The following is a 144,179-nucleotide window of genomic DNA, read 5'->3' as shown; positions in this document are numbered from 1 at the left end:
AAGCATTATTAAGCGTGGACTTATTCTACTCTAACATTAATTACGGTTTCATAAATCTATGGAACAGACAAAACGAGGAAGGATTTCTTGATCAAGTTGCTTCTTCCATCTAGCATGACACTTATGGCTCTGAAATTCCCCAAGAGATTCCACATACACCGAAGAACAAAACATTTGCCTGGTATATAATGAAAAAGGAGGGAGAAAGAAAACTCTAGCAGCTTTAGCCAGAACTCATTGCTAGAGTAGGTCACATAGAAAGACATTTTTATAATGAGCCATATGTATACTTTCTTATGGAGGCTTAAATTATCCTCAGGAAATATGATTTCTGTCATATTTACTCTTATCATTCTAGCTAGTCTTCAGAATATGTGAAAGAAACTACACTAAACCTACCAGACTGAGCTTCCCAACCAACTTTTCAATCAGATGGGACCAAAGATTTGTTGAACGTTTTTCTTTGTCTTTAAAAAAGGAGCAATAAACAAACTAGAGATGGCTGAAGAACATATGGCACTCTTTTACCATACAGACGTTGCTTCCCCTTCTCTTCTTTCTCTTTGTTCTTAAAATTTTTCCCACTTACCTGTTTGTGTGTCTGTGATTGTTCTTTTTGTTCACTTCATCTTGTACTGTGAGTGCTGAGAAGATGGCGCAAAGGAGTACATTTCCCATAATGATGTAGAAAACAACATTCTACGGCTGCACTTTCCTAAAGCTAATACATACTGGGGGAAATGGTCTATAAAAGCCATTCATTTGTATGTTCAAATTACATGAAGAAATGTATGCCAAAAATGCCAACTGCTGGGGTTAATACTTTCAGTAAGGACACAAACTGGGCGTGCTAGGTGTTAGAAATGCCAATTGAAGAGTTACTAAACAAGATACAGGAGGAGCTTGAAATGGCATGGCTGGTGACATGTGTTCAGGAAGGACGGCTGGCTTTCCTGAATCTTGGACTGCAGCTGCCAATTATAAGAATGTTTGATGGCTCAGTTCAAGAGGCCTACAGCATGCACTTGCATTTGATTTACCAAATTAAATGATGTAAGAAATGAATAGGTAAAAGTAAAGGGACCCCTGACCATTAGGTCTAGTCGTGGCCGACTCTGGGGTTGTGGCGCTCATCTTGCTTTATTGGCCGAGGGAGCCAGCATACAGCTTCCGGGTCATGTGGCCAGCAGGACTAAGCCACTTCTGGCGAACCAGAGCAGCACACAGAAACGGCGTTTACCTTCCCGTTGGAGCGGTACCTATTTATCTACTTGCACTTTGACGTGCTTTCAAACTGCTAGGTTGGCAGGAGCAGGGACCGAGCAACTGGAGCTCACCCCGTCACGGGGATTCGAACCACCGAACTTCTGATCGGCAAGTCCTAGGCTCTGTGGTTTAACCCACAGCGTAGTTTGCATGCAACTGTATACTGACAGGCAATGTAGTTTGGTGGTTAGAGTGTTGGATTAGGAGCTGGGGGGGCAGAGTCCAAATCTCCACTCAACCATGAAGCTCGGTTGGGTCAGTCATAATCTTCCAGCCTTACCTACCCCACAGAGTTGTTGCGAGGATAAAATGGGGATGAGGAGAGTCATGTATGCCACTTCAATCTCCTGGGAGAAAAGGTGATATACCCTTGGAAACATGATCAAGTGAAATCAGTGCGAGTTTGGACAAGTTTACACAGACACATTCCACCACTCAATGGACTGAATTATCAAGTGATCATCATGAAAGCCGGGTGGTAGCCGTGTTGTTCTGACACAGTCGAAATAAATAAAAAGTTGTCCAGTAGCACCTTAGAGACCAGATAAGTTGTTCTGAGCATAAGCTTTTGTGTGCATGCACACTTCTTCAGATACCATGCACACAAGTTTATACCCAGAACAAACTTAGTTGCTCTCTAAGGTGCTACTGGACAACGTTTTATTTATCATGAAAGCCATCATAGATGATTGCAAATAACAGAGAAAACATTTTCATCCCTTCATTTAGTTTTTTCATTAAGTCTTCAAGGGAGGCAGTTTGTACATTCAGCCAGGAGGAACTGAGTAATAAACTCATTGGGCCAGAATCAGTCAAGTAGTTCCACTATAGGCTCCAGTCCGGAGGTGCCAACTTCTGAAGGAGAATGGGGGTGGCAATATCACACGGCACATGATGTCAGGAAGCGGTGGTAGCATGGCAGCAGCGTAACTTCAATGGCCACAGCTCCTCCTTCTACCAGTGCCACCAGCCAGGGCTGCTTCCTTGCTCCTTCCCCTCTACAGCAGAAGCGGCAGGAAGAGGAGCCAGCCACGGTGTGCTCCGCTCCCTGCTTGCCCTCCTCCACCCTTTTTGAACATTGGGGGGCAGCCCCATCCCAAAATATTGGGGGGCCCAAAAGAGCTCAGCCCCTAGGAGATGGTACCCCTGTGCTCTTGCTAATGCAATGGGGCTTCCCCCTCCCACTTCCTCACCCCTGTGCCCCCCTCAGTTATCTCTGGAGGGTCAAAAGAACTGCCTGAACAAATGCACTGGAGAAGCAGAAGGGGGGGCATTCCATTGGGCAAATTTGTTTGCCTTGCATCGATGGAATGCTTGTTTTATTATGACATTGAATTCTTCTCACTGAGTGATAAGTCACTGAGGGGCATAAATGCATACAGTGGTACCTCTGGTTAAGAACTTAATTCATTCTGGAGGTCTGTTCTTAACCTGAAACTGCATTGCCGCCGCACGATTTCTGTTCTCATCCTGAAGCAAAGTTCTTAACCTGAGGTACTATTTCTGGGTTAACAGAGTCTGTAACCTGAAGCGTATGTAACCTGAGGTACCACTGTACAGTGGTACCTCAGGATGCGAACAGGATCCATTCCAGAGCCCTGTTTGCATCCTGAACAGAACATAAGACGCAACTGCGCATACGCGGCTTGCATTTCGCCATCTCCACGCATGCGCGTGACATCATTTTGACCGTCTGCACATGTGCAAGCGGCAAAACCCGGAAGTAATGCGCTTGGTTACTTACGGGTCGCCGTGGAACGCAACCCGAAAATACTTATCCTGAAGCATATTAATCCCAAGGTATGACTATATATGAATCTGTGGCCCTGTATGACATCATTCAAATAAATAAACCTTCAAACAAATGGATTATTGGTGATTACAATATAGTGAAAGAAAGCTAGATTCATCATTAAATCTCTAGCAGCTCTGCTATAGAATAGCCACAATAGCATTTCTCAGGATGATTTCTTATTTTTATTTTTTTGCATTTTTGTGGAGTAAAAATATGTTGTTCTTGTTAAATACTGTGGCTAGTCCAATGACTATAAAAAAGCTGCCATAGTATAAATTAACCATACTTATTTTACACATTTAGTGTAAATCCAGCCAAATTATGATTTTTAAAAATATATTTTATTCAGTTTTCAAAGATGTTGTACAACAGGGAAAAGAAAGGAGGAATCAGTAAAGTACAATAGTGCACTTTCTTTGTGAAACAAATTATGTTATGTTTTCTTCCACAAATAATGCATGCTTTGGGGGTTCACCGTCCCCATAGATGCAAGCTATTTGTCTGACAATAAGACTCTCAGTCATGGTTGTCTTCAGTGCAGGACTGACTTTTTTATATGATTGCAGTTTTGACATCTGACATTTCCGCATTCACCCTTCATCTACCAAGATCGTCCCCTACTGACAAGCCAGTACAGGCAAGAACGGCTTGCTCTGTTCTTCAGGATCTGTAACACTGGGCTATTTTAGGAAAGCCTTGTCTTCAAGCATGGGGTTCCTTCAAGCTTTGTGTGATGCCAAACTTTAAGAAATCGCTACAAATCAAGATGATGATTCAAGTGGCAACCACAGAAGTTAAATGTCTCCATGCCACGAAGCCTTTTCATGCCCTCCAGTGATTGTGGATGTCTCAAACATCTAAAGGGCAGAAGCATTACCAAGCACCTTTGGGAAGAATGGTGAAGAAGCAGGCCATGGACTTGCAAAAAAATTGGGTCACTGTTGAAAGAATATTATTACCTTTTAAGCAGTGCCTTCAGTCCAGCTTCATTTCCACTTAAGGATAATGGCCTTGTGGCCAGGTAGCTTGTCCTTACATGGTTCCCAGTCTTTAGAGCTGGTCCCTCAAGCAATGGCGTCTGGTTGGCTAGTGGTTGCAAGCAGTGTCTCCACCCCCATCATTCAGCCTGGATGTTGAGGTCCAGCGCCGAGGGCCTTCAGGCAGTTCCCTCACTGCGAGAAGCAAAGCTACACGGAACCAGGCAGAGGGCCTTCTAGGTAGTGGTGCCTGCCAAAGAGATGTCAAAGAGATAAACAACTACCTGACATTTAGAAGACATCTGAAGGCAGCCCTGTTCGGGGAAGTTTTTAATGTGTGACATTTTGATGTACCGTATTTTTCGCTCTATAACACGCACCCGACCATAACACACACATAGTTTTTAGAGGAGGAAAATCCGTAGGCATGCCACCCGTAGGTATTCCCTCCATAACACACACAGACATTTCCCCTTACTTTCTAGGAGGAAAAAAGTGAGTGTTATGGTGCAAAAAATACGGTATTTTTAATCTTTGTTGGAAGTCGCTCAGAGTGGCTGGGGAAACCCAGCCAGATGGGTGGGGTACAAATAATAAATAATAATAATAATAATAATTATTATTATTATTATTATTATTATTATTATTATTATTATTATTATTATCATCAAGCTAGAGACCACTTGCCTCAACTTTTTCCATCATCTCTCTCTTCAGGAAGGCCTTGTAAGCAAATGTGAACACAAACTTTGCATTTTCAAAAAGGTTTTCTAACAATACATTGCCACAAAAGTTTTGAAACTGCTAACAAAGAAATGCTGTTCATTTATTTAGCTACATTTGCATGCTGCGTGATCTAATAAAATAAAATAAATCGCTAAGCAGTTTGCAGAAAATAAGGATGCATTTCTGATTGCAACTGAGTGACTCCACAAAGAGTAACTATACCATTGCAAGGGTTCAATGACAATGATATGAGGACCAGAGAATCTAAATAACAACTGAGGCAGAAAGACCCTGCCAGCTGCGACCCCTTACCTTCTCCTTCCAGATTCAACCACCTGTACATGCAAGAATCAAGCCCTGAACTGTTGCAAAGTTTCAGTTACTGTCATATTAAACCTTTTTAATAATGGATTTTAAATATGCAATAGTTTTAGTACTTTTTATATGTGTAATTGTTATATATATGCCATACACTTCAGGATGCCTAATGTGAAGTGATTCATAAATGAAATAAATAAAAATACAGTGGTACCTCAGGTTACATACGCTTCAGGTTACATACGCTTCAGGTTACAGACTCCGCTAACCCAGAAATAGCTTCAGGTTAAGAATTTTGCTTCAGGATGAGAACAAAAATCGTGCTCTGGCGGCGCAGCAGCAGCAGGAGGCCCCATTAGCTAAAGTGGTGCTTCAGGTTAAGAACAGTTTCAGGTTAAGTACGGACCTCCAGAATGAATTAAGTACTTAACCCAAGGTACCACTGTAATCCAAAACATCTGGAAGGCACCAGGTTAGTGAAGGCTGCTTTCACCTCTTTATTCTTGTAGAAGTTATTCCAGTTTATAGCTCTTTCTCCTGGCTACCGTTACTTCCTGTATTCTTGCAAAGACTGCTGGGAATTGTAGTATTGCAGGAATAGACAGATGAGAAGACACAATCTGGACAAGACCTTATTGTTTCCAGTTTCACTGCCAGCTTTTTTTATGGGAGATAATGAAGTACCTGGAGATGGCTGTGTGATAGATATGTGTTTCTTTACTGTGTTTAAGAAGCTATCACATGTACACGCAGATGTTGATGGAGTATATAAATGAATATAACATGGGGAAATGATGGCTCCATGCTTTACAAAGCAAACACAAAAGCTATGTGCATACTGTTGTGTACCCTAAACACCAGTGAACTCACAACAACTGCATTTATTATATAACATGTGGAAATATCTTATTTTTTATCCAGTCTCTGGGTGAGCTGGTTTCTTCTCTCCTCTTGTTATTTATGTTGCCAAGCTTCTGGACTTGGTAGAAACAATTAGGAACATAAGAAACTGAGTTATACAAGCTTAGTTGGTAGAGCACTGGACTCAATCTTGGGGTCATGGGTCTGAGCACTATGTTGGACCAAAAGATCCCTGCATTGCAGAGGGTTGGACTATATGACGCTTGTGATCCCTTCCAGCTCTACGATCCTACTCCTGTCATCCATGATCACATGGGGGGCATGGGAGTTGTCTTACTCCTATACTAGGTTCTTGATCTGAATTGCATGTGGAAGTCAAGGGAAAGGGTTCCAACTATGAATAAAGTGAGCATCTGAGCAAGCACCCCTGCTAAAATGCTTGTGACCAGATTGAAGATCAGGTCAGCTTCTTCTTCTGCTGCTGCTGCTGCTCCTTGCCCATGGATTAAGCCTGGGAAGGGAGAGGGCAGTGGGTGAAGTGATCCTGGGAATGGCTGTAGTAGCAAAGAGGACTAACTCATTAAGTTGTCTTGGGTAGGTGGTGAGCTCTTTGGTTGTCAACGGGTATCCAATGACAACAATCCTTAATGCTCCCTCAACTTCAAGGCTGGATGAAGATGTTTGTTCCTTGTTATCAAAGTCAGAATGCATAAACACTTTAGATTCCCTAGAACTACAGTAGCAGCACAAAAATAATTTAGAGATAGATCCAGTGCTATAGCTAAATGTGAAAGCAGTTTTCAGTTCTGAAGCCAGTTCAATATTTACTAACAAAATCTCTTCTATTCCAGAAGAGAGTGGATTATAGCAATTCTACTGAAGGAGGAAACAAGACAAGTATATATATATATATGTATGTATGTATATATATATATTGACCAAACTGCGGGAGGCAGTGGAGGACAGAGGTGCCTGGCGTTCTCTGGTCCATGGGGTCACGAAGAGTCGGACACGACTAAACGACTAAACAACAACAACATATATATATTTACCACTACTACTAATACTGTTGTTGTTGTTGTTGTTGTTATTCAACACTCAGTGCTTAAGGGTGGATGCCTTCACACTAATTCCAGGGATATCAATTATTCTAGAATCGCAAATAAAATGGTCAAAAAACAGTAAAAATCAAACACAGGCAGACACCTTTTGAAACCCGCCTACCGAACAGCTTATGGGATCTGTTTATTCATTCAACAAATATATGTTGAAAGATTAGGCTGGAGTTGGCTGCCATTCAGCAAGATAAATGTAGAGTAGACTCATTTTCTGCCTCACTTAATGCTTAAGGATTTGTATTAAAGGAGGTAAAAGCAGGGGGTGGGGAATTCCAGCCACCTAGATCTTTGGAGTGGGATTATTTTGCCAAGGACCTCACACAGAGGGTCTGATCAGCCCCCTTACATAGAGTGAACGGTCTATTTTTTCCCCCATAGAAAATTGACAAAGAAAGAAAACTGGCAATCAAGGAGCACTTGCAGAGACTATTCAGACTCCAAAGACTGGTTTTCACAAATAGCATCAGTAAAACTGTGTCTGGACTATGCCACTTTGAACTGCAGGTGATTCACATGACTGAATACATGAAAATATATTCCTATGTATAGAAAACCTAGGATGTCGGGGAACTAGGCTTGGACATTTATTTCTGACTGCTACTTTTCCATACATTTTTTTGTATGCAGGGAATGTTCAAACGACCTGAAATGGCACCACTCAGATTTTCCACCTCACCCACTTGTTTGTGATAATAGGGCCTTAAGTGACAAGAGAAATAACATAAAGCTAGAAAAAGTTTTTGACTATACAGTAGGGGTGAGGAACCACAGTTTAAACCGATGTGTGTCTGTCTTCTAGTCAGCATCTCAGATTCCCTCAGCGGACCAAGAGAGGCAGGTCCTGATTGAAAGGCAAGCATAACTACGGAGCCTGTCTAGTAAGGTTTTCTGGCTGTGTACACACTCCCATTTACACTGCATCCTGTGTGCTCCCACAATCGGTTTTGGAAGTGGTATATACAAAAAGTTAGCCCCAATTCATATCTATCCTGCCATTTCTTACTAAATACTGCATGTTGATGTGTTTCTGCCAAACCAGCTTTGATCCGAATTGAGAAAAATAACAGCTTAGCTGTATTAGGCTGGCCTGTCTCCATGCTCCCTCTCTTCTCCAGCCTCCAGGGAAATGAGTGAGAAAGAGATGGTAACCAGGAGAAAATTGATCGGGAGAAGTTTTTCTCCCTCTGTCATAATATTAGAACTTGGGAATATTGAAATACAAATCCCTTCTTCACACGGTGCATAACTAATAGAATTTGCTCCCATAAGATGTAATGGACACCACCTTAGGTGACTTTAAAAGAGGATTAGATAAATTCATGTAGGATAAGGCTACAATAATGGCTATCAGCCATAATGGGTATGTCCTGCCTAAACTGTTGGAAGCACCATGCCTCTGAATATCAGCAGCTGGGAATCATAAGTGGGGTATGTGCTGGTGTACTCAGGTTCTGTTTGTGGGCTACTTTCATTCTGGAAAGAAAAGCTCAGTTAGAGAATTTATGACTTAGAGAGTGACTCACTTGCTACTGAGTCATAGCTGCAGAGGGGGCTTGCCGCTGCTGAATTCCATCATTTGCCACCTGAGGTGACTGCCTCGCTCTGCCTAATGGTAGGACCAGCTCTGACCACCTGTGCTTCAACTGCAGCAACAGTTAAGAATACCTTTTACCAGTTAAGGTTGGTGCACCTTCTTGTGCTTAAGAAGCCAAACCAGGCCTTTGTCATTCATGCAGTAGATCAAAAGTGGAGAACAAATGTGGCCATCCATGCCTGCCTATCTAGCCCTCAAGGTTCTCCCCAAACAAAGCTTTCTGCAGGCCACACCCCTCTTCTTGAGACGGCATCATTTACTAGCCTTGTTCCATTCCCTCACTGGCATTCAACCCCACAGAATTTTGTCCATGAGGCAATGCAACCATTAAGTCCATTGTCCATTCTTAGTTAATTCCAATTGCGATTACTATGATGTGTGCTGAATTTGGTTGCGGCTTCCTTTGAAAGCATTTCAGAAATCTCAGTTAGTAAGGGGAGTAATTTTAAAAAAATCTCTCTCTCTGAATATTACCACCTTCATTAGCCACTGATTTGTTTTCTACATTAATTCAAATAAATGATTTTGTCCTAGAAAGCCCTGTTTGACCTTGGTCACACCCACACCATCCATTTAAAGTACTCTTATGCCACTTTGACAGTCATGGCCTCCCCTTCAAATCCTGGGACTGGATTTAAAGGGTCCTGGGAATTATAGCTCTGTGAATGTCTCCTAACAGCTCTTAGCGCTCCTAACAAACCACAGTTCCCAAAATTCTTTGGGGAAGCCATGACTCTTAAAGTGGTATAAATGTATGACCAAGAATGGCCTCCACCAAAGAAATGATCTGCTGATGCATGCCCAACACACTGTGGCAGCTCAATGTGTGGCACGTGGCCCAATTTATATGGTAGCTCTGAGATAGTGGAACAACCTTCTTAAGAAAACTTATCTTGTCCAGTCACTCCTTGTACAGTGGAACCTCGGGTTGCGGACATAATCCATGATAGAAGCACATCCACAACCCGCAGCGTTCGTAACCTGCAGTGCTGCGTCTGCACACGTGCGTGACGCGATTTGGCGCTTCTGTGCATACGCGAGTGGCAAAACCTAAAAATAACCCTTTCCGGTACTTCAGGGTTTTCCAGGGTCTGCAACCTGAAAACACGTAACCCGAAGCATTTGTAACCCGGGGTACCACTGTACTTGGCAGCTAAAACTTATCTGCTCCAGTGGGAAATTTCAGGTGTAGCCTTATAAGATGGATGTCCAACTGCTTCTGTCTCTGCTTCTTTACCATTGTCAAGATTCAGTAAGAACAACTTTTTGGGTGTACTGTTTATCTAGTATGAGGAATCCTAATGCCAAGCAAGGCTCCTACTTGTTGACCTTGTGCGCTGTTGTTTCATTATCTGAACTGAGAATACCAGTAGACAGACCCAAATGGGAAAGGGTGGCAAAGGTAAATTTCAACAACCACATCTTCGTGGCCTGGCCCCTGACTCCTTAACTGTTGTTTTGACAGCAAACAGAAACTAGAAACAAATTTCAGCTCCACAGAAATACATGTCAGCATCCCAGCAAAAGATGGAACAATGAGTGGAGGCAAAGATCAGTGATGATGTCAGAGATAAGAGCAACTAGTCACAGGTGGCAGGATTTGTTGAGGGAAACTTGGGAGTCCATGGGCTTTCCCTCATCATATGGAGAGAGAGAAACCCTAAATGTAATGTTAATCATGTTGTTAGACTTTGAGTGGATGAAATAGCTAGCTCAGGGAGCACATGGCAGACCCCTCCTCCATCTCAAGATCCTGCTCTCAATCAGCCCCATCTCCCAGGCTGGCTATTTTTAAAAGGGAAATTGTGCACTAAAGGGCAAATCTGTGATTAAACTTAGTTTGGCCCTACAGAAGTGTAATTTGATAGAAGGTACGTTAGGAGGCCAGTAGTGATGTATGGAAGTGAGAGCTGGACCATAAAGAAGGCTGATCACCGAAGAATTGATGCTTTTGAATTATGGTGCTGGAGGAGACTCTTGAGAGTCCCATGGACTGCAAGAAGATCAAACCAATCCATTCTTAAGGAATCAGCCCTGAGTGCTCACTGGAAGGACAGATCCTGAAGCTGAGGCTCCAATACTTTGGCCACCTCATGAGAAGAGAAGACTCCTTGGGAAAGACCCTGATGTTGGGAAAGATGGAGGGCACAAGGAGAAGGGGATGACAGAGGACGAGATGGTTGGATAGTGTTCTCGAAGCGACCAACATGAGTTTGACCAAACTGCGGGAGGCAGTGGAAGACAGGAGTGCCTGGCATGCTCTGGTCCATGGGGTCACGAAGAGTGGGACACGACTAAACAACTAAACAACAACAACAAAGTTAGGAGGAGTTTCCAGCAGTTATGTTGCAAACCCATGAGAGATAATAACCAACTCTGAAAAGATGTTGGTTCTGAAAGCTAAAGATAGGCACACAATAGTTGATATGAAAAAGTGACGGCCTTAATAAAAAATTGTGGCAACCAAATTCAGTGTCCTGAGAGGGGGGGGGGAACGTGTTTCACAAACAGTTTCCATTCCACTGGTGGATGGACTCCATTGGCTATCAGCCTGTAATAATAACAGAAACTACAGTGTTCCTCGAGTGCTGAAGAACACCAGGAAATAATTTATACCTAGAACAGCATCCATTTTAAGATGAATGGCTGTGAAAGTTGCAAAATGTTAAATAAAATGTGCTTTTCTGCACTTATCACCTGCATCGTTTTATCAATTTTCCCACAGCAAATCTATAGTAGTATCAAATATATAGTAGTCCCATTGATACCAAATTGCCTTTAATTCCCTTGAGGTGCTCCCACACTCAATAACGCTGCAGCTTTTGCAGAGGGAATAAATTGTACCTGGGGAAGGGAGAAAGTGTCCGCCCTTGTGGCATTTCTGGTGCTAGACTTAGAAGGAGAAAAGAGAACTGGGCACTGCAGTTTAGTTACAATGATGTAAACCTAAGGCTGCAATCTTCTGTGTGCTACTTGGGACCATATTAGATCAGTCTGTGGTCTAATACGATCATATATACAAAGTATGGCTGAGATTATTCACTTCCCCCCTTGAAAGTAGTGACTTTGGGAGGTAGAAGGCCTTTCCCCACTGTTATTCATAATTGTCAACACTTATCCTCCCCCCCCCCGCCCACTATTTTCTTAATCTCTCTGGTTCATTCCTTCTCAAGTGGTCACAGGGAATACACGCTGAATGTGATGATTTACAGTACATTGATTTAAAACTATCTGTTAAACTCACTAAATAAACTCCATTTAGAGTAATGGTAATCCTCTTTATTCTGATTGCATGGGTGATACCACCTAATCAGGGTTTGGTACTGCACTCTCCCATCACTTTTTCATTCCAGGATATATATAATCAATTACCTTGCTTAAAAGCACTAAATGGAACCTGCCCACTGAATCATTGTAGCAGCCGGGGGTGGGAGGAGGTTATTGGAATTAAGATAGACACACCCTACCGAAAAATGTTGTGAGATCCCCTGCCCAGCTTTAACTCAGCTCTAATACTTATAAATACCAGAAAATCAGTGTAGATATAATAAAAACCAGCGCAATACTGGATCTGCCCCAAGGGATTTCTGCTATGGCAATTGTTATAACCAAACACCCAGAATTATCATTTCTTACTTGCTGCCATCAGATGAATGCTTTAATTCCAGCCCTATTTCTTTCCACAGTTAATAAATCCATATGTATCTTATTTTATTCCTATGGAAGGTACGACTCAGTCTGGAAATGGCCATGCTATTCTCATACCAGTCATGGCCATAATTATCCCTGTCAATAGCCTTATTGCACTCATTACACATTATTATGTGCACAAAAAAGTGCACGAAGACCTGGCACAGTGTATCCCATAATTTAAGTGCCCAGGCCTGGGCTTAATTTAGAAAAGATAAACTAAATTTTGGTAAAGGAGTTGCTGACTTTGAACCGCTTAATCTAAAACATCTGATTTTTGTTATAAAGGATATGGCTTGACACTCAAAAATTTAACCTACACACTAACGTTATGCTAGGGGGAAAAACAGTAATGGGGTTCTAATGAATTCACTAGAGACCATTTGCATTTTGAAGCACACATAAAATGCGACCATGTGTGTTAGGTTTTGGCAAACTGCTAGGTATTTTGCTGCTGTCAGTCATCCAGAACTTCCATATATATCTTAGTACTGTTGCATTTAACACAGCAGCAATCTAGGATGGGCTCCTTTTGAACACTTACTAATGCTTAGCCTGGACAAGGCAAACTATAGATGTTAGACCTAATGGACAGTCAGGCTATATTTACAGTCTTCACTGCTTAGAGCAGGGTTAGCCAATGTCGTACATCCCCCCCCCCCAGGTCTTGGACCCCAGCTCTCATCATAGGCCATGCTGGGGCTGAGGCTGATGGGAGTTGGGATCCAATAACATAAGGAGGTCAGGTCACCATGCTGGCTGCCTTTGGGCTTACAGGGTTTGGAGCGTGGCCCAAAAACTTACTCTTGGGAACAAGAGAGTGGTTGTCAGTTATCAGTTATCAGCCTGGACTGTGTTATAACCACCAAAACAAAGCCCTTGCACTGCCTTTGACTTGGGTGAGAAAGAGATACGGGCTGCTGCACTCCAGGGGGACATCTAGCACATCCTTCTTTACTCTCCCAACCTGAGGATGTGACCCTTCCCCTGTCCTCTGACTCCAGAGATCAACCCCCAGTAGTGTCTATATATCCCCAGCCTTACAGAAACCATCAGTTATAGAACTAAACAAGAGTCTTTTAGCAGGGCCAGATTCTGTGGGGAGGTGGGGCCAAGTGCAGAATAGCAGCCTTCATAAGACTCAGTTCTTTGCTGAGGCAACATTTCTTCATAACCTGTAAGAAGAAGAAAACCACAGCCAGAAGAGTTCACTGGGAGCTTTTCTTGGTCCTGATAAGGCTTATAACTATCTTGTCTAATCAAGCCACATGCTCCTGAATCTGATTCTACATGATTCAAATCTGCTCACTGAGACTTTACTTGACACGATCATACCAGCAAAGTTTTTATCTGGTATGACATTAATTAAACAAGCTTGTTACCACCTCCACTGAGAGCCTCAAGTCCCAGCAGAATAGAATAAATTGATACTAGAATTACAAGTCCCAGAATCCCTGGCTGAAGTCCTTCTCTTTAGGGAAAATGGTATGCATAACATCAGCTTCCTGCCCAGAAATTCTGGAACTGTTCATTCCAACCTCTGGCAAGAACAGATACTCTGCCAGGGCCTGGGAGTGCTCACTGCTGTTTCCACCTTCTCCTGCCCCAGGGGAAAACAGCAGTTTACACAATCAAGGAGACTGTAGCCCTACTTGCCAAAAGCTTCAAGGCCAGGAATGTGTTCACAATCTTTTTTATAAACACGCATGGAGAGCTGCTTGGTTATATAATCACCTTTTCATGAATGCTTGTGGCAGCCCAGAGTAGTTGGCTGAAGGTCACTTCATGGAAGATAAAGGTAGTTTGTTCCAGAACTGTCCAACCAGGTCCCAAATTAATGTCACCATCACATCACATTGATGTTCCAGAGCATGATCTCTAGGTGGACCTCAATTCCACCAGTGGAGATTCCAAATTGGTTTATGGCATATACCAAGACTGTAAACTGACAACAGCACTGTAGGTACAGAAATGTACTCATAAGAATATCTTATGTATATGTGGCATTGTTAGAAGAAAGAGCAAAGTGCAACATCATAAAATATGTAATGAATCTTTGCTAAGTCTTTCATAAGAATTCAATGAGACTCAACAGTGATCTATGCCAGTTTGGGCAATTACCATCTACTTAGAGCTCAGCTGCACTTGCTCAAACTGCTATATTTCATGGATGTTCTGCCAACAGCATAACTTACAACAGATACACTTTTGACAACTCCAGTTGAAACATTTCAAACACAATTCTGGAAAGCGTAAATATGGAAAATTAGGTTGACTTTTTTGGTATGCCAAGAATACCCACGCTGCTTTATGGTGACCTGATTCAGCAGAAAGGCAAACAACAGGATGAAAGAATGTATTTATTGTGTCTCAAGCATACAGTGCAGGTCACTGCTGTTTTCTGTTTACATTGTAGTGGCCCTTAACACTCCTAGAGCAGTTTATTCAGCTGTGTCTACAACACAAAATGATGTGCCGTATTTCCTCTTAAACCATATTTTAAACTTTCTGGGCCCAGTCACACTTTTCTATACATTCTGGGTAATCCAGGGGTGGGTGGCTGATTTTTCCTGTGGTTCAACCCCCTTAGGTAAAACACTGTATCTTTAAGTCATCTAAGTAGCAAAGTCAGGACATAGGGCTCAGCATTCATATAGGAATTCACAATTTATAAAGTATTAAATCTCTCATAATACAGTACTAGAACCCATGGCCCAATGAAATGAAAGGGTGTGAGATGTTGTGGTGGCCCTCAACTTTGTTGTTGTTGTTTAGTCATTTAGTCGTGTCCGACTCTTCGTGACCCCATGAACCAGAGCACGCCAGGCACTCCTGTCTTCCACTGCCTCCCGCAGTTTGGTCAAACTCATGCTGGTAGCTTCGAGAACACTATCCAACCATCTCATCCTCTGTTATCCACTTCTCCTTGTGCCCTCCATCTTTCCCAACATTAGGGTCTTTTCCAGGGAGTCTTCTCTTCTCATGAGGTGGCCAAAGTATTGGAGCCTCAGCTTCAGGATCTGTCCTTCCAGTGAGCACTCAGGGCTGATTTCCTTGAGAATGGATAGGTTTGATTTTCTTGCAGTCCATGGGACTCTCAAGAGTCTCCTCCAGCACCATAATTCAAAAGCATCAATTCTTCGGCGATCAGCCTTCTTTATGGTCCAGCTCTCACTTCCATACATCACTACTGGGAAAACCATAGCTTTAACTATACAGACCTTTGTTGGCAAGGTGATGTCTCTGCTTTTTAAGATGCTGTCTAGGTTTGTCATTGCTTTTCTCCCAAGAAGCAGGCGTCTTTTAATTTCGTGGCTGCTGTCACCTGGAATTAGACGCATTAATGGAAGATAAAGCTATCAATGTCTGGTACTCCTGATAGCTGAATACTTCCTACAGGATCAAAGACAGCATACCTCTGAGTCCAGTAACACCAGTGGAAGAGGATCATTGCCCTTGTGCCCTGTCTGTGGGTTTCGCATAGGCATCCGGTTGGCCACGGACAGAAACAAGATGCTGGACGAGATGCGTATGATTCAGCAAGGCTCTTCTTATGTTCTTAATGTCCCATCCTAGAATCTACAACCAGCTAAGACTAAAGAGATTCTTCCTTGCATATAAGAGGCACACTGAATGTACAGAGAGGCCCTCTCAGTGGTTACTCTTCAGCTTTACCAAGGCCAGACACTCTTAAAGGCAATAGTCACTACAAGGTTCAATAGCCAGACATTGTGCATTTTAGTTGTATTTATATGTGCCAATTCATACAACATAGCATGGTGGTGTACAACATGGTGGTATTCAGCTAAGTTTTATTCAGAGCAGACTCATAGAAATTAACAATCATGACTAAACTGGGTCCATTAATTTTAATAGGTCTACTCTGAGTAAAATTTAGTTGACTGCCGCCCAATATATGCAATCAAATATAACGCCTGAACTGACTTCAAAAAAGGAGTTGTGAGGCTAAAATGCTTCTTTGAGCTACTTGACAGAAGAGCTGGATACAAATATAGCCAACAGAGATTAAAGACACTTCACTGAGCACCACGAAAAGGAGCAAAGTATAAATCTAACTACAAATGAAAGCAGGGTGAATCAGTCATAATATGTGAAAGCAGCCTTTCAGGAAAGAAAGTGAACCCTGACATATCTTTTAGGGTTACTGAACTTCAGCTAGGATTTGTTTCTCTTTTTCGCTGTTTGATGAATATGACACAGTTGCAACACTTAAAACATTTAAGGTGTGCAAAATGTACCTCAGTGATTAGGAAAAGAATAGCAGGAACATTTGCTCTAGCATATGACATTCACAGCTCATAGGTCCAAACCAGGGTCTGGTTCACGCATAATGCTAAACCAGTGTTAACATTAACTACAGTTAATCATAGTTAAAGAAGATGTGTTTGGCAGATGATCACTTAAACCTTGGTTTGTGATATTAAGGTAAAGGTAAAGGTACCCCTGCCCATACGGGCCAGTCTTGACAGACTCTGGGGTTGTGCACCCATCTCACTTAAGAGGCCAGGGGCCAGCGCTGTCCGGAGACACTTCCGGGTCACGTGGCCAGCGTGACATCGCTGCTCTGGCGAGCCAGAGCTGCACACGGAGACGCCGTTTACCTTCCCACTTGTAAGCGGTCCCTATTTATCTACTTGCACCCAGGGGTGCTTTCGAACTGCTAGGTTGGCAGGCGCTGGGACCAAGCAACGGGAGCGCACCCCGCCGCGGGGATTCGAACTGCCGACCTTTCGATCGGCAAGCCCTAGGCGCTGAGGCTTTTAACCATTACAGAATAGTTAAAACAACAAGCAAGTGACTGAGTCTTGATTGTGGCTCGACTTTTCAGCCACTCTTCTTTCATATGTCTAGAGCTTTTGGACGGTGGCAGCTCCTTAACCATAGTTAAAGAGAAGGTCCAAGTCCACCTGTAATGCTGAACTGTGTTTAACATTAAATAAAGTTTTAAAAAATGGCTAGGAACCTTGGTTAATGAGCAACCGTTAATAAACACTAAGCCACAGTTTAATAAACCATGGTTTAGCATTATGCAGGCCCAGATACAACATGGCAGGCTGGTGCATTTTCTTCTTGTATCTGCTCCAGGAGTAGCCAACATGGTGGCCTCCAGGTGTCGTTGAATACCATTTGCCCCAGTCAACATGGCCAGGGCTGACGTGGGCTGTGATCCAGCAAGATCTGGAAGGCACCACAATGGTTACCCTTGTCTACTTCATCAAGAGCTTGCCAAGAATAATCAGTTGTACTCCTACTGACCTTACAGCACTCATTGCTTTTAGCAAATTTACCTCTACCCAGCTTTTCCAGTCTCAGAACCAGGTGAGAGTGTGGAACTCCCAAAGCAATGGAGGAGAGCAAGGTAAGCTCAAAGTGCAAGAGGAAGTGTTTTAACTCTCCTCCCTGCATGCTCCTTTTCTGGGGTGGGTAAAGAATCATAGAATCATAGAGTTGGAAGAGACCACAAGGGCCATCGAGTCCAACCCCCTGCCAAGCAGGAAACACCATCAGAGCACTCCTGACATATGGTTGTCAAGCCTCTGCTTAAAGACCTCCAAAGAAGGAGACTCCACCACACTCCCTGGCAGCAAATTCCACTGTCGAACAGCTCTTACTGTCAGGAAGTTCTTCCTAATGTTTAGGTGGAATCTTCTTTCTTGTAGTTTTATGTCCTTCCCTGATTTGTTTGCAAATAGAACAGATAATGTGCACAAAGTACATGTAGGTGCCCTATCCCATCTTGTCTGGCCATGAGGAAAAAACTTTTTTTGGATCTACAATAGTTCCAAGGTCACTGGCCAAGGTGTGACACAAATAAACACAGCCCAGAACATTTTGTATAGGCGGGGACATGACATTTTCACCCAATACACTCAGAGGTAAGAGAATGGCTATAAGATTATATTTCCATTCTTGAAGGGTCCCAGGCTGCGAAGTAGAAGAAAAGCACTCCATGCAGATCCATGCCCATGCCTTCTACAGGTGGACTAGATTGTTTGGATGTGGTCATAGGAGGCAAAGCACTGCGTCATATATAGCACCCTGTTTCCACAGTCGGAAGAGTCTCTAGATCATTGCCTGAGTGTTTATGTCATAAGAAAAAGAATCTCTGTAGGAAGAGTGAAAGGTTCTTTCTCTTTCTCTCTCTCTCTATTGCTGTGGGACACCCAAACAAAGCTCCTGTCTTTAATTTCTGCTTCCTTTCATTTTGGTTTTGATAACATGGGTTTCTTCAGACTAGTGTAGCAGTAAGCTCCCCACCCCCACCCCACCCCACCCCAAGGAGCTGAAGACACAGTCAATAACTGGCATGTTTTATTTTTGATTGAATGTCTTGCTTGAGGCATCTTTTCAAGGCTTTGCACCAAAAATGTGGGAAATTGCTATGGATCAAGCTCAGGACTTTAAAGTAGTAGCACAGTGTGAAACACTTGTTATAAACACAGACTGTAGCACACTGCAGAAATAAAATAGTGGGTCACTATTTTCTTCACAGGAGAGGGAGGTGGACATATGCCCTTTTCTAACATTCAAATATTCACAATGCAAAGATAGGGCCCCAAATCCCCATCGCAATAATGCATCTGTGACAACCAATGCAAGCCATGGCCACAAAGGCCAAATGGGTTCACGCCCTCTTTGCAAAGCCTTACTTTGCTTTTTAGCTGGGAGCTCACTTAAACCTTCCCCTATAACCTCTTCCCCTTTCCTCATCCACAGGTGTCTGTATGGGTGTGTACACATGTACACGCATGCAGTTTGCAGAAGTTAAAACTTGGGTTTTTTCACAATCCTATAATGTGGATTTTAGTATTAATCCATTTCCATTTCTTCTCCTCAGCATATTGCTTCAAGTATTTTGGGATACAGCCACGGAACTGCACAAAGCATTGAAAGGGGGGAAATGCATTAAAAGATGGAGGCCTGGGAGTAATTCAAAGAGGTGGGCATGTTTCCTTTTTTTCCTTTTTTGGGTTCTGTACGCTTACAGTGGGACACAGGTGGCACTGTGGTCTAAACCACAAAGCCTAGGGCTTGCCGATTGGAAGGTAGGCGGTTCGAATCCCCGTGATGGGGTGAGCTCCCGTTGCTCGGTCCCTGCTCCTGCCAACCTAGCAGTTCGAAAGCATACAGAGCAAGTAGATAAATAGATACCCCTCCAGCGGGAAGGTAAACAGCGTTTCTGTGCGCTGCTCTGGTTTCACCAGAAGCGGCTTAGTCATGCTGGCCACATGACCTGGAACAAACTGTCTGTGGAAGCAGACAAATTACCTTGGCCTTTAAAGCAAGATGAGAGCCCCAACCCCAGAGTCATTCGTGACTGGACTTAATTGTCATGGGCCCCTTTACCTTTACCTTTTTACGCTTACAGCATTTCTCTCTCTCTTTTTGGTGGGCATGTTTTCTATGAGCTGCTATCTGAGGGGAGAAGGCAAAGATGCAGTAACCAGCAAGGGAAAATAGGAAATTCCCCAGTGAAGATTTTGATCCCAAGTGGAGAACTTGGGGGACATAAAAGCTTGGCTCTTTTTCAGGGCAGGCTTTTAGACTTTTTGTCTCAGAGCAGAGATAAGGAACCTCAAGTCCAAGAATGCAGCCCTGTGAGCATCGCTATCTGGTCCACAGGACTCTGCCCATCTGGCTGCAATGCCTCCAACTGTGATAATACTCAAGCTGAAAAAGGTACCCCAGCCTTGACATAGAGCTTCCAAAGTCAGTTTCTGAGTCTGGTTCAAGAGAATTTTGCCAGCATCTCTCAAAATCACTATGCCGAAGTGTCCCTACTCAGCCAAACATCATGGCTATAGCTGGTAGCAGCTGCCTTCAGTTCCTTGGCTATTTATAAAAACAGCACTAAGGAGCAAATGGTACTATTCTAGAGGAGAGACAACTTCAAACATTTGTCAGTGTGTTACAGTAATAGTGGATTTGAGGAAGGCCTAGATAATGCATTTGTTTTCTTGAAGCAGCGATGTTGTTCTCTCATTACAGTGTATGGTTTCATGTGAGGGGAAGAAATGATATTCTGTTCTATAGATTGCTCACCACCACCAGTGGAATAATCTGAAAAGCTAGGAGAAACAGAGACATCTGGTTTCCTCATCTGGAAACCCACTGAGATAGAGCAAGCATTCAAAAACGGTGTACAGAACACAAAAACATCCTGACCACGTGTTTTGTAAAGTCAAACAGAGAAGGGCCTATTGACAGTGAACACTGACCATGCTCTGCAGTCATAGCCATAACAACCATCTCCTCATAATTAGCCATTTGGGGCTGGGGAGAATTTCTTGGGAGGAAAACCAAGGGAATGTTCACATTTCCATTCCGAAATGGAAATGAGGAATCTGACACATTTCTAGGGAGGGAAATATGATTAATCCTACTAGGGTGGCTAATATCACATATTTGAATTTTGACTCATGGTTGTTAATTGGCCCACATGGTAACTATCATAGCAGCTTAGAAGTATTCCTTTTATGTTATTTATATTTTATTGAAGTGATGTCAACTAAAAGAAATAAAGCAATACAGTAAAAAGAAGGAAAAGTGAGGAAGAAAAAAGAACAACAAAGATAAATATAAAAAAGAATATGCAAAAATGCAATATATGATCTTCCCATACAATCATATATAAATTGGTATAGTGTTATTATCCTAATACTTATGTAAATGTTAATAGCCTTCTACATTTTGTATTAAGTCCTTCCCAATATTATCGTATTTATCCATACAGAGTCTGCACCTGTAAGCAGTCTGTTCATAGGTTGCAAGTGACGTCATATCGCCAATCCATTGATTAAAGGGTATCATATCTTTATTTTTCCAGCTCATCAATATCAGTCTCTTGGCCACCATTAGGGCACGTAAAATCCATTTTCGTTGTCCCATTGATCATTTCCATACTGCAGGTATATAGTTTAATAGAATATTCTGTGCTGAAAAAAAATTAAAACTAGCCTAGTAGTATTCCTGTAATATACAGTAGTGACTCAGTCATTTCCAGATCAAGTGGTATCTACTCTGCATCAATTCAAAAGATTATGATTTACAGACAAAGTATTATATGCAGCATGATGCATAGTCTGAGTAGACCCATTGAAATAAACAGAAATGACTAACTCGAGTCCATTAATTTCAGTGGGTCTGTTCTGAGCAGAACTTCTAAGGCTCAAACATATGCTAGATTTTTCCATGATTTGTTTAAAACACACACACAGAGCCTGGGTGGAGTGGAAGCACAGCACAGCTGTTTTATTTCCATAGCAAATGTGAAAAAGCTATTTGGGGAGGGGATTATTTTCAGCTGGAAAAAGACTAGAGGAAACGGGTTAAGTAGACTCCTTCCGCAAGCTCTTGCCCCACAGATTCTCAGCCCATTAGAGACAGCCAGGGCTGTAACCTGCAACATGAAAGCGGGGAAAGGAGAGTAAACAAACTAACAAAGCCTTCTCCACCCTTCTTCGTCTTTCCTGCAGCCACCGTGTGGCTATCTTTATTTTCTGGCTGCTTCTACAAAAAACAGCCCTTTCTGGGTTTTGCTTTCTGATCCAGCTCACTCTTTGTACTTGAGTCCTGGAGAAGAGCAGTTAGACTAAGGGGCTTCATGTAAAGCAAAGCAAAAACATATCCAGTTTTTTGAAAGGCCCTAAATTATTGTGAATATATTTCTAAGAAAGGGGTGATCTCATTGTAAAACAGTTGTAACAGTTGACCTTAAGTGCAAATGAAAATAACACAGAGAAGCACATCTATCTAAAGCTAGTCTACACAGTTTCCCCACCCAAGCAAATATTTACCAATAAAGCAGTTTCCAGACCTTTTGGTTTAGCTTCTGTATTCTGGGACCACTGCAGCTCTCTCCATCATGGCTTCTCTTCTGATTTCAGCTCATTCTTCGTTCCTTAAGAGCAAAAATTTCAATTCTAACCAACTCTATTGCCCAGCTTTACTTAGGTAATTATTTCTATTTCTGCTCCCCAACTCTTGGCCACCCAGAAGGACAATACAGCTATGTCTGGGTTCACTCTTTCCCATAATTTCTTTCTCTCCCTTAACCCATTTTGTGTTTTAAGGTTCATTTCCCCAATTAGGTGTCAGTTTCCTAGGTTGAACATTTAACCCTCCTCAGAAGAGCCTTTAAGACAGAAAGCTACCATTTTACACCTTCAAAGCAAAACACAAAATAGCTGGAACAGTTTCATTCCTTCACACTATCTGCACAGCTTTGGGTTAAGAAACAATGGTAAACGGACAACAAACCTGTTTTTTACATGCAATCCTGCACCCACTTTCAGGAAATAAAACCCACTGAAACTAAATGGGACTTACTGCCGAGTAGAAATGTATAAAATTCCCCTGTGAGACTCCCCCTGGTTCAGTTGTTTGGAACTCATAGGTATTGAATGTAGGAACAATTTGGATTCCAAGAATGTGTCCTGCTGGCCTCCTAGACACAGACACACATGCTGGCCAAGCCCTCCCAGGCCATGTATGATCACCAGTTGTCTGAAGAGAGCCTGTACACACAAACCCAACCCTTCAGACTCACACCAATCATATGTCAGCATCTAGGAAGTAGGTGTGGGGCATTTTTGAAAGCCAAGTCATGTGTCCAGTACCCTTGGGTACCAAACCACTGAACAGAGAGGGCTTCTGTTAATCTTTGCTTTGGAATTTCTGTTTCAAAGCAGTTGATGCTTCTATGCGGATGTCCTTCTCTGCTCAGTAGCTCTACCAATATTATTGAAGATATACCCATTTCAGCTATTCTCTTCCCTTCCCACAGTCACATGCGCCATTAATCTGCGTGATGTACCATTGTTAATAGGACAAATAAACTAGTGATTAGTTATGTCCCATGTTAAATTGTGACAGCACACTGATAACAGTTCTCTCTCTGAAAAGTAAGATTTCCAATAGACTGAGGTAATTTTGGAATCGCTCAGTTCCATGGCGCACACCATTTTAAATGACTCTTGTAACCCTCCCATTTAGGCATTTGATGCTGTGCTAAGGCAGTCTACTTATCAGAACACTGGTTTGTGCATGGTTCTTGGCAACAAAATGTGGGTTATTTTTACTAGTTTATTTTCACTTCTTTGTTAAGATGGTCTTGTGTTCACTATGTCCACCTGAAAATGTTGACCTCTTATTCAGAGATGGTGCAGTATACTTCATAACTCACCTAAGTGAAGATGGTTATAGACTAAATGCCAGAGACCAATATACAGTTTAACCACACTACTTTTGTGTCTAGTGGGGAACTGCTGAGATAAGCATTCATTCTCCCCATCTTTACTTTCTATGTAAAAAATAGAAAAGAAACCAACCCAAAATTGGCTCTTTCGTTCTGGTTCTTCTCATTCTGTTGATCAGCCAACATCATCCTGATCATTCAGAAACAGATGCTTTCACTTCATCATGCAGTACAGATCACGACAGGAAAAGAAGAACAGAGAAGGGACAGCAGTCTCTTGGCTATGATGATGCCAAGCTGTTTACAAACTTTTTTTAAAAAATGTAATAAAAGCACAAGGATACTTCCGACTATCCTTTCAAGAAGTTTTATGCTCAAGTTCCCAAACAACTGTTCTCTGCCATTTCCAAGATGTGAGGCAGTCTCTATCTCTAACACTTAAAAGCTTTCCGAAGGAGGGTGGCTACCAGCCTAGCTAATAATTTGTACCTTCCTGCAACCACACATAATACAGCCTTTATTCAGTAAATAGCAAAGCCGTTTCACACCAAGCCAAAGGTCAGCTTTTGCTGTATTAATAGCTGCTCTGGGAGGGTCAGTGTTGTGCTATCCTACATTTTTTCTAGGGCCTGGAGATGCAATTTCCTACAATCTGCAGGCAATTTCCCACCAATTTTCTCGGGGAGCTAATAGGCTGTGACAGGAGATGGAGCTAGCAAGCAGCAGGCGGCTTCAGAAAAGACAAATTGCATCTCTGCCACCTAACTGGGCAATCTAGATCGACAGAGTTTATAGCTTTGTAGTGTTATTGGGCCCCATGCTAACACCAAATCATTCAAGCTGCTATCTGAATTTCATATTCTTCTTCCATCTGAATTTGCTATCGCCACATATCACCCCCCGTTACAAAATAGATTGTATACGATTAGTGGTTTAACTGCCTTTCAAATAGCTTTCTAGACATCGTTCAGATTCAAAACAGGAAAATGCATAGACTTGCATCTGGATATCACAGTCATGTTTTCCTTTCGAATCTGTTTTCAGAGGAGGCAGCCCATGTCATCCCAGAGGATTTGCAACCATAGGAGAAATTAATTTTCCTGAAGTTTAATGGGAAATGCCATAATTCCAAAAGACTCGCTGCACAAACACATACCCATTAAATAAGTCTGGGTATGCATGATTGTGGGAGAGCACAGTATGCAGTTAACTTTCCAAGTACCTCATTTTATTTCATTTTTTAGTGGGAAATTAAAAAAAAACTATTTTGGAAAGCAACACAACATGGTTGCCATAGGGCTGTGGCTGGTCACAAAATGGCTGTTGGGGGCAAGTTAGTCACAAGCAACAAGAACAGAGCAGAATACAAAAAAGGGACACCTATGATTCCAAAGCTTTCTGCTGCAGAGTTCTGTGTACCCATTTCAAAGAAGGTAAAATGTGCCCCAGATAATGTATAAATGAACCCTGGAAGACAAGAACATTCATATACAGTCACATTTCTGACGAACAGAACACCCAGAAGGCAAGTGAGTTAATTTCCCTAAATCAACTTTAGATGAGCTTGCTGCCCCCATCTCCCTCTCTCTTTCATGACTCTCTTGCATACACTGCAACTGTGTATTCACCAGCAAGCACCATTCTGCCCCCCTTCCTCTCCGACAACCTTCTCCCTCTCATTGTTCTATCTGCTCTCTCCCCATGGTCCTGCCTTCCTCTTTTCTTGCTTTCCACCTCTTGTGTTCATCCTGCCTGCCTGCCCGCCCATCTACCCTCTTTTCTTTCTTCATTTCACATTCCCTATTTCCCCCCTTCAAGCCAAACACACCCAAACAAAGCTCAACCACCGCCTGTGCGTCTCCCTGCCCCTTCCAACCAGCCCATAGGCCTGCTGCCATACAACTGGAAAGGAAGTGGCTGGCTGTGCCAAGGACCTAACAAGGAACTGCAGGCAGACAGAGGAGAAGTACAGGGAGGTCATTTAAATACTGCTACAAGTGTGAGCAAATCACTTGGCAGGTACCATGGCAGCCCTATGGGGGCACATTGGCAATTCCACCTATATACCATAGGACTAAACCAGAGCTTTGCAAACTGTGTGTCGTGACACGTTAGTGTGTTGGTTGCAGTGTAGTGTGTCACACGAACGCTCCTCCCAGGGTTGGAAAGGGGATAGTTTAATCTCTGGTTTACTAGTAAAACTGATTTACTGTGTCGTGAAATGATGCAGGTTTAACAGTCTGTCACCAATGTGAAAAGTTTGGAAAGCTCTGGACTAAACTATGACTAAGGAAGAAAGACCCTAAATTCAAGGTAAGAAACTGAAGTCAGTTATGAGGTCCTTCGTGTCCACGTATGCTAAGGAGACAATGGGAAGTTGTCCTTGACTTCCTTCTCTCCCCAGGGGGCCCACCTTGGCAATGCCAAAATAAAGAAACTGCATCACCAAACTGTTCTTATGGGGTGAATTACTGGGCAATTCATGACAGGAATTTAAAATAGCAACTCTATGCACCTTTTAAATATGAGAAAACCTTTAACTCTAAAGTTAGCTTCCCTCCCCCACCCCACAAAAACGAAACAAGTATGGTAAAAGTTAATAGAACTATGAAGATCCCTCTCCATCATCTTCAAACAAGGGCAAACAAGGTAAAATGAGAATTTCCAATGAAGTAAAATGTTTCCCAGTGGGGGAGAAAATATAAAAACATGCCATAAATTCAATCTTAAAGAGCTTAATTACTTCACTAATGAAAAATGTAAAGTTACCATGAAAGTGTCAAAACAGCCTTTCATTCCAATTCTTGGATTTAAAACCACACGGCACTTAATATACAGTTTCATATTTAGTATTTTTAATGAAGTGCTGCTCTTTCAAAGGATGGAAGAAAGTTAGTTACTTGCACTCAAACACCAATAAGACGCAGTATGTAATTACCATTCTCAGTGTAACTGTTCACACACAACATGAGGAGAGAGAGAGAGAGAGAGAGAGAGAGAGAGAGAGAGAGAGAGAGAGAGCACAGCTGCAGCAGGAATACAGCTTCTAAAAATCCTGACTTGGAAAATGATTTGAATTGAAATGATCATGGAGAATGGAAATGCACACCTGGGCCCATTTTCAATTAGATTCACCTGCAGTTTAAAATCTTTGAATCAGCAGGTTCTGGCACTTGCCATCCAATAACTAGATATATATATACTGCATCAATGTAATCTTCATGGTTGTGGTTTCTAAGAAGAATCCTTTGAAGGAAAGACTACAGAGCAGGACACATGACCACCCTCCCATGTGCACCCAACATTTCAGGGAGCTACAGAGCCATGCCAACTACTCCATTCCACACGCCAGGAGTCCATTTGTCCTTTGTGCATTCTGGTCTGTTTGTGCAGGTTGGGAGGACTGGCCACATGGATCCAAGGGGTGATTAATGCATCCTTGTGAGAGGAGACAGTTCCCATGGTCTTGAAAGTTGTCCTGGTGTGTCCATTCCTGCAAAAAACTAAACCCTCTACTTCAGTGTCACCCATAGTCCACTGGGGGGAGGGTAAGGTGCTGCTCAGAGGTGCTTTTGGAGGAAGCTTACATCTTCAATCTGGATTCAGGACTGGTATTGACACAAAATTGTGGCCTTCTTTTTCCTGAGCAATGAACTTCTCTGGGAAGAGAGATGTGGACTACAACCTTGTTTCCCCTACTAAATCTCTCAGCAGCTTTTGGTCCTGGCCAGTCTGTGAATTGGGGGCTGGAGGTGTTGTTCTGTGGTAGTTCAGCTTCTTGTTGCATCACTGCTGTCATCTGGGTACTGTGTCTCTACACGCCATGGCCCTATTTTACACCCAGTGCTGTTTCACATCTATATGAAGCCACTGGGAGCAGCCATCAGGAGGCTTGGGGTGCAGTGTTATTAGTATGCTGGATACCCAGCTCTGTTCCTCCATCAAATTTGAGTCAGGAAAGGTGAACCAAGCTGAACCAGTGCCTAGATGCAGTAGTGGGCTGGATGAGGACCAACAGACTGAAACTGAACAAAGTATAGGGTTATAATTGTTAGCAGCCATTGATAGTCTTATCTTTTATGAATTTGTCTAGACCTCCTTTAAAGTCCCCCTAGTTTGTCACTATTACTACATCTTGTGCAGTGAATCCTATAGTCTAACTATATGATTCCTTTTGTTTGTCCTGAACCTTCCAGCATATAGCTTCGTTGGAGAACTTTGGGTTCTAATATTATTCAAGAGAGAGAAAAACGTTTCTATCCACTTTCTCCATATCATACATCAGGTATAGGCAAACTCGGCTCTCCAGACATTTTGAGACTACAGTTCCCACCATCCCTGACCACTGGTCCTGTTAGCTAGGGATGATGGGAGTTGTAGTCCCAAAACATCTGGAGGGCCGTTTGCCTGTGCCTGCCATACATATTTTTAATATACCATTATGATGTCCCGCCAACACTAATCTCTTTTTTTAATAAACTGAAAGTCCCCAGAGGTTGTAAGCTTTCTATGTAGATCATGAGTAACTGATCCATCAAGCTCCCCCGTGCATGGTGTTCTATGTGCCTGTATCTGTATGTGCATTGCAACTTTTTACATGGCAACAGAATCTGCAGTTGGGTGGGTGGGTGACCAGTATGGTAGCAGTCGTCCAGGACTAAACAGTACAATCCTCCAATACATTCTTTCAATGCATGAGTAGACTCAAGACACCATTATGACCCAGAGCCTTGAGTGCTCTTCACTGTGTCTATCAGAGATGGGCAACCAATGGCCCTCCAGATGTTGTCCTATCAGTTCATGATGGCATGGCCAGTGGTGCAGCAGTTACATTTGTGGGGCCACAGGTTAGCCACCCCTGGTATACATGGACCCCCTGTGTAGCAGGCTTCTCCATTTATCTCAATGGGAGAGGAACCATCATTATCTATTCCTTGCTATATATGCACGAAGCTGTCTGCAAGTGGAAGCCTTTTCAGTTTGGGAAGCAGGGGAAGTTTGGAATCAGGGCAACTGATTAACATCTCTTCTGATTACACAGACAGTGCATTGGCAGTGCCTAACTTTTCTTCAATTGAAGCAAGTGACAGAGAGAAATATGCATTTGAAATGGACAAGTAAAATCTTAATGTGCAATTTCTTCAATAATACATGCAGTACATTTGCAAATACTAATTTGACATTAAGGTTACTGTCATATTAAGCAGAAATACATGGCTGATTCATTAGGAGCAAGTAATTGAATGACAGCACTAATATAGAATTTATAAATATTAAAATAGTACATTAATTTTAAACCTAGCTTTGCAGTGAATACTTGGGCCAATAGATAAATTGGATAATTCAGAGAAATTAAGGGGAAGCTTGGAAGTTATCCAAAATATCTTGATGCAGTTAACCAAAAAATAAGAGTTATTAGCTTATCATAATTGCAGCCAATTTTTAAAGTAACAGAGTACTCCGCTGTGGATTGCTGCAAGGAAGTGGAACAAAGCGTGTGAAATGAACAGATGGATTTGATTTTAAACAAATTAAGCCCACTCCCTGGGATGTAACAAGTGATTTTGTAGTTTTCCATGTTATGGGTTAACTTCCCACTGTGACCTTCTCAGACTGCTTGCTAATTTTTTTCCTTGTCATTAAGCACAATCCTTGAAGGAGTACAAGGGCTTACTACTTCCCGTTGCAAAGCTACCATCTTCAGCCTCTGTGTCCAGAAGGCCTGCTTCCTAAAAGATCAAGCTCACATACAGCAAAATGAACACGCCTGTGATCACAGAGTTTTCTATACAAGACAAGAGTTCAAAGTAGGCAATCCATCTCGTGTGAACTGGCCTTGGGAGCACATGGAAAGCTCAGACACAATCAATTCAGTAATTAAGTTGTGAAACAATCTATTATCTTCAGCCATAGTACATTCTCAGTTGTTGTTTTTTAAATGAGATAAAGTTGATCACACCCCTTACTTAGGAAGGTTGATAACAGCTTACTATTTCTATCCCCCCAATTTCTTTGGAATTGGGATGGGAGACCTCTCCATGTTGGAATACCATAAGCATAACCCAGAGCTGCACCTACTTCATGTGTGCATAACTTTCATTTGATAATCCACATCGATCATAGGAAGAGAGGACACATATTAAAAACAGTTGCCCTAATATAGGGGTAGGGAACATTTGTGTCTTCAGACCCAGAAACCTCCCCCTTAAATAAATTCACACTTGACTCGAATTTTGGTTTTGATTTTTGGCAGAATTTAGGCCACAACTTTATTGATTACAGAAAGTGACTGGTTGCATAGGCTCTGGTTCAACTAGCTCCCTGCCATGCAGGTAGTGCTGGCTCAGGGTTCCAGCACAGGTCAGTCAAGGGTGAACACCTGGATAAGCGGAAAGCGGGGAACGGGATACCTCCCCCATCCAAATGTCCCCCTGGACAGGGCACAACCCCCTCTCAGGGGTTGACCAAACCATCGAGTCCCTGGATTCCTTTAACGGAATACCCTTCACATAGGGATAGCAAGAGCGTTCTCCCATCCCTATCACCTGAACCAGAGCCTATCCGCAACCATACAAGTTGTGACAATTTGTTACGCGGCAGGCGAAACCCAAATGGCACCAGCCAATCAGCCAAGTGGGGAAAATTCCTGCCGTGCCACTGTCCCAATGACAGGTGACACACAACTGCATAGCAAGGTCAATCGCACAAATCCCTAAAATTAGGGAGAGGTAGGTGGGTGTTCTGAATGCACGCGCCGAAAGAGGAAGCTCCGGGTGACGTGCATGGGTATAAATAGGTCCCTCAAACCATTTGTACTGCATCCCATTGGCCAGATTGCACCCAGCTACGAGGGACCTACCAATCGGGTGTTGTGGCTGACCAGTTGTACCCACCCACAACACAGGGTGTCGGTTTTCCAGGTCTCACCGCAATACATGCCCTCTTTAAGGGAGGACCCGATTTATCAGCCTAAAGGCTGCATTCACTCATGGTAACCTTTCAGGGGCCACTTAGCAATGATGGGGATGGTCAGAAATATACACCTCTCCATCCAGGCTAGTAAGAGGTATGATACCATAGTTCAAAGGTGCATTCCTGCCTGGTAAACTAGCAAGAGGATGGTGAAAAGCAGGCCCAGGCAGGGTATGGATGCTTTTAGCCCCACAACTGGAGCTTCCCCATTCCTGCCTAACAGGTGGCTGGTGCTATTGGAGATTCTGGTGCCAACCAGGTACACCAACATTTAACAAAACATGATTAAAGTAACAGGTCTCTGTGCTATGTGTGCATCTCTGTTTCATGGCCATTATTTTATTTATTTACAGTATTTCTACCCTAGGTTTTTATGACACCTCATCAAGGCAGCTAACAATCAATAAAAAGATACAAATAAAGCAATAAACACCCCAGCAATAAAAACCAAAAGCTACTCAAGTCAGAAACAGCCACAGATTAAAAACAGCACCTTTTAAAAGCTCACTGAAATCTAACAGCCTTCCCTGTCCTTTGAAAGGTGAGAATCCAGGCAGACCTCTCAGAGGAGACTGCTCTAAATTCCAGTCTCTTGTGTCACCTGCCAAATATCAGACAGTAGAGAACTGTGTAAAGTGGATCATGGTGTCTGGGCAACTTTGTAGAGGTAAAGGAAATTCTTGGTATTCTCTGGTCCCAAGCCACCAAGGGTTTTATAGGTCAAGACCAGTACTGTAAATTGTACCTGGAAACAGCTAGGTAACTAGTGTTTATCTACGTGATGCAAAAAAAGCATAATACTACCAGCAGTCTCTACACTACAAGGAAAATGGGGAAAGTTTTAGCCTTAAACTGAAAATTACAGAGGAGAATCAGCCTCCTGGTGTCAACTATTAGTGGTTGCTGTGAATCTACTTCAGGAGGGTCAGACAGCATGTACACAAACTCATCTGAGAATGTGATAGACAGAATATATATTTTTTTAAAAAAGGATAGCCAATTCATTGCATATTATGCTAAGCCTCATAACGGTATCTTTCTGGACCAAGCCATCAAAATAAAGTGTTGCTGAAAGATCAGAGTAAGAACACCTGGAATTCTGTGACAATTTGTATTGCCACAAGAAACCCAAATTCTGCAACAATTATGAATTATTCAAATTGGGCACTCTATATATTCACTTAATCTGCCTAAGCACTCGTTTACCAGCAGCCATATCCATTCCCAATTTCTGGGGAAAATAGGGTTCTGTGTATATGCACATTCCTGCTTTTATGTATCCTGAGAGCCAGAGACATCACACTTACAAAACACACGCCATTGACTCTTTTCTAAGCCTTTAAGCACCTTGGTTTGCAAAACTTTCTGAAAAGCGAAGAAACCATGAAGTCCAAGAACAGTAGGGTGATGGGAGAAAGATGACCCAAATGGATTAAGCCATTAGAAATACTCTTGATACAATACATGACAGGGCTTTGAATGGTTAAAAAGCATAATGTTGGAGCTTTGTGCCCCAGACCCAAATGCTACAACCACACCTGCTCATCCACCCATGTTCATATAGCTGCACATCTGATATGTGCCGATAGGTAGAAAACAATACTAATTTTAAAGGCCATCAAATGAGGCTATTGAGAATAGTTAACATTTTACATTCTGAAATCAGAGTTATATATATTAGGGCTACTACCATTCCATACTGCTATAAAATGGATTCGGTAGAATGAGCATATAAATTGAAAAGAAAACTAATGTCTCTTTCTAGATGCAAGAAAGGAAATCTGTTTCCAAATAGGAAGCTGTGTCTGTAGTTAAGCCAATGTTGTGTTGATTTGGCTTCCAGGTGACACTTTTGCATCAATGTCGAGAAGCTGGCCAACGCACCAGCAAGCAAACCAGTAGGCAAATGCCCAAGAAAGCTAACCTTCAAAAGCATAAAGAATTCCTTCACTTTCTAAGACTGCAAACCTGTACCACTTTCATAAAAGCAGATAACCTGCAATTGGAAATTAATGTAATTCTTCCCTAAGCCCTTGACTCTTTTCCTTCTTTGAAAGCAATGGAATGGCCCAGAAGGGGCAACGTATAGGACTGCTCTTGTGTGGGGGTTTTTTGCTGCAAAGTAGCAAACTTCCATGGGATACGAACCACAAGCTTGTTTACCATAGCATTTCAATCCTTAAACATTCACTTACAAACATTTTGAATAAACAATTCCTCAAAATTTAAAATGAGATTATTTTCTGAATGTAAAAGTTATTGCTTTTCTGTTTTCTGCAGTACAAATGTGAATTCTGAATCCAATCTGTTTGAAGAAAACTGCTTTTAGTAAAATAAGCCTCAGAGCTCAGCACAGAGTGTTGTATCCAACTAAGTTTTACTCAAAGGAGATGTGCTGAAATTAATGGACTCAGATTTGTCATGCCTCTGAATTTCAATGGATCTTCTCTTGTTAGGACTAGTATTTGATGCACCCGAGAAAGACCTTATCAAATATTGCAAAAACTCTACTCTAGCTTGTTACAAAATTTAGACCATAAAATGATTTTTTTTAAAAAAAAATGACTTAAGGGGCATTGGGGTAGAGAGAGAAAAAAGAGACCATTTATTGATACTAAAGCCTTTACTGTATTAAACCAAATATATTTACAATTTATACAAATGTTTGATCTTCAACAAAAAATACAAAAACCCATATCCCAAGAGGCAAAACCAGGAAACAAGTTTATCCAAGATATCACTGCTCTACACAAGACAAGAATGCAGGTGGAATTGCAAGTGCTGAAACATAATCCCGCATATTCAAGCAATGAGCATGATTTTTATGAGGTCATAAAGAGGGGGGGAAACCAACCCAAAGGCTTCAACAATCTTCAGCAGACTCTGCTTTTAAAATCCATCAAAACTATGCTACATTAATCCATTTTGCCTTCTTGCTTCACATCGATCCAGGAGCTGGATACCAAAATGCTGCCTTCTGTTTAATACATGTTGAATAGCTTTGTGTGACATTGTGGAAATCAAGTTCTTCCTCTTTTTTTCTTTTTTTTAATTAAGAAAGGTAAAATCTTTCTATGTCTACACATTAAGAATGTTTTGGCCCAGTTCAACTCGTTATGTCTCCAACACAATTTCTCAGTAGATAACTTCATAGACAGTAGCTTTCTTGTCTCCAGAGCCGGTAACTATGTATTTATCATCCACGGAGATATCACAACTAAGTACAGAAGATGACTCTTTGGACTAGAAGAAAAAGAACAGAGTTATAGTATAAATGTACGCAGTATGAGTGTCGGTGTGTCCCTCTTGTTTATTCTTTTCTAGAACATACCAAGTTCTGGTTTAAAAAGTCACTTGTGTTAAGATACATGCACAGAACAGGATAACCCCTTGTCCAATTCCCTGAGCTCTTTGGTGAAAGTGCAAGACACAAATGTTAAGACTGGTAATAATATCTTTGTTCTTACACCTCACCCAACCACCACGAGGTTCAAATCCCTTTCATTGATATGCTGTTCTTCTTACCTGGAATATGCTTGCACCATATGGGGTTCTCCAGGCATTTAGGAGGTTGTCTTTTCCAGTACTTACAAACCATTTGCCTGTAATGGGACCATCAATGAAAACACAGTCAAATAATTGACACCAACAGGCACACTTGCGTGTGTGTTTTTTCATATTCTCTTGTATCTAAAAGCACTTTTATCATATGCCTAAAATGTTCCCCATGTTAACAGCTTTGCAGGTATGGGCGGGCGGTAGGCTGTGAAAGATTGCACAAAGTCACTTTACAGAAAACCAGTATAGTAGCCTACTAAATTCAGCGGCCTGTCATTTTGACAAGCATTTGATGCATGGTTAACCAACACAGAGTGCCTGAAATCAGCCGCAGGGCATCCCCAAGCTCTCCTTATCCAGGACAAATCCACCTTTGTGGATTTATATAAATGATTTAACTAAAAAGGCATAACTAGCTCAGTAAAGCAATGGGCATCATTCAAAACTCTTGATATGCCAACGTTCTATAGCCTCACAACCTAAGCAAACTATGGGCCACCAGCTGCGTATGAAAGCTGCTTTGATGATATTGCGACTTTATAGGCATGAGCTACCTCTCACTAACCTCCTGGGGGAGCTGGTAAGAGGGTGTTACCTTTATTTTCCAGCTGTTAAACCAAAATAAATGAAAGCATTCAGGTGCCTTGCCCTAAGACTTTCAGCTCAGGTGTGATTGGCTTGTAGAAATACTGGTGACTTTGAGCCGTTCTTCTTCCAACTTACCGCAATAAGCAAACTTGAGTGACAGCACACAGCTCTCATGCAGATGAAGCTGGTATTTGTCTGGCTTATTTACATGCAGCACTTCCACATTACTGCTCTCCATTCCCACAGCCAGCCATTCACCAGTGGGGCAGTAGCCAAGGGAAAAAATCTTTAAGAGAGAGAGAAAGAACCCTTTATTTTTCTTGCAAATATTAGCAAGAAAGGAAGGAAACAAGAGACAATAAACTAAGGCTGCAATCATAAACCGCCTACCTGGGAGTAAGCCCCGTTAAATTCAATAGGACTTATTTCTGACTGTGCCATCACAAGTCATTTTGCATCTCTTTTAGAACAAGAAATCATTATTTGAGTCCAAATGGCAGCACTGATTGTTTATTAAACAAGAAGGGTGCATGCTAATTTTGCATTATGGGAAGCAATGGCACACATGCTTTGTCAGTGTCCTGGGGCATTTCCACCTCCTTTGCTTTCACCACCCCATCCCTGGCAAAAATGCCAAACTGCATTCTTAGCAGAGTCCAGTGTTTTAAGATACCGTTTTATTCCAAAGATGTCGGATTACCCCAATGGATGCTTCATTAACAATAACAGCTTTGCTCCACAGTAAATGCTTTGGCTGAAAGCAGCCTGAGACTATACCAGAAGCCTATGTGAATAATAAAAGCAGATGTGGTGCTAATAATTTTGCTAGCATTAACACTCTGACTTCACTCTGAAGTTAATAACCAAGATAAGATGGAAGTTTTTCAGTACACCAGTCAGTGCCTGAAATTTGCAGTAAGGAATACTAGGCACCTGGGATGTGAAGTCATGCTGCTGTAGCTGCCGCCCTTCTCTTAGGTCCCAGGATCTCACAGTGTTGTCCAGGCCTCCCGTCCAGAGCTTGGTACCATCATTAGAAATGTCAATACAGCTGGCTCCATCTGTGTGGCCCTGGAATTGCCTGATAAAACAAACCAGATTGAATAATGATTTCCTGCCAGAACTCAAGGTAAACACTGTTGTGTTGTTAGTTTTGGACTCTCTCTGTGTGTCATCTCCTCCACATCACCTGATGTGTGGCAAGCAGCAACACTGCCCGCCCACCCCAACCTGACATAAAATACCACACTATACAAAAAACTATTTTGCAGGTGCCAAAGCAGATGGAATGTGCCACTAATCGTCTAAACAGGAACTAAGTGAACATTAGCAGAGATTTTGGAAAAGGCAAGTTGACAGTTTGAAAAACTGAAATGTAATTCACGATGACGACACCTGGAAAAAAAAAACTTAACAGGCTCCTAGGCTAAACTCAAAGTACAGAGGACAAATTGCCTCAACAGAGGCAGGCAGTTATTTATAGGCTTTGTTTAAGCTGTGAATCAAGAGCATAAAAAAAAATACTTCAGCTACATAAACACATGCAGGAAGGGATCCAATAAACCTAATCTTTTTGCTCGTGTTGGCTGAGCCTGCAAAATGATGCCCTTGGTAGCAAACAGGTCATGAGCAGCCATCATTATTCAACAATGTTTTACATTTTAAATCTCGGCATTTGGAAATCCCTACTCTTGGTAACAAAGAGTCAGCTCCAGCCTTCCTTAATCCCTAAACTGGAATGTTCTAAGGCGCCTGCCTGCCTTTTACCACCAGCAATTAGCTTCAGCTTCATGCTTTAAAAGCAAAAGAGGAAGGCGCAGAACGACTACCATGGGACACCCTATGAATCAACATGGCATGTCTGGAGTCGTTGGTCTGAAAATTCAAGGAGTTATCAGCTCGTGCTCTCCTTTTATTTTCTCTGACTTTTACCAACACAAGCAAGGGCAAGAAGTGAACCACAACAAATTGGCAACCAATACTTATTGCTCAGGAAGCCTGGCAAGAACTAAGCTGCTCCAGTCACAAGGTCTGCAACAAGAGAGTACGCAGAAGCTCTTTATTCCAGAAGCCTACATTAGGAAATTATGCTGCCTCCTTTGCTCAGGTAAACGACAAGTGAGCAAGTCTACCCCAAGCTTTCTCCATCTCTAGTATAGACATGTGGTCACTTAGAAAGCCCTGTGTGAGCTAGGATCTAAATATGCAGAGTGCTTGAACACTATGATGTCTTCTGTGAAATGCCCTCCCTTCAGAGGTGTAGTTGGGAACCCTCTCAAGAAAGGGATCTAGCTGAGACTTGCTGTGTGGTAATGCAAAGAGACAGCCTTTTTTATGCTGATGCCTTAGCTTTGGCGCTCTCTACCCTCTTGAGATACCACTGGCACTGTCCTTACTGAGATTCTGATAACAATTGAAGCTATTTGCCCAGACCTTTGTTGGGGTTTAGTGCCAGGATGGACCTGGCTTTCTTAAATCATAATTTTATTATAGGGATGTGGAATGTGTGGCCTTACAGGGATTGGTGAGCTATAACTCCCATTTTTCTCAACCAATGGCTATGTTGGATGGGGCTGATGGGCACTGGAGTCCAACAAGCTATGGAGGGCAACAGGTTCACCATCTTTGTTATGCTGTGTTCATGAACTTGTGTTTTAAACTGCAACCCTCTCTCTAGAACTGTATTTACAATGAAGAGTAGGCAGAAAGTATTTTAAAGATATAAATGTCCCTTTATTTGCCCATGCTTTTGCTGGTTGCTAGGCTGTAGGTTCAGGCTGGAAGTATCAGATCTGCTCTGCAGCTATAAGGTGGACATTTTAACTGTGGTGTTTTAGCTGCTCCCATTGATTTATGAATTAATCTGATGGTTTAGGTTTAGTTTTTATGATACATAACTTACACATGTGGTCCAATGAAAGGCAGGGTAGATTTTCAAAAGACATAGATTGATACATACATAAAAATGCCCAGTTATTCTCTATCTAGAGCTCACCATCCAACAATTACCTTGGATTATTGTCCAAGAAAGCTCCATCTATCTATCTTCTCTTGCATGAACTCAGCCAACTAACACAATATGATTGTGGTCCTATAGTGGCATTAGAGGTCAGTATGAAGGAAGTTAGTCATGATCTATGTGTGCCACTAACTTGGCACAGCACTTGCACACCTCTTCCTAGAAAGTGCAAGTACGTGTAAGACTATTCAAACAACAGTGGATGTGAGCAGAAAGAACTACAAAGCCACTCCTGGAAGTCATTTCAGACATTGCTTTTATCTCCATGCATCTTAAAAGTCAATTTGGCAAGGCTCATGTGTCTGACCATTCCAAAGTTAAATATATGGGAGTCTTGAACAGTGTGTTTTTCACACCTCTTTTCTCTGTTCTCGAAAGTAACATTTATAAAGTGATTGTGTAATGCTGTGATTTATCCTTCCAGTGAACAAGCCTCACTGTCTGACAACAACGTTCACTTACTGAAAAGGTCTGGTCCACTATGCAATTAGCACAGTAAAGAAAGAATGAAAACCAGTTGGTGCACAATTTTGGATTGCTGAGAGCAAAGCTAAGACAAACACAGATATCAAGCGCAAATGTGTTGCTCTTTAGACACAAGGCAGAATTCCTCTCATGGGCCACTCCACAACACCTCATGGATCACACACAAGCAGAAACTGCAATTAGGCATATAATCGCCATCCAGATAATATAAGCATTTTTTAAATAAAGAACATGAACTAACACTGAGTATATGTCTTAGCAAGGGAGTGCTTCGTTGTAGTTTTAGAAGCAAGATATTCAGCTGATCACAGTTTCCAGGAGTCAGGATTTAGGATTTCAGTACCCTGAAAAGCTCTTTGCCCTTTTCCATTACTAGCAAAAAGCGGGGGGTGGGGGGAGGAAATAAGTGGAGGCATGGAAAGCTGCTTGATTTGTATAAAGGCGACAGAGGTGGCAAGTTTTGGATTTACTTGAATTTTGAACTACCTTGCTGTAGAATTTTGACATTTTCTTTAAGTGCCATGTTCACACAGCCCACAGATGACTCATTCAGCCTGTAAGTGTCCAGAAATGCTAAGTAGCCAAACTCTGATGCTTTAAATAGCCACTCATTAGTATCAAGACAGGTGCAAATGTCGGCTGTGCTTGCTGAGATTTATTGTGGGCTGCTGCCAATTGAGTTGAGATGTATGAAAAGTTGGTCTTGTGGTCCACCAAACACTGTCATATTATAAAGCTATTTTGAGCAGTTAAAAGTCACTGCCTTGCCAAGACATTCACATTGAGGTGTGCGTACACATTCATTCTTTAATCCTGAAGGCCTGAAAGGAAATTACTTATGTGGACATTATGTTAATCACACTCCCTACCTTCCAAACCTGGAAGTGTTAGAGACTTCGAAAAGAAAAGTCACTTAGCCTCTGGGGGGCTGGTGAGAGAAGGCTGATTAGCTGCCAAAAACATACTAGGAAAAGAACACACTGGATTTGTGAGCTAATTTCTAATTTTTATTTATCTTTTAGTTAAATAGAAGATTTAAGAGCTGCCTTGTGCATTTGTACCTATACTGTCAATAGCTTTGGGATAGCTCAACATTAGTATAAGCATTAAACGGGCGTTGTTGTTTTAAAAAATACTGGTTACTGGCGGCAAAAGGTACTTAATGCCAAGAGACTGAAGCTGCAAACCACAAAGTTTCGGTTAGCTGGCTTCTACCTACAGCAGAAATGCTGAGGCCTTTTTCAAAGATATCCAGCTGGACAGTGTAAGACTTATATCCTTGAATTCACACCAGAGGAACTGGAATAGTTTCTGAAAGAGTTCTGAAGTAGAAATGACCATGTTGAAAGATGGCTTGAGCTCAGCTATTAGCAGATGCCAGCAGCACACAGCTAACTGGAGCTACGTGCATTCTTAAGGGATGAGAGCTCTCAAAATGCATCATTTTATTGACTAAAAAAGGGTTTATTTCCTATAGCCAAAGTCAGTACTTTAGTATATGTTTCCTACCTTACTGGATTTTAAAAGGAGTCATTTTAAATTCTCACCATATTCCATGATTATTATTTTTTAAATAGCAAAACAGAACACCAGGAATGTCTCAGTGATGCACAGCAGGAATGTAGCTAGCTGGCAGTGCTGAAGCAGATGAGTTGCCCTGAGGAATATGGAACAGGAAGTGGCATAATGTCCAGGAGGGGAACCAAGAAAGGATATGGGTAGTAGAGCAGTAAGTAGAAATAGGCAAAGGTATTTAGGTGCACCAGGCAGGTAACTTAAAAAAGGTCAGATGGGAGGAACCCAATCTGAAATAGCCCATTAGAAGACAACAAAAGGGGAAGAAATAGCGGGGCAGGGAGTGCCATAATTTCACTATAACATTGTCAACTGTCCCTGATGGAAGCAAATTCAATTGGAAATTATTCAGTCTCTCATTATTTGCAGACATACCAAAGGACTTTTTTTGTTCTTCTTTTCCCCTGATGCATGCTATGCCAAAAGCAATTGAGGGCAACCAGATAACCTGAAAATGAGCTATTAATATTCTGGCCATTCAGCATTTTCAGAGGGGTTTGCAGAGCACACCTGCTGTGCTTTGAGGAAGCAAAGATGGCAAGCAGCCAGTTTTGGGGGGTTTGTCTGTTTCTTTGAAAGCTAGAGATGATGATTTGTGACTACATGTAAATAAACAACATTATCTAAATCGAGGAAAGTGAGTGACTGCTGGAAACATGGTAGATGTTTCCAAATCTCCCATGAGTTTGTATCCTGAATGTGACTGGTCATACTGCCACCGCACACATAACTAGGCTTTTTCCATGCTCTGGAAGAGCGGTTTGTGGAATGTAGGTATAGTGGAGGGGAAAAGGTACTGCACTGCACACTTGGCACTAAAACACAGAAGGATTTGAGGCCAAAGGTAATCTAAATTTTGCACCAAGAAAATCTCAATTCTCAACAAATTATGCAAATGAAGAAATGCTGCATAATTTATTCTACCGTTTTTGCTAGTTTGCATAATTATTTTGATAGGCATGGGGAGCATTGAGCCCATTCCTCTGCTGTTGAGAATCTTGTTCAGGCATTTTTCAGGCTTCTGGGTTTCAGTGTGCATTATTCACACACTTTTGAGTATACACTCACAACCACAAGCACTAGAATCTGGTTATGTAAACAAACAAAAGAAAACCAAGGTTCCCTGGAGGCTGAATTCTCCATCCATATCCAAATCGTGCAGCTTTCCAGAGCTCTCATTGAATTGTAGAATACACACAACCCTGCAAAGGACAGCTTGAAAATACATGTGTTTTGCTTCAGACACATTTACAGATGAGACAGCAGATGAGGGGAAAGTGGTGAACTGATTCAGCAAGGAAAATGGCTAAGCACGTGTATGAACTTCTGAGCTAGGTGCAAAGGAAACAAGAAAGGAGGGCATCGCGACAGGACCCTTCCTGGCTTGCTAGTTGCCGTACAAAGGGAGATTCAGAAGCACAGCCTCCTGATTGCTGGAAGTAATTAGAATTTTATGTCTGGTGACCTCTGGAGTCATTGAGGGGGCAGCGGCATTTCCTCCATCTCTGCTGGCTGCCCTTTCCCCCAAACCACTTCTCTGGCTATGATAGGCTTCTGTAGCCACAATGGGTGTATTTGGTAGAGTTCTTGGCATTTGATGGCCTCAGGACATCTCTAATGCACTAGTTTCTCCCTGAAAGGCTACAACTGCCCTATCTTATGAGCTCAGTTCAACTGAAATGGAACAGAATACAAGTGGTTGGTGACGGTGGCAGTGATGGTGGGATCCAGCAGAAGGAATGGGTAGGGCAACAAGAACAAGAAGTAGAAGAAAACCCGATTTGTCTCCAAACCCAGACAAATTTCATAGATCTCTTAGGAAAATCTTGCTGATTTGCCCCAATGGCCAGCCCACTCTGAACTGCTAATTTAGGCAATTTAGCACTTTCAGTCATGACAGTGTAATACTGCTGCATGGTAACTGCACATACAAAAGGGGGGGAAATGGAAGGAAATTGGCTGAAAAGCAGCAACTAACCTGACCAGAGTCTGATTGTGCAGATCCCAGACTGCAATGTTCCCATCGCTACAGCAGGAGAAGCAGACCTTGGAATCAGGGCTGATTGCCAGAGCATAGCAGGCAGGAGCCGAGGACGTCAACTCTGCTTTTATACGCGGAGTTGGAGCTGCCAGGTCCCAAATGGATAACGTGCTGGCTTCCCCGCCAACAATCAGGGTGCATCCGTCGGGGAGCAATTTACATGATCGAATGTAGTTATCTCTGTTCTGTGGAGGTACAAATCTCAATGACATTAATATACATTCTCTGCAATAATGCCAATGGTAATGTTTTCATCCGATAGCCAGACTTTAAGCACTGTAAGTTCTGAAGCTGAACCTCACTGGCCTGGCCTGGACAATCATTCAAAGTTGCATTAGCTTCAGGGCTGAGCACTCTTCCTTTCACCCTGCACTGGCTTTGGCATGAAGGTCTTGTTTTGTATTAAGTCAGAGCTCCCTGTTATGTCCTAGCCAAGGAACTCTTGAGTTAATGTTGTCAGCTAACACAAACCAGGGTAATAAGCCAGGATCATATCATCCTTCAGCTCAGAAGGAGAACTCCAGCTTAATACAAAGCAGGATTTTCGCGAACACTCCGCACCCCCTTCATAAACCATGGTTTATGTAGCTCTGCACAATCATCTGAACAGGACATATAATTTCCAACCCACACATGTCACTGCTAGTCCTGTCTTCTACTGTTCACATCTAAGCAGAGACAGCAGTTAAGAAAATTCAGTGAATTTCTCTCTTGAAAGCATAACTCTTTATATTGTTTTCAATATGAGCGATGGCAATTCTGGCATCTTATTGCACACTAAATATAGCAAAAAGAACCCGATCCAAGATAAGTGTTTGTTTGTTTTCTAACAGTGTGGTGCAGTGCTAAAGAAATCACTTTGGACAAAATCAGTGTGCCCCCAGTGGTTACGGAAGCTCTCTTTGATAATTAATATCCAAAGTTCCTAAAAACACCTGTTGCTGAAAAGCTTGGGGTGGGGGACTCAAGGAATGGAAAACCCCAGGCTCCAGCTATTTCAGGTTTTAGTCCATAAATGCAGCAGTTGTCATTATGCTCATTTTCAGTAGTCACATTAAGAGTGGTAAAAATTCTGAAGCAGCCAAGAGGATAAAACTAGTAACAAATCATGCAGTGCTAGTAAGGAGAAAGCAATTATTTTTGTGTTTGTTTGTGCTACAGTTCCCTTAATTCAACAGAGCAAAATTCTGTCATGGCAAGAGACTGTTCTTTTCTGACATAGATATTTGGTGTCAGGTAATATTGTGGCAGTAGAAAAAGACACATTAAAGGGACAGTAAGTATAGGACTTGGCTTGAACACCCCCATTAAAAACTACCATCAACATTACTGTTCTCATAGAGCTTCATGGAGTCAGGTTCAATTCTCTGGTTCTGTTAGCAGAAGCCCATGCAAAGACTCCCACTAGGGCTGTTTCCCCCTTCCCCTGTGCAACCCCCCCCCAAAAAAAAATCAGGAGAAGCTCCAGAACAGCATGCAAAGAGGAAGAACAGTCTTCAACCATGGAGCCTCCAACACAATAGTGTTCCAAAATGCACCTTGGGAGTAAGGCCTTTTTATAATATATTTATCAACCTTATGAAAAGTTCCTAAAATATTAACGATAAAAGTTAAGTATTTGGTACAAATGCCACATTTGTTAAACCACTCCATCACCATTTTACATCTGGCAAACAGTTCACCCAAGATCAGCCTGAGCAATCCTTAACAAAATCAGAGTTAAACTCTGGATTTGCTGCCCCATAAGTTTCACTTCTTCACTGCCCGCTTTCTGGGGGTACAAAATTGTAAAGGCTGCAAAATGGGTGCCAAAATCAGCAAGGGAAAATGAAGCAGCTGTAGAAGATGGGCACTGGTTCTTGCAAGAGCAAGAAACCAGTTCTATCTGCCATTGCCATGTACAGTGGTACCTCGCAAGACGAATGCCTCGGAAGACGAAAAACTCGCAAGACGAAAGAGTTTTTCGTTTTTTGAGTTGCTTCGCAAGACGATTTCCCCTATGGTCTTGCTTCGCAAGACAAAAACGTCTTGCGAGTTTGTTTCCTTTTTTTAAAAAACCGCTAGAAGAGGTGCAGTTGCGACTGACCGTGCTTCGCAAGACGAAAAACCGCGCAAGACGAAAAGACTCACAGAACGAATTAATTTCGTCTTGCGAGGCACCACTGTAGAAGCAAAGCAGAGATAGGGAACCTTTCTTTGCCTGAAACTGCTTGTTCTTCGGGGCAAACTTCAGGGGGCTACCTGGGCAGGGCCAAAGGCCAGAGTGGGTGAAACAATAAATGTAAATTTTATGTTTGTTCAGTAGGCTTGTTTATACACCCACCCTTACCTCTCTGAGCTCCAACTAAGAAAGCAAGGTTCAGGGCCCAACAGGTATTTGATCCTTGCCTTGGTTTCTCTACAGCTCCATTGTTTAGCTTTTATTACTTACTGTTTAAAACATTTAACTTTCATTTTTTACTTAGGGATCCTTTTAGGGCAGTGGTTCTCAACCTGTGGGTCCCCAGATGTTGTTGGACTACAACTCCCATCATCCCTGAGCTCTGGCCTTGCTAGCTAGGAGTGATGGGAGTTGTAGTTCAACAACATCTGAGGACCCACAGGTTGAGAAAGGCTGTTTTAGGGGGTTCAGATGTTAGCCAATGACCTAGTTAAATTCACCAGGTTCCTATATTTCAATACTGGACTCCAGTTTCTATAGGATAAACTTACCAGACAGTCCAGCTGAGAAACAGGACTCTTGTTGCCAGGCTGGCTGATATCCCAGACTTTGACACATCCCTTCCCACCAGTGTACACGTGCCTTGTTGGGTTGCTGATGGTGACGGCACACACCACTTCCCCGTGATTCAAGGTGTTGATCTGGCGAGCGTGCCGTGGTATTCCTGGTCCAATGAGAGCATCTGGGGGGAAAGGAACTGGCTGCATCTGACCATCTGCAGTAACGTGAAATGAGTATGCTCTGTTTGGGATGCAAAGAAGAAGGTGGGAAGGGAAGCCCCAGGTCACATAGCTGTCCTATTTCAGTTACTAAGTCATAACTGTGTACCAGTTCACACTTGCAAGCAGGGTAGATGTTGTGGAGCAGCTCAAAGAAAGCTCACCACTTGTGCAATGCCGGTGACGTGCCTTCTTTCCACACAACTGCCACCTGGCTTGGGAAATAGCCACGTGGGCACAGTTTTGATGCAATGTTGTATTTGCAAAGTGAAAATGTTATTTTTAGTTCCTTGCCTCTCCCAGCAATTCACACATATCAATTCCTGAGTGCAAAACGCAAATCAACATGAGCAGATGCCTAAATTTATCTGGAGAAATGCTGTCGTGACCTTCCAAGGTTCAGCATCTACCGGGCATGCAGAAGATCCCTGGGCTCAACCTCTGGCATCTCTAGGTAAGGCTGGGAATGTACCTTGCCTGAAGCCCTGGAGAGGCTCTGTCAGTCTGTGTAAACAACACGAAGCTAGATGGACCAGTAGTTTGAGGCAGTAGACGGCAGCTTCCCATGCTCTTGTGATCAGATCGATTGAATCATGGCTTCAGTGCTTAAAGATTACTTATCGTGGCCCTACAACATCTCCCCTGCCCCCTGAAAAAGGTCCTTGGCCATTCAGTGATTCACAGCAGATGCCAACACTAGATGATTTATAGGAAGGCATGGCTATTCAAGGGAGAGAGGGAGGAATCAATGCATTCACTTGCTTAGAGGCCCGAAGCACATCACATGAACCAAGGGAAGTAAAATAGGAAATAAAGTGCTCTCCTCATCCACCTCGTACTTTCACTTACTGCTAGTTACCCATTTGCTAGATTCTCTGTAGGGCTTAAAATATTGATTATGCAATTTAGTTAGTCTGCGCTCCCTTTTTTAAAAAAACAGAAGAAACTCAGCCAGGGACCTATCACCATCAACATATAACCGAAATTAGTTTCCCTCTCTCAACACGCTGCCCAAAGACTTTTGAACTGCCTGGTCAAGTAAGACACATTGGCCCCATTCAGACCTAACAATTGCAGTTTAATCCATGGCCTATTAGACAGAAGGAGTGGTGGGCTATGCACTCCCTCCTCCACAGTGGCACTGAAGCTGGGCACATAAAGGGATGAGAAGAGAGGGAGTGAAGATAGAGTGCCTGAGCACAAATCTCATTCTCAGTCTATGGTGTGTGGGGTCACACTAATAAACTATGGTTCATTAGACCAATATTGTTATATCAGAAGATCAACATGACCACATACCATTTTCACTATCCAGATATGCACAAGTTAGGAAGCTGTGGGATCACACTGATTACTACTTTGTATGGAGGTGAAATTACAAAAGGCTGCACCAGAATAAACCACAACTACAAGTAGACGGAAAGATGGAAATAAACTAGAAGCTTAGAAGGAAACTCTTTTGGAAAGAAAATAGGCTACAGTCTTGATGTCTAAAAGGCAGTCTGGGATCTCTTGCATGAAAAATAATTTGGGAAGCAGTACCTCAAAGAACAAAAGAACAGTGATATGAGCTGGAAAAAATGTAAGTGCTTTAATTTTCCATGTTCATTACTAATGATAAATAGATGCCAACTGAAAATTGAATGCTAGGCAAGCTTGAACAGTTTCAAAGTTTTTAGCTTTGCTTACTAAATAAAAGTAAAATAAACATGCTAAACTAGAGCACTCTCTAGGGCATCAGTAACTTTTCTAATGTGAACTGTACATGTTCCATGCAAAGAATATTATGCAAATTAGCCTAATTTGCACTGCAAATTTTTCTGGTTCAAAATTTCTCCAGGAAACCCACACCACTGTATAGAAGGACACCTAACTTTTTAGGTCAGCTTACAATTGGCCAAAGCCACTACGACTCTTATCCTATGCATTTTTTACCTTTACCGTTCTATGCATGCTGTCTTGGAAGTTTCACTGTGTACAAGGATTACTATATAAAACGGCAAGCAGTAGAAAGGAGACTATATTTTTGAAAAGAAGCTTACAGTATGTTTGGATGTTAATGATCCCCATGCTTCTAGCATTTGCATACATCATTAATGCCCAAAGTCAACCTCAGGATTTTAAAGACAAGTAGCCTTTAACAAGGGCCAGGCTATTTTAAAAAAAGTTGTGGGCCTTACATTCTGTTAACATGTTGTCAGGTGGTAGAGGAGAAACAGGAAGCACGTTGTCCAGAGGGAGTTCTTTCAATAGCAGCAGAATGGAAAACAAGAGTGTGCTCCTAAGAGGCTGATTTCTTTTTAAAAAACAGCAACCAATTCTATTCTAATTGTCATCAGCTTGTACAAAAATGCTATTTTCAGGAAAGACAGAACTAGCACACAAGGCTTTAAAACAAACCCAAACATAAGGCAACACACAACTTGCTCTGGGTATGAAATAATAGAGCACCAGTCAGCTGAGACACGGAGGGAGTTGCAGTTATTTGTTTGGGAGGGGAATGGAAATCTCCCCCCTACGAAGAAGAGGATACACAGCAAGGATGCTGCATCCCATTTACAAAATAAATTCAATGTGACATCTCGATTTGTGTGCCTGAAAGAAGCAAGCTTTTCAGACTGAAGCTGAAAACTCTCCTGCTGTCAATATGAATCTGTGGCAGACGGTGCATTATCTGTACTCCTACACCAGAAATTTTCAATAGACTTATCTATCACAGATAAGGATATGCCATCAGAAAGTTGCTATGGGTAACTGAAGGCATCCCGCTGCCTTGGGGTGATCAGGCGTAGCGTCAGCCTCGTTTCAAAGGCAAATAATGAAAGGAGATCAGCTCAGCACCTAGGATTTTCAAAGTTTATCTTGTCTATTTATATAGTACGCACAGGCTAAGATGGAAGCTGCGTCCAGCAAAGAGAAAGAGAGAAAGAGAGGGGAGGGGAGTAGAACTAGGTATTATGGAGTATTGTTTTTAAATAAATTCTAAGAAACATGGGCCAAACAATAACAGCCACTGGGTTATTGAACTGTTCAGGACACCAAAGGTCCTTAGCTTCATATTGCTGTTGGTTTTAGTTTTTTAGCACCGGACATTTTGCAAGCATGCAATTTAAACAATCACAACAAATTATCCTGGTCCATTAGGGCAAGAGGGGCACTGCCCACCCTAAAGCCTCAAAGCCTCTCTGCTCTGTACATTCATATTTGATACAGTACCTCACATTACAAGACACTCTGGACATGCTTCATCTCCTGTGCTGGCCAATCACATCTCTGGGCGGCACAGCCAATCACAATCACCTCTATGCCCCATTCCTGTCTCCAGGAGTGGAGAATTTCAATGGGAGTACCAGGGAACCCCTCTGAACCTCCATGTTGATTTTGTTTCTTGGGGAATTAACTCTTGTCAATCCAAGTCCCTCAGAAACACCCTGGCAGTGCCCCAGCGTTGGGGCAGAGCTAGCGGGAGCCTCCCCACCCAATCAGGTGCATGTCTTTGCAAGCCTGTGTTCCATCCAATCCAATCCAAATTCAGGATATTGCCAGATATAAGACTTTTTATTCCCCCCCCCCTATTTATCAGCATTATGCTTATATCCATTCCACCTCTCCTCCGAGGAGCTGAAAGTAGCATACATGGGTCGTCTTTCGCCTCATGCTTTCCTCACAGTAGCCCTATGAAGCAGTTTAGGCTGAGAGACAATGACTGGTGCAACGTCACACAGGGAGTTTCACGGCTGATTTTAACCCTTGGCTCCCAGGTCTCAGCCCACTTTATATCTCTCCATTCCACATTTGGGGTGGTGAGGAATGCACAATAGTTCCCCATAGATCTGTTCCCCTGTTAACAATCCTGTGTGGCACTTTTAAGATGAACCAATTCAGGCTGCAATCCTATGCATACCTATCAGGGAGCGAAGACATGGAATCCAGTGTTGTTTACTTCTAAGAAATGCATAGCTTCTTTGGCATGAACCCACACAAGAAATTGAAAATTTAGTGAAGTACTATTTCTAAGACTATAATGTCAAAGTGTCCACAGTAGCATTGCAAGGGATGGGGATGGGGAGAAACCCCAACAACCTGGCTATTCCTCTAGGTCTAGTGGGCATCAGCTGCCACTGCTCTGAATAACCACACAGGCCAGAAAATAAAGAAGTAGAAGCTCTCAAAATCTACATGCAAAAGCCACGAATGGCGTGGAATGCACAGCCATGTTTCCATGCAAGTGAGAAGTACAGATTCCCATTTTAACGATTCCTAAAAATTAAATAAATCTTCAGATCATATTAAAATTAGAAACAGGAATTCCTATCTTCACAGGAGAGGTTTTCAGATTAAAAACAAATCAAAACAAGGACATATTTTCTTTATTCCACCCAAGTACTAAATTCTTCCGCAGCAGTCTGGTGAGGCAAAGTTCTAGGAAAAGAGAAGCACATCTTGCCAATTGCTTCTAACATGCCAACGAAATGGCATGCACTAGTAATAAAAACAGTATGAAAATGCTATTGGTGATTGTATTTTGAACATCCTTATCAGCAGCTGGCTGTAACCTTTCTGGAAAATTCCACGTACCTTCCCCTGTGGAACTGTCATGTGTTGACAAAAGGTAAACAGAATGAGCTCTGGCTGATTTAGACTTAGTTATGCTGTCAGACATTACTTACGGTTTTCCTCCAGGGATTCCAGTCAGATTTGGAGGGATGCCGGGTACTCTCATATGAGGAGGAGGATCAAATCCAACCTGATAATGAGCAAATAGATGCCTCAGAACTCGCTGACCATTTAGAAAACACACTTTCCACATTGGCTGCACCAGAACAAAAAGCATTTGCATTCCATAGCCACTGAGCATGCTCAGCCTTCGCTGGGCTGTTCTGCAAATCTCCTGCCCCTCCTTCTGTTTTTGTTTTTGTTTTGTGCAAACTTGCTTATACTTCTCCCTTCTGCATGGCTGCTGCCATTTTGGCTACATAAGCAATGGCTCTCACAGCATGAAGCTCAAGAAAGACATGCATTGATTTTATACCTCATGTGAATGTAACAATGAAATGGCTTGTTCAAAACCCAAGTTAACCAGACGTGTGGGCCTGTTTATCACTGGCCAAGGCAAATAGGTGCTAAATTATATTTGTACATGCCTCATTTTGTGGTAGACAAATCATGCATACAACAAAGTACATCGAAGCCTTGATCAACTTTACTGTATTGATTTTATCTGCAGTAAATATCAACACTTTTGAATTTATAATTCCTTTGTAGTGATGGAAGAGAATGTGGATTTTTGTTATAAACAAAACAATTTAATAATGAATGATATTGGGCACCACAAAAAGTAAGTGTGTGTGTTCAAAGGTTATGGACAAGACATAAGTCTAAAGCATGTTTCTGAAGGCCTTGAAAAACCACATATTGGCTTCATTTGGACATAATGGGAGATCTGTAGTGAGTTTGGAACATTTGTGCTTCCCCTTCCTCCTCTGGTGTGGCATGAGGTGTTTGGAAGCTTTCTCTTTTTCTAGACTTAACTGCAGTTTGCTATGTCATCCGAACCTTGACCAACAGTGGTTGATAGTCAGTTGAAGCAAGCCAATGTCTAGTCAAAGTTTATGACAGAGGACACCAATCAAATGCCTGTGAGTGCCATTGTGCTCAAGGCAACTTCCAGAGGTGTCCCAGACTATTCTTCTTCTTCTTCTTCTTCTTCTTCTTCTTCTTCTTCTTCTTCTTCTTATTATTATTATTATTATTATTAGTGGTGCTGTGGTCTAAACCACTGGGCCTACAGCTTGTCAGTTGGAAGGTCGGTGGTTCGAATCCCCATGATGGGGTGAGCTCCCGTTGTTCGGTCCCAGCTCCTGCCAACCTAGCAGTTTGAAAGCACATCAAAGTGCAAGTAGATAAATAGGTACTGTTCTGGCAGGAAGGTAAACGGCGTTCCCGTGCATTGCTCTGGTTTTGCCAGAAGCAGCTTAGTCATGCTGGCCACATGACCCGGAAAAACTGTCTGTGGACAAACATTGGCTCCCTCGGCCAGTAAAGCGAGATGAGCGCCACAACCGCAGAGTCATTTGCAACTGGACTTAACTGTCAGGGGTCCTTTACCTTTACCTTTTTACTACTACTACTACTACTACTACTAAAAATAAGTCTCTAACCCTCGTAGAAAGCAGGTTATGGGGCAAAATGTGCAGGTACCGTCTAAGTGATTTCTGTGAAAGGAGAGTGGTATAGCTGTATTGTATACTTTTCCTGGAACTGAGGGACGTTCTCTGTTATTATCAGACGGCAACAGAATCAGTGTGCATGTAAGTGAGAAATCAGCTGACACACAGCTGGCTTACCATGGTAAACCTAAGGTTGCTGGGGGGATAACTGTCTCTCTAATTTTGTGTTATACCATGCTCCACATGGGAGCCATTTCGTGTTATGCCACACCCTTTCTATGGTAGCAATTTTGTGGCTGCTGCTTCCAGCACACTCTCAAAATTAAAAATGCATCCATTAGTCCAAAAGAGTTGGCATTCCCTGGTTTATGAAGTCCACTTGTTTCAACTAACCACAATCAAGATTAACCACAGTTTAAGGTTTGGATGATAGCTGAGGAAGCAGAATCTTTCCATCTCCGTCATGGCTGTGATGGAGGAGCCCAGGATGGAGCTCTTGAGCCGAAGATTCGCACACTCTCATAAAAACTAAACTACAGTTTAATGCTGCACCTGAACTTGCCACAATTTCACACAAATCTCACTACATGATGAAATTGATCCACATACTGAGGAATTTGGAAGACTAGGGTCTCAAAAAGCCAAGACAATATGTGGTGGATGTGAGCTTCTATGATATATCACTTCCATTACAGAACAGTCTACAAGGAGGAGGACCCTCTATTTCAGGGATGGGGAAGCTGTTGCCTTCCATGTATTTGTTGGACTACAACTCCCATCATCTCTGATGGCTGGAGCTAATGGGAGCTGAACAACTTCTGGAGAGCTACAGGTTTCCCATCTTTGCTCTATTTCAATGATACAAAAACAGAAACAGAAAAATAAAATCCTGTATGCAACAAAATGAATGTCAGATACTCACTAAGTGTATATATCTTCTTCCCCAGGAGAATAATCAAGTGCTCAGCAAACCAATGAAACAATTTTATGGTTTCAAGCTACCTTTTAATGGAGCAAGGCAATGAAGGCTGCTTTCAAAAACTAGACAGCATGCATAAATAGGACAGATACACCCTTCACTTTTTTAAATAAGGGGGAAAGTAGTTTCAGCTGCTCCTGCCATGAGCCACACAGCAGAGCAGTAAAGTCTCTGGTGCTGTTATATCCCAAGAGCTTGACAATGCCAAATGTTGCATACGGGTTTCTCTCTGTGAGCCCTGTCCCCACCCAGTTCAGTTTGCAAGCCTACCATAGGGGATCGCCCATAGGCAACCACAGCGGCTGCGGCTGCAGCAGCACTCATTTGCGGGGACATGTTGTGTAGGCTGGCATAGGCTGCTCCTGGGCTGGTCAGCTCTCCATTCATGCCACCATGTGGTACCATTCCAAAGGGAGAAGGGTATGGTCCGGGAACAGCAAGAGGTGTCCTCAAGCCAGCAGCTGCAGTACAATAAGAAAACATATTGATGCTCAGGACAGTTTCCTTTGTCATCCCTCTTCACAGAAAGCAACAGGCACCCTGGAATTCGACATGGGTGCTTCTTCTACAAAATCCAAACTATTGTGTCCACAGCGCTAGCTATAATCCAAACTGTGCTTAAGATCATCTCCAAATTGCAGCTGTGCAGACCAGAACCTGCATATTTATGGATTCCAGAAACATGGGAGCAGAGGGGGCTGTAGCCCTCACCCCAAGGTTGGCCAGGGTAGTGGTGCCTAAGCCGTGTCCCCAGCAATGATCGGGGGGCGGAGGAGATGGCTGCTATAGTAAAAGGAGACTGACAGGTAGAAGTGAGGGGAGGGTACAGCCTCCTTCTTCTCTGAAGCAAATAATATGCGTTAGAGTGTTCCATAGCTGAATTCCGTTAAGTGCTCTATAATTTTAACTTTGATCAATTACTAGTTCTCAAAAAAAATTATTATAGAACTGTGCATACGATTGTGATAAACCCATTTCAGCAATACTGAATGTGACAGCTTTTAACATTTGCCCATTAAAGAAGCAGATGTAAAGAGGCACATGAAAATGTAGATAATATTCATCACATCCTGACTGCCTGCAGCACTCTCTCTCACACTCCCCACACCCCATGAGAAACACCTCCAGAGGTCGCTGGGCATATTTCTTTCGAGACTGGGCATAATTTATAACATTTGGTGCTGCAACCGACTGCAGTTAGCACACAGATGCACATGGTGCTGTTCTGTGTTTGTCATTATGCGCACTTCAACAAACATTAGCTTTCTCAGTCTCAAATATGGGATAATAGTTTCAGAAAGGAACTAGCACTTGGAATAATGATCAGAAATTCAAACTATGTTAGTATTTCAGAAGGCAGCAGCATGCAAACACATCAGAAACAGAGAGAGAGAGAGAGACAAGCTAGGGGAGCTATTAACACATAATTCTTCTTGATAATGATTATAAGTATTCATGAAGGAAACAACATCAAAAGAGGTTTGTGTTACCTGCTTGGTTGACCAGAGGGTCCATTGATGGAGGTTTGCCAAGGCCTGGACGAAGGCCTGGAGTGGCACTGGTTCCTGGGGTTGGCACATCACTTCGTGGGGTTGGTGTGCTGGACTTCAGAACCGGTGTGCTGCCCTTTTCATGCTGGTATCAAGAAACACTGCTTTTTATCCAGGCCATGTTACACAATTGATCACAACAGCAACTGAGACGCTGAGTGCTAACTGCCTAATTCTCTAGACTTATTTTCCTAAATTCCAAGGAACATTAGCAGCATTTATGCTGTACGTGAAATCATTGATATAAATCAAGATTCCAATTTGAAAATTCACATTACCTGTATAGCATACTAACTGGTTGCCATAACAATAAAAACGTAATGGTTTGCAACTAAATAGAGGTTCGGGCCGAAAAGTGATATATAAATAAAACATAAGAGATATAAATAAAACATAACATAACATTTAGAAAATCTAGGAGAATACTCACAAAAAAATCTAAAAAGAAATCAATGCTGCTTTGTCTGGTCGGGAGTCAAAATATTCATACATTTGGTTAACTGATCAGTTCAAATAATTGAAAGGTATTAAATTAGTTTACAACATCACCCATGTACAGAAGGGTCAATGGATGATGCTAATGACAGAAGATGACACTTCTTAGATCCTAATGCCTAAAATGTGTGTCTAAACATTGAATACTTTCTCAGATTAATCCAAACGTCCTAGAGACAAATGTGTGTTTGACAATCTGTTGAGAGCTGCAGCCTAGAAAACTTAACTGTTTTGACTTTCAACAAATTAATTTGACAGAATTGCAATCCATATCTCAGTGAACTGAAAGGGCAAAATTCTCACTGATCTTGAGAGAGCTGGATTTAAACAAGTGTTTGATTAGAGGGCATTTCATTTATTATTTGCACAACCACCTTATGTTTTCTTAGGTGGTGGCTCACTCCCCCAATCTAACACCACCCCCTGACATGTACCATTTATACGTGAAGCTGAAATAGATAATTATTAGGCATCCAAATATACAACAGTGGTCAGGCCAGAGGGGTAACACTCACCAAACCGATTTCTTTGGATTTCATGGAAGTAGAACTTCCAGATGAGGCAGTGGATGCTGGGCTGCTAGAGGCATCTTTCTTCAAGAGGCGGTTCTTGTCTATGCCGTTCTCACGTGGTGAATGAGCAGGACTTGCCCGTGGAGATGAAGGGTCCTGGATGGTTTGCAGGCAGGGCAAAGGCAACAGCAAGCACATCATTAAAAAGTTCCTGATACAGGGCTGCCTTCAGATGGCTTCTAAAAGTTGTATACAGTGGTACCTCAGGTTAAGTACTTAATTCATTCCGGAGGTCCGTACTTAACCTGAAACTGTTCTTAACCTGAAGCACCACTTTAGCTAATGGGGCCTCCTGCTGCTGCCACGCCACTGGAGCACGATTTCTGTTCTCATCCTGAAGCAAAGTTCTTAACCTGAAGCACTATTTCTGAGTTAGCATAGTCTGTAACCTGAAGCGTATGTAACTTGAAGCGTATGTAACCCGAGGTACCACTGTAGTTATTTAGCTCCTTGACATCTGATGGGAAGTTGTTCTACAAAGAGGACACCCCTACCAAGAAGGCCCTCTGTCTAATACCCTGTAGCTTCACTTCTCACAGTGAGGGAACCGCCAGAAGGCCCTCAGATTAGGAACTCAAAAGCATCCATGACTTGTGGTGAAAGTATTCTGGCCTCTGCATGGAAAATCACTACTATTGTGCCTCACTCCCCTGGGCTTATCCAAGAGACCAGTGACCACAGGGACGACTACTGTAGCTCAGATATTCAACCAGAGATAAGTAATCCACAACTTTCAGAAACATGGTGCAGTGCCTTGGAAAAAAAAACCCACTTCCAATTATATACATTCCAGTGCAAAGCAACTTACCTCATTGGACACATCCACGACCAAGTTGTCGTCGCTTTTGTCCCCATCACTGTCCTAAATTTGAAAAGAAAGTATTTGTTTTTGGTCAGTACACTTTGCTACAGTATGTCTATTCACTTTAGCTGTAAAGACCTGTCAGGGAACTGCCATCTGAGACTAAGGAGGTGAAAGGGCTCATGGAGGGTGAGAGAGACCATTCAGCGGAGGAGGGGACCAGCAGGGGGAGAAGTGGAGTTCCAAGGGAAAGTGAGTCGGAGGGAGGGCTCAGAGACACTTCAAGCGGGAGCAGCGGGGAGATTTCAGGACCTCCTGTAGGGACACCCACTCCTCGGCGGAAACTGTCACGCCGAGAGTCCAGAAGATGCGTTTCCGTTAAGGAGCTTTTATGCTGGAAGAAGTTCCGTAAACGCCCACTGTCCGATTCAACGAGCGATTGATGGAGTCATGTTTAAGGAGCTCCATCACAGACAGAGGTTTGGGGACATAGCCAAACTCTGAGGGATTAGGATTTTACGCACAAGCAGCTCATCATCCCATCACAGCAATCGGACAGTCCCTGAAAGCAGCTTGTGCAGAGAGGCATCATGAGTAACCCAGCCGGAGCCGGAGGAGCAGCAGGAGCTGGAGAGGGTCCAAGCCTGGAAGAAAGGTACAGAGTGTTGGAACTCCAGCTAGCAATGCAAACGGCGAGGCTAGAAGAAAGGAGGGCGCAGGATGCGGAAAAGGCAAAAGGCGCTACACTAGCAAGAAAGATGCCAGGCATGGTGCAGAAGTTTGGGGGGGACCCCAGGAACTACCAAGCCTTTAGGACAGAGATGCAGTATGCTCTTGAACTGCAGTTTAATGACTTTCCCGACGAGGCATCGAGAGTGGCGTTTGTGATTGGCCATCTCGAAGGAGGGGCGAGAGATTGGGTCAGACCCCTGATGGCAGGGAATAGTGACATGCTGAAGGACGCGAGGAAGTTTTTTCGCGCCATGGATTTGATGTTTTCCAGCGAGATTGAACAGGGGCTGGTGTGCAGACAATTGATGGCGTGCAAACAGGGGAGCCGATCGGTTCGTGAGTACTGGACTGAGTTTACAATGTTGATACATAGATTGGGGTGGGACCTTTCGGCGGAACCCATTCAAATGCTCTTTGAAGAGGGGCTTTCTTCGGCGGTGAAAGATGAACTTTCCCGGGCGCCCAGGGCGGAGTCTATGGATCAGCTGACCAAATCAGCGCTGACCATTGGAGCACGCCAGGAGGCAAGAGCCTTGGAGAAGCGGGAGGGGAAAGGAGAGCGTTGGAGGGATTTCCGCATTCCAGAGATTCCAGAACCAAGTTTCCCGCCAGGAGAGCCGATGGAAGCTGGAACAGCGCGCGCGCGCACAGTTTCAAATCCCAGTGAAGGGAGGAAGAAGGAGGGAAAGAGCGCCAAGAAATGTTATCTCTGCCAGCAGCCAGGTCACTTTGCCAGAGTCTGCCCGCGAAGAAAGGAATGGCAAGGGATGGCTGGAGCTGTTGGGGGAAAGGAGGAGGAAGTCCAGGAGCCAGTAAAAGCCAACGCCTGTCTGCCTCTGTCAGGGCACTGCAGACAGGCCAAGGAGCAGTAAAAGTGCCCACTCCGGAACCTCCAAGACCAGCCCTAGTAATAGAGGTGTTGCTAGAGCTGGCAAACGGATACCCACTAAAGACTAAGGCGCTGCTGGACTCAGGCAGCTCCTGTAATTTTATGAGCAAGGAGTTTGCAGCTGAACACCAGATACAGACACTCCCTTTAAGCAACCCCCTGCAGGTCACCACGATCGATGGGAGGGAGCTGCTGGGAGGAGAAGTCAGCCTACAAACCGTCCCAATGGTTATGAGGGTGGCCAGGCACACTGAGAGGATAGCGTTCAATGTAGCCACCCTGGGAGGGGCTCCAGTCATTTTGGGAATGAGCTGGCTAGCGTTGCGTGACCCGCTAGTGGGCTGGCATCAGAGAGTGGTCTCCTTTGGGTCAGCACATTGTCTGGAACACTGCAGAGAGGGAAAGGTGCCAGAAGGGGCAAAAGCCTCTCTAGCAGGGACGGAAGTGGCGGACGAAGGGAAGGTGCCCAAACAATACGCTGACCTGAGCAAGGTCTTCAGTGAAAGGGAAGCAGATAAATTACCACCGCACAGAGACTTTGACTGCCAAATTAATCTGGTCCCTGGGGCCCAGCTCCCCGTGGGCAAGCTGTACGCCATGTCAGACAGGGAAATGCAGGAGTTAAGGGAGTTTATTGATAAAAACCTGAAGAGGGGCTTCATCAGAGAGTCCAGAGCGGTGGGGGGGAGCCCAGTGTTTTTTGTGGACAAAAAAAACACGGATAAACCGAGATTGGTCGTGGACTACCGGGCCCTAAATGCCGTGTCAGAACCAGTGACTTTCCCCATGCCCAGGATTGATGACATTTTGACCAGGGTGAGAAAGGGAAAGATATTCACGAAACTGGACCTGAGAGGAGCATACAACCTGATACGAATAAAGAAGGGGGATGAATGGAAAACCACCATGTTCACCCCTTTGGGGGCGTTTGAATATCTCGTTATGCCATTCGGATTACAATCAGGCTCCGCCTGTTTTCAATCGCTCATGAACCACGTACTGGGACCTTTGCTCTACAAGAATTGCGTGGCCTTCCTCGATGACGTGCTGATATATTCAGAGAATGAGGAGCAGCATGTAAAGGATGTCAGGGAAGTGCTGAGCCAGCTGCAAGCAAACCAGTTGTGGGTGAAATTGGAGAAGTGTCAGTTCCACACCAAGGAGGTGGAATTCCTGGGGTACCGCTTATCAGACAAGGGATTAGCCATGGATCCAGGGAAGGTCCAGGCGGTGCTGGAATGGAAGACACCGAAAACGAAAAAAGATGTGCAAAGGTTCTTAGGGTTTGGGAACTTTTACCGTAAATTCATCAAGAACTTTGCCCACTTAACGGCTCCCATCACGGACTGTCTAAGCAGCAAGAAGAAATTCGTTTGGACGGCGGAGGCGGAGCATGCTTTTGAGGAATTGAAAAGGGCATTCGCTTCGGAAGAACAGCTCCTGCATGTGGATTTACAAAAACCCATGAGAGTGGAAACTGATGCCTCAGACCGGGCGGTGGGGGCGGTGCTGCTTCAGCCAGGGAGCAATAAGTCGGAATGGAGACCGTGTGCCTTCTTTTCGCGTAAGCTGAACAAATCCGAGAGGAACTACACGGTATATGACCGAGAACTACTCGCCATTCACGAAGCGTTCCGGAGATGGAGACACTTACTAATTGGCGCACAACATAAGGTGCAAGTGTGTACGGACCACAAGAATTTGGAGTATTGGAGAACGGCACGGGTGCTCAACCAACGACAAGTGAGATGGGCCCAGGAGTTCTCCAGATTCCATTTTGAAATTTGCTATGTGCCAGGTCCAGAAAACATCAGAGCGGACGCTCTCTCTCGCAAACCTGAATATTTGGAGGGGGAGGGAGCGCCGGAAGAGAGACATATTATCCCAGAGGACCACTGGGTGTGTGGTGCGGCCTGGGTGGGGCAAAGAGAACTGGTAGAGGGAACGGTAAATGATGAGTACGCCCAGGACAAGCTCAGAGGTCTAAGGAGAGAGGGAGAAGACCCCGGGGGTTTTGAAGAAAGAAACGGGGCATTGTATTACAGAGGGGCGCTATATATACCCGAAGGGGAATTGAGGGGGAGAGTACTCAAACAGCTGCACGACAATCCCACAGCGGGGCATTTTGGGCAACACAAGACCATGTGGTTGGTGACCAGGGAGTTTTGGTGGCCCAAGGTGAGGGAGGATGTACGGGAGTATGTGAGAAGGTGTGACCAATGCCAGAGAGCCAAAGGAGAAAGGCGGGCACCAGCGGGGTTATTAGAACCGTTACCCACACCAGAACGACCGTGGGAGGCGGTGTCGATAGATTTTATGACTGATCTGCCCAAATCCCAGGGGAAAACCGCCATACTAGTCGTAGTAGACCTGTTAACTAAGATGGGTCACTTTGTAGCTTGCTCACATGCAGTCACGGCGGAAGAAACAGCGAAATTGTTTGTAGAACATATTTTCAGACTGCATGGCGCCCCCTTGAGGGTGGTTTCCGACAGAGGGAAACAGTTCACGTCCAGATTCTGGAGGAAACTTATGAGCTTATTGCACGTAGAGGTCAACTTTTCGACTGCCAGGCACCCTGAGACCAATGGGCAGGCGGAGAGAGCAAACGGTATTCTCCAACAATACCTGAGGTGTTATGTCAATGACAGAGAGAACGATTGGGTCGAAAAGTTGGCACTAGCGGAATTTGCTTACAATAATGCTGAGAATGTGTCCACCGGGATGAGCCCCTTTTTGGCTAATTATGGGTGCCACCCCAGGGCGTTTCCAGGGGAAGGAGGGGAAAGATGGAGTGTTCCGGCCGCGGAACTTTTTGTAGAAGAAATGGAAGCGATCCATCGTCAACTCCAACTCAACTTAGAAAGGGCCAAGGAAGAATATAAGAGGCAGGCAGACAAGAGCAGAAGGGAAGGTGAAACAATTAGGGTGGGGAGTCGGGTCTGGCTATCAACCCAAGGGTTGCCGTTCAAGGGGGGTTGCAAGAAATTGAGACCCAAAAGATTGGGACCATTTGAGGTCATCCAACAGGTCAACCCAGTGGCGTTCAGACTCCGGTTACCGAACCACATGAAACTGCACCCAGTATTCCACAGGTCATTACTGTCACCATACAGGGGGGAAGGTGAAGGGGTATCCACACGGGGGCCAGCCATAGAAGAAAGGGAAAGCCGCAACCATGTGGCGGAAATCATCGACTCCAGGTGGAAGGGTAATCAGGTGGAGTATTTGGTCGCGTGGGAAGGGGAACCGGAGTCGGAAAACACCTGGGTGAAGGCAGAGGAGGTCCGTGACGAGATCTTGATCGAAACGTTTCACCAAAGGTTCCCCAGGAAACCTCAGCCAGTAGCGAGGTTTCGGAGGGAGTACTTTGGCACCACCGACGATGAGGAGGAACTGGAGGGATTCAGGGAATCGGAGTTGGAAGGAGGAACAGACTCCGATGAGGAGGAGTACTTGGAAACCGGAGACAGCAAAAGGTGGAGGGAAGTGTTCGAAACTTCGGAAGATGAGGGAGGTTCCTTCAGGGGTTTTGCTCCCTCGCCTCCCGCAGAGGAGGGGAGGGAAGGGGGTGAAGGGGGCCCTGGAGGGGAGGTGGATGTCAGGGAACTGCCATCTGAGACTAAGGAGGTGAAAGGGCTCATGGAGGGTGAGAGAGACCATTCAGCGGAGGAGGGGACCAGCAGGGGGAGAAGTGGAGTTCCAAGGGAAAGTGAGTCGGAGGGAGGGCTCAGAGACACTTCAAGCGGGAGCAGCGGGGAGATTTCAGGACCTCCTGTAGGGACACCCACTCCTCGGCGGAAACTGTCACGCCGAGAGTCCAGAAGACGCGTTTCCGTTAAGGAGCTTTTATGCTGGAAGAAGTTCCGTAAACGCCCACTGTCCGATTCAACGAGCGATTGATGGAGTCATGTTTAAGGAGCTCCATCACAGACAGAGGTTTGGGGACATAGCCAAACTCTGAGGGATTAGGATTTTACGCACAAGCAGCTCATCATCCCATCACAAGACCAAACATAAATACAGATCAAATACATTGCAAGCCCATGGCTTAAACAATACAAATAGAGAGATAGATGATAGATAGATGATAGATAGATAGATAGATAGATAGATAGATGATAGATAGATAGATAGATAGATAGATAGATAGATAGATGATAGATAGATGATATAGAGAGTGGTTTTTTTCACACAGAAAATGTTTAGGAGTACTCTCATTTTCCTACTCATATTGAAATACTGTCCCTCAATGAGGCCAAACTTAGATTCACAAAATGTTTAGGGATATGCGTACCGCTGCGTCCCGCCAGAAAAAAGCACTGGATATAGATATATATAGAGAGAAGTGCATCTAGCATCTTCATTACAGTTTCTGCTGTTTGCTGAAGATGCCCCTCTTTAGCCAGCTTCTGTTGTTCTGCTAATTTCTGTCACTGGTGGTGCTGCTACTGGGGGCTGCCTGGTTGGCACTGACCCATGACTTCAGCAGGTGGGGCTTTTCACAAATGGGGAATCACCAAGAGAAGGCTCTGTCATGGGTAGAGATGGGAAGTCCTGGGGAAAAAACAGAAAAAGGGGGCGGGGACCAGGTTTTTTCCGTTTCCCCCCAAAGCCTTTCCCCCCAGAAAATTGGGGGGGGGGAAATGTGTAGAATATTCAAACTGTATCAAACTGTTTTTTTCAATTTTTCCAGGAAAAAATGGCTTTTTGGGGAAAAGGGGGGCCTGGTTCCCTCCTCCAATTTTTCTGGGTTTTTTTTCCAGGCCATCCCATCTGTACCCATGGTGGTTCCCCATTTGTGAAAAGCCCCACCTGATGAAGATTATCTGTCTTCCACCTTATTTTTAAAATGTATTTATTTGATTTTGATAAAGATACAAACAGTAGGCTTAAATGTAATGGATCATTTTTAAAGAAAGTATAATAAATCAGTTTCGCTGATGTGTGGACATGGTCCTTATAATAAGGTAACACAAAGAAATATATAGAAAGCAATACAGTTAACCAAGATCTGTGAATGTTAACCATAAGTTAATATGCATTTGAAAAGATATAAAATTGTTTTCTTTATTGCATGCAATTTTTTTTAAAAGGTACCATATATCACCAAAGTTGTCTGTTTCATTTCCTTTTCCAAATGCTTTCATCTTGTATGTTGACTTTTCCACTGGGGCACTGGACCACATTTCTTGATACCATACAGTGTCTCCCTCATTACTGACTTCCAAGAGAAATTTAAAAATATTCCTGTTTACCCAAGCACTTGATGACCATATGTTACTATTCCTGGCAACCTTGAAATCATTGGCTGATAAATGTGTTTTTTAAAACATTTTCAAAGAATGTATTAATCTGTTGTTATAATATTTGATGATATCAATGTTTGTTGTCATTGGCTTCTTTGGGAAGATTATAAACTGAATTACTATTAGTAATCATTATTGTTCTGGGATGCTTTTATGTGGAATGATTTCACTTCTTTTCATAACTGTATAAACTGTTTTATTTGTTTTTTAGTTGGATGAGTACATGATTGCAACCTTTCCTCGGACCTTATGGTGAATGACAGGTAAGAAATGAATGAATGAATGGATGGATGAATCATAACCAGATAAAAAGAGAACATCAATTTCTGTACAAAAATAAAAACATACCTGGCAAATGTGCTAGATCAGGGGTGGCCAATTCCCAAGAGACTGCGATCTACTCACAGAGTTAAAAACTGGCAGTGATCTACCCCCTTTTGGGGGGTTCAGGTCAGTGATCTACCGGTAGATCACAATCTACCTGTTGGACGTGCCTGTGCTAGATAGTCTGATATACAAGGTGGCACCTGATCCCCACTCTCCCATGAGTCTTTTGCTTTTGCTCTTCACCTGTAGGTTATACCATTCTCCTGTTTCTACTCTAGGAATCTCTCAAATGGTCTCCCATCCATAGAGCACACACTGCCAGACAGGCTTAGGTTTGGCAGCAGAACTACACTTCAGGCATTATCTGGGCTAAAGATATCCTATTGTTAGTATGGTTATCAAGGATCACAGAAGCAAGGTCATTCATTAACAAGAAAAAGCCCAGTTCAGACATAATGGCAGTCTTAATGACAGCACTCTTGGAATGATGAGAGCTGCAGGTATCCTGGCAACCTGACAGAATTCAGAGAAAAGGTGCTGAGAGACCCAGAAGGTGGTGAGGAAAGGAAGGGAAAGAACCACAGTTCCTAACTAATAAGATCAAATTCTTGACATCCCTTTATGTGAAGCAAAAGTTAGGCTGCCAGTGTTCGCTCCTTCACATACATGACCATATGAAGCCCCGCTATGAGTTCCTCCATACATGCACAGTATCTGAAAGTAAGTTAATCATCGTTGACAGATTTACTTACATAGTGGCTCGAGTCCTTATCATCCACCTTTCTTTTTTTCATGTCATTGGAATAGTCAGGTCCATTCCTTCGTTTATCTGTGCTCCGCAGGCTATCCGGAACCAAGAGTGAGTTACTCTGTAAACACAAACACAAGGTCGTAGACATTTACCTTAAAGATCTCCTTTCACACATTTCCTAAGCTTGAAATAGGCACATGATACCCTTGCATTCATTTCCAGATAGCATTTCGCTATTCAAGTACATTAATTACATTTCCAGATAGTACTTTACAAACATAAAAACCTTAAAAGCAGATTCAGATACCCACAAAGCAGCTGTTTTAGGAAATAGGTTTGTGCAAGTCACCTGAATCAAAGAGCTTGTTATTATATATAGTGTTATTTGAATGCTTTTTATGGGGAGAAATTCAGGGGCGATTTACTCATGAAAAATATTTCAGCCAAGCATAAAGCATTTGTGCTTCTGAAAAGGAGTTTGTCTTAATCTCCTCTTAATTTACAGTCTGCCTTAAAATTTGCATTGCTAATGGTTAATATATTACTCCTCATTTAAGTGAAAGCCTGTGGAAAGGAGCAGACAGCAGGAGTGCCAGCTCTATTTAGATCTCAGCTGAACAGTTAAGAGTGGCTCCAGTTTGAGGGTCACCAACCTTTTTGGTGCACATTTGGAAACTGAAGAAAACCACAGGCATCAGGCACACGACATCAAAATATATTTTGTTGTCTACAACAGAATGCTTCTTTCAAGCCTATTTTGGGCAGGGCAGGTGGAAGAGGAATTTGCAGATACCTGTGGCTGCCATGTTGTTCTAGATAAATAGAAATTTGATATGCCTGCATCTCTCTGTACTCAACAAAAAGATTTACGTAAGAAACTGGTATAACAGAGGTGGGGAATATGTGAACCTCCAGAACCTTCAGCTCCCAACACACTTAGCTAGTATGGCCAATAGTCAAGGATGCTACGAGATGTAGTCCACCAGGATCTGGAGGTCCACAGGAGGCTTGGTTATTATTAAATTTGTGTACCACCCTTCATCTGAAGACCACAGGGCAGTTCACAACAGGTTCCCACTTTTCAACTATCAAGCCATACAAGAAGAATATAATACGTCCTTCAGATTCACGAATCTTTCCTGTTTTATACTTTACTCCTATATCGCTTTGTTTTAAATATGCTGTACACCAATCAGGAATGTTTTGTATTTGCAGCTTATAAATTATTGTAAGCAAATAAGCAAATGTAAGCTTTAATCTGCTTGTGTGTCATCCTACTCAGAGCAGACACAGAGAAATTAATGGACTTGAGTCCAATTATTTCAGTGAGTCTGCTCGGAGTATGACTAATGTTGGATATCACCCATAAGAATCATAAACTGAAGAAACACAAAGCAGTACGAAGCGAAATGACCTTACTGCCTAACTGATAAAACACACAAATGGTTGGTCTCAGCCAATTTACTGCTTAGCACTTCTTTAAAATAACAATAACAAAAAACAAAAAAAACCCACTTCCAACATAAAACTCAGAATGTGAAAGGAAGGCCAAAATGCAAGAGCAAGAACTAATTGTGTCCGCAATCTACAGGCTACTTTCTTTTAGATAATGCTAAGTACAAACTGTTGACCCAAAGGGGAAGAGAGGCATTTGAGATATTTCTGGGTCACATGATAATTTGACATGCCTCCAATTCTCATCTTCCCTCCAGCAAAAGCATTAAACATGTCACAATGGGTTCTTTTAAGTTCAGGATTAGCATATGCAAGAAGGGCAATTTGTTCAATGGTGTGTTAATGCCATGAACAATGCTGAATGAATGGTTGCTGGAAGGGGGGAAAGAAGAGGGCTCTTTTCACAAAGACCTGACAAGCCTCATTTCTGAAAGTCATCTTTACAAGGAAGCATAATGCTAACATACTTTAACAAAAGGTATACAAAAAAAAAATTCTACCCGCACCACTACTTCAAAGAAAACTGTTATTCACATATTAATAATTACACCTGAAAGCAAAAAAAAGGTAATATTACTAAGCGCTTCTCCCCCCCCCCACAACCGCCCCTGAAGACAACCACCCTAGGAGCTTTGTAGTCCTCATACACCAATTCTTAACAGCAAGGAGAAAAGAAAACAAGACAAACAAGGGCACCTAAAGCAATCTGAACTTTCTTCAGCACTCCAAGAATCACACTTTAAAAGCAAGCTTCAACCCCTTTTATTTCTGACTATTCAAGCTCAACACACACTAGGGATCTTAGACAAAGCATATGGGAGGGTCTAATGAAATCAAGTAAAAAGCAGCTCACAGTCATGTCTTTACCGCAGTGTTCTGTGGCTGAAAAGGCAGGTTTGTAGGATCACTGAACTCATTAGCTTGAAATATACAAGGTTGGGTTTTTGTTTTCTACCCCCTGGGTGACTCAAGGAAACTAGGAAGGCTCAATGGAGAAACTGGGAGCAAATATTAAGTTCCCATTTTGAAAGATCTTTTAATACCAAAACACAAACATCCACACATATACTTTACAGAACGTTGCTAGCAGACAGGTATGTTTGTTTGTGTATAAGAGGGGGGGGGGAGGATATAAGACCAAGTGTGTAGAGATCCATATTTCATGAATATTCACTGTCCCAAGACAGCATCTCAATATATTCCACCCAGCCTTCACCATTACAACTTAGTTCCTAAAATTTCCTTCTCTGTTAAAATATCAATTCTTATTTGCAGGTGCTTATGCTTTGAACATCTTCCCCAAAATGTTTTTTGTGCTGCCACCACTGGTTTCTTTAAACCTCAGATCTTTTCCCAAGTCTTCCATAAAGCATGTGGTTGAAATGGGCATTCTTATCCCAAAGACTTGAAACCAATACCAAGTATGTTGAGGTGCATTTGTCCACCTCTGCCCTGGCTAAAACTGGGAATAAGTGGTCCCTTCTTTGGGGGCAATGTGTAAACTATCACCCTAAGCCCAAGAGATGACACTAAATTCATGTTGAGCCTAGAAAGCCAAGATCCCGCTGTCATTGGGAGTCATTTGTGATGACCTCAGAGGCATGTGGAGTGTTGAAAGAGTCTACACTGGGAAGGGTCCTGGGGGCACATGAGGGGCGCAAAATCCTTTTGGGAGGCCTGCGCCATTGGAGACATTTGCAAGCATCTGGTGGATGGAAAACCCTTGACAGACCTCCTAATCTAGCAAAACATCTTGCATTATAAAAGAATGAAGCAGCTCACCATTATCACAGGACAATAGAGCTGAAAGGGGACAAAGGGGACAACCCCCTGCAATGCAGGAATTACAACATTCATGCCAGAATTTTGCCTTGGGAAATATGGAATTTGATCAGACAAAAATTCTGAAATTTTCAGAATTTCAGAACTTTCCAGAGAAAAGGGCTGTACTTCATTGGGAAGTTTTATATTGGCAGGGCCTCAGGCTCAAGATTAGATTGAAGCTCCAATGACAGTGCTAACCATACTGAGCTAGATGGATCACTGGTCTGACTCAGTCTAAGGCAGATTCCTATTTACATTACAACAGGACCCCAACGACTTGTCCACTGATACAGCTCTGATTTTTTCACTGCTTCACAGAAAACAAACACTCTCAAAATGGCTGGCACTTTCTATTGATCTACAGTGCTTACCTTATGAAATTTTGAAAGCACATTAATTTTTAATATCATGCATTGCAATTTGTAATACTAAGTATGGTTTAAAATCAATTTGGCATTGGTTACAAGACCATTCTCATAATCAGCATTTGCACCAGCACTATCTGTTGTAATGTTATCATAGCAATGCTGCTATAATTCCATAAGTAGTACAATACTGTGATTGAAAAAGCGGGGATAAGAGACCGGAAGTTTCTCTTCAAATCAAGTGTTATAGAAATGTACTGACAGGTGTGACCAAGGATAAAGCTTTTTCTGAGGTGCTGCTCCACGTATGGAATATTCTGCCTAGAACTATTTGCTTGCCACCTGTTTCACAGACTGATGCCAAGTGTTTTATTTTCCCTGAGTATTTGATGCGTACTTATTGTCACTGCTTCCCTTTTAATTTGCATTTTACACTTTATGTTGGGAGTGTGTATTGAGATTTCTAATGTTTAGTGAGGAAGGGCCATAGCTCAGTGGCAGAACAGATGCTTTGCATGCAGAAGGTCCCAGTTGAATTCCCCAGCATCTCCAGATAGATAGACTCAGAGAGAACCATTGAGATTTGCCGCCATCAGTGCAGACAGTAGTGAGCAATTCACTCATTCTCAAGTAGTTTTACTATTTGTAAACTGCCTTGGGTGAACAATAGGAAAAGCAGGATAGGAAGGCTTTAAGTAAGATTGGCAGCAATATCTAGATGACTATTGGATTTGCATGCCTGTATGCCTGCTGATCTTGTGTACACGGGACATGGGTGGCGCTGTGGGTTAAACCACAGAGCCTAGGACTTGCTGATCAGAAGGTCGGCGGTTCGAATCCCCGCGACGGGGTGACCTCCCGTTGCTCGGTCCCTGCTCCTGCCAACCTAGCAGTTCAAAAGCACACCAGTGCAAGTAGATAAATAGGTACCGCTCTGGCGGGAAGGTAAACGGCGTTTCCGTGCACTGCTCTGGTTCGCCAGAAGCGGCTTAGTCATGCTGGCCACATGACCCGGAAGCTGTATGCCGGCTTCCTCGGCCAATAAAGCGAGATGAGCGCCGCAACCCCAGAGTCGGCCACGACTGGACCTAATGGCCATGGGTCCCTTTACCTTTTACGCCTGCTGATCTTGTGTAGCCCCCTCCAGAGGCAATTTTCAAGGTTCTCAGTCCTATCCATGGTGGCAGCTGCAGACTATCAGTTGGCTATGAGCAGGCAGTAGACATGTGGGTGTTATGAGCAGCTGCCATGCTGTTCTTGAAACTCGACCTCAAGTTTGTTTGCTTGTTATTTGAATTTATATACTACCCTATACCTGGAGGGGAAGCAAGTCCCCCCTCCCAAAGACTTTAAATTTTAAAGACTGAACTTGCTGAATTTGATGGAACAAAGAGGAACACAAAAAAGAGAGATGTGAGGAGGTCAGGACAGAGGGACATGGAATTTTGAAATTTAAAAACTGGAGTTTTCTTTTTTCTTCTTTTTTGTTAAGTGTGTATTCTTTCTTGTTTTTCTGTTCTTTGTTTTTTGTTCGGGCTTTATCTAATCGATTGATTTATTTGAAATGATGATCTTTTTGTTTTATAAAATCTCAATAAACATTTATTTTAAAAAAAAAAATTTAAAGACTGATAATGTTATGAAGATAGTAATTATTTTTAAAATAAAGGCAAATGGGAAGAGAGATGGTGAATAAAATAGAACAATTTTTGTAAGAGTCTATGAGAGAGGCTGCTTTTATACGGAAACCTGAGGTACCAAGAAGTCAAAATCCAGACCTTTTGCAGAAGCATCACCCAATTCTATCTTTTGAGATTAGGTTGTGTGCTTTCACGTAATCTTGCCAGTGTTATGGATACACAATGGATCGTGACTCAGTAGGATGTGAGATCATTCTCTGGAGTTTACCAAAGCAAAAGAATACAGAAATGTTTATGAAAAACAGACAATAAATCAACACACACAGCAGTGATTTGTACACACCCTGAGCAAAATATAGAGTGGAGCAACAGAGCTAGCAATGGGGGTGGGGAGGAAAAAAAGGAGGGGGACATACCCAAATATCACTTCTGACAGGCTCAGTGATAATGTTCATTCAGAAGAAAGGAAATGTGTTTGCTAATTTTGCTATCTTTTTTATCGTGGGATGAATCTTATCTTGGAGGCAGAGTGGCAAAGATCTTCAGTTCCACTCAAGTTGCTAGTGGTTTGCAACACACTGAAGTGAGTAATGAGAATAAATAACAGAAAAAATGGGATGGGGGGGAATGTTTCACTTAGGAACTTTATGCATTTCCTGCCAGAAGTACTTGCAGATTCACCAATAAGTTTGTCCAAAGTTATCCTCTATTCACTGTGGTATAACTACTGAAGCAGTGGTCAGGTAGAAATGAGCTAACAGTTCAAACTTCTGGCAATATAGAAGTGAAATGTGTATCGTCAAAGGAGGTCAATTGTGGGTAGGTTTTTTTCCCCACCCACCATCATCAAGATGCCTTCAGTCCTAGATTGCATTTTGCCTTAGCCCTAGGGTCAGGGCTCCCTCACAGCACAGCAGTTAGCAATGGAAGTGGCAGTAATATGTATTTACCTGTATAGTGGGTTACTTTCCATAATAGTGCTGTACTTCCACAGGAAATAACTTTGCATACATACAACCCATACTTTTGTTGCCAGGTTATGGAGTCTTGACCACATTCAACTGTTTTTTGTTAAATCAGCAGCTAAACTACAGAAGTAATTATTAATGTGGCTTGGTTGAGGTTTAATATTATTTATTTTGACCACTTTAGAATTCTAAAGGAGGAGCACTGTACAAACCATTAAATGAAATTACGCAACTGTCAATTGCCTACGCTTCCAAAGCAAGCATCCTGATCTTTAGTATTTTCAACAGTTTATTTTGTTGCAATTCTGCTTTAAGGAGTCTTGTGCACTTTGGTAGAAAGGTATAGTTATAAAATGGATTGATATTATCTTCACCATCCCATTACAGCTGACTGCAAAGCAGGTGTGATACTTGCACCACTGACGTCTTTATATGTGATAGCAGCAAGACTTAGGCCTAACCTCCATACTTTAAATTCCACATATCTGCTAAGTGAAAGCACAATGTGTCCTATACTAACTGCGGAATTATACCTGTTATAGTTACAACTATTTTGTAGTAAAAACACAATGAAACAAAACAAAATGGGGAGGGTTTCAACTCCAGTAGGAGTTGTTTTCTGAAGTGTTTCTGAAACACTTATTTTCCCCTATAGTGGAAAATCCCCAGTTTGAGATCTTCATCCCTTTGCTCAATTTTTGCAGAAGTGTCCGAAGCTTAAAAATTCTGGGGTAGACAAAGCAGTATAATCGTTTCATTGAGTTATGCAATGTAAATTGATTGCATTTCTGTCAAATAATTGTTACCACCTTGCTAAGAGAAACATGAAACCAGTTTGTTTCATCTTAATTTCAGTAGACTAGACATTTTAATTGAGGATAATCCCAGCTTTCATGGTCAGAACCCAATTTATCAGGGATTAAGAACATGAAGTCTACATTATTTTTCCAGATTGGCCTAAGTGATTAAATCAATTTTATGAGTAATTCCACCACCACTCCAATTATTTGGTGCTGTTACTCAAAGATTCCCTTCTACTATAAATTCAAAATGTAGCTTCTCCTTTCTTTGGGCCTAATCTGTTGAATGGGAATTACCATTAGTTTCAAGGGGTCTTACACATTAAGTTAGTCCTATTGCAAACAAGATGAATAATTTAATTACATCAAAACTCATATTCTTTCAAGGAGCTTGGGGGTGGCCTTTGACCTCATTTTAACTGTGAGGTGTTTTAGGGTAAAAAGAACTTGCCCCAAACTTCCCACATGAGCTTCATGGGTTTGAATATGGGATTTCCACACCCTAACCCAGCACTCTTGTAATTGCTATATCATACTGGCACTCAAGGATGCTAAGGCCCCTGTAGCTCTCCTGTCATTAAATTTAAATAGTTAAAACAGTGGGGAAAACTAAAAGGGAAATCTACACAAGGGAATGCAGGTCCCACAACACTGTACTGTGTTCAGATGGATTTGCTTAGCTATACTTCTCCACTTGAGACCCTTTCTGGCCGGGGGAGACAAATGAAGGTCTCTGAAGTATGGAAGGGAGTCAAACTGTAAATAAATTTATAAGAATGTGCATGTGTGCACACCCACGCTTGACTATAATTATGCTAAATATTAAGTAGAGGAAAATGTATGCTGATGAATGCTGGGATGGCAAAATGTTTGCACCCAGAATAACCAATATTTACTCATCATGAAATTCTAGCTCCTCTCTTTTCTCAAAGAGGAGCTCAGACTTGCCCCATGAATGCTTCTGTAAGAGTTACAGCCTTTCAATAGCTGCTAGTATTTGACTATTTATGAATGACAGATGAATGGGTGTTAATAAAGGTGGACACTGTTGCTTCAGCAAGTCATTCTTCAGCTTACTTGCAAGTTCCTTGCCTTAACAGTTTTAAGCACAGGAATTGTGCTGTGTTGCACGCACAGAGAACTGAATACTAGGCCTCTAGCGACCAAGATGTATCCAGGATCACTTCCAGACTACACTCCCAGGGGGAATGTGACCCCATCCAAAGCAGGCAATTCACCAGCTATCTGGATTTGAGGTTTCAGTCAGTTTGTTGGCCCTCATCCAGCCCACCACCAAGTCCAAACAGTGGTCCAGGGCTTGCACAACCCCTCCCAGTTCAGATGGACATCATCAGTGTACTGATCTAAGAATACTTGCAATCACCTTCCTTAGAAAGGGGGCATTTGCAGTAAGCCCATAGCTCAGTGGCATAGTTTTGGTATTAGAGATAGTGCCTAACATACAACCATCTTTAGGTTTCATTCCAGAGGGAGGTTTGACAGCCTTCTTCACAATGGATCCTGGAGAGGGCGGAAGACAAGTTGGTCTCTTTTTGGTGTTGGGCTGGCAATTAAGAGTAGTTGCTAAAGTAGGGTTGTTTATTGCCCGATTGTGTCTGCCTTTGGACATAGTCATTGTAAGATATTTTGGTTTTTAAAAAGGATGTGCTGCCCCTGGGACTGAGCTAAAGGAGGGTTTAGGAGTTCCTGAGAAGAGACGCTCTTTTCTGCTAGTTCCATTAGAAGCTTATCAAGGAGGCCCTAAACAGGTGGGCACTGGATGAGGGGGTCTAATGTTCCAACATCTGAGCCAAAGCAGCCTTGGCTAGTACATCGCTTGACATGACACAGGCTGAGAGTCTGCCATATAGGCAGCCATAAGAGAGATTACGAATAGGGTTAATCTTTTTATCCCCCTGAATTTGATCTCTAAGCTCATCCAGCCCTGGCAGAGTAGGAGCTTACGCCTGAAGCCTTAAGGGCTGTAGCTGAGGCATCAACATCTCTCTTCAATGTGTTTTCTAACTTGCAGTCAATGTGGTATTTATTATCTGCAGCAGTAAGGCAGGCTGCAGCATTAGACAAAGCCACAACCACAGTCTCTTCCCTGGGAGAAGAAAACAAGTCTTCTCTCTCATTAGAGAAGGGGTTGAAGCTTAAGCGAGATTCTGTTTACATTAAGAGACATAATTGGCTCCTGCCACTCGTTTTTGAGTGCGTGTTCAAAGACAGCTTGTGGCAGCACCAGCAGATTCTTGGCATAAAGTAGACTTGATGTAGGATCAGGTGCTATTGTAGTCAACCCTGTTTTGAAGTGGAAAGAGGAAATAGTCAGGCCTGCTAGGGCTGCCATATTTTGAAGAGCGAAAAAGAGGACACATTTACTAACTTCTGCTTTCAGCTACAGATCACTATGACGACTCTACCCATGAAAAAGAGGACGTGTCCTGGAAAAATAAGACATATGGCAACTCTCTGTAGAGGAGTCAAAAGTCTAGTGCTGCCTCAGCCAATGGAAGGGGTGCAGGTTTATAATTATTTTTTATTTATTTATTTATTTATTTATTTGTTTGTTTGTTTGTTTGTTTGTTTGTTTTATACCCCGCCTATGTGGCTGGGTTTCCCCAGCCACTCTGGGTGGCTTCCAACAAAACACTAAAATACAATAACCTATTAAACAATGAAAGCTTCCCTAAACAGGGCTGCCTTCAGATGTCTTCTAAAAGTTTGGTAGTTATTTTTCTCTTTGACATCTGGTGGGAGGGCGTTCCACAGGGTAGGTGCCACTACCGAGAGGGCCCTCTGCCTGGTTCCCTGTAACTTGGCTTCTTGCAGTGAGGGAACCACCAGAAGTCCCTCGGAGCTGGACCTCAGTGTCTGGGCAGAACGAACGCCAGGAGAATGAGATATCATTTAGAGCAGCCTTCCCCAACCCTCTCTCTTCTCCCCAGCCCACCCCACATTTCCCCCTACAGCATAGCTAATGGTCAGGGATGATGTAAAGTCCAAACATCTGTAGACGAAAGGCTGGAGAAGGCCATGCTAGAAAGTACACTCTTACAAGGATGGAGGGCAATAGTAGAATCCCCATTCTCACCTCTGAGGCCCCAGCATAAAAGGAACCCTCTAGGCTAGGCTTCCTCAACCTCAGCCCTCCAGATGTTTTTGGCCTACAACTCCCATGATCCCTAGCTAGCAGGACCAGTGGTCAGGGATGATGGGAATTGCAGTCTCAAAACATCTGGAGGGCCGAGGTTGAGGAAGCCTGCTCTAGGCTAAAGTCCACATTTATTTAATGAGTTTGTATGCTGCTTTTAAAGCAAAAAATTCTTGCCAAAGTGGTTTACAAGCCACTTAAACATAAAAAACCAATTTAAAACCACAAAATATCATAAAATTTCTCAAAATTAAAAACTATTATGAAAAGCCAAAAGACCAACATATAACCAACAGAATATGCAATTATCAAAATCAGGAAATAAAATTGGGCAGTTCTGCAACTCAGAGCGACCTTGTGGCTGAAGGCAGTTGGACCTTAAGGCCTGTTTCAGACATGCAAAGTTTGGCGTTTGTCTGACATTGCATGCAATTGCAACCCACAATTGTAGGGTCACAGCTGAAATGGCAAGCACATGGAAGAGGGAAATCGTATTTCCTTTATAGGCAGGCATGTCTGTTGGGCTTCAGAAGCAGATAATAAAGGACAGGAATGTTGGTACTGTAAACCCCCAGCCCCCGAACTATCGAACTAATGAGGGGCAGTAGTTGATGATGAAGGGAAGGGTGTCAGTCATCATTTGATGCTGGTACAACTGGAGCATATTATCCTGAACAGATTGGGAGCCAAGCTTGCATGGAATCTGAGACTGTTAGGGGAAGCAATTAAGAAGGTTCCATATTTCATCTTTGGCAGAGTTCATGGCTTGTAGGGTCATATTCAGATGCCACACTAAACCAAAGTCAGCAAAACAGAAATGAGCTGCAGAAAGTCTCAGGTTCACATGCTTCTCCCTCCAATCTTTTCTTCCGATGCAGCTGCAAGGAGTTTAGACACAACCAATTTTACATAATCATTTATTTTTCTGTTGCCCAAACCAATCATTTGCTTGAAACAAACCAACTTTAAAAGATGAGTCACCAAAGTGATTTGCTTAAACAAATCGTGGTTAATGGCAACCATGGTTTCAGATTTGGATGCAAAGCTAAACTGTGGTTAATAGAAAACTGAATAAATAAATAAATAAATAAATAATAAATAAATAAATAAAGCAAGCAAGCAAGCAAGCAAGCAAGCAAGCAAGCAAGCAAGCAAGCCTGCCCATCTGGCTGGGTTTCCCCAGCTACTCTGGGTGGCTCCCAACAGAATATCAAAAACATGATAAAACACCAAACATGATAAACTTCCCTAAACAGGGCTGCCTTCAGGTGTCTTCTAAAAGTCAGATAGTTGTTTATTCTCATTGTGCTAAATTATGTCTTGGTATGATGTACAGTAGCTGGTCCTGTTGTAGGAGGTGTCTATTAGGATTCCCTTCAATGCACCCAGAAATGTAGTTCCTAGCCAGATAGGAAAAAGTACTCCAGCAGTTTTGACAGTCCAGGTCCTGCAATGGTTCTTACTGTCCACTATAATATATAGTTGCAACTAAATCAGGAAAACCCACCTCCTCTCTTTTTCAGGAACAGCTCCAAAAGTGTGATGGCAGGAAGAGTAAAAGCAGCGTACTTACAGTGGAATAAAATGTCTGTCATGCAGAGATGAACACCAAGGTAATATTTGAGGTATTATTAGAGACTACAGAGTACATTTGCTTTACATTCTCCAATTAAGAAGAGTTTATTTGTTTTTTGCTCACACTTGTGAGCATAACCCTTATTTACTGCTGAAGCAATCTGATTCCCATTCCAATATACTTTTTAAAATGGCAAGAAATAATGTATTTGGTTGAATTCAAAGTGTCCTTCCACGTGTGGGTGGAGGAACTGTGCTACATCCTGTGCTAGAGTTTTGTAGAAGAGAAGAAACTAAATCCAAGATTTAGTTTTTTCTGCCTGCGCAAACACTCGTAGAAGCATAGAACTTCTAAGTAACCAACTTATATAGGACACTGCAAGCTCTTCCACTACAGCTTAGTTCAGCAGTTGCTAATGGTGCTAGCAAATATTTCACTGACTTCTTTCCCAGACTGTTCTGGGAAAGAACAGTCCTTTGGAATAGCTTTTTGGGGGAAAGAAACAGCAGGGGGAATAGAGAAACTGGACCAATCATTCACCCTGCCTGCTGGTGGGACTCAGAATCCAGGCTAAGTGACCCCTTTAATATACAGTGAAGAGGTATTAAGCTTTGAAAAAGCTAGTAAGTGGAAGAAGAAAAAGTAAAAGGACTGAAATTAGATCCTAAACCTCTATGACAGGGCTCAGCAAACTTTTTCAGGAGGGGTCCGCTCCACTGTCCCACAGACCTTGTGGGGGGCCGGACCCGCCCTCTCCCAAAGGAACCCCAACCCCTGCCACCACTCACGCCACCACCGCCTGGTCTTCGGCAGCAAAGGCATCATCTTCTGTATCGGCGGGGCACAGAGTCCGTGCCGCTGACCTCGGCGGTGGAGGCAGCGGGCCTTAGTTTGTCGACCCCTGCTCTATGGCATGCACTGCCCCCAAATGAAGGTAAGGATCTCATAGCTAGGAGTGGAAGTTGGAGAAGAGTTCTTACATCAGTGTTGTGTCTGAGCAGCTGAAACATACAAGTAGACTAGAGGACAGTGCAATGTACACTGAGGGTGATAAGTAAAATAACAATGTACAGTCATACCTTGGCTTACCGACGCTTCAGGTTGCGTTTTTTTGGGTTATGGACCGCTGAAACCCGGAAGTACCAGAACAGGTTACTTCCGGGTTTCGACAGTCATGCATGTGCAGAAGCACTAAATTGCGCTTTGCACATGCGCGCCAAATCGCAACCTGTGCATGCGCAGATGCACCACTGCAGGTTGCAAACACGGATCACGTTTGCAACCCGAGCATACACTGTGCTGCAAAGGATAAATTAATTTTTTAAACCCAAAACGAGCAGCAGTTTCTTTCAACTGCAAATGAAACACGGTACCCTCTACAACTTCACAGGGATGGACGTGCTTCTGGGATGCATTCTGACCATGTGACAATGCTCCCTCGCCTCTTGCACACAGTCTCTTGCACTCCTGATCTAGCCCTACTATTGTGGGCAACATGTTTGCTCTTCCACCTTTGCCCAAGGCTTTGAAGCAAATTGCACGAATCTTTAGATGGCTCAATGACACACATGGAAAGGTTAAAGCAACCCAGTTATATTTCTTGGGGAATGTAATGAACTAAAGATGACCTCACAACTTTAGCAGATATCCCAAATGACTTCTCAAGACTTCCAAGTGTCCGGAGGAAAGTAATAAGCAACCCCAACAGAATTTGTACTTCTAATACTCTAATGCACTTTTGAAGTTCCTGCACTCTAGTGTGGAATAAACTGGAAAAATATGAGAGGGGATGAGAAAGACATTCCTTTCACATCTTACAAAACATTTTCGAATGTGTGTAAACCCTGGAAAATCCAGTTTCAAGGGACATCCCAAAATCAAATAAAAATTTATTTTAAAAAATGCCATCTACTGATTGTAGTATAGATATGCTGCACGACAGATATATTGTCTAAATTAGGCGTAAACATGGCCAAAGAATCATGGTGGCCCCTGATACTAACAAAAAAGTTCTCTGATGAACCATGTGAGGGTGTGTAAGTGGTTTTTAAAATCATTAGAACACTTTTTTGAAAAGCCTAAGAGTGACACTAGCAATACATTCCAAGTACAAGACAGATTAGATGGGAAATGTCTGATATACTAATCACAAAAGGAAAGGCAGATTAGATATGAAACTTCTGATATGCTAATCAGATACTTAACACATATGTATATGAATGAAGACAAAGTTAGAAAAACTACAAATCCCTGGTATGGCTAATGTGCAAGTTTTTAATCTCACCTGTTTTCACAAGTACACACATGTGTAATGCAATTAATGCAGGCTTGAGCAGTTGCTATCCAAAACCAGATTAGTTTGTAGGGATATTATCATAGCAGCTACAAAAGCTGTTCAATAGAAATTTTATTTTTATTATTATTATTCCAACAAAGCACTGCAGTATTCATACCACAGACACTATGCCCATTATCTAAACTAGGAGAGAAGTAGCAAGTAAGCCCTACAAGGGAAGAAAATGTGAATATCTGGCTATCAACTACTGTAGTAACTGAAAAATGTTAATGTTAGCAGGAATATTGGTACTTACTGTGCCCGCATCTCTGTCTGTTCCCGTAGTAACCAAGAAATGCACAGACATGCCCGTTCAGACACAGAGGCAAGAACAGAAATAAAAAAGGGGGGAAAATTAGAACACAAGCCGCGAACAGTTTTAAAATGGCTTTTATTTATATAAGTCATTGCACATTCCTAATACAGTGATTTCCTGAAAATTACATTTTGTAAACATGATTTACAGTTTAACCATACACAAAGCCTAGTTCTTTCCATGACAGAATAAATTACTTTTTTCTTTTTCAAAAATTATTCAAGTGCAATTTTGCCCAATATTTAAAGGTGTCCTAAACAAACCTACAAAACAGTTTTAATGCTCTAAAACTTTCATTTCAACACATTCACCTCAAAATTTGACTCCGTCATTTGCCCACCCTCCCCAGAACTCTTCCCATTAAAGATCACTTTCTTTAATCAAAAAAGATAAAATTACCCATTTATTCTGTTTTAACAATTTTCCACAATATTGTGCGGACCACTGAGGTTACAACTAAGCATCTGTCAGGATGTCAAAATGTCCTGCACTTCATAAAAGCAAGGGATCCTTAGCGATCTCCCAGCTTCAAAGACTGAAAACTTCAAGCTGAATTTTGCTTCAGTGGTATAAATGCAGAGTGCCATTCTTAAACGTCTGGCAACCAGTTTGCTCTCGGCTTTCGCTCAACATAAGCGCAATTTCTTTAGAGATGCCTGCCATTTGCAGCAAGGTGCAAAGATGCGCCTGGCAATGTCCTAATCAGGCTTTCCATGCCTCTCACCTCTGTGGTGGTCTGCGTCATGGTGTTTCTTGTCATCTTTTATTGCCAAGTGAGACTGCCCACCTAGAGCACTGGAGAGGGCAAGGAGGCCAGCGCTGCTCCCAAGCGGAGGAATCCCAGGAGGCTGAAGTCCTGATGGGTGAGGGGTTAGAGGCACTGGGGGTCCATGGCCATGTGAGAGGTGTTGAGCCTGCAACTGCTGTTGCTGTTATTTGTGGGGTATTTCCAGGCAGAAGCAGCGGCACGTAGGTTGGGGATGAAAGAAAAGGAGAACTGGTTAGCCAACTGAACTCATTTCTACTTCCAGTTTTCAAAGCCCACACTACTTCAACCTGCTCCAAATAATCGCCCCATACCAGGTTTCACAACTGCTAGAATATTTCCTCAGATATCGATCCTCCTTTGTATTACAGAACTGAGCCCTGTAATTTAATCTACAGCCTGACTAACAGGAGATTTGTGCAGTCTAGACTCTTGAAGACATCTGGCACCTCTCCAAATCCACCCCCGTATTAACAAAATTAGTGCAGGCAAAACTATACAGTTTGCACACATTCCTCCTACTCAACCCAAAAAACTAATTTCCACTACTACTGTGTTGCGTGATTAATTTTTTAAAAGTGGTGACTTGGAAGGTCTGGTCTAAAATAAGGCTCCACCGCAGCTTCCACTAGGAGGATTTCCTGTGCAAAACAGATCAGCTGGGAGTGTTACCTTCCAAATGCATTTCGGCACCTAGCATTTATAGATGTTCCCTATTGCTCCTCTTCCTCCCTCCCACACTTATAAACTAACTCCTGTGTTAAATACTTGACAGGACAGATGGTTGGTCTGAATGAAAAGTTCACTTTGATTACTGTTATCCTCAGTACGTTACATCTGAGATTTACTTGGAAATATTCTAAACCTTGCAGCTTAGTCTACTTGAAGGCCGATCCAAATCCTCTCATTTCTAAAATGTGATAAAATTACTTATGTTTGTAAGTTCTCTAAGGCAAACAGAAATTCCCAAAGCTGAGAGCACTACCAGGTCCTGTGTTGGACACATCCTGTGACACCAACATACCAATTTCCACCTACCCCCTTCATTTCAGGTTAGTAGTTACAATTTCATTTAAAAAGCAAAATGGTTGCAACAGTCTGTTATAAGTCTAAACAGGAGTACAGTATCAAGTTTAAGAGGAACTTGAACCTGGAGAATATAAAAGAAACCCCCCTTTTTTATTTACCTTAGATCAAGAATTTCAGGCCTAATTTTCCATTTTATTTATCATTTAAAATTTGAAGATGGGGCATTTGGACAGCTAATGAAATTTAGGACTTAAGAGAGCTCAGTTTATAAAAACACTGAGCAATCAAAGACTCATTAGGTGGCTTTGGACAAGTCATGAGCTCAGCTACAGTCCCCCGAATCATTAAAAAGCTAAATATTTCATATTACAACTTCTGTAAAAAGGATATTTACAACAATATTTCTCAATGAGAATCCTAAATGCATTCTAACAAGGCACAGCATGCTAAACACTAGATATACTAGCATACATGTTTTAACAAGCCCATTTCATAGCCCATAGTTTATAGCTGGCTGCATTTGAAACTGGCCAGGGTTTGTGACAAACCATAACTGCATGCAGAAGCAAGAGCCTTTGCCCAGCTCAAAATAGTGCCAGTGGCAAAATGTCCAGGAATTTTAGGTTGACTGCCTTAAAAAAAGCTCAACAACCTTTGAATTTGACTTCTAGAAATATGGCAAGCCTACTGATATGGGCACCAAGCCAAGGAGATGCAAAATAATAAATAAATAAGGAATTATTGTGAAAATAATATTGGGGGGGCACCAAATTTTGTCCTTGCTCAGAAAGCCATTACCAAGTCCGCCCCTATGCTCACGCACACTAATCCGTAGTTTATCATTACGTGTAAGTGAACTAATGTCTCACTAATGGCAACGTTTGTTTAGCCTTTCTAAAAACACACACACAATAGATTTCTCTTTTCATTAATAGAAAATATGTATAAGAACATAGGAAACTGCCTTTTAGTGGAGTTGGATTAGCCCATTTAGCTTAGTATTGTCCACTCTGGCTGGCAACAGCTCTCCAGAGTCTCGGGCTTCGCAAACTCTTTGCCATCACCTATCATTTGACCCTTTTCCATTGGAGAGTCCAGAGGCTGAACAAGAAACCTTCTGAATGCAAAACATGTTCTCTAACAATGAGCTCAGTCTCTCTTCTCCCCACTCCTCACCCCTCCAGCATTCCATCTTAAAAACTGGGTCCATTTTTTCCTCATTATCAAGGATGTTTGTTAAGAGGTAGTGCTCTTCTTCTCCCATTTAGTCTTCAAATTTAACATTGTGCCTAAAGCAACTGCAATGCTGCAAGTTCATCATTAAATAGAAAGATGCCAGTAATGAAAAGGGGAGTGGAATCATGCCTTAAATGAGGTACACACTTCTCAAGAAGCAAAGCGCAACCATGGCTAAGGACTGCATTACTTCCTCATATATATATATTTGGCAGTGCTAGTCTTATGTACACCAGGCATGGCCAAACTTGGCCCTCCAGATGTTTTGGGACTACAACTCCCATCTTCCCTAGCTAACAGGACCAGTGGTCAGGAATAATGGGAATTGTAGTCCCAAAACATCTGGAGGGCCAAGTTTGGCCATGCCTGATATACACTTTTACACTGGGGTTGAAACGTTTAAATGGAACTAATTTGATTAACTGGTTGGTCTACAAACATGACAGGCTCTTGTAAAAATGTTGGTTGCAGATGGCATCTTCCTACGAGGCATGCCTCTTTTTTTCAAACAAAGGAGAGACTGCCTCTGTGATGAAGCATGGATAAATCTAAAAGGTGAAATGTACTTCTTTTTCATAGCCATTATTCATTTTTTTACAGAGCCAAAAGTCACATCAATTAAGATTCACGTAATTAAGTTACATTTTAAAAATAAAATAAAATTGGGCCATACACTTAGTTTATTTTTTTTAAAGATATTTATTGAGATTTTCCACCTTAATACATTAAAAAATCAAAAAAGAAAAAACAAAAAAGTTAGAAACACATAAAGTTTACAATCCATATTTTCAATAACATATTGCCCTGACTTCCCCACACCTCCCCTTCTTATATTCCAATTCAAATTGTTAGTTCAACAAGTTCTTATCCCCAATTTTTGACCTTTTTATATTTAATTCATTTTAGAAAAACTAATTTTAACTTATAAACATCAATATTTGTACATCAGTGCTCATTCTTAAAACTTTTTTCTAAAGTCGACCCAAATTCCCTTCCATGAATTCCCCAATTTTCATACTAATAACAAAACAAAATAAAAAAACAAATTATAATTGTACACCCTTTGGATTCCCAAACCCCACCCCACCCCTTTCCCGGTTTCGGTCCCCAACAAATGTCCATCAGTCTTAGTCTACTATCAGCCTGGAGACCTCACGTCCAAGGCTCTTAATTCTCTCTCAATTCCTCTCTGCCGGTTTTTTTGGTAGTCCTTAGTATTAAACACCAGACCTCGGAGAAGCTCTGTCCCGATAGGGTCCACATTTCTTCCAGCCAGACCTCCATACTTAAAAGTGGAGCCCGAATCTTGTTTCTTACTCCTTTTAAGTCCAAATGTCCCAAAAGCTCCAACTTCCACCTTAATCAAATTTGTAATCCATAGGTCTTCAGATCTCCACATAAGGAGATCTCTCCATTCTTCAATCTCCAATTCAGACCAGATTTTCATCATCCAGTACTTATTTTCCTTTGTAACCATCATGTCAGGCCTCTGGCTCTCCTTTGTCATCTGCAACATTACATCTCCTCCTTCCTTTTCCTCAGAAACAACATATATCTCTTTCTCCACACTCTCAAATCTCTCAAGTTTCTCTTCTTGTCCAGCTGCATGAACTTCCTGAGTCAAATCCTTATCAAATTCAATGAATTTGTTTACTGTTAAGTCCAGAGTTGCAACATTGGTACCCAAAACATCAATTTGGCCTTGTAACTTTCCCAAGAGAAGAAAAACTCTGTCCAATTTAGCTTGAATTTTTCCTCCTTCAGCCATTCTTGTAATCTCCCAAAAACCCCTCTAGAGGGATTTTGGTTACTTAATCTTCCTTCCAGTTCAAATCCAAAAATCAAGTTAGTTTGTATCAGTTCTTCCTTGTTTTCAACAAAATATAACCAAATTGTAACAAATATATCCAGCAGAGACAGCAGAAACAAAGTTCTCTTTTTCCTTCTTGACAGCTAATTTGACAGCTGTCAAACTCTTCTATATCTCCTCAACAGGCTCTCTCGTGGATCACTCCCGGGTCCGGGGGGGTGGCACTTCAGCTCTCAAAATTAGCTCTTATCCTCCAGTAAAATTACTTATACTGCCAAATCGTGAAATTAATGTCTTTTACCCAATAAAGAAGAAGAAGTTCTCTCGACCTTAGTTAACTAGTCCTTGCTTTAAATTATTTACAAGACGGGGAGACGGACTTCCTGTTTGCGCCTTCCCCGATCGTGCCTAATTAAAAAAAAAAATTTCCTTTGCAAATCCAATTTCCGTACTACTCACGGGTTGTTGCTTTTAAAGTCCAATTGTTCACAAGAAGAAGTCAGCGCTCTCCGACCATGGCATGCGGCTTCACTCCGCAGGAGAAGCAGTCGACTCTCAGCACCGCGCCGCTCGCCCCGTCCCCCGTTCCGAAGCCTTTAAAAAGGCTCCTTCGCGGGTCGGGGGAGCACAAATGGTGCCCGCCGAGTCACCAGGTTCACAGGCTTCAGCGCCTGTGATTTCTGAGGGTCCCCGCATCGCCGCAGCGGCAAGACCCAAATCCTGCGGAGCCGATTCCCTCCGGAGCTCGGAGGGAATCCGCCATTAGTCGATGGCGCTAACCCGGAAGTTCCATACACTTAGTTTATATGCAACTACAGACTTGTCAGGTTTGAGTTAGGGCGTGGTAAGTGGGATGGGCAAGGAAGTGGAACTGCAAAATTCTCACACACATTTCAGTCTCCTGTGTGTGTGTGTGTGTGTGTGTGTGTGTGTGAATAATGCCTTCCTTTAAATTTTCAAGCTTAACAGTAATTTAGTCAAGTTACCTTTAAGTTACATTTCAGAGATCACCAGCTACAACTACTAAAGTGAAACACAATTTTAGCCATGACGTGCTTCCAACCAGCAAAACCAAAGAGGGATCACGTAACCTAGACTGTTAATGGGTCTCTCTCTGTGGCTGTCACCATTGACAGACAACAGACACAGCCTAAAGGGTCTCAGTATACCAGTTCATTTGGCTAGAATTAAGAAACAGTAACTAAGTTAAACATTCATAACTAAATGTTTGCTTTTACTGCGTTGGAACCAGAATGACTCTTAGAGTCGGGCAGGGCTTAAGTCTTCAGGGGATCTCCCCCCCCCCCAAAAAAAATTCTCTTCTGTGGGAAAAGGATAGGAAAACCAAGGAAGGAAACCAGCACTTCACCGTATATGTTGTCAAGTATGTTTAGCAAACCAGACTTACAAAATTTACAACAAATGCATCTGAAACTTTCATTTCTTGGAAAAAGGGCTGGAACAGGGAATAGGAACACAGCACCATATGTTTGAAAACAAATTAGGAAATACTTGGGAACGAGGGTGGAATGGAAACTCTGGTGCAAAATGCGTGGCAGACTTTTTAGCTGCCTGGATGAATTTCTCATGTGTCTGTACTCCAGTCCAAAAATCTGCCTGGTAAAGTACTTCACAACTTTTTCTTTTAAAAAACCTCACACTCACATCATCCATCATGAGGTACAGCTTTATCTGTGATGTGATAAACATAGGTCCACATTTAAAGGGGATAAGGGCTAACAGCAGAGTATTTCCCCTCCCCCAGAAACACACTAAATTCAGGTTTTTTGCATACTTCAGAAATGTAGTTCCCCCAAAAGACATCATATACTTTGTTCTGAGCCTCAGCCAATGGAAGCCTCACTATATACACTAAAGATTTAATCTCTTGTTCCATCTATCCCCTAACAGAAGCTAGTTATCTTCCCATACCCTTAACCAACCCCACCCAAACCCTAATACAGCACTCAACACTAAACACACAGCGCCGACAACTCCAAAAATCATGCAAGGCTAAGCTGTTCTAGAATTACACTTTTGAATTCACTTCTCTTTGCGCCCACATTTCTATTTTACAACAAAAACATGCATCCTAGTTATTTATAGGCTTTCTAAAGATTAACTACATGCTCATAATAAACCCTCAAGAGGTTAACCTCATCCCCTTAAGCTTCACACACTACAATCTCAGAGATAGCTGGCAACCACAGCCAAGCAGAGGAAAAATAATCCAGCATCTTGCTAATCCTTTAGTCAATCACCTCATGCAATGATGGAAAGCCCTTTGGAGGCTGACAACTCAATCTGTCTCACAAGTGCTGTCAGTCCAAGAGATACATTTCACAGAACCATTAGCAGCACACCTCAGAGAGGAGGAGGAGGGAGGAAACCAAACACCTCGCAAGTATTAAATTCTTTCTGAACAAGCTAAACTAAAAACACTCTCATAGGCTGCCTGTTTCTTGTGAGTGTTGCATACTGCACTCTTAGGTATGTTTCTATAATTCATCAAGGTGGAAGTATTTTTTAAACAGAATTTTTTCCCAATCTGAACCAATCTTGTAAAGTGATTTTATTTGCTACCAGTGTCATTCAGATTTCCCGGCGTGCACAACTTTTAATTTTCCAGCCTGTTGCTTAACTATCTTCTTCCAATCCCTTCAAATTATACCAAGATAATCCATTTAAGCCCTTCATGCCATAATCTAGATTCTCTTCACTACAAGGCAAAAAAAACTCCAAACGAAACTAAACTACACCATGCTTAAATACTGAAAATAAGGGTACCATAATGGTTCCCATCTCTGTTTTTAAAACCCTACACATGAGTAAGGCATCCCCCTTCAGGCTAATGCTGACTGTGCCTCGGCTGGGGGTGGGGGGAGCGGCCATTGCACTTTCTTCAATTGGAGGGAGTTTGAAAATAAATGCCTGAAGAGGACTATTACATTGTACTATTCAGACAGGACCAATACGCAGAGACAGATGTCTGGTTTACAGGTTCTCTTTTGTAGAGGGCTCCTTTTGTTCCTTCCCCCTAGTATCTCTCCTCCCCACAACACACATTATATGTCCCTGCCTCTCTGACACAGCCTGCTTTTTCATTTCAAAAGTTTGTTTCCCACTAAACGCCCCCCCTCCCCTTACTTCTTGCTGCTTCATTAATGTGCAATGATTCGGCACCATTATCTCCTGTGAAGGAGTGCAGCCTATTTCTTAAGTCAAGAAGCATAAAGTTTGCAGACTCTATGCACAGTAAACTCTTTACAGAACACCTGTTAGGAATATAGGTAACTTTCCACCCAAGCTCCTTCTCATCCTTCCCCTCTGCTGCTTCTACTTTCAAGGAACAGAAACCTCTTTAACACTGTTAAGCCACTGGCTACTTGATTGTGCTTCTAAATGTTGGAGAATGCACCAGCCTTATTTGCATTTTAAAAAGAAGTCTTTCATGATCTTTCACGCTCACAATAGACGTCTAAACCGTTAAATTACTATTTCTTTTATAAGCTTGAAAGACACTGCAGTTTAAGAGCATGCGCCCCTGCCCCCCCCCCCGCTATTGTTTTTTACACTAAGTTGGGTCTCTGAACATACTGACAGCTGCTATCAAACTGGGCCACGTTTACTTTCAGTGCAGCTGCTGCTTGTAGGAACAGACAGGCTCCTGATGCCCTCCTCCCCTCTGGGGAGACAGGCTGACACAGTGCATGTTCAATGAAGAGGAGCAAAGGTCCACTGAATTGTCATCCCAATTTTATGCTACTCCAATTTTCCAGAGTGCACACAATCCCTTTCAAACAAATCAAGCATATGTCAGAGCATGAAACTTATTGTGCAGCATAGGATAATTATTGATGTATACAAATGTGGCAAAGGGAGAGATGATCTCTTCTTGGACCAACTTGGTGGAAACGTAAAGGGGGGGGGAATAGTGAGGTTTCCTGTGTGTGTGTGTGTGTGTGCATACACACACACACACACACACACACACACACAACTGTTCTTCAGGCTATAATAGAATTGTCAGATCAGCTATGCAAGAAGCTGAGATTGGGGGAAAGGGTGGAATGTGGGAGTTTGACTGTGCTAGATAGGGATGAATGTAGTATTTATGAATACTCACTGAGAACTGAAGTTTATTTCTGCTGGCAGTGACATGTTAATACCTCAAGGCTGCAATCCTATACACACTTACTAGGGAGTAAGCGACACAGAAATCAGCAGAGCTTATTTCCAAGTAAACATGCACAGAATTGCACTGCACATCCAGCAAAATTACAGCTGCTGGAGGACTTAGAAAAAGAGCAAATGTTCCTAGATTAAAACTATGTTAGCATATTAAGCTGGTAGTCTGAGTCCTTTAACAGCACACTGTCAAGAAATGTTATGCTGGAGCCGCAAAGCAGGGACTCAGTGCAGTGTGTGACTAGTATTCAATTGAATGGAGTTTGCAAAAGAAGTTTGGGTCAGAGCTGTAAGTTGTTCTCAAGGTAGACAGGCACTTTGTAGCAAAAAGACAAACCCAGCCAGACATGCCACAAAAGCTTCATGGTCCAATGTCAAAGGGTTTCTATGATGATGATGATGATGAAGAAAGAAATGTATTTGCACTGTTTTGTGCCTGCTACAAAGCTCAGAAAGTATACTTGAAACCACTATTTAAAATATGCCCATTAACCAGAGGTGTTTGTTAAATCAATGTACACACACACAAACACAGAGACTGAGACACTAGGTAGATGAACTTTTGAGCTGAACTTTCAAATTAAGAATTTATTAGACAAGCAGGGGCTGTTAAGACATCAGACAAATAGAGACTTAATTATTTTTTTAAGTAGTTGATTGGATGGGAGGGGGGGAGAAACAAGGATTCGGTTCAAAAGGGGGGTATGTTTATGCAAAGCTAATCTGTCAAGTGTAATAAAGCAGCTTGAATAAAATTTAAGCTGAAAATCCACTGACACTCCCCATTGCAGGGAGGAATAGCTATTAAAAGGAAATGAAGGTCACCCTCCCCGTTTATTTCACCTAATTGACTGCCAATAGCTTACCACAGGCAAAGCGACAGCAGATCTACAATTGAGAAACTGATAAAAGGAGAGTTTTCAAGCTGAGACTCATTCTTTTAATCCTCCCTCCCTCTTATGTTTTTTTCCATCTCCAGTTGGGATGTAATTTTAAGCACAGATGGATTAACTGGTTCCATTGTCTGTAGACGTCATTGGACTATGGCACTGTTAATCCATACAGCAGCATGTCTAATTATCATTACAAAGTGTCTGAGGGAACTCTAAAGACCAGCAGGGCATCTTCTCACAAGCAATTAACATAAATTGATAAATGAATAATTTGAATCTGCTCAAGCACTCGCGTATGAATAAAATCAGGAGAAGAAGGAGGACCACTTCTCATTTCTGCTCCTTTTGCTTACTGTAGAAGGGCAGTAAAGATTAGTGATATTTCTAGAGTATGGCAGCAGGGCTTAGGAAATGAAGTCATGGCTCATGAACTTCAATAATGCAAAATAGGTTACAGAGCAAGCCTAATCCTCAGAGCTGCTGGTCAGTGGATATGTCTGCTATGGACCACTCCTACAGAAAGCTCCACAGCTTTGGACCTGCCATTGCTGTATCTCCACAAATGGGGTGTTTCATGGGGTGTGTGGATGTGGGACAGCCGCATGAAGGGGCCTGTGGAGCAGGCTCATCACCTACACAAGCTAGGAGATGGTTTAGTTCAGGCATGTCCAGGACTTCGATTGACTTGGAGATCCTGGGACAGATATGGGTCGATCGCAGGCTGAGAAAGAAAAGTCTTTCTCTGTAGTCTTGAACACAGCAGTAGCCACTGCTACCGCCAGTCTAGTGCAAGCCTGAGCCTTCCCTGCCACCCGCTCTGCGCTGCACTCTTGGGCATTAGAGCTCTGGCAGTGGGGTGAGGGGGACATGGTGGAGGCAGGAAACAAAAAGCTCCACACCTGCTCACCCACTTGCTCACCAGCGAGGAAGGCAAAGAACAAAACACATGGGGGGAAAGCCCTCTTAGCACTCCATGAGGGAAAGGCTTTAGCGCAACAGTAGGGGAAAGATGGAGAAGCCCTGCGCACTCTGACTGACTGCTCAGATCTGTGTAAACTAATATAAAAATATAGTTTGACTTTTCTCATTTGTTTAGTTCCTTGTCCATCTAACAAAACTATTGGGATCTGTCGTGATGATATCCAAACATAACTACTGTATCTGTGAAATATAGATAGATAGATGATAGATAGATTTAACTAACTAACTAACATGACTTTGGAAGGTGGTAGATCACTGCCAGTTTTTGATATTGGATTGTAGATCACACCCTACTCGGTTGGACATGCCTGGTTTAGTTAATTCCCCCTTCAGTTGATTTCAATAGAGGGAATTTTACAAAAATTTGTCTTCCAGGCTTAAAAAAAGGGGAAAGTGCCACTCACTCTTCATCTTTTGCCTCAACCAGTACAAGTCTGCAGTGCATTGAAAATGGTGGACCATGACACTCCCCACTCCGACTGCTCAGTTAAGTTACTTGCAACTGAAACTCAGACGCATACACTATGAATAAACCTCAGTATATTGGATGCAGACTCAGAAGAGAAAGCTTTTGCAGCCTATTAATTCCCCTACTCCAAACTAGACAGAGCAATAGCAGAAATCTAGAAATATGGGGCGAAATACATAGGCCCAGGCAGGCAATATTATGCTTTCAGTAATTCTACCAGATTTTGAAGAGATGCAGGTGCCAAGACAAATAATGCTGAAGAACTAGCGTTAAGTATCAAAACTATTACAAATCAAACATTTAACACATCAAAAACTACCAATGCAATAAGAAAGGAAAGCTGGTTATACACACTGTAGGAGGTAGACCTGGCAGGCCACGTACCCCGATGATGGCATTCAGCTCAGCCATGGTCACTTGTTTGGCACGTTCTACTGCTTGAGCAACTTGTTGCTGATGCTGGAAAGACAAACATATCATCCCCATTGTTAGAACCAACCTAACTGAACTAAGCTGGAACAAAGTGGCATTTTATCAAGGGGCAGAGTATTTCCAAGCCACCCTGCAAGCTAGGATATATGGGCGGTCTGTGCAGAAAGAGGAGAAAGGATGAGACTTGAAAAGGCAAGCACATGTCTTTTGATTTTTCTTAAAATCAGGGGTTTTCTTATTACAACTCTTCAATAAGTGAGACCGACAGTTTTCATATACCCTCTGTTCACCATAAATAAATAAATGGTCAAGAAGCCAAATTCACATGTCACAATCAGCCTAGGTTCCTGGTTTTTCAGGAACAAGTGGTGCCTTAATTTACACTCTTGGTTCACAAGCCAGGAAACTGCAGTTAAGCTTGGCCTCATAAGGCAACAAAATCCACGTTTGAGGTTGGCAAGCAATCCTGGCTTGTCAGGGCGCAACAAGCCAGCATCCTGCATCCAGATGTCACAGAGAGGCACACTTCATTGCAGCTTCCTGGTTAGTTTCTTCCATTCATGCCAGAGAAGGAGTAAAGTGGGAGTAAGCAAGCAGCATAATGCTCATTCCCAAATACACCACAATAAGCTGGCAACCCAGGCTTATTGTGACATGCAAACTCAGCCAAGGAGAGGAAGAACCTTACGACCATCTTTGATGAACTCTTCCAGGATGCTACATCTTTAATCACATACACATTATAATGTGTGGTTTCAGAAATATTTGGTGACAATATGGTTGTAATCTACAAGCTGTATTCAGGAACAGCAACAGCAACTGCTTGCTCAACAACATAGCCTGCAGCACTAGACTAGTGTCCAGTGCCCCAGCATAACCATTACATTCCTACCCACCAATCAAGTACCGTATTTTTCGCTCTACAGGACACAGTTTTTCCCTCCTAAAAAGCAAGGGAAAATGTGTGTGCGTCCTATGGAGCGAATGCAGAGGGGGAGGCAGGCGGGAAAAGCCCCCAAGAGCCGCACACAAGCTCCGTGCGCTCTTGTGGGCTTTTCCCCAGGAGGGAGAAGGGACTAACTGGCCACATCAGTCCCTTCTCCCACCTCCTAGAAAAGGCAGCAGAAGCCGTGCGGCCCCTTTAAAGAGCGCGCAGCTTTCGCTGAAGCCTGGAGAGCGAGAGGCGTCGGTGCGCACCGACCCCTCTCGCTCTCCAGGCTTCAGGGATAGCTCTGTACAGCCGCTCCGGCAGGGAGAGGCTGCACGGGGCTATGGCTTTCTCTTTAGCCCCGCAGCCTCTCCCGGAAGGGAGAGGTAGCGCAGGGCTAAAGAGGAAGCCAAAACACCGAGCGGGATCCATCCATCCTTGGTTTGTGCCATAGCCGCGCGCAACCCCTTTGGAAGGGAGAGGTTGCGCAGCCTGTACGCTGCTCTTTGGGGCTGGGGGGGGATAAGATTTTTTTTCTTGATTTCCCCCCCTAAAAACTAGGTGCGCCCTATGGTCCGGTGCGCCCTATGGAGCGAAAAATACGGCATGTAAAGAGAATAGGATTGAACAATTCCAGCCTCTATGGTCTCCACTATGTCAGATGGCACAATCCTACGTGAAAAGTAAAAAGGGTTTTCCCATGACAATTCAACAAACTTTCCAGCAACATGGTCATACCTCTTTTGTGTCTTTGTGTAATTATGCATGAATATAGAATCAGAATTCTCTTTCTATAATAATAATAATTAGACTTTTCTAGGAACTGTATTTCACAAATGCCACTCAAATTGTATAGCGTGCTATCATTAAACGCCGACATTTTTATTTACACAGAAATTAGCAAATGGTTAGCTGCCTTAGAAAGAATAATTTTGTGACTGAGCTATTTCACCAGTTATATAGTTGGTGCGCCTCTTCTCTCATCTGCTATTCCAAATTAACAGGGGGCTTGCGTTCTTCAGCTACAACAGATGTTCCTCACTCTTGTGAATTTTGATAAAATTAACATCTTAAAAACTAGCTAATTTAAAAACAAAGATGCAACATAATTTCACTTTTTAACAGCTGAACAATTTTACTTACTTCTTGAGACAAAAATGGGATGACTTGTGCACAGATTGTATTCAATCTCTTGGCAATTTCTGTCTATAGAGAAAAGTAAATATTTAGATTAAAACATGCCATTATATATTAGTTCATTTACAAAAATCATATTAAGTACAAATATTAGGAACATTTAAAGTAGGACAGCATTAGGTGGAGTCTAGAGTGCATGTGATTAATCAGAGCAGGTTTCAGTCTGTTGAAGGACATCTGTTAATGCCTCCAGAACCTCATATCTACATATATTAGAGCACAAATCTGTTCTTCATAAGTAGCTCATTAGCAAGTAAAGCATTGGTTAAAATCCAGCATGAGCTAAATCCCTTTAGACTGACAAATCCATTGTTCTTCCATGTTATTGGCCACACAGAATAGGATATGAAAACATTTGCCACAATAGCATCTTCAAAATACTAGGGTGGTGGTTGAGGCAACCATCTGATCAAAGTCTAGATAACTTAAGGAAAGAACAATATTTTAGTAGCAAGTATCTTTTTCAACTAAGCATTATTTTCCAATAAACTCTTATCCATAGGAGGGGTTTCCTTATCTGAAGTCAAGCACCATAATGACCTAGAAGGTACTAGATTAGACTTTAGATTAACATGGAAAGAAGCCAGTCTAAGTGGAATGGTCAGTTCTATAACTCAGTTATCTAGAGTAGGCATGTCCAACAGATAGATTGTGATCTACCAGTAGATCACTGGACGTCTGCAGTGGATCACTGGTTGATCATTTGGCTCCCCCCAAAGAAGCTGAACAACTGTGGCTCTCCAAAAAAAAAGCTCAACATTTTACCTCCTCCCTGAAAAAACTCAACAACTTTGACCCGAACCCCACAAAAGGGGGTAGATTACTGCCAGTTTTTAACTCTGTGAGTAGATCACAGTCTCTTGGAAGATGGCCACCCCGATAAAGAGCATCTGCTTTGTACACAGAAAGTTCCAGGTACAATCCCCAGCATGTCCAGAGAGTGCTGAGAACGTCCCTTGCCCCTATATCCTGGAAAACCACAGCCAGACAGTGCTGATTTCTGAACTAGATGGAGCAAAAGTATGATTTAGTACAAAGGCAGCTTCCTATGAGCCTATGAAATTATGGCTGAAGTGTATGAGAATTGTTTTTGGCTTAGTTTGAGGCTAGGTTGTACTCAAATTCTCAATTCAGGGAAATTGCTAGTTCAGTTTCAGCACCTCAACTCTGGTTAAGATAAAGCAGAGGGGTGCAGAATACAGATGATTCCTTGAGAATGGGGAAGAGTGAATGACAACAATGCAGAGGGTATCTTTGGAGAAACAGAAACCTAGCTCACCTGGAATTCAAAGATACTCAATATTCACCTGGATTAAAAATTATCTAGGTTGGATAACTGCACATTTCTCCTGGGCCTTCACACTTCTAAGTCTGAATCACTTCTAAATATTTAACATAGATGCCACCCATATGTATCAGAGCTTACCACAATTTAAACTTAAAAGATGGAAAACATTGAGTGAACACACCAAGGAACAGTAATATTTACCCCACAACATTTGTACGTGCGCAAAGGTACCAAAAGGGCTAATAAAGAATATTACTGTTTATTCCAATTTAAGCATAGAACTCTGATGCACATTCTTATGTTACCATGCTAAACTTTATTGGAGGGAAGAGATTTTACACACACACAAATGCCTCTCTGTGACCCCCCTTGGAAAATTTCTGCACTTCATTTTATTTATTTTGAAAAATTAGACCCTTCCTTATTTAATATACCATTCAAGGCTGCTAACAATCCTGTCTTCACAATTATGACTTTCGAGTAATGAGGGATGGCCCAGATAATGCGGTTGTGTTCTGCCAGCTTTTAATCCCTCCTAGAAGATGCTGCTAAGAGATGCGGGTGGCGCCGTGGTCTAAACCACTGAGCCTCTAGGGCTTGCTGATCAGAAGGTTGGCAGCTCAAATCCCTGTGACGGGGTGAGCTCCTGTTGCTCAGTCCCAGCACCTGCCAGCCTAGCAGTTCGAAAGCATGCCAAAAAGTGCAAGTAGATAAATAGGTACAGCACCGGCAGGAAGGTAAACAGTGTTTTCGTGCGCTGCTCTGGTGGTGGTGTTAAGGTCACATGGGGAGGCGAAAGTTGGCTTGAGCAGATGGCCAGCAGCACACCGGGGGGAGGGTGTGCCCCAAATTTAGGTTAGAAGAATTGGAGGCTATGGACTGGCCATCTTGCTTTATAGCATATGATGTGAGGCCTACCATATCAAACTTCAACTTTCCTCATTTGCTTGAGGCTATTCTGAGGAACCAGTGGCATTGATGTTCCTCAGTTTACTGAAGGCCTCCATGAGGCGACAAATAAGCTGGGTATGACCACCTTCACTTCCACAAAGCCACCAGAAGAAGGAGATTATGTGCTCAGACGTGCTCCTGCCACCAACTGGAAGCCACAGTCCTACCTAGATTCAAGTAGGAGTGTAATCTTGTATTGTGTTCCTGTTTAGTGGAAACAACTGAATACTCTTCTCATTTCTATGCTACTGTCTTCATCTGCAGTGTTCAATTAGCATACAGTCATACCTCATGTTGCGTTAGGTTCATGTTGCATTTTTTCGGTTTGCGAACGCGGCAAACCCAGAAGTGTATACTTCAGGGTTTTGCTGCGTGTGCAGAAGCACTCTGTCGCACCCCGCACGTGCGCAGGAGCGGCACTCTAGTTACAGACTTTTCGGGGTGTGAACAGCACCCCCGAACGGATCAAGTCCGTACCTAGAGGTACCACTGTACTTAAAAGGAAACTTTTAAGCATCCTGTCCTCTGCCTACCATCTGAAGGGTGCTAGTTCAGTTAACTTCACCAGAAAGCCAAACTACTCCAGACTTTAATTCGACACACAACCCACAAGCTCGCATAAATTTAAAAAAAAAACACTGAAAAAACCATATTCCACAAATACTCTGAAGTCAGAATTCAACTTTTTAAAAAGAACAATAAAAAGGATGGAGCAAACCAAAACCAGTCAGCCAATCAAAATATAAGCCATATTTCAGATATGGGCCATAAAATATATATGGTATTAAATCTCTTGAAGGCCTGTCACAGACTCTAAAGTTCATGTAGTATTCATGACTTCTGAGCTGTCACCAGTTTGACACAGCTTATCGTTTGATTTCTGATCTGCACATATAGAGGACAGTTAAAACAATGAGGGATTAAAGAAGGAAGGCCTTGCAGATACATCAACACTAATTGCCCACGTTCTCTTTGGCTCCCTAGCAAAGCAGATTGCAGAGGTCGGTGCCGCACATGAAAGCCCTCACTCGCATTTGTATGGCAGCAGCTTTCTGTGGAGCAACTCAAGTGCCCTTAATTGTTTATGTTCTTAATGCAAGGCCTCTTGAATGCATTCATTTTTAATAGCAGGCTTGAGTGTGGGGCCTATCAAAGAGTACACAGAAACTGCAGTCATTAGACCTTGCTATCAGCAATGATGGCCTTTTGATTTATTTGCAAATGACAGGTTTGCCAGGCCCCCAGACTCAAGTGCTGCCCTCCTTTTTGAAGCATCAGGAAAATCAACATGAAGGAATTCAGCTGCATTGTGCAATGTGCAGTTAAGACTGCAGTCGTTTTGTCACTTCTGAGTCTGTGTCTGCAAGTTCGTCTTATTAAATGAAAAGTGTTTTGACCTAAAATGTAGCTAACTGCGAGTACCAGTACTTGTCTTATGTCAAATGTTAGTTCTTGAGTGCCTCTCCCCCCCACCTACCCACACAACTTGGAACAGATTTTAAATAAGCTCAAAAATGGCCATTATTAAATTTGCACCCAATTTTTCCTACACGCTCTGCAGCAGGAAACAAATACATTTAACCAGATTACTAATGTGTGATAAAATGTGTGATACCCTTTTTAAGCAAACCCTTCCCTAAATTTCTAAGTTTCTATAGGTCACTGGTTTTTCGTTTAAACTATGTGTAAAGTTAACGTGTTTCCAAGTTCAAACTGGAAACTTTGGTTAATAATCTATAGTATGTCTGCTCAATGTAAGATCCCAGAGAAACTTGTAACACTTTCTCAGAGTATTTGCAGCACTTGGGAATTATATTTATGCCCTCTGAGATGCAAACCTTTGCCTGGGCCTTTTGTGTGTGTTGCCGTCTTAAGTGTGAAACTACCATGAATGCAAGAAAACACTTGTCCAACAGTGCTAGAGAGGGAGGTGTCACTTGGCACCTGGTGCTATTTATATTTTATTTTATTTTACCCTCAAAGCCCAGTGCTGGCACTGGACCACCCTTGCTCCTCGCCTGACAAGTGGAGCAGTTAAGAGCTCAGAAGAGAGGGAGGGTGCATGCGCTCTCTTGGCTGGCTTCCTACAACTGCTGTTGGATAGCATACACACAAATCCATTCTTTTGCTTAACAATGAAGCTTGCCATCAGCAGAATGAGGTAGCGGAGTCCTGAGGTGGCACTGCACAAACAGGCCAAGGAGCCTTCTTTTTAATGCACCCCAGTCTAAAATGTTTTTTTCCCACACCACAAAAATAGCCCATGTGAAAGAGAATGACCTTCTAAACCTAGGTGAGGAACCCCTTTCAGCACACAGCAGTGGTAAGTGGGACCAAATGCAAAAGTTGGCAGAGAATTGGATATGACATTTAGTTCTGTACAGCCCGTTACACTCCAGTCATGCAAAAAATGCAAGAGGTTTCTATGAACATACCTCCAGACTCCTACCAGGCAAAGGAAGAAGCATTATCACAGTTCAAGGATATACTCCAGCCAGGTCATGGCCTGCGGGAGAGTCCCAAGGACCCAGCATAAAAGTTTGGAGGGCCATGTTTGAACACCAGACCAACCCTCTGCCAGCTGTGCTAGCAAGGAGCTCAAAACACATTCAACACTGGTACTTCATTCTGCTACATGCACAGACCAAGCATGATCTTGCGTGTGAAGAAGATTGGCAAAATTTGATTCCCGTTTGACAACAGATTCTTAAATCTTGAAAAATGAATCACAGATGTTCTTCGTAACCAATGATCCCTGTAGTACATTAGCAGCAACAAACAACAAATCCAAGACAAACAGCTGAGAAGTCTCTCTCTCCATTCTGGGGGGTTTCAACGCCAAAATCAGGATGTTTTCCTATCGCAAACAGCTTCTCATCAACATACGTGCCAATCTCCATAATTTTATCATTGTAAACTCTCAACGAAGGAGGACTTTCTTTGCCTAGACAGCCAAGCCCTAAAGTGATAAAAAGAAGTCCAAAGGAAACAGGCTGCACTTCCTGAAACGTGGGAGACATTCTGCCTGGACAGGAAATGGAGGGATGCAGAGAGAACTGGATTTTCTCACTGTCATAAAATGCAACTCAATTATGGTGATTAAGCAGCTCACCATTAAAAGCTCTTTTAAGCAGCGAAATATGTTTTTAGAAGACAAGAGGGGGTAGGGACACAATAAAACTTATTCTCTCAGCCGGAACAGGCAAGTGGGTGACAGAATCTAGTCCCATTCACCCAACCTCACTCATGAATTTATGTTTTCCTCTCTTCTCAAGGTGATAAAAGCTATCTTGAAGTTCTAACTTAAATGAGTGGTGTGCAGATTTCAAGTTTGTGGGATCTAGCTTGTTTTTAACTAGATTCAGCAAGCAGGTGGGTTGTGGAATCAATTTTTTTGTCATTATTAAACAATTAGGAGCAAAAAATTGAAGATTTCCTGGAAACAGCTCAGAGATCTATCAGTACAGTTGTACCTCAGCTCCCGAACGCCTTGAGAGGCGAACGTTCCGACTCCCGAACGATCTAAAACCGGAAGCGAGTGTTCCAGTTTTCAAACGTTTTTGGGGAAGCCAAATGTCCAGCGCGGTTTCTGCTATTTCTGGCATGCCTGGGCAATCGGAAACCAGTTGAAAGCTGCGCCTTGGTTTCCGAACGTTTTGGAAGTCAAACAAACTTCCGGAATGGATTCTGTTCCACTTCCCAGGTATGACTGTAGATCCTGATCTACCTTCCACCCACCTTAAAATCATCAAACTCTCATCCCCAGCTAGTGAAGAAGCAAAATGTGTATATTATGGAGCACACATGCATAGGTCTTATAAAAGTATGAAATTTCTAAAACATCTTAATAAAATCTTTGTTGCATAATTACAATTCAACATCTGACAGCCACTTCTCATGAGGCTAAAAAATATTTCCTTCATGCATTTTCTCCTCCTTGAACGCAACACTTTGCTTGTAATTGCTCAACTACCTTGGAGAGAACTTCAGATCAGCATGGCTGTTACCTATTTATAAACAACAGTGTGCATGGCACATTTTGCAAATATTTCCCCACACATCCTTTTGGGTTGTTTTTCACACCTACTGGCAAGGGTGTGCAAAAGTCACAGAATCATAGAATTGTAGACTTAGAAAGCAGAGGCATCAACATCACACACACACACACGGGTGACATAATTCCCCCCCCCAAAAAAAAAATATGCGGCACAAGTCGGCACCTCTGTATGCTGAAATCATTTGAAAACAAACCTAAACTTGGGAAGCAATTTCTGAGAGGTCAATCTAGCTGTGGGATCTGTTGCGCAATCTTTTAGCTGCAAAACCCAAACTGGAGTTTCCCTTGGATTAGAAGCAGTGCTGGCCCATGGTGATTACATATCAAATTGCTCATTTGGGACCAATTTACATTTACACGCGAAAGTAGGGAGGGGAGGAACTGAAGCAGGCAGCATTGAGGGGGTGGCACACAACTAAGCAATGTACTGAAAGTATGTGGGAGTAAGTTTTGCATATCATCTGAGGGGAAACAACCACTGAAGAAACGTGCAAGTCACACTTCCTGTTACCTCTGCGTCTTTCAAGTTCAAAGCTGCCTCAAAACTTCATAACCTTTTCCTTCCACATTCTGGCACATCAGCAAAAGCACCAAATGTTGAGAGAGAGAGAGAATTTAATAACATCTAGTCTAATTGCCAAGCCAACATCTCTGCTGGCTTGGTCATGTACACAGAATGGAAGATGGCAGAATCTCCAAGGACATGCCTTACAGGGAGATGGCTTCAAGTACTAGGCCCACTGGCAGACCAACTCTGTATTACAAAGATGTCTGCAAACATGATGTGAAGGTTGGCAACATCAGCACTGCCATGTGGGAATCCCTGGCAGACGAGCGCAGTGCCTGGAGACAGTCAGGTCATGGAGTCACAGCAGTGGCCAGAGGAGGAATGCAGAGAGAAGAATGGCCATGGTAGACCAGCACAACCGGACACCATCTTCCCCAGCTGCAACAAAACATGTCTCTCCCATACTGTCTACAACAGGTGCTGCAACCTTCCAACAACTTGACTTCAAAGTCCCCAAAGGCACGCTCCTCCATTGTCTCCCAAGAAAGACAAATGCAAACCAACAACCAAGTCTAATTATTATCATTATTTTACTTCTGCTCCACAGCTATTGTGCCTTACTTAATTTTATAAGATTAATCAGCTGCAGCCATTTATTAGGTCTTACTCAGGGGGATATCAACTAGTTTCTCCTGCTCCAATGAACATTTTATCTGACTCACCACAACATGCGGTAAGACTTCTGACCATCCTTGAGCAAACAAAAACAAAATACCCCAGAATCTAGCGGTTGCCACAAGGCTAAACCTCATCTGCTTATCGAGGAAGCAGTCTTTTAACTCCTATAAGAATCTTTATAATCTCCAAACAAATCCAGTTGCTAAATAGTGCATCTGCTGAAAACAGGAGCTCTGTGTATATCTTACTCATGTGAAGACATAACAAGGGTACAGACTGGAGCAGTCCTATGTTTAAATCACACCTCTGACACCAGGTGGTTTGGTTTTTTTAAATAAAAAAACACACCAAACAATCAACCAAGTATAGTATGCGGTGGCCTATATAGAGAGCCCAATGTGGTAGCTCCCATTGGCATTCAAAGGCTCTGCGCGACCGTATCACTTGGTTGCAACCATGTAATGCACAGTTGTTAAAGATCTCCTGACATAAGGGCAGGGCTAAAAGTGCCACCTCATTCTGGGCTGTACTTGATTGTGTCTTGCATGGAAGTAATGTATAGCTGGAATTACATCTTAGAAAACACTTAGAAGAAAAACTATAAGAAAAAAAGGCAATAGAACATATTCAGAAACATTTTAGCGACACCTAATAATGACAATTAGAACCCCAATGTTCACCAACATAAGAGTTAATTCTTTACTAGAAGTACATATAAAAGCAATCATTTTAAAAATACAGTATGACCCTCTAGGGTATTGGAAAAAGAAATCATCATTAAAAAGGACACTATTATCACCTAATTGAAATGATACATTCAGGCTTGCCACAGAACCAGCAACCAACTGGACTTAATGCTCTGCTTGTGCTATAGAAGACTCGGCAAAATAGACATGAAAACTCCATCTGAATGAACAAAATGTTCTTCTTGCCATTTACACTGTGTAACAGTAATCCACCAGGGAATAAAGGTCAAGGCTGCACTTTTGGTCATTACTGAATCATTTGAGATGATCTGTGGTGAGGAAAATCGAAGGCTGCGAGTATGCAGCAAATGGCTTGACCTCAGACCAATTTTAGTCTCCATCTGTCTAACAGACATGAGGATAAAAGCTCTTTATAGGGTGTTCTTAGATTTTTTTTCTCTTTTAAAAAAAGCATTGCAAGCCAGGATTCAGCCTGATAGAACATTAATAAGGAAACGGGAGCCTTTTGTGCAATTGGAACACACTTCGATTGCTGTTCTTTATTATCTGAAATACTCCCATTTTTCAAAGTCTCTTTTCTGAACTGTTGAGACACAATGATTTCGAGCAAAAGATACCAAGTGAGGAGTGTTTCCAGTTGCTGGGTTGGGAGAGGAATAAATAGCCAATTCCTGTATATGCAAGTTCCCACTAAGACTGGCTCTAGAAGGCAAGGGAGAGGCTTTAAGGCAAGACAGGAAGCAGTAGCAACCTCCCAGTGCAAAGGGGCATGCCTTACTCTCAAGACTGTGCTCACTTGAGCCAAGCCAGTTTGTTTTATAGGTTTCCTATGTTCAGAAGTATCTTCAAGTCAAACAAAAGCAGTCAACATGTGCACAGCCAAAGAGTTATAGTCACAATGAAATGCTGAATATGCTAGTAATATCTACAGCCCATTTACTTTTCAGGACCTGTAGGCAAAGTTGTTTCGTAGTTAGAAATTAAGTATTCAGACATTTGAACTTGCTAGTTCCCTAAATATCCTGCCATATGCAACCATTACTTAATTCCCCCTCCCTCCAATACACATGCATTATTAGCCTCCTTTAAGGGAAAAAATCCTGCTAAAATATGCTAGTCTCTTATTTTGGCAGTGACAGCAACACATTAAGAGGCAATGTGCCATTTCAAGAAGTTTAAGCCCCCACAGTATATCAATGTCAAACAACAGCATGTCAAACTAAGATTCAAGTCAGGTAAGTGCCACTGCCAAATGTTCTTGTTCCCAGACGTGCTTTAAGATTATTTTTATTGCTTAAAATTTAATTTGTTCCAACTCACGTCGCCATGACAACATTGGCTAGCCCTGCAAATCATTTGGGTAATTGGATATCTTATCTCTCTATTGCTCTCAAATCGAATGATTCTGCTAGAATTGTAACAGCCAATCAAGTTTACAGGCCTCCTGAGTAATAGACTTAGAAAAGTAGCCACATTCATCTCCTATTTACAGCCATATTAACCATTACACACACAAAAGCCATAGAAGGTGGCCTTCAACTACATTTCAAGTTATCAGTGCTGTCACCATTAATATTATCATCAACAGAAAGGGGTGGGAAAACTTACTCCAAACAGATTAAACTCAACTGATAAACAGGAATACATATCCATTTCAAATGAGCTTTGATCAGGTGCTGTCTAGATACATTTGCAACAGCAACACATCACTTCAAACTTCCCCAGCCTCCTTACATCCAATGTAATGACTGCATTCACATAACAGGATGGCAAAATAGCATTATCAGCCCCCACCCAGCATAGAAATTCAGATCACCACGTTTTGATTAGCATGTGCCTTTATGTTTGTCTGGATAGCATTAATGTGAGTGGATGCCAAACTCAAAAAGGGATACCCATTGTATTATGCTCCTCTTGTCCTTGTTCATTATTCTGATCCAGTTAAAACCAGAGCAATTTGATTCAGTGGATTTAATTTTCCTAAATGGCTTGTGGGTGGTACTGTTAATTGTTCACCTTTTCATTTATTTTCAAGCCATGAGCGTTCTACTCTTTGCGAGGGCTAAATTACACCAGATTAGTTTCCAAAAATAAGTTTCACTTCCATACAGGAAACTATGGGTAATGTCACACGTGGCAAATGCAGACATGCACATGCCTCTTTTGTCACCTCAACAGGCCAGCCGGGGATCCCCAACATTTGTGAGTTTTTTTCTCTCCCTCTATACACATTTCTGAAGTTGTCACATGATTTACACAATACCTGTGCAGGCATATGAAGCAAGTCTAAGTTCACTTATCTTCACACATGGTACCCCTTCTCCCTTTCTCCCAAGTAAGCTTCTAAGTGTAATTTACTATATATTCATGACTGGTACTGATGTACAATAGTACTATCCCCCCATTTCATTCATTAATATACTACTTTTCAGATAAGATTGCAAAGCAGGTTACAAAGAAAAACAAAATTAAATACAGCACATAAAAAACAACATCCATAAAGTTGGTTTCCACTCACTCAATACCCACATGAATTCCATATCTATTACTGCCATCAACCTACACCAGCCCCCACAAAACACTCTCAACAGTTACTGATCCCAAGAATTCCCTAGGTACATATACAAAAGACCACAGCACAACATTAGCAGCCTGGATGCTTGGAGACTGAAACCAAATTTAATCTGGGACTCCACCAACATCAATGAAAGTCTAACTTGGTCACCCATTCACACTGGGGTTAGTGTTGAAGGCAGAGGAACTAAATTCTCACCCTAGTTGTCAAATAACAATTTGCAGCTCCTACAGAGAAGTGATAATCGGTCAGCCCCTTTTTAAAGGGTCACATGCTCTTACCCTAGCACAGCATCACACACCCCACACTCTGCCAAAACACAGTAATAAAGGGGATAGGTCCTTTGCCCTCAAGCACCCCAAAACCTTGGCTCAGCAATGTTTGTAACATTTGTTAAAGGTGTTGGTGGGCCATTAAACTGTGCTCTGCCCTTCGGCCTATCCACTATGCTACAATATTATATAAAGAATTTAATTGAAGGTTTCATTCCTTTCTGACCCTGTTCACACCCCCAGTCATCTTTGATTCATCTGACGGAAGAGAATTTGATGCCCATTAAAACCTTATGACATAATGTTAGTCGGGTGGCACAAGAAATAATAGTTTATTGGCTATAGTTCGAAAATACATTCTTCCATTGATAAGATAGTTTACTTAAAATGGTAATCTAAGTGCCAGTACATAGTGACTTCAGTTGACACTCTACTGAATGTGTGAAGTGCTTGCACTTAACAATTCTGAAACTGGGGTAATATAAAGTATTATGAAGGCACTGTCTTATGTCAGATCTGCAAAGATCACTTCTTATTGAAAGAACAAACATCTATGAAGTTACCCTAAGTCTGCTACCATATGCATATAGCTGCTCACATGAAAACGGTGCTAAAATCAGTGAGGTTTACATTTAAGTAAACATGTATTTGTCTGGGCTGCAAGTTACAGGTGCATGGTGGCTAAGAGAAGCAATGTCAATGCATGGATAACTCTGGGAGCCTATTCACAGAACCACTGTGGGTTATTATTTTCTTTTTTTATAAAAAAAAGAAGTGTGTGGAATTTTGCTCTTGTCAATGCGAAACTGAACTTGTCACCACAAACAGATTGGTGACAGTGCTCACTGAAGCTCATTCACACAACCAGCTTATTTCAGGCAATTTCAAAGAAAGCCAAATAAGCTAAAGAAGTCCTTGTAATAGCTGGGAGGGGTATATGTCTTACCCCCACATCTCCTAGGCTTAACTGAATGCCATCTTGACCAGGCAGCAAACAAAGACCCCTTGTGCTTTGCTCTCTTTCTACTAAACTGAAAGCTACCTTTGTGTTTCCACTCACTAATCCATAGAAGCCTTTCACATGGCACAAAACAGAGGTTGCAGCATTTTGTTCCCTAAATCAATTTTCTTCTCAGCCATCCACTAGATGTTCCAGCACAGAGAAAGAACAGTCCTTCCCTTCTAATTCAAAAATCCATACTGCCATTGCCCTTGCAAACTGCTAAACAAGCAGTATTGGCAATTCACTTGTGTTCAGTAATATATTTACTGCAAATCCCAATGGCTTGCCTCCTAATGCAGTTTTCTATTGTGTCTGTTCTTGTCAATACACTGACTGGTCACCTTATTCCATAAGCTGCTTTGACCGACTGTTTACCCAAGATATCAAAAGGCTGAAAACGGAACAAAAAACAATCCAGTGTGGCTTGATTTTCTGTCCAATCATTTTTGAAAGCCTTACGACATAAGAGCTGCCACTTAGCCAGAGGTTTGTGTCACTGCTCCAGAAGCATGGCCCATGGCAGATCAGCCATGTCCTACTTTTCATCATTTCCAATCAGTCTTAATTGTTTAGATTGCCCCAATTAACCACAGCCATACTGCAGGTAAGAACTCTTTACACACTGCCAGCCAAACCTAATGCTGAGGTTACAAAAGGCACACCCAACTGTCACACATTTCAAGAGGTGGCTGCCCCCAAAGCAAACTCAAACATTTGGAAGGGGAATGCGGTGCTGTCCTCTACTGCGGCTGCCCCCCCACTCAGAATTTATGCAGTGGGTTGCTTAATAGAAGAGATTCACTTTTCAAGATCTTCTGGTGTGTGAAAAGTCCTGTTAAGGACTGAGCAGCTGAAGAGTGGTGGTGCTGGGAATTTTAGCTTGCAGAGAAATAACAGTTGAGGGGCAAGATTTTAACCCTTGCTCTTTTCTCAATATTCCTCTGCATCACCTTTCCCCACCATTGGAGTTCCCAGATGTGCATCCCCCCCCCCCCCCGAAACATTGGCTCTGTGGCCAAATGCCTGTCTAAATCCCTGAGCCAAACTAGACTGGGATGCGCTCTTCAGCACACCAGTGTTAAAAAAGTATGTTCAGCTTAATTCCGCAAAGATAGAGAATCAATGCATTCAGCAGAAATTCAGACAACATTTTATGATAGCAATTAAAATGCAGCAGCCAAAGGAAGGAGAAATTATCTTTAAATAAGTTCTAATTATAGCCTGAGCCTGGATCCTCATGATTGATCCTCTTCCCTACAGACCAAATTCCCTGCATGTAGAAAACTAGATATATTTACTGATATCTAGTTTACTAGGAAGGTGAGCCTTCCTCTCTTATCTCAGCGAGAACTAGGTGAACACTACTACGCCTCTTAAGAAAGGCGTAGAGAACCAAGGAAGTCTCTTGAATGAAAGGTAGATCTAGCGAACTGAAAACTGTGCAGCCACACTGGGTGCAGATTTTCTGGGGTGCTGCAACTAAGATATCCAATGGAAGGCAAGAAGTGGGGGGCAGATTTTGGCATTGCAGAAAGTGCCACTGAAGTTTGAGAAATCAAGGTCCGCCACTGCTTAAATTGTCACTCTGTTTAACCCACTATTGTCAACATCCACTACTGATGATTTAATGAGCAATCAGGAAGAGATTTTTTGCAGGAAGAGTTTTGCATACAGAGAGTTTTATGAGTGCTTCCTTAAACAAAGGAGAAGAATAGTGCTGTTAGCAGTATGCACGGTTTTTGAAGTTGCAATTATTTGGAAGTGAGAAGGCAACAAGCCAGACAGAAAAGGGGGAGAAAACATAGAAGGGCAGAGTGACAAGCTTGCCTGAAGGCAGGTCAGAAAGATCATAGCAATCTACCCAAAGCAGACAAAGGCCCACCTGTCAGTTTTAGGATGGCTGGAACTCAAACACTGTAGTAGTTTATATAGTCTGTCAGTGGCTTCAGCAGTGATCAATCTTTCTTTGGCCGACTGCCACTGAACAAAGGCTAATCTTACACCTAAACAATTTGGGTTTTAACACACGAGAAGGTTTACCTTCTGGTTTACTCTGAAGGCCAACAGACATGATTGGCGAGAATGACACACAGAGAATGCTTCCTGTGTGGCTGATAATATTCAAGAAAACTCTGCAACTTGGCACCAGCTTTACCACAGTAACCACTGCTAACCCTGACTGCTATAATGAGCAACTCTTTTAAAAATGAATTATTGGCATGAAACTCATACATTTTACAGCTTGCTTCCTAGAAGGATCTACATCAGGTTTCGATAGAGTACAAGCTTAGTATTTCCAAATGCAAGCTAGGGGAAAACCTAGTTGCTGCATATGAAAAAGTGTGCAGTTAACCACAAAACACTCAAAGTCAGCCAGGTGGTTAGTCCTAATATCCCACATAGCCAAAGCATGCCATCTTCCAGGGAAACACCCTTTTTGCTATCTTTGTACCAGCTAAAGATTCCGATTCATGGAAGGAAAGCTCAGGATCCAAGCCAATGCGGGGATAGAAGATGTTTCATGGTATTAAGCTGGTTGTATAGGCGCTGCTCTGGTTCGCCAGAAGTGGCTTAATCATGCTGGCCACATGACCCGGAAGCTGTACGCCAGCTCCCTCGGCCAATAAAGTGAGATGAGCGCCGCAACCCTAGAGTTGTTTGCGACTGGACCTAATGGTCAGGGGTCCCTTTACCTTTATAGGCTAAAGTGCAGTGTCAGTTTAGCTTTACTAGGCAAAAGATGCCTGAATGAAGTATCTTTTTAAGACCTCTTAAAAATAGATTGAGACTGCATTCCTATACACACTCACTGAGAAACAAGTCTCACTGAAATCAAGAGGAGGGGGGCATTTCTGAGTAACAGGTAGAGGATTGACTTATCTAACCTATCTAAAGCAGTTTACTACATGCTTGTAAGAACAGGAGCTAGCTACATACCATGTGTATACAGAAACCCCAGCATTGCCCCTTGAAATGGGCAGCATGTAAGGACCATGAAAGAATCACATAGTGAGGATGCAATAGTGGCTGCCCATATCAGCTCCCCATGACTTCTAAGAGGGGACATGGCAGAAGCTGGGTAACAGTTTTATTCTCAAGACTGAGTTTATAAAATCCATCAATTATACAGGTGGGGTCCTTTCTGCTACTGTCTGCAGCTTCTGGTCCTGCAGAAATCTCTGCTAAAGAGGAGGGGAGAGAATTTACACATATTCCTCCTTCCTGCTGCTGCTCCTCGTAAAGCGTGTTCTAGGTGGCTGAGGAACGCTCTGGTACAGCACAGAAGGGGTTTAGGGGGAATCACAGAATATTGCTTCCCCTCTTCTGCAATTTACAGAGGCATACATTGGAACAAAACTATTCCTCAAGCAGAATGACAACATTGAAATCTATCCTGGGAGAACACTGACAACACTGAAAAGCAACTACAAATGTATGCAATAAATAACTTTTCTCCTTGAACTGACAGTCTGGATAGCGGCAGTGTTTTACTATATTCAGGCTTTGTTAACACAGGAAGGCATGGAGGAAAATATATCTGGACCATTTAAAAACACACTAGATGCAGGCCCCATTAACATTAGAGCTTAGTGAAAAACTTTCCCCATCATTGCATTTTTCAGTATATACGTATAAAAAAAGATGTTGTCAGAAGTGACAACTTTTGTGTCCCCTGATGATGCCTTGCTAAGCATTTGGTTATAAGCCATAAAGCAGGAATAATTTCAGCCTGTCAGGAGTCTAGCTAATGCCCAGTTTCCCCCTAGAGAGAATTCCTGTCAAACGTAATGAGAGCTCTGAAGGCCTTCTCTACAACATAATGAGCACTTAGGCCATGCTGGTGATCAGCCAGCAAAGAGCATCAATTTGAGCCTTCCTATACCCTAGGGGCTACACATCACCAGTTTTAATAAGAATTATGATTACTCTCCACCAAATGCCCAAGAACATACTGTCCATGTTTCAAGATCAGGGAGTTTCCTCCCCACTTCTCAAATTTTTAAGATGATGATTTGGACAGACTTGAGAAGTCGAACTTCTCATTTTTCAGAAGCGATTGCTTAGCTGGGGCATGGATTGGTTTCAGTCTGTGAAACTGAAACATGGGTTTCTTTATTGGTTTATCTACCACTGTATACAATGTAAGGAGTATGCAAACTTCTACAAAAGGCTTAAAAGATTTTCTTGCCAATTTGCAAGCGATTTGTTGGCAATTTATACTGTAGCCTAAAATATAGTCTCTGCCACAAGTAATACCATCCTGCCTATAAGATGCATGCTAAAAGAAAAGAAAACAAAGCTATTATAGTAAATACACACATTAAGGGGAAAGCAGAGGCCTCAGCTCCAGGGCTCTTTAATTTAGGGGGTTTAATCTTTAAAAAGTGAAGTCAGTTTTCAATCCATTGCTCCAAATTACACATTTTCTTCTGCTCTACCAGAAGATAATTTAATGTCAGTCACAATGTTAAAGTACTACCAATTAAGCTCACAAAGCCCATGATTTGTAACAAGCTGGCTGCATTTAGACCTCTGTTAAATAAAAGGTGTCAGCAAATAGCAGCTTAGACATTTTTGTTTTTGCAAGACAAACTTTAGTATCTGTATCAACACAAGACGAGTAGTTTCAAAAGAAATACAGGCAACAAAATAAAGAGTGAGACTCCAGGAAAGGCGTGTTGTTGCTTTTTCCTAAAATTCAGCAACACATCCAAATACTGAAAGCTGCCAGAGTATTTATGTGAATGAATACTTTGAATGCAAACATGTATTACCAAATGCACTTTCTACAGCTAAAATGCATCTACCTTTGACACAGTGATAACTTCGCATTACCAAATACGATGTTCTTACATCCAATGGATTTTACAGACAAAAAAAATCAAAGAGTTCAGAGCTACAAAAGCAGAATTCAGCACTGAAACACACTTGCTTAATGGAAGCCTTTGAATATACTGAAGATGTGAAGCCTGAACTAATCAATTTCTTTGCTGTGCCCTAGCCGGTCAGCCATGCTCTTTAATTTAATGAAACAAGAGTTTTAGATGAAATAGCACATATACATCAAGAAAGAATCGTATTGTTGCACTTTGAAATGTGTCCAACTGTGCAACTTCATCTAATGATAATTTTTTTAAGAGGCCATCGATTTCTAAAAGACTTATTGTACCAGCATCTTGATGAAAAAGTGGATGTCAGCATATCTACAGAATACTTACACCCTGCCATTAATGCTTTCTTTGGCAGACAATAACTACTCAATTGAAGGTCCTTTGGGCTGAGCAATCATTTAGCTTTTCTTCTCTTATGAGGTTCTTAGTGCCTTGTTCCACTTCAATACTCTTTTTATTCACCATTATAGTGGCCATAAGTGTGAATTTTATGGGAACTTGCAAACTCAGTCATAACCAAGAGCTTTCCAAGTCACTAATCTTTTCATGCTTTTAAATTGCTAGGATTTGAGCAACCATCAACATATGCACTTGGACATAAGAGACTGGTTAGGCAGACCCAAGATTATAACGTGGAGTTTTCTCCTAGAAATTGGGTTTCCTTGAAAGCACTTAACTTGAAATATTTTTGAAGACTCTTTTAGAACAGAGTAGCAATCATAACTCATTCGTATTTATGCCAACCCTCATGTGGCCAACTGGTAGTTTATAGAAAAGCTATGCATTATACTTACACCATTCCCCTTCTCCCATCTTTGGGTTCATCTACATACACTATGGCTTTTTTAAAACTACAAACATTTTGCACCACAGCACTCTAGCAGTTTTGCAATTATGTATCATATCAATTTCTTACCTGTTTGTGCATTTCAATATTTAACCCATATGACATTTCATAGTACTATAAAAAAGGGAGGAAAAAAATGTGTTAGAATCATGCAAAAGGCAACAAAGCTGATGGCTCAGGCTTGTTCAATCTACTACTCCAAAAGGCAATAGATAAAATTGTAAGCGAGCAGGCTTTGACTTAAACATTAACTTCCAAACAGGAAGGGCTGCTCAATCGTGGGACCGTCTATCTCTGTAGATCATGGGCTCTCCTTGGCTGGGGCTGTTTAAAGAGAGGAAACTGCCTGGAATAGTTCCATCCTGCACTGCAGATCCTTCACTGAGCATGGGGCTAGGGCTAGGCTGGGTGACCTCCTAAGGGGTATTCCAATGCTATCATTTCTGTGTTTTATCAAAACAAATAAGGAGACAAGATTGTATTGTATTTACCATCACGTAGTGCCTTTGCATTTCTGTCTTTTCACTTGCCAGCTTCTCACATTCCAACTTAAGGCTAGGAAGAGAATAATATATATTTGAAATAAAAACAAACAAACCACGACACAGGTATTTTTAAGTATGTCAATTCAAGTATTTGCCATTGCTTGCATTCTGAAAAGAAAGTTGTTTGGAGAGCTGTCATAATATATCACAGTGTAAATACAGAGAAACTGTAGCATACTGCTTTAATATGGAAGATCAAGCTCAAATATGCAGAGTACATAATATCAACTCAGAACAAATTAAACACACATTTACTCAGATGATGTATAGAAGCCATGGTTCCAATAGGGATCTAGGATTGTTAGAGGCTGCAGTGATGTACAATTCCTGATTTCTTGCCAGTGTTAATATTCAGAAAGATAGTACATCTATCCCAAAGATAAAGCACTAGAGTTCAGAATAATTATAGCAGTTTACATCTTTACATGTTCTTTCTAAGCAATCACTTTAAAACAGAAAAACTACCTGAAATTATATACTATTTATACTACACTACTTCAATATTAGTACATTTCCACCTAGTATTGCACTATAAAGTTACCTGTTTAAAAAACGAAGCAAGAAATGAATCAGTATGACTTTGCATAACCAAATAGCACCTAGATGATAGCTAGATCATCTTATTTAACATCAGTTAAAACCCATGCATGGTTTTCTCCTATAAGGTGGACCATAGTGTGATTTAAGTGATGCCATTAAGAGATTACAGCATCACATGTATGCTTAACTACACCAGTAGTTGATGCCTTTCAGCTGAAAGTAAAGCCACAATAGGATTCTGTTCACATTTACTGTGGAGAGGTTGGGCTACCCAGATGCAATCTTATTTGTAAGCAAGCCCCAGTGAACACCACTGAATTTCCTCTGAAGTAAGCATACACAGGATCAGACTGTCATGCATAAAACTCTAACATGCAATGAACCCCAATGGAAATTTACTTCTCCCATGTTTGGGATTACAATGAAAGTGTGTTAATTCAAAATGTAAGTCTATAGGCCATCAAGATAAATCCTTTAGAAACTCAAACTGTTTTGCTGCTTCTTTCTCTCTCTCAGGTTAATTGCAGTGGCGTGCTAGAATACCTGATCAGCTCATACTATCTTAAAACTTTGCTGTCTCAGAATACTACTTATCTGAATTGGCTTGATCTTTTGAGTTAGAAGAGTTAAAACTGTGTACACATGAACCTCAAGCTAAATAGCATGATCTCAGTATGTGTGTTTGTTTTGTTACAAACTAAGATAGTACGCTAACAAACCAAGTCTAGGACATGTTTGCTTGGAAAAGCCCTACTGATTTCATTAGGACTTGCATACAGTAGACTTACCTCACTTTTATACCATATCACTTTCAATACCATATCTGCTGTTTTGGCTTTGCGTATTTACTAAGAAGTGAGTCTCACTGCACTTAGTGGGAGTTACTTCTAAGTGAACTAATAATGAAATTATTAGCGGCTTGGGTAAGTGTTCAAACACCATTTTGTCAAGGCAGGGAAAATTGAACCCTTTACTAGCAGCGCTGACATGTTCCTAGTATCCAAATGCCTCTGTTTCCCAAACAACAGAAGTTTAAATCGATGTTTCAACCATTTAGTAGTGGAATGCAGGAATATGACGACAAGAATACACTGGCTGACCAAATGTCAACACAGTCTCTTTCAAAACTTTCCAGAGCAAATATTGACAGTTCCTGTGTAGTTCTGAAAGCACATTCTGGGGGAGGGTGGGTTATGTTCACCTGAACTGAAGAGCCTATGCAAAAAATAAAATTTAAAAAAATGGGGGGGGGGGTTTCTGACCATTGTTTTTAAGTGAGTGACAGCCTTAAACTGACTCCACACGCCACCACCTGGGCACAACTACAAAGTACATTTTGAACAAGCAAAACACACCCCACTGAACAAGCATGCTGTGGAGCAGCTTGAAATCCCCAAATCAGACGTGGCCTACAGAGCAGAGGAAGGCAGGAATGAAGGGACCAGGCCGCACCCACCTGTGATACTGAGCTTGAAGGAACTGGAACTCCTCTTTGATTCGGTCTAGAGATTCTGGGATGGTGAACTTAAAAGGCTGTCCTGCAGCCTGGTGTGGCGTCTGGAGGAAGAGCAAGAAAACAAAGAGTTAGGAGGAATCTGTGTAGATAAGAGGCAAAGTCATCTCTACAACTAAAGTCCAACTATAGAGCACAACCCAAGGAGACAGTGGCCAGGGGCACATGACACTTAAAAAACGGGGCGGGGGGGGGGGCTTCAAGCAGCACTGGGGAAACTGGGCCTTGGCAGATGTTGTTGGACTCCAGGGATGAGGCAAGCAGGCATCCAGCAACCTCTGGAGGGCCACAGGTTAGTTACCTGGCACAGGAACGTCCTTTTGGAGATTCACAAATATTTCTCCATGGTCACCTGCCTGGTGCTTCTTCCCTACCTTTTAAACACCTGCTGGTCAAGGGTGCCAATTTGAATAATATATTGGGGGTCCAGGTAAGGCCCTCCCCAATCGATTACATGACACACCATTTGAATGGCAATCTCCAACAACTTGGGGGCTCAAATGTTTTACTGGGGGACTGAAGACCCATCTGCTCCTCCTTTTCAAAACAGTTTTGCAAAATGCTCTGGGAGATCCTCAGAGGCAAGATGCTGTCTCCGGGAACCATCATCTCAGGAGACACTTCGGGGGGGAGTCTAGGTTTCACCGGCAAGGCTTTTCTTTGGAGGTGTGGGGGAGGGAGAGAAGCGCCGGCTGCCCGTCTCTCTTTATCTAGCCCCGCAGTTGGGCTGGAAAGCGGAGATCGACCAGAGCAGCAGCCCCCCCCCACTCCCCGCCATTGTCGGCTGGTAGACAAACAAGTCCCAGAATAAACAAAGGAGTCGGCGCTGCTGGGCGGGCCGAGGGAGCGAGCGAGGCAGGCGCGGGCCCGCCAAGTTCCTCCGGCGGGACGGGCAGAGTTCGCAGGCGGGGAAGCGACCTTGCACGCACTTTGCCCGGACAGGGGGCGACCCCCGGGGGGGGGGGGAGACACGCAATCGGGGAGAGGGGGGGCCACTTACGGGATGCCGGCTCTGCGGAAACATGACTCGGGCTGCTGCTGCCGCCGCTGCTTTGCTCCTTCGCAGCTGAATGGGCGAAGTTTAAATCCCGAGGGGAAAAGCGCCCCCAAGGCAGCCGGAGGGAGAGGAGCGGGACCGGGAGCCCCTACTCGGCCTCGCGGCTCAACTGCACCATCCTCCCGCCGCCGCCGCCTCGCTCCAGCCGCTTCCTTTGTTGTGAGCTTTTGGGGGGGGGGGGGAGAAATGTCACCGGGGAAGGGGAGCCCTGGCCGGGCAAGGGGATCGCTTCTCGTCGCGGTCGCCGGTGCTACTCCTTCGACGGGGCGCCCTCCTCGCCCCCCAGCCAAGAAATCTCCTCTTTCCCGGCTTCAAACTTGCGCGGTGCACTTGTAAGAGCCCAAACTCCCCGGCGGCAGCTCCTGCGATCTCTCCGCAACTCGGAAATCCAAGGGAGTCAAGTCCGACGGAGCAGTCCCGCTACAAAAGGCCACGCGGCTGCCGGGAGGGAGGCTGGAGGCCGGGCGCGCACGGGACGCGGGGACGGAAAGGGGGGTTGCGGCGCTGGATGGGGCGCGCCAAGCAAAGCGGCTCCAGGGAGCGGGGGATCCAGCCGCGCCCGGAGAGGGGCCAAGGGAAAAGCGCCCCCCGCCCGCCCCCACCAGCCCCGCTTCAGCCTCGCTTCCTCTCCCCGCAGCCAGGCGCCGCGAACGGGACCAAAAGGAAGAAGGGACGGGCTGCCTCCGTAGGCCCGCCGCGCATCGGACGGCGCCGAGCGGCCTCCGCGCTAGTGCCCCGCCAGGAAAGGACGGAGCGGCGGCGGCGGCGGCAGCATCCCCGCTCGGCCTCTTCTTCTCTCCCGTCGGCCGCCCGCCTGGCTCAATCCCGGGCCAAAGTTCTCCCCGGGATCCCTCGAAGAAGAAACATCCAGGCGGAGCAGGCGATCGCCCTCGTCGTCCCGCCGCAAATAATCACCAGGCTTTCTCCTCTTCCATGGAGACCAGATCGGCGCGTAAGGAGGAAACTCCGCGGGACGCGCAGCCCAGCTCGGCGGCGGGATCGCAATAAACGGGACACAAAGTATCCGCCCGCGCTGGTTACATTAACACGCGGTTTCACACTCCTCGAGCTAACCAGCCCCTTGGCCCCGCCCCCAGAGAGGGGGAGGAGGGGCGGGCGCCCAATCGCCGGCTCGGGAACCAACGTGGGGCCGTGACGACAGGCCAATGGGAAGCCGGCGCTGGCAGGCCTCGCCTCCCCCCTTCGCACTCTCCTCCCCCCCCCCGCGCCTTTGCTAGGAAGGCTTCCTCGCCGAGCTGCAGGACCCTCCGAGCGAGCCAATGGGAGGCGGCGGAGCAGGCAGACAGGGAGGGAAAATGGGAAGGTCGGGGAGAAGGAGAGTGGAGAGGCTGAGCTGTCAATCAAAGTAACGTGGGCTTTGGAGAGAGACGGGGGGGGGGAGGATAGGCTAGGCGCGCTCTCTCTCTCCCTCTCTCTTTTATTATTATTATTCCTTTACCTTGCCCCGCTCTCTCCAGAAATCTGTGAAAATAACACAGAGAGATAAATAATGCATCCCTAGTACAGGACAGGCAGGAGCTGGAGTCAGATAGATGCTGCCCTGTTTAAGCTAATGGAGGAACGAGGACCGTGATGTTGCCTTGGAGGGCGGCGTGTTCACAGCGATCTGTATCAAAGTTTCCTCCTCTCCAGGGCTTCAGAAAAATGTAGCCTCCTCTCACAACGGTTTTATCTTTAATTTGTCAGAAGGCTCTCCGCGTGTGTTTGCTGAAGTACCTACGTAGCCAGAAAGAGTAACGAGTCACTTTTTGAGCTCTTAAGTGTATTTAGCCAATATCAAGACTTAACAGTTGGTCAAACATTTATTTTATTTACTTATTTTACCTGATCGACGGCCTTTGAATGGAGGCCTATCTGTTTAGGTGATAATAAAAAAATAAAAGCACTCGACACAAGGCCACACCATTCTTTGCAAGCTCCCTATAGAGCCCAGCGTTGCCCTACTTTTGAGAACACCAAAGGCATGTTTGACCTCTGGTGTCCCCGCTATCTCTGCAGGCATATTGGAAGTTTTGTTCGTGGGATAAAGAGGAATTTAGGCAGCGGCTAACCCACCAGTAATGAGTTTAAAGAGACTGTTGTTGATAGGATAGGCTCGAAATCCCTGTTTGGGTAAAAAAAAAACCGCAGTGTAAGCAAAAGAGCTGTGGATTTAAGTTGCTAAATGCAACATAGTGGCATTCTGTCCACAGTGTTCCATAGAAGGGAGGCGCAAGAATCTGGGTACCCCGTCTTCTCCCCTTGCCCAGCTTTTTTAAAAAGCCCAATCACTTTCAGCAAGACAGTTCCGTGTGTACATTTAAAAATACAACCTGAGAGTCCAGTCCTACCACTGTTAATTTGGCCACAGTAAGAACTCCTTTCTTATGACTAAACCTAGCAATAAATTACACTCAACTTCAGATAGACATATAAGGTGCCCTTTGTGGAAGGAGAATGCTATGCCCAGGCTTATTTATATACCGCTTTTGGGGCAAAAGGCGCCCAAAGCAGTGAAAAACACATTAATATAAAAGAAATCTACAATAAATCAATCAAAACCATACAAAATACCCATAAATCACACTGGATATGTGTTAGGAACTCCAGCAAACCCTGCAGCAAGAAACAGAAAAAGCATCAATTAAGGCACCCCTATCTCTCTCTCTCTCTCTCACATACACACACACACACACACACACAGAAACACAAACACACACCCCTAGGGTGCACACACTCCTCCTCCCTCTCTCACACAGAGAACAGGTTCCACTAACATGTTCTCACCCTAAAGCAGAAACCACTTCTCTGTCGCACTGCAGCCAGCCAGCTAGCCAACAAAACACTCATTAACTCCACATTACAAAAACCAGAGCCTGGGGGGGGGGAATAAACACAGATCTACAAGCCTAGCATGCAACACCCAGCCCTCTCCTTTCTCCCATGAGGGTGCAGGGGACAGGATCCACAAGAACAAGCTCACATACTTGAATGTGAAACATTTCTTAGCATCTCCATCAACAAAAAATTAACTTTTCATACAACTTCACACTTTTACATATTGACCTATTTTTTTTAAAAAAAATCAACAAATCTAAACTCAAAAAAGGGCACACCACCCTTTGAATGTTGCAATGTCCAGTCCTGAAAAGAGTCACAGCAACCCCCGTGGCCTTGCCAAGGAGCTGGTCTTTGCTGCAGGTGTTTCTCAGCTAAGCAAGAAAGGTTACTGGGTGGTGGGCTGTTCTCAGTAACAAATCTCTTCACCATACAGCCAGCAAGTGTCAGTTTCCTAGCCTGAGAGGCACCATGTCAGCTGGGTGTTTTATAGCTCAATAGGCCCAGTCCCAAAAAGTCCCAAAGTCCAGAAGTCACAGGTGATATGTTGCCTCAAACACCTAATAATAAATGTATCAGTTTGTAGATCAAATTCTTCATAAGCGTAAGTGGCTCAATTCACAGTGTGCTCCTGGGTCAGGATTTCTTCATATACCAATTTTGCAAGGCAATGCTATGCATGTTTACTCAGGAGTAAAATACATGGCATTCCGAATAATTGTGCACTGAACTGCACTCTCAGAAGTTGATGAGAGTGCCTCACTCTTCATACTTAGCAAAAATGACACCGTTTCTGATCTGGAGGCTTATAATCTAATTATGCCCACTTGCTGATTTTTGTGTCTGCTGCAATGTCCAACACTTATGTTTCTAAGCCTCTGCTAAAGCAGTATTTGCTCTTGCATTCAGCTCACTTCCACAATTAATAATTCTGAGATCTTATCTAAACAGGGAAAATGTGGTATGATTAAAGTCTACACTGACTTAATGATGCCCATGTTATATTGGGCACTGCGGAGCGGTTCCTTTCAGGCACTGCCATGAGGATGCAATGCAAGAGAAGCCTTTCTTATTATTTTTAACTAGCTAAGTTCTCAACAGAGGGTACGAAAAGAGAGCCCTATTAACGAAACAAAAAGAAATGTGGAGAGAATCTTTCCGTGTGTGGCATCATTGCTAGTGAAGACCCACTCACCTGTAGGCTGGATCCTGCAAATAACTGAACACTTTAAGACCAACTTCAAAGTTCCTAACCAGGCTGTTAGCATGAATACCTGTATACCTTCAGTATACCTGAAGGAGCGTCTCCACCCCCATCATTCTACCCGGACACTGAGGTCCAGCGCCGAGGGCCTTCTGGCGGTTCCCTCATTGCGAGAAGTGAGGTTACAGGAAACCAGACAGAGGGCCTTCTCGGTAGTGGCACCCACCCTGTGGAATGTCCTCCCATCAGATGTGAAGGAAATAAGCAGCTATCCTATTTTTAAAAGACATCTGAAGGCAGCCCTGTTTGGGGAAGTTTTTAATATTTAATGCTTTATTGTTTTTTAACACTCGATTGGGAGCCACCCATAGTGGCTGGGGAAACTCAGCCACATGGGTGGGGTATAAATAAATTATTATTATTATTATTATTAAAAAAAGACAAGGTACACAGATATCACAGAATCACAGAATTGTGAGATTGTAGGGACCATGAGGGTCATCTAGTCCAGCCCCCCGCAGTGCAGGAATCTTTTGCTTGAACCCATAACCTTGAGATTAGGAATCTCACGCTTTCCCAGAAGTCACTGTGGAAAGGTGTGTGGCATTCAGATGCCTGGGAATGAAAGAGGGAAGTCGTATATATTATGGCAATGAGAACTTTTGTTATTGAATGGCAAATAAATGTAGCAGATTAAATAAATAATTATTAGCACAGTGGCAATTAAATAATATAATTACATTGATTCTGGTATCTTAACTGATGCTCATCTATGGGCTGAGTCCCCTTTATAAAAGGGAATAGACACACATAACAGACCACAATCCGTACACACTTACCTGGGAGTAGGTACCCATGAGATTAGTGGTATCCACTTCCAGGTAGATCTGTATAGGTTTGCACTGTGATATGTGTATGTAGGAGCCACACACCAAGAAACAAAGTTAGTGTGGAGTTATGATAGCTAAGTTTAAGACAGGCTTTATGTTTAACCTGCTGGTACAAGTTTGTTATTATGACCTAAAGAGATAATTCAAATAATGTATTTTGCAACACGAACAAGAGTCTTTCCCCTTCTCAGACTTGCTGCAAAGATGCTGAATAGCTTTATGTAATCTTATTGATCGAAGTTAATTTTTGCAGGGCATGTTTTAACACATACTGAAAGTACACGTTGTTCATGTTGCTCTGAACAAGTGTTTTTGAGCCACCTGAGATTTTGACTTTGATACCAGAGAACATTTCCTCAGTCTCTGCTATTGAAATGACAGCGGGAGATCAGTGGGATACTTAATGCAATAAATGCTGGCTCATTTGCATATTTAACTATTTTTCTTGTTCATTTGATGGTGGGCTCATAAAAATCTGCTCTTTATTACGCTGATTCACAAATTAAATTGAAGAGAGCTTCACCATGGCCTTTTGAGTTGCTTAAGGCACACACACACACACCCATCAAGGGTATTTGAAGCTTTATCTATTAACGAATTCGGACAATATGTATATATTTACCATTGCTGAGCAATATGTTCCGTTCCTAGGCATGGATATTTCCTGTGGAGCTAGTTCATGCATATAATTCAGCATGTATTACACTGGCCAGCCATGATTTCCATATATCCCAGTCCCATGGAATAGCGGTTTGGAGTGTTGTACTAGGAGGCACAGAGCTCATTGCGTTACCTTGGCCCAGTGGCTGCCTAACATACATCAGAGGGGTTGTTGTGAAGATAACATGGAGAAAGGGGGAAGAACCATGTCTGCCACCTTGAGAGCTCCTTGGAGCGAAGGTGGGATATAACTAAAAGAAATAAATACCATATTTTTTGCTCTATAAGACTCACTTTTTCCCTCCTAAAAAGTAAGGGGAAATGTGTGTGCATCTTATGGAGCGAATGCAGGCTGTGCAGCTATCCCAGAAGCCAGAACAGCAAGAGGGATCGCTGCTTTCGCTGCACAGCGACCCCTCTTGCTGTTCTGGCTTCTGAGATTCAGAATATTTTTTTTCTTGTTTTCCTCCTCCAAAAACTAGGTGCGTCTTGTGGTCTGGTGCGTCTTATAGAGTGAAAAATACGGTATGTGGTGCAGAATGCAGCAGGTAGACTGCAGTGGGTAGTTTATGGTGCTCAGGATGTGATACCTATACTAAAACATCTACCTGCATTTTACTGGACTATTTCAGGTATCTGTTATTAATATACAAAGCCCTGACAACTTGGGTCCAAGTTACCCTACTCCCAGTTGAGGACAGTTGAGCCTCTGCAACACAGGGGAATCACTAAAAATGTTCCTTCAGGTGATATCAGTGATCAAGCTGGGATACGAAGGCTCAAGCTTCGTATCCCAGCTTGAGCCTTCGTATCCCAGCTTGATCACTGATATCACCTGAAGGAACATTTTTAGTGATTCCCCTGTGTTGCAGAGGCTCAACTGTCCTCAACTGGGAGTTGAACATTTTGTGTGGAAATATTCTCCTAGCAGATATTTAGCAGCTATCCTCAGTATTAACCTTCAGTCATCTCTTGTTGAATTTTTTTTTTTATGCACACAGGTCTATTCAGATCTTTGGTTGCCTTTTTTTTAATGAGGCAGTCACTCTTAGATTTATTTTATGTTGTGGGCAGTGTATAAATACTTTTCTAAATTAATAAATATCATGCACATGCCCAATAATGTGGCCCCAATTCACATTATTAACACCATTTTGTGATATTGTGAAAAAGACTCTGTGGCCTGGAAGGTCAGCCTTTTCCTCCACAATAAAGAAAAGTACAGTAGCATTATCAAGAAGCATACCCAAAGAGAATAACCTAACAATGCAATGCTAACTATGCCTACTCAGAAGAAAGTCCAATTGAATTCAGTGAGGGTTACTCCCTGGTAAATGGGGCTTCCGAACTTAAAAATGGAAAGCGTAATGCTGGTGGTCAACAAGAGGTCTAAAGACCGTCTCAAGGCAAATTTAAAAAAATGTAGTATAAACACTGACAACTGGGAAACACTGGCTTGTGAGCACTCCAGTTGGAGAACAGCCTTTACCAAAGGGGTCATGGGCTTTGAAGACACTCGAACTCAGGACGCAAGGGAGAAATGTGCTAAGAGGAAGGCACATTTAGCAAATCCACACTGTGATCAACTCCTGCCTGGAAACCAATGGCCCCACTATGGAAGGACATGGAAGACAATGTTACTTGGCTACGAGTGATTGCCAAAGAAGAAGAAGAAGACTCCCTGGTAAATGGGACTCCAATTGCAGCCTAACTCAAAGAGTGTGTGCCCAAAGAAACTTAATAGTGCCATTAATTCTAATAATCAGCCTATGCTAAAATATTATGTTAACCAAATCATTACATAACAATCCTATTTCTTTCCAGTTTCCGTAAGTTGAAATCTTACAGTCACTAGAGGCAATTGCCAATTCAGCCTATAAACTAATTATAGTCACTAAACTTTGCCTTGCAAATTAAAAGCACCATCAGAAGTTCATACTGCAAATAGAGTAACTTGCACCCACAAACTGGAATACATGAATACATGCATACACCCTCTGTCATACCAGACTAATGACTTCTCATTACCTTCAGGGGGGAAATAACTGAGCTGCTGTATGGGAAGAAGCACTGTCATGTGATCTTTACCTACTCCATTCAAATTGCTTGTTGCAACCCTTTACAATCTGTTTTGTAATAGTCTTTCTAAGAACCTGTTTGAAAAAGCCTAACAATTGCAGCCAATTCTTACTCCCAGATATATCCTCACATCCTCAGCCTTTTTATAGATACTAGTTTCAAGCAGCATAATTAACTATTGTCTTTTTCTTTAGACACTTCTCCTATATTCTTGCTAAAGACACATTTTACCATGTTGTAACTATTATTCAAAAAGTTTAAAAAACAAGAACACCTTACTCTCAGTAGACTACAACTTACAAAAACAATTCTATATGACAGTCAAATATCACTCCCAGATGATGACATAATGCTCCCCTATCCATTTTAACAACTACATTACTGGTGAAAGAGGCTATGTTAAGAATAGAAGATTTATTCTGCTTTTTAAAAACACTTTTACTTAATATTGTGCCAGGCAGGACTCCTCAATGTAATTCATAACAGGATATGCATTATTACATAAAAGTTACTGATGAAGACCAATGATCAAAATATGGTTGAGAAGTTATAACAATTAATATTCTATTGCTTTCAAATAGTGTATGTGTAAATAAATCATTGTTGCAGGATAATATATTGTTGATCCCAGCTCTGAGTCCCTTTCAGATTCTCTTAGTACATTATCCATTCAAGTAACAGAAAAACACGTTTCCACCAGGCCAGCCACATTAAATAGCCATGGTCAATTGTTCTGCATTCTAGCAAATTCTAGCTTAAGCCCAAATAAAAAGGTTACTCCGTTTTCATAAGGATACAACTACCTCCTGATGTAGCAAGATCGTGCCTTCTGTGGTGCCTAATGGAGAACACTAATGAAGAACATAATTTGAAACTTAATAGGGTTTAAGGTCATAGCTTCCCCTTGATTCCCATACTATGATAATTATAGTACACTTCCTCACGCAGAACTTCAAAAGGCACAGAGACACCAGCAGCTTCAGTCTTCTCTGGGCAATAAATGAAGAGCATGTGGAGACGACATCCAGCACTGAGTGGCTTCCCATTACTTCTGTTTTCTCCTTTCATGCCTACTTTTCTATCCTAAGAATGTTACTGCCATCTAATTTACAGGGGAGGGGTGGAAACCTAATGGATTAATTGCACAGTAAAGTACACAGTGAGAGTACTCAGGCAATTTTGGAGGCAAAGGGAGGAACACATCATCTCTTCTCAGGACGCCACCTCCAAGTGAGGTTTGGAGGGTGGTGACAAGAGAGAAGATATTTTCAGTGGTGCCCCCCCCCATATTTATGGAATGCTCTCTCCAGCAAGGCCCACCTGGTGCTGACATTAACATCCTTGTGATGCCAGCAATTATTAAGCTTATTGTGATACAGCGACTAGCCCAGGGGTCAGCAACGGAAGGCCCATGGGCCGGAAGCAGCCCACGGAGGTCGTTTGACTGGCTCTTGAGCTGCCCCCAAACTGAGACAGCCACTTGCGTGCTGTGCTAAACCAGTGCAGCGTGGCGCTGGGACTTGCCTCCGTGGCACCAGAAATCACGTCTGCGCATGCACAGATGCCGAAAATCACGTCTGCGCAGACGCAAACACCGAAAATCATGGGTAGGCGTGCGATTCGGCCCAGGGAGGGATCTCTGCGGGACCGATCCGGCCCAGGCAAAATAAATCTTGTCGACCCCTAAACTAACCTGATATCACCCAGTGAGCTTCATGGTGGAGTGATGGGGATTTGAACCTGAAATATACTCAGAGTCGCGAAGTGATTTCATGCTCTTTATTCAGCTCATAGTGGTGAGGAGGAATGAATGAATGTCCCCTCAAAGTATCTGCTTTATATACATTATTTACACAATGGGCTGCACATGATTGGCTAATTCCGGAATTCTACTGTAAGCCAATCAGGTTGTGGATTCACTTCTATCTGGAGCATGATTGGGTAGTTCCTGCCAACCAATCATACTGCTGCATTGTTCTAGGACCAATCAGACTGCTGCATTCTGAATCCTATTGTTCTAGGACCAATCAGACTGCTGCCTTTTGGATCCTATTGTTCTAGGACCAATCAGACTGCTGCCTTTTGGATCCTATTGTTCTAGGACCAATCAGACTGCTGCAGTTTGGATCCTATTCAACTCAGTACATAACAGAACCAGTTTTCCCTGGTTTGGACACTAACTGCTTTTTTTTATATATAAATTTTTTATTAAATTTTTCCATAGTATCTCCAATGATACAATTTTCCACATCACATATTTTGACTTATTGAACCTCCCTCAACTCCTCTGACAATCATCCGTAATTAAATTTCTATCTTCATATTCCTTAATTATAATATCGCCTTTAAATACAATTTTTTTATCCTCATTTACATTCTTGCAATATTCCTTATTTTCTTCACAAAGCTTCTTTAAAACACACTAGCGTTGTATTTTCCTCACATACAGTTTTCAAATAGTCTCTGAATTTTCCCCAGTCCTCTAGGAACTTATGGTCTCTTTGAAGTCTAATTTTTCCAGTTAATTTGTCCAGTTCTGCATAGTCTGTTAGTTTTGCTCTCCATTCTTCCAGAGTCGGTAGTTCTTCTTGTTTCCATTTTTGGGCCATCAATATTCTCGCTGCTGTTATTGCGTACTGAAAGAGTTTACAGTCCCTCTTATTTATTTCATTTTTAGTTATTCCCAGTAAGAAGGTTTCTGGTTTCTTTACAAAGCTATATTTCAGCATTTTCTTTAACTCATGGTTTGGACACTAACTGCTATTCCTCACTGGCTCATGACTTGTTGTGGCCCTCTTCACAGAAGTGGCACACCTATCCTTTGCTGTACATTTGCTTCATGTATTTCTTTCTTGCCTTCTTGTTTGGTGTTGTTGTATTTGCTCTGATCACATCAAACTGCCAGGTTCTACAACGATTTCAGTCAGGCCATATGGCAGGCCAAGGCCTAGGAGGATTTGAGCATGTGACACAGACCAGAAGAGTAACGGTTGTGGGAAGCCACATGCCACTTGGTAACAATTCATTCAAGCAGATTCCTTCATCTTTCCATTTTAGCAACGTTACAGAGTTAAGACAGTCACTGCTGTCTCAATGAAGCCCTTGTGTTTGATCTCAAAAAGGGAGGGAGGGGGAATCTTCACGTGCAAAGGGAGAGGGGGAACAGTAGCAGAGATCACGAGCGCTTAAAACAAAAATAAGATCAGCCCCCAAGAATCTCTTCTGGTTTCATGCAATATGGTAAAATTAGAGATTGCAGGAAACCAACAGAATTAATTTGGGAACGCTGGAAGAAAAATGACCAGGTTTTATGAAAATGACACATTGACTGGGCCAGTATGCTATAGGTTTTTTTTAGACCAACAATTTCTTTGTTGAGGCATAGATCAAAAGAACCGTCATGTGTTTTCATTTTGTTCTAAGCCAAACTGGAAAATTGCATCCAGATGTTTAATAGGCATTCTGTTGCCTTCTCCTTCTCTCTGTCTTTTTTTGCATTGATTAGATATGTTGGTGCTGTTTACTTACAAGTGTAGCTGGATCATTAGCTAATGCAAAAAATGTTTGCAGTGAGTTGCTAATTAGGTCTTTTGGAAGCACTCCATGCTCGTGAACAATTTGTACAGTGGGCTGGATGGGGGGGGGGGAAATAGTTGCAGCACTTCAGATGTTGCTTTGCTCTCTGTGTCTGGGGGCATATGTCTGTCTCTTTCCCCAATCTTCCTTTGCCTACAGGGATTGACGTTTGATCCCAATAGGTTGAAGTGCAAATAAATTAGGGAAGAGACCACACACACACACATACACACACACTTCTGTAATGTAACGTTAAAAGTTAACATGTGCTGTATTCTTGACAAGGAAAATGTGGTAAACTTTGAACCATAATATTATCACATTCACATAATTTTTGGAGCATACTTTAGAGACAGATGGGGAAGTCATTTATGATAAATTAGTGTACTTGAATTCATTACTGTAATGCTTATAATTAAAATAGCTCCCTTACAACTTCAGTACCTTTGCAGGGTGCTTAGAAGCAAAGAAAGAATGAGAAAGCTCTTTGAAAGAGACTTTATAGATGGAAGGGGTAAAAAAAGATAAGGGAACAGAGAAAGGCTCTGGAAAGTACTGTGCTTTCCCATTTTTAATGTATTATGCCAGGTAAGATCTTGGAAAGGTGTCAGAGATATTACCCATTACAGTATTGTCAAAGAAATTGTTTTAGACTCCTTGGCTCCAACCTGATAACCTTTTAGGTGCAGTATCACCTTTCTAAGATTCTTGACATTGTGAATGAGCTGCATAATGAAGACCACCTGCCAGTCCATCACTTTCTTTTGCTGGTGCATGCCAGTGGTAAAATGTGCAACTTCTGCCTTTAGTAAAGCAATTTTTACTAACATCTTGCAACATTTACTTATTTCCACCCTTGCCACCTTTCTCTTCACTTACCAGTTTGTTTTGTTTTGCATCTGGTCTGAAAAACTACACATGGGAGCTTAAATGACTGCTTACAGATATATGTGGATATTTTAAGTGGTCCTAATAAAGGGATTAGGGATGCAGGTGGCACTGTGGTCTAAACCACTGAGCTTCTTCGGCTTGCCGATCAGAAGGTCGGCGGTTTGAATCCCCGCGACGGTGTAAGCTCCTGTTGTTCAGTCCCTACTCCTGCCAACCTAGCAGTTCAAAAGCACGTCAAAGTGCAAGTAGATAAATAGGTACTGCTCTGGCAGGAAGGTAAACGGTGTTTCCATGCACTGCTCTGGTTTGCCAGAAGCAGCTTAGTCATGCTGGCCACATGACCCGGAAGCTGTACGCCGGCTCCCTCGGCAAATAAAGCAAGATGAGCGCCGCAACCCCAGAGTCGTTTGCGACTGGACTTAACTGTCAGGAGTCCTTTACCTTTAATAAAGGGATTAATAAAGACATTATTACTGTTACTTTTGAGTCCCCTGCAATGGACCAACAGTGCTACTTGCCATTTATATGTATGTATAGAGGCCATGGACACTAAATGAGCTGTATCACACACCCTAATTCACTACCAAAAATAAAGTGCATCATAATTTTAATATAATTGCATATTTAATACAGTGGTACCTCGCAAGACGAAATTAATTCGTTCTGCGAGTTTTTTCGTCTTGCGAATTTTTCGTCTTGCAAAGCACGGATTCCCTGGGTATTAACAGTTTTAAGAAAAAGGAAACAAACTCGCAAGACGTTTTTGTCTTGCAAAGCAAGCCCATAGGGAAATTTGTCTTTTGAAGCAACTCAAAAAATGAAAAACTCTTTCGTCTTGCGAGTTTTTCATCTTACGAGGCATTCGTCTTGCGAGGTACCACTGTATACAAATATAACAAAGGCTTGGTCTCAAAATATGACAGCAAATATGTATAGTATCAAATGAGTAAGGAGGCCATGAAACTAAATGACATCCCAGTATCCTTTACCTAACAGCTACGGCAGAACTCCTAACCATGTCTGCTTAGCAGTAGGCCCCATTTAATTCAATGAGGCTTACTTCCAGGCAACTGGGATTAGGATTGAACCTAAAATAATATCAGTTTATACATTCATTTTTTATACATCTATACCTAAAGCTGTAGAATCACAACCTTCCACACTATAGAAAATAAAAGAAGTATTGTACACACAAATTTGTTTGGCTTAATAATTGGACTGAAAATATAATAACAGAAAGGTGTACTTACACATTATGGTGCTTGGCATAAATGGATTCCATTGTTGGCCAGGATATATCTGAACAAGTCTGATAACAAAAGTCTGAAGCAGTCTGTTTGCAGAAGTTGATACTAAAACTTTTGTAGAGGTGACAATAATTGTGTGAATTTACCTTAGAGCAGGGTTTCCCAAACTTGGGTCTCCGGCTATCGTTGGACTACAACTCTCATCATCCCTAGCTGGCAGGACCAGTGGTCAGGGATAATGGGAACTGTAGTCCAAAAACAGCTGGAGATCCAACTTTGGGAAACCTTGCCTTGGAGCAATGGCTGTAAAACAGGAACCCACTTCCTCCCTGCCCATCCTCAACTACTGGAAGCCCTGAGATGCCTGAATTGTTTTCTGTGTCATCATGGAATGCATGTCTGAGAGGACTTCCAGGTCATGTCACAAACATGGAAGCAGTTTCTCTGAGCTCAAAGAAGTCTTGGGTGGAGGAATGGGGGATAGCAAAGGCAAGGTAAAGGGACCCCTGATCATTAGGTCCAGTCGTGGCCTACTCTGGGGTTGCGGCGCTCATCTCGCTTTATTGGCCAAGGGAGCGGGCGTACAGCAAAGGCAAACACCCCCCCTTAAAGCACCCTGAAGGTATCGGGGTGACGAAGATTGCTCACTTGCACCATTTGTTGCCACTCACTGCCTTGGATGGAGATGGAGGACTTTGTTACAGGCGAGGAGCGGCAGGGCGTGGGATGGCATCTAGTTGACTCCATTACTAAGAAGCTTCGGAGCGTGACCATGTACGTAAGTGACTGAGTTCCTTGTAATTTGGACTAAGTGCAATGGATAAAAGTATGATACATAATGCATCAGGAAAGGGCAGGAGTGGAAACACCAGGGAGGAAGGGTGGGAAGTCAACTTATAAAAATTCTTTTAAATTTGTATTAAATTTGAAGTTAAATTCTTAAAAATCTTTGAAATTGAATGGAAATTTATTGGCGAAGAACACACGCATGTGGGCATTGGGGACCTTCCTTACTCTTCCATCCCTGCAGTCACCAGAACCTGTGAACAAAGCTCATGCACATACAATTTGGAAGCAGGACAAGTACCGTATTTTTCGCCCTATAGGACGCACTTTTTCCCCTCCAAAAATGAAGGGGAAATGTGTGTGCGTCCTATGGGGCGAATGCAGGCTTTCGCTGAAGCCTGGAGAGCGGGGGGGGGGTGCGCACCGACCCCTCTCACTCTCCAGGCTTCAGGAAGCTATCCGCAAGCCTTGCGAGCCCGAGGGAGTTCCCGCAGGCTCGCAAGGCTTGAGGGCAGCAGCCTGCAGCCCGGAGCACGGGGCGCGCTCCGGAGGACACCCCGTGCTTCGGGAAGGTGTCCGCAAGCCTCCCGCGTCCGGCAGGAGGTCCCGCCAGGCGCGCGAGGCTTGGGGCGGCAGCCTGCATCCTGAAGCACGTGGTGCCCTCCGGAGGACGCCCCGTGCTTCGGGAAGGTGTCTGCAAGCCTCCCGCGCCCGGCGGCAGGTCCCACCAGTCGTGCGAGGCTCGCAAGGCTTGCAGGCAGCAGCCTGTTCTGGGGGCTTGGGTCGGGGGAAGCTCGGGCTTCCCCCGCGCCAGCCCCACGCCTGGGGGGGAAATAAAATTTTTTTCCTTTATTCCCCCCCAAAAAACTAGGTGCATCTTATGGGGCGGTGCGTCCTATGGGGCGCAAAATACGGTAAGCATGATCTCATTCATGGCTGGTTTTGGTGGATCGACATCACTGGGCCATCTGCTGAGATGTACCTTGAACAGAGGACCCACAGCTGATTGTTCGCAGCATCCTCTTCCTGTTCATGAGTCACAAATAGAGACTGTGAGGAAACAGAGCCTTCTCTTCCACTGGCCTTGCACAATGTTTCCAGATGGTTGTGCAGACTGGCCCAGAGATGGGACAGTGGGGACAAACAGATGGGATGCTGGTAAGGAGGTGGGACCACGGAAATCATCTTGCTCAAGTCCTTCCCACAAAAAAGGAACTTGAAGCTAGCACTGGTCCCATTCCTCCCTTCACTGGTGAATGGAGTATTACAGTTCATTGAGGAACTGTATGTACATATACTGTTCCTACCGATTATAGTCACAAACGTTTTCTGGGGGTTCAGATTCATGATATCAGTTCCTATGGCCTTTTAATCTCTTGTAATCAATTTCACCATTAAGGATGGCAATATTTAACATGTATGGAGCACTTTTGAGTGTTCAATGGGTGTCATATACAAGATCTCAGTCGTCTTTCCACCAACCCTATTTGGTAAAGGTAAAGGTAAAGGGACCCCTGACCATTAGGTCCAGTCGTAGCCAACTCTGGGGTTGTGGCGCTCATCTCGCTTTACTGGCCGAGGGAGCCGGTGTACATGTGGCCAGTATGACTAAGCTGCTTCTGGTGAACCAGAGCAGCGCATGGAAACACCGTTTACCTTCCCACCGGAGTGGTACCTATTTATCTACTTGCACTTTGACGTGCTTTCGAACTGCTGGGTTGGCAGGAGCAGGGACCGAACAACGGGAGCTCACCCCATCGTGGGGATTCGAATCGCCGACCTTCTGATCAGCAAGTCCGAGACTCTGTGGTTTAACCCACAGTGCCACCCTATTTGGTAGGTTAGTATTATTCCCATATTGCAAATGGGGCCTGAGTCTACCTAGTAGCTCAACCATGGCCATTTAAGAGTTAATGGCTATGCCTATGATCCTAACTCCACTTACCTGGAACTAAACGCCAACAAATTCCATAAAACTTACTTCTGAGTAGACATGGCTGGAATTGTACTATGAGACTTGAACCAGAGACCTCTTGGTTGTCTGCTTATTCTCATGCAAGTCTAAAAGGTTTGCTCAGAAGGAAGCCCCAGTGAGCTGAACGCAGCTTATTATCAGGTAAGTGGGTAAGACTGAACCGCTATGCTACACTCAGAGCTGAAGAGTGGGGGCTGGGCTGGGGAAACGGTAGAAATTGCTGGGGCCTGGTGTTCCAGAAGGGGCCCTGGGGTCCAGCCATCTTGCATACGTTTAATGTAATTCTTAACCACGTATATATTTTATGTTCAAGGCATGCACCCTTCTGAATAACAGCTTGCGAACTTGTGCTGTGAACTGAGAATTGCCCACTCTATATGAACATCTGACAGTATGATGGAGCAGCCTCATCTTATTACACACAGTCACAATTGTGCATTTTCATAAGTGAACACTGTGTGAATACAATAAAGTTGTTGTGTGATATACATTGTGCTGTGTTATGCATACAAGTTTTAATGTTTAAAGCATGGGTAAGCAAACTAAGGCCTGGGGACCGGATCCAGCCCAAACGCCTTCTCATTCCGGCCTGCGGACAGTCCAGGAATCAGAGTATTTTTACATGAGTAGAATGTGTACTTTTATTTAAAATGCATCTCTGGGTTATTTGTGGTGCACAGGAATTCGTTCATTCTCCCCCCCCCCCAATATATAGTCCCGCCCCCCACAAAGTCTGAGGGACAGTGGACCGGCCCCCTGCTGAAAAGTTTGCTGACCCCTGAAAGTGTATGGTTAGTTCAGCAATGGCCGTGTGGGTGCGTATATTACTGATATTAGTCATTAGGATCTTAATATTCTCAACAGGTGCAGACATTAACATAAAATTTTATTAACATAAAAATGAGATCACACATTTATTTTATACCCTGTATAAAGATGTTTTGCTGGTCTGTCCTTGCAGGGGCTGGGGGGCTGGCTACATTATCATACACAGACTTTTAAGTTATGGATATATAAGTAGCAGCTGCGTATGATAATGAGGAAAGCATCTATTCTTAAAAAATCTGGCATTCCACCACAATTGACTTTACTCTAGGATTCTTTTAAATAGTCTAGCTGTTTAGTTTGGCAGAAGAAACTTTTGCAAATGCTCCTTTTTTGAAAATTTGCCCTGTTTTCATCATATTTCTCTAGTTTCTTCCAGCAGAACCACTTCATCACATGTGAAAGCCAGAACTTCCTAACTGGTGACAATAATACACAGTAATAAACTTTTCCATCACAGCTCACGTCTGAGTTTTTCAGGGGGGGAACCCACAATGTTTCCCATATTTGTCACTATCTAATTGCAGATATTAGACAACTACAAGGTCTCAATCCAAGAAAACATCTGCTTTTATTTTTCCTGTTTTCAACAGCCTATGTATATAGAACATGCAACATTTGGGGCAAAATGAGATTGTCCAAAAGTGTTAAGTTCTCTGTGTTGTTCTCATTTTTTCTCTCCCTCAGTTGTATAAACCAAGGACACAATTCTGGGATTAAGATGCAGCTGTATCATAGCCATCCATGGTATGAAAGACATCATGAGTACTACAAAATCTCCAGAGAATTCCAGCTTTCTGTACTGGGTTTGAACAAACCCACAAAGGTGAGATCAACGGCCCTGTAGCTTAGGAGAAAACTGTGGCCTAAGAGCAGGCATTGGCAAACTCGGCCCTCCAGATGTTTTGGAACTACAATTCCCATCATCCCTGACCACTGGTCCTGTTAACTAGGGATCATGGGAGTTGTAGTCCCAAAACAACTGGAGGGCTGAGTTTGCCTACGCCTGCCTAAGATGATCAACAGCTCCCCCATTTCTCCACTCTGCTGCCTAAGTATGTGCCACTTTGCATCAAAATTTAGTTTTTTAACCACAGGGTTTTATTTTTTTTAAAAAAAATTCTAAAGAAAAAGGCCTCCAAGACCCCCAAGAATTTAGCAGCAACCCTCACCCTCACCAATCCATGGACACAGCACTGGAGCACAAGTCTGAGAACTCTTTGGTGTTTTCTCTGTTGGTTTATTGGTCTTGTACACAAATAAACCCAAACAACAATGTTTTTAAAATACCTGCATATTGTTTTCACTATGTGGGGAAAGAGATGTCTTGTTTTAAGGCCCTGCTGGCCTGCGCTCCTGGTATAATTATTGTGGGTGGAGTGCAGGAGTCTGAATAGCAGGGAGATCAAAGGAAGATGAAATTACATTTGCATTTACTGCCTCCCTTTGCAAATGTCAATACACATCTTTTATGAAGCAAATTTGGGAAGTGAATCATGTACATGTTTCAAATACACCAGCTGAACCACCAGGTAGGTCATAGATCAAAGGGGCTAAACTGATATTAAAAGGTCAAATTGCATAAATTGGAGGGGGGGAGGCTGTGCAGTTATATATTTAAGAATTACAAGATTATCTTTCTCAGTGTTGTTTCAATTTGGGGACATAAGAAACTGTCTTATAGCAGTTCAGATTCATTCTCCATTTAGGCCTTTATTGTTTACTCTGACCAGCATAAACTCTCCCAGTCTCAAGCAGATGTCTTGTTAGCTGCTTGCCTTTAGCGCTTCTTAAAAGCTTTGTGCTTGAAAGAAATGCTTTGGTGGGTGCGTGGCAGAGATCCTTAACTTGCAAAGCATTTAGGCTGCAACCCCTCTTATAAACCCCACTGAATTCAATAGGACTTCTGAGTAGACATGGTTAGGATTGCAACCTTAATTTATGTAAAGTGGTACCTCGGGTTACAGACGCTTCAGGTTAAGACGCTTCAGGTTACAGACTCCGCTGAAATAGTACCTCGGGTTAAGAACTTTGCTTCAGGATGAGAACAGAAATTGCATGGCGGCGGCACGGTGGTAGCGGGAGGCCCCATTAGCTAACGTGTCATCTCAGGTTAAGAACAGTTTCAGGTTAAGAACGGACCTCCAGAACGAATTAAGTTCTTAACCAGAGGTACCACTGTATTTTGCTCAAAAATTTTAATACAAAGCAAGTCAAGGCCAACAACACCATAAAAGCCTTGCTGCACTATTCAGACACCAATGTCTGCTTTTGTTTGTCCTCTGCGTCCCCTTGTGTTGCCTGAAGCAGGTCACCTATTGCAGCCCTTGAGACCAAATTTAAATGGGGATAATATAGGTACCTGCCAATAACTGACCCCCTTAGGGATAGTAGCTATGGAATTTCATGAGGTTTAGTCAAGCGCTATGCTACTTATTTTCATTCCATTCAAACACACTAAAGAAAAGCAACTGCAGAAAATTACATTGGGAGGTTTTCTGGTTTTATTCCAGTAATCCAAACACCATCTATTAACTACCAACCAGCTGAATCATCCTCTATTATGCTGCCATTGAAGAATGTTAATTAAATTATACATAAGAAGAGGCCAAACAACCACACTCACCAAGCAAATATTTATGTGGAATAAGTACATCTTGGTCCATTGGATTGCCAAATATACTGTTCTCTTTGGGATCGTGCTCTACAGCAATTAAGAATAATCAGACAAGAAACAACACACCTGGGAGGTGAGACGGTGCCTTTTTGTTGTCTGAATCCTGACTGATCTACTGCAAATCACCTGGAGATCTGCCAGTAGATCCTGATCTACCTCTTGCCCTCCCTTGCCTTTAGGGGATCACCTGCTCCCACATCAACCTGGCTGTGCATACTGCTGATGCGTTCTGTTGGCACCATCAGAGGTAAGGCAGGTGGAGACCAGGGAGAGGGCTGTGGCTTGCCATCTGTGGAACTTCCTCCTCAGGGAAGTGTGCCTGGCATCTATCTTAACTTTTAGGCATCTGGCAAAGACTCTTTTTTGCTCCCAGGCCTTTAAAATATTTAAAGTCCTTTGTGATGTTTGCCTCCTGCTGTTGCTACCTTTGTTTTATGCTGTTTGATTTGTTGTTATTGCTGATTGTCTTATATATATTTTAATATGCTGTACACCACTCTAGAACCAATGAGGGAGGTACAGATTGTTTTTTAATAGAACACATATAGAAATATGCATACTGCAATAATGATATGGTGTATGTATACAGTGCTTTTTTATGGGGGGACGCAGGGGTACGCATACCCCTAAACATTTTGTGAATCTAAGTTTGGCCTCATTGAAGGGCAGTATTTCAATATGAGTAGGAAAATGAGAGTGAGCACTGTGTGTGTGTGTAAGTGATATGAGGGTAAGTGAAACTTAAAGTGTGATGCATTTTCTACTGGCAAAACACATTCCTCGGGGGGTGGGGCAGGATCTGCAAACTGTGTGTAGAATTTCACATATGCGGAAAAGCACAAAAACGTGCTTTGTGTGGAGAGAAAATGCTTATGATTTGCAGTGGCCATAAATGGACTGTTTGTGGTTTCTATGAAACAAATGGGGTTGAAACAAGCATGTCTGGCTTTAGACCACAAACTGCACAGAATGAATTCATGCTGTCAGGCTCCTTTTTCCTGCAACTCGCCCCCTCCCCACTTCTCCCAGGTCTTGCATGCTGAGCCTTTACCACAAAGTTAAGGCACGTCCAGACAACTTCCTGTCCTCTCACTTCAGCAACTTAGTGGTAAACCAGAAGCGTAGAAAGCCATCAATGTGTGAAATTCAAGTATCTTGTAAAAAACAAAAAAACCCCACCCCACTATTCCAGAGCTACACCAGCTATGTGAAAGGCCCAACCATCACTGATTCCCACAGCCTATGTTGTGAACGACCAAGGTTAACCAACAGGGTGCCCTCCAGATGTTGCTGGAATCCCATTTCCATGCAAGGCTGGGGCTGAAGGGTATAGGGCGGCATATAAATTCAATTAAAAAATGGGGTGTGTGTGAAGCTATAGTCCACCACATCTGGAGTGCGCAAAGTTGGAGAATAGGTAGGAATAGCAGCACAAAGTCACTGGTACATGAGAAACATGGAGCAGTGTGGACAAGGGCCACATCTTTCTAAGCACCAGCTTGAGCCAGAATGGGGAGCTGCTGGCACGGGAGACACCCGGGGTGGGGCATCGCTACATAGCGTGCATGTGCGGCATTGCTATGTACGATGCATGCGCCATACGTAGCGACGCCGCACATGCTCTGCACATAGCGGTTTGCTGGTGGTGCCGCTCCAGCGCCGTACAGACAGTCCCGGGATCCTCTGCTCGCGGCTGCAGCAGCGAATGGGGGATCCTCCACATGCGGCTGCAGCAGCGCGATGGCTGCTGGTGCTGCGGTGGCGGGGTGTCTTCTTGTCACCCCCGCAGACATGGAACCAGGAGTGCCCCACCCCCATTGCGACGCCACTGGCTGCTAGTCCTCCAGTTGTTGCTGGACTGCACACAATGGCCATGATTGCTGGGGCACAGAGAAACGCAAGAAAACTTGGAAGCATTCCATTATCTAAGACACATGTCGAAAAAGAAACATAAAAGAATTAAATGATACAGACTTCCAACAGATTTATAGTCCTCAAAAAACCGAGCTGAAGAAGGCGTGTACTCCGAAACAGGGCCCTGTCCTGGTCACCACTACTGAGTCGTACATCTGATTCACACTCCGGATACTCCTTTTCGGCCCTATTTGATTCTTTATTCTGATTCTATATAATATGGACTCCTTTTGACTGCCATTGAGACTTGTACAAAATAATTGTTGTGTACTGGTATTTTATGTACCTTTATACTATATCACTGCATATTTGAAACTACATTATTTCTGTACTTAAACGTTTTACCTTAAAACTATCGTACTTACACGTTGTGTTTAATTTACTATTAGCTTCAAACTGTTATTCTTAGCAGAATATACACGTTTTTCTTTTCAACTCTCCAGTAGGAATTATTCCTCAGTTGTGTCATAGCATAGAATCATAGAGTTAGAAGGAATCTCAGCTAAGCATCCATGACAGATGGCCACCCAACCTCTGCTTAAAAACCTCCAAGTACAAGAATTGCTTCCTTGTAGCCTCTTCCTATGCCACTATAATGACACTCGTCGTTGTACAACTAGTGGCGTAGCTTGGAGTGTGTGGACCAGGTAGATTGCCACGGACGGCACTTACATTTGGGGGCAGCATGCTGGGCACGGCGCTGAAGGTGGCATGCAAACCCAGACACCCCAAGAGCCCAGCACGCTGCTGACAAAAGCAGCATGGCGCTGGGCTTGCGGCACACCCTACCTGCTGCGTCCCCCTACAGCCATCCTCTGGTGGCTGAGAAGGATGCAAAAGGCATGCGCCAGCCCCGCAAGTGGTGCTGGGCTCACAGGGTGCCCAAGTGACTGAGTCCCTCCCAGGAGGAACGTGGGGGCTTGGACACCCTGTGGGCCCAGCACTGCCCGAAAAAGCAACGCAGGGCCAGCACACACCTTCTGTGCCCCCTCAGCCAGATAGAAGAATGAGAAGAATGCATTGGCTCTGGCAGCACGCTCTGCTCCCATGGCTTGCCCTGCCCCCATGATGCAGCATGTATGCCCCCCGCCCCAGGCCCTAGCAGGGCAAGCTATACTGCTGTGTATAACCACTGGGGGGGGGGGTTTTACAATCCCCACTGGGGATTTGGTGGGGAAAACAGGTCCTCCTCCTCCTCCTCCTGCTGCTGCTGCCGCCACCCCCCAGGGGTTGTCTCCTCCTTCTCCTCCATGGCAGAAGAAGAAGAAGAAGAAGAAGAAGAAGAAGAAGAAGAAGAAGAGGAGGAGGAGGTGGAGGAGGAGGAGGAGGAGGAGTTTGGATTTGATATCCCGCTTTATCACTACCCTAAGGAGTCTCAAAGCGGCTAACAATCTCCTTTCCCATTAAGGCTTTCTGGGAGATGATATATAATGAAATGAAAAAGGTATTTAAATATACTTTCGTGAAGAAACCAGAGGCCTTTCTCCTGGGCATAGTTGGCCAATTGGTGCCAAAGAAGGATAGAACTTTCTTTATGTATGCCACAACAGCAGCAAGAATACTCATCGCAAAGCATTGGAAGACACAAGATTTACCCACTCTGGAAGAATGGCAGATGCAAGTAATTGACTATATGGAAATGGCTGAGATGACTGGCAGAATTCGAGATCAGGGAGAAGAGTCAGTGGAAGAAGATTGGAAGAAATTTAAAAACTATTTGCAGAAATATTGTAAAATGTATGAATGCTGATGACACTGAAATGAAATGAAGGGGTTCTAGTAAAAAGATAGATAAAAAATTTGAAATTATAAATTTGGGAGGTAAAATAATTAAGGATAAAATAATTGGATGAATTTGTTGAACCAACTTTTTAAGAGGGATACAAAAAAGGGAGGCGTGAGGAAGTCAAGAAAATAAGTTAACCAAAGTTGAGCAATTAGAAAAGTGGGATTTGTGTTTTTCTTTTTCTTTTTTTTCTTTTTGTGTGTGTGTATGTGCTTATTGACTTTTTTCCTTTTTCCTGTTAGGTTAATTGTTTGTATTTTTTGTAGTGTGAAACTTTTGTACTGTTGTGTTTTATATTTTTCTCCATGTCTTTATTGTTTTATTTTTTGTTTGATTGTGGTGAACTTTCATTATTGTTAAACCTAATAAAATATTATTATAAAAATAATAATAATAACAATCTCCTTTCCCTTCCTCCCCCACAACAAACACTCTGTGAGGTGTGTGGGGCTGAGAGACTTCAGAGAAGTGTGACTAGCCCAAGGTCACTCAGCAGCTGCATGTGGAGGAGCAGGGAAGCAAACCCGGTTCATCAGATTACGACTCTACCACTCTTAACCACTACACCACACTGGCTGGCCACTGTAGCTGCACTGTGCTATGTTTAGCTCTGCGTTTGGCCCTGATTTTTTGGAAAATTGAGGGGTCCACCCCCCAGATATTGTGGCGGCCTGAAAGGGTTGGGATTCCAAGAGTTGGTGCCCAGGTCAGCAGTTTCCTTCTCATGCTGGATACTTCCAGTGGTGCTGAGCAGGTGCCAGCACCATTTTAATTTCATGCAGTGCCCTGGAGCAATGCTATACAGTGGACACTCGGGTTGCAAACGTGATCTGTGCAGGATGCACGTTTGCAACCCATGTCTGCTCGTCTGCACACGTGCGGCTTGGAATTTGGCGCTTTTGCACATGCGCGATCACCAAAACCCGGAAGTAACCCGTTCTGGTAGTTCTGGGTTTCGGCAGTCCGCAACCCGAAAAGACGCAACCTGAAGTGGCTGTAACCCGAGGTATGACTGTACTGGGCAAAATTAACTTGGCAACTAGACCCAGACCTTTATTCTAAGAAGCAAAACCAATCATTATTGCATATTCAAGCAGGCTAACGTACACAAGGCTGTATTTTGTCTCCCTGCTTATTTAATTTATACGCAGAATACATCATGCGAAAGGCTGGGCTGGATGAATCCCTAGCCGGAATTAAGATTGCCGGAAGAAATATCAACAACCTCAGATATGCAGATGACACAACCTTGATGGCAGAAAGTGAGGAGGAATTAAAGAACCTTTTAATGAGAGTGAAAGAGGAGAGCGCAAAATATGGTCTGAAGCTCAACATCAAAAAAACGAAGATCATGGCCACTGGTCCCATCACCTCCTGGCAAATAGAAGGGGAAGAAATGGAGGCAGTGAGAGATTTTACTTTCTTGGGCTCCATGATCACTGCAGATGGTGACAGCAGCCACGAAATTAAAAGACGCCTGCTTCTTGGGAGAAGGGCAATGACAGGCCTAGACAGCATCTTGAGAAGTAGAGACGTCACCTTGCCAATAAAGGTCCGTATAGTTAAAGCCATGGTTTTCCCAGTAGTGATGTATGGAAGTGAGAGCTGGACCATAAAGAAGGCTGATCACCGAAGAATTGATGCTTTTGAATTTTGGTGCTGGAGGAGACTCTTGAGAGTCCCATGGACTGCAAGAAGATCAAACGCATCCATTCTGAGAAGAGAAGACTCCCTGGAGAAGACACTGATGCTGGGAAAGATGGAGGGCACAAGGAGAAGGGGGCGACAGAGGACGAGATGGTTGGATAGTGTTTTCGAGGTTACCAGCATGAGTCTGACCAAACTGCGGGAGGTAGTGGAGGACAGAGGTGCCTGGCATGCTCTGGTCCATGGGGTCACAAAGAGTCGGACACGACTAAACGACTAAACAACAACGTACACAAATAAATAATGCCCAGTTGTACCACGAAATAGCAATGGGCAAGAATTTCAGAAATTTGGAGGGGTGAGGTGCTGGAAACAACCTTTTTCCACATACCCCAAGTTGTGAAGGAGGGAGGGAAAACAGCAGCTTCAAAAACAGCACTTTCCTAAGTTCCTCAGTGTGGCTGATGAAGGTTTTAGGGCCTGCTTGGCATCTGCACGGCTGATGTAAAGTCTTAGCAGTCTAGGCGTTTTTAATTCCTCCTGACTCATTGACTTCCATTTTTTATTGATTTAATCAGTGCTGGCCCATGACATTTTTCTGCATGAAGGAGAACCCAAATACATCCCCAGCCCTGGTGGGACCAGCGCTAGAAAAAGTATTGGGGCACCGTTAATTCCTGCCTTCTATTTTCCAGGCATGATACTAGTCAACCCCACTGCATGCTCACTGATTTAATTGTGCCTCGAATGAAACAAACTAAATTTATGCATGCATATTTATTTATATTAGATGCTATATGCACCTTTTCGTATGGGGAAAAAACTGAAGGTAGCTTACAGACAATAAAAAACCAATAAAATAAAATTACTGTTTCAAGTGGTCATCCATTTGTGCTTTAATACTACTAACACCCTTCATCTGAGGTAATAGACATAATGGTGGAAACTGTGTTTCCTTCATAATCCTAATGTGTGGCTGGGATCATTTAAAGAGGTGGACTAACAGGCTGGGGGAGGGTTCAGATTCCTCCCCCATCTGCTATTATTCATTCATTTTACAATATTTATACCTCACCCATTAGCCAAAAAAGCTCTCAGAGTGGATGTTCAGTGGTGATCACTGCCTTCGGCCCACAATTTAAAAAGACATAACACACGAGGAAAAATGAATGGGAGGGAAGAGGGGGAAAGTAACATCTTAAATTCTAGCCGGTGGCTGTCTTGCCCTTGATAAAGTCTCATTTTAAAAGTAGCCCATAGATCAAAACCATAAGAGGAGGGAAACATAAGGGTCAGACTGAGTCCAAACCAAAGGCCAGGCGGAACAGCTCTGTCTTGCAGGCCCTGCGGAAAGATGTCAAGTCCCGCAGGGCCCTAGTCTCTTGTGACAGAGCTTTCCACCAAGTTGGGGCCAGTACTGAAAAGGCTCTGGCCCTAGTCGAGACCAATCTAACCACCTTGTGACTTGGGACCTCCAAAATGTTGTCATTTGTGGACCTTAAGGTCCTCTGCGGGGCATGCCAGGAGAGGCGGTCCCATAGGTACATGTTGCGATCATGCCTGGTCCCATCCATACCTACATTCAAAGCACTATCATACCACTTTAATAGTCACGGAGAATCCTGTGAGGTCAGCACCCTCAATAAACTTCAGTTCCCAGGATTCTCTGTGACTGTTAATAGTGATTTAAATGTTTGGTGTGGATGTACCTGTGTTGCATTCTTCGATAGAGTTATCTTCTGTATACGTTTGGGATCTTTCCCCTCCCCCTTTCTTTTTGGCTCAGCTACAGCTTTTTTAAAAACAACAACTGCATTTTATTTCTAGAATCCTGTGATGACAGTCCTGGCATGACTCTTCCTTATTTTCTTTTTATAGATGATGAATATTATTGTGCTTTATTGGTCTTAAACCAACACACAGTTCTTTTGTCACAAGCTGTAAAACCAACAGTGTGATGCTCTTTATCTTTCAACCTTGGACTTCACCCTACATGTCATTCGGTTTTTACAGTTTGTGTGAAATGTACACTCATTTGGCAACAGAGTGGTAATTCATGCCTACCCGCCCTGAAAACAATTGCTCATCTGTAACTTTTCAGCAACCCATTTTATGGGCAAACATTATTGTATAAAAACATGTCTGATGCAAGGAAACGCCCAAAATCCTGTCCCCCTCAGGGGAATTCTGAATTGTATTTCTTTTGATATGTTTTGGTTCTACAAAGGTATATTTGACCTCTAAGGATGCAGTGTGAGACCTGGCAATACTTTCCTAAGGTCTGGCTGTTGGGGCTATAAACCAGTGTTGCCCAAACAAAATTATGTTGACTCAACACAAGCATACCTGCTTAGTCTGCAGTATAACATAGAAAGTTTCTCTCTCTCTTTGGTACAATAACTACAAAAGGAATTGCTCCATGGGAAAGAAATAAATGCTATGCTGGTGAATTCTTATTTCCACTATCATGGTTCCTGCTGTTCCCATTGGAACTGGTCTTCTCCGTCCTCTCAGCCATTTAGAGAACCAATTTAGAAACGAAAGAAAATAGGGTGAGTAGGGAAAAAGAAGGTTTCTTGGCCTTCCAGATTTCACATATTTACTGTGTTTCGCTGCACCCCCCCCAAGCTATTTACACTGATCCAATATATACACACAAACATATATATTGTCTTGTTGTTTAGGTAGCCTAATTTCTGTTGCCTATGCTCTGGTAACCTCTAGGTTAGATTACTGCAACATGTTATAAGTCAACTTTTAAAAATAAACAACGAAAAACTCGGTCTGAAACCATCACATCTGTTCTAATAATAATAATAATTTATTATTTGTACCCCGCCCATCTGGCTGGACTTCCCCAGCCACTCTGGGCAGCTTCCAACAAAGATTAAAAATACATTAAAATGTCACACATTAAAAACTTCCCTGAACAGGGCTGCCTTCAGATGTCTTCTAAATGTCAGATTTATCTCTTTGACATCTGATGGGAGGGTGTTCCACAGGGCGGGCGCCACTACTGAGAAGGCCCTCTGCCTGGTTCCCTGTAGCTTTGCTTCTCGCAGTGAGGGAACTGCCAGAAGGCCCTTGGCGCTGGACCTCAGTGTCTGGGCAGAACGATGGGGGTGGAGACGCTCCTTCAGGTATACTGGGCCATGTATAGTGCATTAGCTCCTGAAATATAGATATTATTTTCCTGCCCACGGAAGAAGGTGGGGAGAATCCACAGGTTGTCCCCCGCCCTTGGTGATGGCTCTTTTCTTTTTGATTGGCTCCTGGTCAATCAACCTGCTGTTTATATGAATTCTGAGTCCAGCCTGTCAGTGGCATTGATGGAGAAACCATGAGAAACTTGCAGCTTCTTGCTAAGCACATTTAGTACCTTGGTTCTTCAGTTGCCTGTTTTCTCTGCAACACATTATATGTGGGGCTGTCAATTAGTTTCTGGGACCAATTCCAAGTGCCGGTTTTGACCTATAAAGCCTTAGATGGCTCAGGACCGCAATACTTCAAAGACCACCTTTCTCCATTTGAACTGACCCAGACCTTGCACTAATCACTTGAGAGATCTGGAGGGTGGCAGCACAAGAATGGGCCTTTCACTCCCCATTTGTGGAATGCTCTCCCCAGAGAAGCTTGCCTGGTGCCATCACTAGGTATATTTAGGTGCCAGGAAAAACTTTCTGCTATAACCAGGCCTTTGGCCTTTAACTATCTGTGGCCTTTTAAAAGTGATTGGTTGTTTTTTAATGTATTTCTCTCTTCTCTTGGTTTTAATGTATTTATGTAGAGTTTATTGTCTGTCTCTTTGTAAATCGCTTTGGGTTGCCCTGGGCAAAATAAAGCAACTAACAAATCTAATTAATAATAAACCACCAGTGGTTTCTGGCTGTGAAGCAGTTTATAAATCTATTAAATTAATTAGTTGAATATATTTCTGAAATGAATTCAATCCAGACTAAGGATGCAATTCTTGGCTGGGAGTAAGTCCTACTGAATTCAGTAAGACTTACTTTTGAGTAGTCATGGTTAGGTGGCTCATGCTATAAGTTAGGCTATATCTGCACCATAAATATAAGGCAGTACAACTTTAAGGAGGCACGGCTTTCCCCAAAGCATCCTGGGAGCTGTAGTTTGTAATAGATTCCCTATTCCCCTCACAGAGCTTCGATTCCCAGAGTTCCCTGGGAAGAGGGGTTGACTATTAAACCACAATGGGAATTGTAGCTCTGTAAGGAGAATAAATATGGGACGCGGGTGGTGCTGTGGGTAAAAGCCTCAGCGCCTAGGACTTGCCGATCGAAAGGTCGGCGGTTCGAATCCCCGCGGCGGGGTGCGCTCCTGTTGCTCGGTCCCAGCGCCTGCCAACCTAGCAGTTCGAAAGCACCCCCGGGTGCAAGTAGATAAATAGGGACCGCTTACTAGTGGGAAGGTAAACGGCATTCAGTGTGCTGCGCTGGCTCACCAGATGCAGCTTGTCACGCTGGCCACGTGACCCGAAAGTGTCTGCGGACAGCGCTGGCCCCCCGGCCTATAGAGTGAGATGGGCGCACAACCCTAGAGTCTGGCAAGACTGGCCCGTACGGGCAGGGGTACCTTTACCTTTAAGGAGAATAAGCGTCTCCTGGCAAATCTTGAATGCATAATACAGTGGTACCTCTGGATGTGAACAGGATCCATTCCAGAGCCCCATTCGCATCCTGAAGCTAAGATGCGACTGCGTGTCTGTGCGTGCTGTGTTTCACGTGACGCCATTTTGAGCATCTGCGCATGCACGAGTGGCGAAACCCGGAAGTAACGCATTCCGTTACTTCCGGGTCGCCGCGGAGCGCAACCTGAACATATTCATCCTGAAGCTACTTCAACCCAAGGTATGACTGTAAACTAGAGTTCCCAGGGAAGCAATGACTGTTTAAAGTGGTGTGATACTTACTACTTTAAAGTTACTGTATATTGTAGATGGGACCTTAGCTGAACTTGGCTCACACTGAAATACATTTTCATGCCTTAAGCATTGTTGATTTTAATGGGAACTAATTGCAGCTAACTTGGTCTGGATCTGACCCAATGTGTGATTATGATGACACACAACATTGTTTGCCTCAGTGTACCTATAACATAGTCCATCCTGCCTGGCTGATACATGTGTAAGTTTCCTAAATCTCTTCTCAGCAAACTGCTGGGCTGCTGCCCCAAAGCAGGTGCCCTTCTCACTTCTTGACCCCGGAAGGAAGTCTTCTTGTGTCCATTGGGCACTTCCTTCTGAATAAGCATATTGAAAATTTCACTCTTAACAGTGCAATCCTAAAAAGTGGGGAGTGAGAAATCTGCAGGCAGCTTAACAACCTGATCCAAAGTTGTGCTGCTCACTTGCCAGAACACGGAAGTGAGGGTGGGGCCGTTTTTTCTGCGTTTGTAATCTTTGATAGTTGTTGTTCTTTCCCTCACATTGGGAACAATGGGAGGGAAATATAAGGGCTGGACGCTGGCTCCAAGCCTGGCAGCATAAATTTCCCATGGGACTGAGGCGTGTCAGGGAACCAGGAAGATTCTGATCTGAAGGATCCTCCTCTGAGGAACCCCCCCCCCCTCAAACTGCCCCCGACATGCTCCCTCTTCAGCCCTATCAACATGAGAGTTGCACAGGTCTGGAAGTTGCCACGGCACCCAGGAGGGAAATCCCATTTCAGATCTCCCTCTCTGATCTTGGAAAGGGAGACCCAGTGTATCCTTTAGCCCAGGGCCATAAGCTTTCAGCCCAAATGTCTGCTACTGAACCATATAATTACAATGAAGTTAAGGCTCCCAATTGGGACGCGGGTGGCGCTGTGGGTTAAACCACAGAGCCTAGGGCTTGCCGATCAGAAGGTCGGCGGTTTGAATCCCCACAATGGAGTGAGCTCCCATTGCTCGGTCCCTGCTCCTGCCAACCTAGCAGTTCAAAAGCACGTCAAAGTGCAAGTAGATAAATAGGTACCGCTCCGGCGGGAAGGTAAACGGCGTTTCCATGTGCTGCTCTGGTTCGCCAGAAGCGGCTTAGTCATGCTGGCCACATGACCCGGAAGCTGTAC

At 43.0% G+C, this 144,179-nt stretch overlaps 1 protein-coding gene across 2 annotated transcripts; it reads right to left on the bottom strand.

The window, feature by feature from the left end:
* Nucleotides 1-33,139: 33,139 nt before the first annotated feature.
* Nucleotides 33,140-113,413, bottom strand: LOC128423750 (transducin-like enhancer protein 1). Of its 2 annotated transcripts, none has more exons than XM_053409263.1 (20): nt 113,060-113,413; nt 112,003-112,103; nt 109,953-110,016; nt 109,531-109,575; nt 91,630-91,692; nt 89,481-89,585; nt 78,479-78,683; nt 77,695-77,711; nt 63,320-63,436; nt 55,317-55,370; nt 54,452-54,604; nt 53,382-53,526; nt 52,162-52,352; nt 49,413-49,489; nt 44,515-44,764; nt 41,740-41,987; nt 35,615-35,762; nt 34,817-34,967; nt 34,061-34,137; nt 33,140-33,778 (listed from the first exon to the last, which is right to left on the bottom strand). In XM_053409263.1, exons 1-20 carry the CDS (start codon nt 113,081-113,083, stop codon nt 33,671-33,673), a joined length of 2,343 nt encoding a protein of 780 aa, XP_053265238.1. In that variant the 5' UTR covers nt 113,084-113,413; the 3' UTR covers nt 33,140-33,670. The 2 variants fall into 2 exon arrangements, with proteins under 2 accessions (XP_053265238.1, XP_053265239.1); XM_053409264.1 differs by having other exon boundaries at nt 89,511-89,585.
* Between the last annotated feature and the right edge of the window lie 30,766 nt (nt 113,414-144,179).

Source organism: Podarcis raffonei, chromosome 11 (assembly GCF_027172205.1).
Source record: "Podarcis raffonei isolate rPodRaf1 chromosome 11, rPodRaf1.pri, whole genome shotgun sequence".
Classification (NCBI taxonomy): Eukaryota; Metazoa; Chordata; class Lepidosauria; order Squamata; family Lacertidae; genus Podarcis; species Podarcis raffonei.
This window is presented reverse-complemented; position numbering and strand designations above follow the sequence as displayed.

Bases quoted from the DNA above. Each gene is read 5' to 3' on its own strand.
- LOC128423750 (XM_053409263.1), bottom strand. From the start codon at position 113,083: ATGTTTCCGCAGAGCCGGCATCCC. The intron at 35,763-41,739 runs GTTAGTTGCTGC...TTGTTTTATCAG, and splicing joins CACAATCAGACTCTGGTCAG to GCAATTCCAGGGCCACACAG. The intron at 34,138-34,816 runs GTAAGTTGGAAG...GTCCCATTACAG, and splicing joins ACTCAAGTTTGCTTATTGCG to GCAAATGGTTTGTAAGTACT.